At 46.8% G+C, this 144179-nt stretch overlaps 1 long non-coding RNA gene across 2 annotated transcripts; it reads left to right on the plus strand.

Annotated features, from left to right (window-relative positions):
* The first annotated feature begins 25261 nt into the window (after nucleotides 1-25261).
* Nucleotides 25262-79804, plus strand: LOC144119247 (uncharacterized). 2 transcript variants are annotated; one of them, XR_013312310.1, is made up of 3 exons: nucleotides 25262-25342; nucleotides 25401-25598; nucleotides 79743-79804. It is a non-coding gene; the product is annotated as an uncharacterized LOC144119247 (long non-coding RNA). The 2 variants fall into 2 exon arrangements; XR_013312309.1 differs by lacking the exon at nucleotides 79743-79804 and adding an exon at nucleotides 25685-26038.
* The last annotated feature ends 64375 nt before the right edge of the window (nucleotides 79805-144179 follow it).

The raw sequence follows: 144179 nt of genomic DNA on the forward strand, positions 1-144179 counted from the left end.
AAGGAAGAAGAGGTGCCGTAGTGGAGGGCTCCGGAATAATTTCGACCACCTGGGATCTTTAACGTGCACTGACATCGCACAGCACGTGCCTTAGCGTTTTTCCTCCATAAAAACACAGCCGCCGCGGTCGGGTTCGAACCCGGGAACTCCGGATCAGTAGTCGAGCGCACTAACCACTGAGCCACCGCGGCGGGTAAGCGCACGATCTCAAAACCAATTTCTTCAGTTATCTTGATGACGTACGTCATGGTCACAGCAAGCTGGACTCCGGTGCTAACTTTCGTGACGAAATAGGCGACAGGAATCTTAAAGCGTGCGCTAAGACCACAGAGCAAAAAAACACAGCAAACTGTTGGCAAGTTCATCATTTTCGGTGCCCACCAAGTGCTGTAACTCTGTGCTCATGTCGACTTCTCCCAAAAAAGCGTCACGCTGCTTATGATACAGGAGCCGTTCCTTGACTCTAATTTCATCAACTATTAAGCTGCATGCTCTTGCCTGAGAGCAGTTAGGGTCAGCAATTCTGCCTCCAGCCTGCAGCGTACGACAGTACTGAAACCGACTTGTCCGGCTGCGAATCCAAGCTACTTTTGCAAAGTGCTCCGGCAAGGAAAACGAATGAGGCATTCTGATTGCGTGTATTCGTATGCTTTTGCAGAGAGGCTGCGGAGGATGGTCGAATATCTGATTGTCGCTTCCGACCATGACGGCCGTTTTCGTCCGTAGTTCTTCACTAGATCGTGCAGAATGACGCTTGCAGATCGTTTTCCATGGAGGCTTCTACAATTCTCAAGAATGCGCTCACATCCAGTATCTTCTTTCAACTTGCGCACCTCTTCCTTGTAACGTACCATCGTTTGCGTAAGGGTGTTTATCTTTGTAGAAGGGCTCTTTCTTTACTTTTCCATTTCTGAAACTTGTTTTGATGGGGTCCATCTGACAGCTATAACTTCTTTTCAGTAACGGTGTTACGTTTCGGCGCACGGACACTCTGTTGGCGTCCCTCTGACCACTGCCAGGCAGTGAAAGCGCGTTTGTTGCAGTATACATCGCTTGCGGGTGGGTGCAGGGATGAGAGAAGTGGTAGGTTTCAAAAGCGTGTTCACAGAAGGTGATCCCACGACCAACAAGCTCGGGGGTGCATGGTTGTGTTGCCGAGATACATCTGCCGAACTGGTCATTTCTGCGCAAGGTGTAACTACGGTCACAGCGTTGAGTGTTCCTGGCTCTGTAGACGTTCCTTCAGCCGTCGACGTAAAATCCTGTGAGATGTTGTGCAAGGATGGTACTGAAGAGGCGACAGAGCTGGTTACATCCATATGGTCACCGGTGACGTAAGGAACAGGACCACCAAACGTGCCTCCCGCAGCATCATCACAAGTGGTTTGGAGCTCTTCCTTGCGAGGCTTTTGACTGCTACGCCGTCCTCGTCGAGTTCGTGTCCCGCCTCTGACAGACGTTTGTCTGGAATATAACTGCAGCTTCCAGGCGAGCTCGCTGCTTGCATTTGCGGGGCACATGAGGTGAGAATACTCGGAGCCGACCCTTTTTTTCAGTATGCGCCTCTTGCAGCCCTCTCTGAAGTCCTCAGGTAGAAAATGCTTGCTGCGGACGATGGAACGAGACGGCGCGTAGTTGGGTGGCAAGTCCTTGCGTCCGATCACTTTCAGCCATTGCGCACGCAGCACATCGTCACTGGTAATCTCGTGAAACGAGACATTAGCATCGATGCTGTCTGTCCTTGACCTGCACGATGGCACACAGCAGTAACGCATCGTGCACCAAAAAATGGAATCACGCAGACTGCACTGTATCACCTTAGGAAAAGAATCAAGGAATACTAGGTAAAAGCTAGCTTGCAAGCTTTGAAGCTGAAGACGTGAACACGTATCTTATCTCGAGCAGTTACTGAACCGGTCGGTATGAAAATTCGCTTTGGTCACGCTCACTCATCGATGTTACGATGACTGCGTCTGACCACGTGCTGAAGCGGACATGATTTTTGTTTTATATGCCTCTTCTTCTACCAGCGCTTTTCCATTTTTGTATCGCTTTCTGAGGCGTTTTTTGCCGTCAGCACCGAGCAGAACGTCCGTACAGTGAGTCGCCGAAAGTGAGTTTCCTACGTACGCACCCCTAAACAGTTTTTCCCAGCGCGCCCTCTATTTCTAAAAATAGAGGAGGCGCTGTCTCAATGAAGGCTTTCTCCGAAGTGGTCCTTGGTGGTTTTCTGTCGCTTACTACAAATAACCGCGAGCCTTTTCAACTTCTGGGAAAATGTACTGACGCACTTTAGATAATATGCTGACAGGTGTGTCCCCGCTTAAATCGACCCTAAAAGCGGTCATTTCTCTTTCAACAGAGGAAAAGGAAACGTTAAAGCAGCAACGTGGTTTTTTTAGAATTTTGCGGGCTGTCTTTAAATTTTCAAAAAAAAAAGAATTGCATCAGCGGATTCTTAACGCCTTGTTCTATTTAACGAAGCACATAAAGTGAATATAAAATTTTTTTGCGCTATTCTCCTTTCCAATGCTGCTCATGCCAAGGTAAGTACACGGAAAAGCCAGCTGGAACATGCCACGGCTGGCAGGTGGCGAAGTGAGACACATCACGCTATGCATTGGTAGGTATGGGTGCTGGTGCATGGCTGCTCGGAATGGTATTAATACGCTAACGCATTTTGAGAGCTAAAGATAATAACGTGTCCTACAAGTATTCGGAGCTGAACTGAAATACTTCTAAGCGGTTTTTCTCCCATTACTTGGCCGTAAGTGGCATTACATACACTTCAATCTGTAAACAGACTGACTATATCATCCCAATTATGTGTCTCAAATATTGTATCCGCCCTTTCATAGGCCCTAAACATAAGTTTGTAATGTTTATTTATTTGTTAAAATACCCTAAGGGCTTTTCGGAGAGGCTATCACGTAGGGGTGACATACGAAGCACTTCGATAACACTTTGCTCAAAATCAAAGGCGCAGAAAAAAGAGACACAAAAAATACAGGCATCATCTTCAGAAGTACAGTAAATAAACAATAACATCAACTCTAGAGTGCAAATAGAACCGCGTAAAAATTCAAACAGCTTGGGTTATGAATACCAAACCAACGTAGAAAGGAGAAAAATGAATGGAGACGAAAATCTGAAAGAAGGTAGTGGTATTCAAGGGAGTACAAAAGAAGAATTAATAACTATATAAAAGTACAGTGGTGCACAGGGATATCACCTTCTGATGAGAGTATGCAGCATATTGAGAAATTTGTCTGTGTAAACCTCGGCAGCAATATCTGATGATAGGTTATTCCAGTTCTAGGTATGAATAATTCTACGTAAAGTGATGACTGACAGGCTGGGCTATTGAATTTATTTTGACGGACAGGCTGGGCGATTGATTTTTTTAAGGATGATCACGGCGAGAGGAAATGAGGCAATGTGGCTGAAAGAAGTCGTCATGCGAAATGTCGTGGTCATAAAGCTTGTGAAACAGAGATAGGCGAATGTGTTTTCGTCGTAGTGATATTCGATATAATTCGACATGATTGTTTAGATATTACACTGCTATACAGAGCATAGTCCGAGAAAATGAAGCGAAAAGCACGGCGTGGCAGTGATTGAATGTTACGTATCACATCATCATGGCTCTGTTACGTATCACATAATCATGGCTCTGTACATGCATATTCAACTTTAGGTCTGATTAAGGTGGTGCATGCGAGCTTTTTAAGTGTGAGGGTGCTTGCCTTAGTCGGCGTTTCATGATTCCGAGTGAGCGATTAGAAGTCACAAGAGTAACGTGGATGTGATGACGCCATGTTAGATCCGTTTGAAGATTTACTGCTAGGCATTTGTATGCGATAGAAAGCTCTAGAATATTGTTATCTATGTATGAGGTTGGAATGTTGGAAGAGGAAGGTCTAAACGACGTTCACTCAGTTTTGGTATGATTTAGTGTCATTTTCCAGTCAGAACATCACATATTATTCGCGTTTTTGTCTGATTGCAACACTTGTTGGTCAGTTTCAGTAGTAATTTTAGGGTAAATAACATAGTCACCGGCAAACAGTCTTACACGGGGCGAAATGTAGTTACGCAAATTATCGACATATATTACAAGCAATGTACTGCGGAAGAGCGATGGACGAAGCACATTCCCTTGTGGAACGCCGGACGTGACTTTAAAGGGACACTGAGGAGAACCATATCAAAATTTTTTTGTTAGCAATATCTGATAGTTCGGCATTTCATGGCTTTGTTGACGCTTGTCCGGGAGCGAAAGATGCATTTATTTCAAAGAAATTTGGATTCGAAGTTGAAAAATGTTTTCCCGCCGCTCAGATTCAAACTCGAGAACTCTCATGACGACACGGAGAACTCTTATGACGACACAGAATGGAGTGACGTGAAACGTGACGTAAACGGAGACTCCGTGATTTCTGGCGGCTAGCGGTGCGGTCTAGCAGCTGCCGAAATGAAAGCTACCGCCGCCGCACGTTGAAGGCATCTATCGGGGATCGCCACTGTCGCTTCGTTTACGTTTGCACCGGCGTCTTGCCAGCGTTACGATGGATCCCGTTCCCGAACCCGACGACATAGTTCTCGCAAAAACTCTGGCCTGCATTTCAGCGACCTCAGCCCCACAGAGCGTGCGATGCTTCTGAGGGAGCACGGTTAGGTTAGGCGCCGGCGGGTGGTTTCCCCCTTCCTCAGAGAGCAGCCGTTGCAAACGAAATATCATAACCCCAGTGCGGGGAGTCGCGAGGGGTGCGTTGCACCCATCGGAGGCTGGCCGGGGTTTGGGGCCAACGGATTGTGATTCCTTGAACGGAGCGGTTGCACGGCGCAGCAAGCAGCGTCGAGGTCTCCCACGGTTGCAAGGGCCAAGTTATTTATTTATTTATTGCCACAAAAAACAAATGAGTGCTCGACGGCGGTCGCGTTTAAAGTCGACGGCTTGAAACCAAAGCTGGCGCACGACGCTTCAACGGCTTCCGCTAGATCCAACGGGTCCACTGGATCTGGCTCTCTCGCCAACTTGCACGTACCTTCAGATATGTACTGTGAATGGATTAAAATAGCCCAGCTAGAAAAGAACAGCTCCGCCGAACTGTCGCAGCTATTGAATATAACGCGCACCTCGCCGCGGAGCCGAATCGGTCTGGCCGGGCCGGCGGCGGCTGGCGCACTCGGCGCGAAATAGATACATGCTCCAATCTCCCCGCCAATGCGGTCAGAGTGCGCCGAAGCCGCCGAACGCGTCGGCGGTCAAGCGCAGTTGGAGTATAGAGGGTCTCGCTTTGACCGGCGTGACTTCGCCGTGCAGGGCGCGCGCGCGCGCGTCTCGCCGCAGCATAAACGCGCCTTAACTGAGCCTGCGCTTAACCGCTAACCAACGTATTTATTTATTTATTTATTCACGTTGCCTCACAGGCTCCAAGCATGGAGTATTGTGTGAGGGGGGGATTACATAAATAGGGGTAATAACAGGAGCATGAATGACACGATTATATAATGCTGATTGACTGTTAGTACTCATTAAACAGTAAGAACATCATTATACAATAGTTATTGACGCGTCAGTAATTAGAAAAAATGGCTGTTATTTCGGTCCTAAAAGAAGCTGGATCACGAATATTGACGATGTGTTCCGGAAGACCATTCCAGTGAACAATAGCCTGCGGCAAAGCGGATGAGTTGAATGCAACGGTTTTACCTGAAAGGCGTTTGAAGCTGAGATGGTTGTTTAAACGGCGCGAGGTGCGGTGAGGTTGGGCAAGAGGGAGAGTCGAAAGATTACTGCTATAGACTATCTTGTAAAATAAGCAGATTAGGGCAATTAATCTTCGTGATTGCAAGGTACAAAGAGAGAGCGATAATTTAATGTTTGTGACGCTTGAGTGACGGTCATAGTTTCTGGAGATGAAACGCGCAGCACGATTTTGGACTGATTCAAGGGAGTTAATTAAATAAGCCTGGTGAGGTGACCAAATGGATGATGCATACTCGAGTTGCGGACGAACAAATGTTTGATAGGCGAGCTTACGGGTAGTAGCAGGAGTTCCATGAAGATTCCGTTTTAGGTATCCTAAGGTCCGGGATGCTTTAGCTGTTATTTTCTGTATATGAGTGGACCAGGACAAGTTACATGAAAAATGGACACCGAGGTATTTGTAAGAAGACACCTGAGAGACTAAGCTGTTATCGAGCATGTAATTGAACGAAGAGTTAGATTTTTTGCGGCTGAATGTCATTAACTTGCATTTTTCAGTGTTAAGTGACATTTGCCATGATGAACACCAAGCGGTTACATGATCGAGGTCCCTTTGAAGTGCAAGAAGGTCTGCAGGTGATCGGATTTCGCGGTAAATTATGCAGTCATCTGCGAACAAGCGAATGGTTGATGTAATGTTAGATGGCAGATCATTAATGTAAATCAGGAACAGCAACGGGCCCAGGACGCTTCCTTGAGGAACACCAGATAGAACATCGCTAAAGGGAGATGAGTGGCCGTTAACAACCGTGAACTGTTTACGAAAAGACAAGAAATTCCTTAGCCATGAGGTTGTTAGTGAGTCTAGGTTGAGGGAAGTAATTTTACCTATTAAGCGTGAGTGCGCAACGCGGTCGAATGCTTTTGAGAAATCTAAGAATATGCAGTCTGTTTGGAAGTTCTCGTTCATGTTGTGTAGTAGCTCGTTAGTAAATTCCAGTAGTTGAGTCTCACAAGAGAAGCCTTTCCTGAACCCGTGCTGGTTAGAAAAAAAGAAATTATTACTATCTAGATGCTGCGCCACTGCTGATACGATGATGTGTTCGAGGATCTTACATGGGACAGATGTCAATGATATGGGGCGATAATTTTGCGCGTTCGTTTTATCACCTGATTTGAAGATGGGGATAATTTTACCAATTTTCCAATCCCTTGGAATTTCACCAGTTGATAGCGACTGACGAAATATATGGAAGAGAATATTGCTTGAATAGATCACTGTGCTTTTGAGAATTTTTGTATTAATATCATCAATGCCAGCAGAAGTCGAAATCTTAAGATTGTTTATTAATGCTGCAATACCGGAGACACTTATTTCTATGGGACTCATGTACTGGTAATCGGCATCTACTAATGGTGGAGTAGTGGAATGGTCTTCCTGTGTGAACACTGAAGAAAAATAATTATTAAATATAAGTGGGCATTCTTCTTCTATAACTGGAGCACCAGTGTTATCCAACAACGAAACAAGAACCGGAGTGTCAATAGGTGATATCGTTTTCCAAAATTTTTTAGGGTTGTGTGTCATAAGGGATTGAAGGTCATGGGAATAATATTTAAGCTTTGCTTTGCGGATGGCACTACAATATGTTTTTTCGGCGGTTTTGTGTTTCTGCCATGAAGCCGGTGTGCCAAGGCGTTTGGCAGCTTTGAATAGTCGCTTTTTCTTGTTTTTTAATGCGTGTAACATCCTGTTGAACCATGGTTTAGACGCGTTCGTGCGGAGGGTGAGCAGAGGTATATGACGGTGTACTAATTCCAGTAAACTATTTTTGAACAAAACCCAGTTCTCGTTGGCCGAACGCTGAGAAAAAGTCGGAAGATATGTGTCACAAAAGGATTGTAACCCTATATTAATGGCATTGTAGTCAGCGCGGTTATAATCAAAAATACGTTTATGTGTTTGTGCACGTGCGCATGAAGGCATGGAAATCGTGAAATTAAGCAGTTCGTGATCACTGAAGCCATCAGAATAAGAGATAGGGCTTATATTGTCTGGGACTGACGAGAAGACGAGGTCAAGCTTATTGTTTCCTCGGGTAGGTTTTTCGACTAATTGAACCAAAGAGAAATCGAGAGTTAGTTGAACAAAATTAGTGCCATCACGTGTTCTCGAACTTAAGCTCGGCCAGTCAATTTCGGGAAAGTTGAAGTCACCAAGTAGACAAATACTTGCTTTTGGAAATTTAGCTTTTGCTTCAGTTAGGTTATCATGTAGATCAGAGACGAATGATTGCGGACTATCTGGTGGTCTGTAACAAACTCCAAGAAGATGCTTGGAAGATGGCGATGTGATGCAAACCCACAAAATTTCTAAGTTACTAGGAATATCAACGGGAAAAGAAGTTATATGCTTTTTAGCAGCAATCAACACCCCTCCTCCCCTTCTGTCGCTCCTATCGTTTCTGTAGATAGTGAAACTGTCCATATCAGGCAAGACTTCATCGTTCCTAATATCTTTATGGAGCCACGTTTCGGTTAGTATTAAAATGTCGCATTCACAATTGTCAAGGTATGAACAAAGTTCGATGCGCTTAGGAAGAATGCTGCGTATGTTAGTGAAAAGTAAGGAGAGCTGCGATTGCGCGGTGTTATTGCGGTAAGATGTTTGTTCTTTCCTGATGACACGTGTAGCCGAGCAACACCTTACCTATGCGGAAGATAGTTTTACGGTGTCAGTAGCGGCGTCGTACACGTAAACACTATCGTTTATTCTCAGCTTATCGACATTTAGCTTGTACGGAACTTTTTGTGGTTTGGCAAATTTGATCAACTTCCTTCTAGCCAGTCGTGTCTGAAAGGAGAAATCTTCGCGCACAGCGTAGTTAGTTCCTTTCAGCTTGATGCCGTTCCCAATGATCTGTTGTTTGTCCTTAAACAATGTGAATTTTACCATCACTGGCCTGCACTTTTCCGGGTCGTATTTACCAATGCGGTGTGCCCGTTCTATTTGCGATGAATCTACTGTAATGTCCAATTCATTCTTGCACAGGTCAATCACTTTTGTTTCAGCACTTGACCATGTCTCAGATATGTCATCGGAAAGGCCGAAAAAAAGCAAGTTGCAGCGTCTCATCCTGTTTTCCGCGTCATTACAACGCGATTCAATAATTCTGAGCTGGTCAGAGATGACGCTGGAAACTGCACCAGGAGAATCAGCCGAAGACGCAGCGGGATTGTTTTTTAGATCTGAAACGTCCACTTCAACACTGCGAAGTCTAGAAGACAACTGCTTCAGTTCAATGTCTACTGACGCTTGCCACTGCTTCAACTCTCTCAAATCACTTCGAATTCCGTCTTGGCCGGATTCAATCCTTTGTACAGTCTTCAGCACAGTAGCCAGGATGTCATTAGAATCAGGTCCGGGGTTTGTTTCCACATCCCCGGAAAGAATTAAGAATAAACTACTTAAGCAATGTTGCACAGTTTCCTCGCATGCTTCAAGGGCAAATAACCACTCTCTGGGGCACGACACCAAAAACAAGCAGCGATTCTTGCTTCTTAGGCAAGTGCAATGATCAAGGTAACTCACCTGGAACAGTGTGAAAGGTAAGTGCTCCATTGCCAATACGGCGTCGTGCCCCAGAGGGGCGTTCACGGGCAGCAGCTTATATTCCGTGTGGCCGGCGCTGATAGTGGTATCGCTGGTGATGAACGACCGCGGTTGCCAGCCGAAGAACAGGTTTCCTTCCAGATGGATCTGTAGGCAAGGCTGTTGCGTCCAATCCGCGGGTTGATTCGCGTTCTCAACTGGGCAGGTGAAGACCACGTCCGATGCCAAACAAGGTAGCGATGAGCCAAGGAGTAGGGCAGCCTGGAACAGTGTGAAAGGTAAGTGCTCCATTGCCAATACGGCGTCGTGCCCCAGAGGGGCGTTCACGGGCAGCAGCTTATATTCCGTGTGGCCGGCGCTGATAGTGGTATCGCTGGTGATGAACGACCGCGGTTGCCAGCCGAAGAACAGGTTTCCTTCCAGATGGATCTGTAGGCAAGGCTGTTGCGTCCAATCCGCGGGTTGATTCGCGTTCTCAACTGGGCAGGTGAAGACCACGTCCGATGCCAAACAAGGTAGCGATGAGCCAAGGAGTAGGGCAGCCTGGAACAGTGTGAAAGGTAAGTGCTCCATTGCCAATACGGCGTCGTGCCCCAGAGGGGCGTTCACGGGCAGCAGCTTATATTCCGTGTGGCCGGCGCTGATAGTGGTATCGCTGGTGATGAACGACCGCGGTTGCCAGCCGAAGAACAGGTTTCCTTCCAGATGGATCTGTAGGCAAGGCTGTTGCGTCCAATCCGCGGGTTGATTCGCGTTCTCAACTGGGCAGGTGAAGACCACGTCCGATGCCAAACAAGGTAGCGATGAGCCAAGGAGTAGGGCAGCCTGGAACAGTGTGAAAGGTAAGTGCTCCATTGCCAATACGGCGTCGTGCCCCAGAGGGGCGTTCACGGGCAGCAGCTTATATTCCGTGTGGCCGGCGCTGATAGTGGTATCGCTGGTGATGAACGACCGCGGTTGCCAGCCGAAGAACAGGTTTCCTTCCAGATGGATCTGTAGGCAAGGCTGTTGCGTCCAATCCGCGGGTTGATTCGCGTTCTCAACTGGGCAGGTGAAGACCACGTCCGATGCCAAACAAGGTAGCGATGAGCCAAGGAGTAGGGCAGCCTGGAACAGTGTGAAAGGTAAGTGCTCCATTGCCAATACGGCGTCGTGCCCCAGAGGGGCGTTCACGGGCAGCAGCTTATATTCCGTGTGGCCGGCGCTGATAGTGGTATCGCTGGTGATGAACGACCGCGGTTGCCAGCCGAAGAACAGGTTTCCTTCCAGATGGATCTGTAGGCAAGGCTGTTGCGTCCAATCCGCGGGTTGATTCGCGTTCTCAACTGGGCAGGTGAAGACCACGTCCGATGCCAAACAAGGTAGCGATGAGCCAAGGAGTAGGGCAGCCTGGAACAGTGTGCAAGGTAAGTGCTCCATTGCCAATACGGCGTCGTGCCCCCAGCTGCGGCATCCATGGGAGCCACTGAAACACCCCGCCCACTCACTAAATAAAAGAAAAGAAGTCCGGTGTCGAGGTTCGGAATCGAGCCAGGGCCTTCGGCGTTTCAGGCGGAAACGCTGCCGCTCCGCCACGACGGCTCAAGTTACAGCCGTCAATAAAGGCGCATCTAGTGAATGCACTCTTCTGATGTAGAAATCTCCGCGCTTTCGCTAGGTATATCCTGGCCTAACAGAGCTAGGCCATCAGCAGTTTTTCTGAACAGCCTTGTACCTTGTCTACCGTCCCTGATAAACGATTTCCGTTAAGTGGTTTGAAGTTGACTGGCACAGCAGGGAATGTTTCGCCGGGCAAGCGTGCGAAAACACAAGTGCTGCCTTGTACGATCACCGACTATCGTGCCATCATAGCTTTGCATCGACCGTGGCGATCATATTACAAGCCTTAACAGGCTCCTTCACAGTTTAACTAGCACTTGAAGCAGTACTTGCAGTTCCTCTGCTGTTCGGCGCTTGTAAGTCGAAGCGCGTCAAAACCAAAACCACGGGGCACGCAAAGCTCATAGAGGCGGAGCGCCATAACAAATCGAAACTCTCCTGGCCGCCTGTGGCGCCGCCAAGGATCCGTTTTCTTTGCTTCCAACATTCAGGTTGTCTTTTGCCTGCCTTTTTTGTGTGATAAAAGTGCACTATTGGTTTTAAAACAAAAATTACTTCAATATTGATCTGCGCAACCTACCTTTGTCAGCCTCAGAGATTCTCGATCTAAGTATAATGGAAAATTCCTCCAAGGCGGCGTCTCTTGTCCTATGGCGTCACTACGCTTGTACTTGCGAGATTGGCCTGTGGTGGCGACACCTGCCTTTTGGTTCTTGCTATTTTCTACCTTACAAGAGCTTTGGTTTCAGTAAGAGCGGCGTTTTTGTGATCAGGAGTTGGTATTCTATCGATACAAGCCAACTTCAATTTCTCCTCAGTGTCCCTTTAATAAAAGAGAAATTGCAGTGGTTTATATTTGTGAACTCAGCTCGGAATGACAAAAATCTTATAGGCATAAAATGACTTGTGTCAATGTTAAGATGTTTTAGTTTCGTTAGTAGCCTGTGGTGAGGAACGCGGTCAAAAGGTTTAGAAACATCCAGGCATATGGCATCCACCTGGTTGCCGACGTCACTACAGGATAGCAAGTCATTAGCAAAACCCACAACTGCCTTCACATGAATATGCCTTGCGAAAGCCGTGCTGGTATTTAAAGATTATATTACGCTCTTCTAGGTATGTTATGATTGCGAATGCATGATGTGCTCCAATAGTTTACATACGGTACTAGTTAATGAAATGGTTCGGTAGTTAAGAGGAGATGTGCGATCACCAGCTTTAAAAATTGATATGACCTTGAATGTGTGCCAATCATTAGAAATCCGGCCGGATCACCATGACGGTGAAAAAGTGCTTGGAAAAAGTTTTAACATATTTACACATGCCAAGGTTACCGGATACAATGACATTTACAAGTAGACATGACGCTAAGCATGTAAGGCGAGCCAATTAAAGAGGCACCATAAGCAGCGTTGAGCAACTAACAAGAATTGCTTGTGAGCGATTTAGGACGGGATAGTATACATATTCACAGTAGAGTGAAACAGCAATAACCTGACACGAAAAAAGGACCTTAGCGCCAATTTGGTCTAAACCATAACAAGACGATCGTTGTTAACATAAATGACTTGGCATGACCCCTGCCGGAGGAACTCTTCCTCTCCCAAGAAACTGATCAGCTCCTTTTTAAGACGGCCAAGTATTGGCCACACAGCGCGGCGTCCAAAGCCACCAGCGACCGGGGTGCATCGATTGCGCCATAAACTGAACAGACCAGAAATCATTAACAGGCGAGCAAAACGGCCGCTGGGGAAGAGGCCGCGGGAGACAAAGCTCGAAATGATCGGCCCACGGAATCCCGCATGAACCGCGCGCCAAAAGACACGCGCTACCACGCAAGTGACTGTAGCGTGGCGATTAGATTCCCGAAGCGGGCATTTCAGACAGGTACTGTAGCTCAAAACAACCCACTGCTCTAGCTGATCAGAAGTAGGCAGCACTTCTCAGCAAAGTGGCTAAAGTCGCGTAGATGGCCCGGGAGAAGAATCGACGCTAGCGGGCGCCCATTGATCGCGGCGCATCGGTGGGTGGCGAGCCGCCGGCACAACCCAGCAACAACAGTGAGCCCATAATGTCCACCACACGGTCTGCAACGGTGTTGACATGAAGTACTACTGCGCTTACATGTCTGAAAAGGCCACTCAAGTAGCATAGAAAGCGGTTGGCTGCTCTGATTGAGGTCCATGAATAAAAGGTGCCAAGGGATTCAAAAAGCGCAAAGGGGGCCCAAAAAGTTCCGAGCAGGGGTTCGATCCGGAGACGCGTCCCCCAGCAGTATACGCAAAATGCACTTCAAAACTAACTACCAGGACGTGATGGACAAATTTGGAAAGGCACAACTGCCACCTATGTAAAAAAAAAAATTGTCGTCAAAATGTTGTCCGTAAGCCACGTTTCCGTGAGTGCCATTAATGAAGCAGAACATGAGTCCCTGAGCAAGGAAATAGGGAAGGCTTTGAAGAGGCTACTTGTTAAATCTCTGTAAAGGAAGCGTAACTCGTTATCACGACTATCCTTATCAAGTGGACACCAGGAACTGTTGCTTGAATTTCGTAAGGCAGGTAGGTTATTGGGAGAGTCATGAGGACTTCCCGTGGGGTGAGCGTCTACTTTTGGCGCATCATTTCCTGAGGTTTCCAGACGAAGTGTGCAGTTGGCGTCCGTGTCCCAGGCGTAAACATTATCATTTATAACCACCTTGATGAAGACAAGGAGGGACGGCCACTTTCCTTCTTTACCGACTTCGAGAATTGCCAAAGTTGTTGACGCTTATCGGGCACATCAACAGGGTCGTACCGTGCTATCCTGGAGTCGGTTTCCTTAAGCATGTTGCCGTTTCCGAGCAAAGTGTCCCTTTCTGTTTCATTCAAGAATTTCGCTAGTATTTGTCGAATTTTATCAGTTGAGTAGCGGCCAAGACTGTGGGCTGTTGCAATGGGCTGGACTGAAACACGTAATTATTTTGGCAGAATTTACGAAGAGCCTCGGTGACTTCCCACGTTTCTGAAGAGGCGGTAAATTTAACACCAAAGAACAATGCATTCGACATTCTTAAACGGTTTTCCAAGTGACCAATTTTCTCTTCCAGTTGGCGAACATCGCTGTTGCAGCTTTCTGGAAGCTGCTTACAAGGCACAGACACAAACTTGGTTTCCAGTCCATCGAAAGGTTTAGTTAGCGTACCTAGGTAGCTTTTAATGGTGCTATGCATTTCTAAAATTTTATTAACCGGCACAAGAAGGCTTGCATTATTTGTCTCGAGACGCTGGATTGCACTGCACAATCAGTCTAGCTTTTCCTCTTGCGCCTTTGTTATCGAATCAGAGTTCGCCTTAATATCACCAGCTAACAACAAAAGGCCACACAAATACAATGTCGCTGAACGAAAACGCTTGAAAAATCCGGTGACCACGACACCGCAACAAGACAGCCATTGTTGTCGCGAAAAGCTGTGACATGGAGATAACTAATCTGATATAATCTCCACGCGAAGCAAGAAAAAACAGGATAAGTACAGGCCCTTTGATAAAAATGGCTATGTCACCCTCCACCATCTCCCTCCCCCTTCCAGTTTCTTCACTTTCATTCTGGTCGCCTATTGGTCTTTCTCTCTCAGATGATTTGTTACTCTCTCCACTCGTCTACGTAGCCAGACGGGAAAGCTTCATGCGCCCATTTTGTTCTCGACAGGGCTACCGACAGGACGCTCCTGCTTTTTGGACACTGTGTTGACTGGTGAGTACTCTGTTCTGTTCTGCCATGGATAACAACATACGCTCTCTTCTCTCCGCAGCTATCCAGAAGATCCGGGACATTGACGAGGACCCTCGAGACCAGGGAATTCACCGGCGCCTGCTGCTGGCGAGACTGGTACGGGAGTGGGAGTGGTTGATCGAGTCTTCCAGCGACAGCAGCGAGGACGACAGCAGCGAGGACGACACGAGCGATGACGACACCAGCGAGGACGGCAGTAGCGATGACGACACCAGCGAGGACGGCAGTAGCGATGACGACACCAGCGAGGACGGCAGTAGCGATGACGACACCAGCGAGGACGGCAGCAGCGAGGAGGGCAGCCGCGACGACAGCAGCGGCGAGGACGCCAGCGGCGACGACGGCAGCAACGAGGACGGCAGCGGCGACGACGGCAGCAGCGAGGACGCCAGCGGCGACGACGGCAGTGGCGAGGATGGCAGTGGCGAGGACGGCGCAAGCGACGACGGCAGTGGCGAGGACGGCAGAGGCGAGGACGGCACTAGCGACGACGGTACCGGCGAGGACGGCAGCGGCAAGGACGGCAGCAACGAGGACGGCACCGGAAAGGACGGCACCGACAAGGACGACAGCGGCGAGGACGGCAGCGGCGACGACGGCAGCGGCGAGTACGGTAGCGGCGAGGCCGGCAGCGGCGAGGACGGCAGCGGCAACGACGGCAGCGGCGACGACGGCAGCAGCGAGGACGGCACCGGCAAGGACGACAGCGGCGAGTACGACAGCGGCGAGTACGGCAGCAGCCACGACGGCAGCGGCGAGTTCGGCAGCGGCGAGTACGGCGGCGGCGAGGACGGCAGCGGCAAAGACGGCAGCGGCGAAGACGGCAGTGGCGAGTACGGCAGCGGCGAGGACGGCGGCTGCGAGGACGGCACCAGCGAGGACGGCAGCGGCGACGACGGTAGCGGCGACGACGGCACCAGGGACGACGGCGCTAGCGACGAGGGCACCGACTCGGAGGATGACGTGTAAGCCTCCGCTACGCCTGCTACTTCCTGCGCCAGCCATAAGCGGCGGCCCCACCCTACCGAAGGTACGATCCTGAACGCTTCGCTCTTTTTGTCTGTTAGACCCGGAATGCACGACGAAACCTTGAAGTCGGCCATTTCTGCTCCGCAGACAAGCTGTGCCATTCGATGCGGAGCATAACAGAGACGCCGTAGCAACTTGACCTTGTTTATGAGAGCCAGTGCTGCCTATAGTCCATTCCGGGACCAAGCGGCTTCCACCTTGCCGTAGAGAACAGCGTGCCGGTTCTTCAAGACGAGGAGGAAGACGGCGCCTTCCTAGATATCAAGTACAAGGTGGCAGTTGTTCACTCTTTTGCTCTTCAAAGTACTGAATTCACGAGCGCATGCCAGGAACTGGTTTTAAAAATTTATTGGCGGCATTCTTACTTCCCCACAGCGTTCATAAGTAACAATGTAGAGACACGAGCCATGGCGATACCATTTGGATTGTAGTGTTGCCTGACTACGCAAAATTTTCAAAAAATGCACAATGCATGCCATCTCCAATGGCACCCACCTTCGTCAGACATTTCTTCCATAATTACAGATGTTCGCAAAACAATTTCGGTAAAGCCGTCATTATTATGCGTCAGTAGATTTTTTTGTAGGAGAGTTTATTGTCTCAAAACGACTCAAATATGAAGGACGCTGTAGTGAAGTGATCCTGAAATTTTGACCACTAGTGTTCTTTAACGTGAACTGACATTGCGCAGTAGAAGGCACTCTAGCATTTCGCCTCATCGAAATTTTACCGAGAGGTCGAAGCCGGATATTTCGGTTCAGCCACCGAGCGCCTTAACCACTGCGCACCGTTGCGGTCAGATTGTTGGGGATTGTTGTTCGTTGTTCGAGTGTTGACGCTCGATAGGCATACCGAAATTTCCCACCACAGTTGAATTAGTTGCGCAGTCTTGGTTGAGAGTGCACTCCAAAAAAATGCCACTTTGGAGAGATATCCCTGCCGGCCGTGAAGGCTGCGCTGCGTGAATACAACTTTCGGCTCATCATCTGAGGTATATGCCAATGTGTGTCTCAGACAAAGATTATGTTCTGATAGCCTTTTGTGAAATGGTTTTGATTTGTTTCTCTCTTTGCCCTGTCTCTCTTCCAAGCTCACAAGAACGGGATTTGAAGGCGTAGGCTCCTTTGCTAAGCCCTGTAAGCCTAGGAAGCCGACCACCAGGCCGGGCCGTAGCTTGCACCCATTTTGTGGAAACCGGCAGGCAAACAAACGACCAGCAGTGGAAGTCGTACCCACCGCTTCCCTTGCCATTACTTTCGAAAATTTTCAAGGGTTGTTAGCATAGATGATAGGTCATGGTTAAAAAGGGGTCGCCGAGAGGATTAAGGTAAAGCCTGGTATTCTTTGTCGCAGTGCTTGTATTTAACCCATGATGATGTGCGATTGCTCTTGGCGACTTGCCAGTGTAATCGCTTTTTTTGTTTAAGCGTCGAAGTTGCTTGGTAAATCTTGGCACAGAACTGCTACCCCTGTTTGTTAAGGTGGCCATATACTTATCAACAAGGGCGGAGATGAAATTTTTGAACGCAATCCAGTTTTGTACAACTGTACGGGACGAGAAGCTAGTAAGAAACACGTATGTTAAGAGAGATAGTTCAGCATTCATTCCATCAGTTAGCTTAGCTATATCATTTAATTTTCTTAGTAGTCACCTTCCTACCTCTCTGTGAACAATGTTCTAGTAAGGACGTCATTACTAGAGAGCCCATCAAGATAAATGATGGTGCAAGTATCAGGAATAATATTAAGGATTAGATTAAGTGTGCTGGAGGATGTGGCGTTGCGCCGTATGGGTTGCATGGTAAGTTGAGATAATGAAAAATCTAAACATGACCGAAAAAATGCGTCAGATTCTCTTTCGGTCGCCCGCGAGAGAGTGTCGGCTAAATAATATCGTGTTAATTAGTCACCAAATAATAAAGCACAATTCGGAAACCAGTATCACACTTCATTAAGAATGCGATGAAATTCTTCAGCGAAAACGCTGCCAGAATCTGCGGGCCGATAAAGTACACCAGTAAATACGCTTGTAGAGCTGCGTTTTAGCAAAACTCATACATTCAAGAAACGTAGTAATTATAACGGGTACACAGAATAAGTCTTCTACAGCGAAAGCTTTACTGGCCGCGAACCTGCGATTTCGCCATGGCGGTGCTCGGAGGAGTCACAACAAGTGCCTCACCGCGGATGTTTCTCTCTCTCTCTTCCTAGTCGTTACTGCGCATGCGCCACAAGTAGCATGGAGGCACAGGTGTCCCGCCGCGATTTCCCTTAAAATCCAACTCTCAGTTTTCTCTTTCTTCTTTCCCTCCCTCCTTTATACCTTTCTTAACGGTGCGGTTCGGGTGTCCACCGAGGTATGTGAGACCGTTACTGTGGCATTTCCTTTCCTCAAAAACCAAAAAAAACAAGCGAGCCGACAGCGTTCACTGGCGTTGACAACTTTGCAAAGGCCGTTCATTTTCACGAAAGGAAAGGCGCACAACCGGCTCCGTGGGTCAGTGGAGAACTAGTAATAGTAATTAGTTTCGGGGAAAAGCAAATGGAGCATATCTGTCTCACGTATCGTTGGACACCTGCACCGCGCCTTAAGGGAAGGGATAAAGTAAGGAGTGAAAGCAAGAAAGACGTGCCGTAGTGGAGGGCTCCGGAATAATTTCGAGCACCTGGGGATCTTTAACGTGCACTGACGTCACACAGCTCACGGGCGCCGTAGCGTTTGGCCTCCATTAAAAGCCAGGTACTGCGGTCGGGTTCAATTTCGCTTTCATGTACGAGTCGTTAGTGTCCAACTGCAAAAGCCTGCTTTCATTGCGTTCCGCACACTGGATAGGAAGCGCGCCCTCCCTGCTACCCTGCGATGTGGCATGCAAATAATGGTTGATCGCCAAAGGAACGCTACGACCTAGCTATTGCTGCAGTGCCGCAAGCCAGCCAGAACTCCGTCAGCGTTAATGCATTCACGCCATATCCCTATTTTACCACCGCCACATGTATCAAAGCACAAATGAGGCGGCCACATATCCAGGGAGCCAGTTATGCGCCCTTCCTTTCCTCAAAGCCGTCGCCGTCTAGAACATTGCCAATGAACACAGTGAACCCTGACATCGTTCACTTTCTGTACCCCGGAAGGTGGTGGTGGTGAAAAGCATTTTAGGGCTATATGTACAGAGAGTTGCTCGGGGAGAGGCCCCTAGTGGGCATCGCCCCTTACAATAGAAGGCGAAGTCCCTCAATCCGGGACCCCGTTGATCCTGACCGCTGCGCAGGTCCGCCGAACCAGGGCGTGTTAGGCCGATGTTTACTTGCAGCCGAGCAGAGCCATCTCCCAGTCCTCTCGGGTAGGGGAAGGGGTGATGGGGGCAGAGAAGGATTTTGCCTGCATGCTGAAACCATGTGAAAGGTGTCTGCCACCTCCCCACAGAATGAGCAGCGGCCGTCAAAAGAAGAGTCAAAGTGCTTGAGAACCGCCGGGCACAGCAGGGCGTTTGTAAACAGCCTATGGAGAGTTCGTTCGCAAGCTTTACCCAGCCCCTTCATAGAAACCGGGTAGCGCCGGTGTTCGGCACGATAGTGCTCTGTGATATCTTTAAAAGAAAGAAGAGGTTTTGATCCGGGTTAAGGTCCTCCCAAAGAACGCCTGGTGCCGGGTAAGTGAGTGCGCGGGATGCCTCATGGGAGGCTTCGTTACCTGGCATGCCTTGGTGGCCGGGGACCCATATGTTTGAGCGGTGAGTTGGATCGCAGTCGCGAGTACTGTGACGAAGAATTTGGTGAGCAAGTGGAGTGATCCAACCGAACTCAAAGTTACGACAGGCTCCGCGAGAGTCTGTGAGGATTAATTTAGAGTCGGGATGGGAGGCTGCGACGACAATCGCTACCTCCTCCGCATGAGTTGAGCTGGGCGCCCTGAACGAGAGGCCGTCCACCTGCCTTCCCTCGTGTACGACTGCAGCCGTATACCATTCCCCACTGGAGTGGTGGTAGGGGCCTGCAATGTCGACGTAGAAGACGTGTTTCTTTGAGCCATGGTGGCGGTTCAGGGCATCCGCCCGCGCCTGGCGCCGGCCATTATGGTTCGCCTTGTTCATCTTAGTCGGAAGGGGTCGAAAGTAGAGGGCGCGTCTCCACAGTTCTGGCACTCGAACCCGTTGCATTGTATGATGATCATGTTTGATGTGTAACCGGTCCAAGAGGCGGCGACCGGACACGGTCTGAGCGAGACGCGTGTATTGGTTAACGAGATGCGCCTCGCTAAGTTCCCTATAGGTGTTCACCATCCCCAACGCGAGCAGTCGCGCGTTGGAAGTGGAGATCGGGAGGTCGAGGGCTGTCTTGAAAATTTTGCGGAGGACAACCTCCAAGCAATCTTCGTCATGTTTCCGTAAGCGGAGGTAAGGAGTCGAGTACAACACTCGACTAGTTACGAAGGCATGGGCGAGCCGCACCACATCCTTACTTCGCAACCCTCCTGGCTTGTTGGAAACGCGGCGAAGCATTCGGCCAACCTGGTCGCCGACTCTGCGGAGTTTGGCAAGGGTCGTGTCTACCTTGCGATGCTGATTAATGAAGAGACCGAGTATTCGCAGCTCCTGCGCTTCAAGGATGGGGCCGCTGGGGAGGGAGAGCTGAACGGAGATTTTGCATTTCGGAGAATGTCCAATATGCGCAAATTCAGACTTGGACGGCAGCACTGGAGGCCGCAGTACGTAGCATAGTGGTCTACTGTGCTCGCCGCTGCTTGCAGGCATTCCTCCATCTCTCCTACGTTTCCCGTAGTAGCCCAGATGGTGATGTCATCGGCGTACAGTGCATGCTGAGCACCACCGACACTCGCCAGCTGCGCTGGGAGGTGCATCATGGCAATATTAAAGAGAAGCGGGGACAATACAGCGCCTTGTGGTGTGCCCGCGTTCCCATCTCTAACGGGCCCTACTCGGTCTCTTGTATGCGTATAAAGGCCAAGCGGTCTGTTAAGAAATGTTTGATGTAGTTGAATGTACGAGGACCGCAGTTGGTCTCGATAAGATGTTTTAATATGACGCCGTGTTTAACGTTGTCAAACGCACCCTTCAGCGCGAGTGCTAGGACTATATTGTCATTGTGTCGGTGTTCTATGTGTTCGAGAACCTCGCGATGAAGCTGTAAATGTATGTCGTGTGCGGACTTATGAGGTCGGAAGCCGAACATGGTGTCGGCGAAGGTGTTCTTGTTCTCGAGATATTCCGAGAGGCGGTCATGGACCATCGTTTCCATAAGTTTCCCTACGCATGAAGTGAGGGAGATGGGCCGGAGGTTGTCTGTGTTTACCGGTTTCCCCGCCTTCGGGATAAAGGTTACCAATGATGTCTTCTAATCAGGTGGCAACGAAGTGTCCCGGGTCCAAATGGTGTTGATATATTCAAGTAGGGTTTCGTATGCCCAATCGGGAAGGTTTGCCAACAGTTTGACTGTGACCTTATCCCTCCCGGGCGCCGTCCCCCTGCGCATTTTGGCAAGAGCCGCGCGAAGGTCGTGAAGCTGGAAAAGCTGATCCAGTTCCGGATTATCGTTGCCTGCATACGAATAATCCTTCCCGCGCGGATCTTGATCCTGACTGAGGTATTTTGAGCGTAAGACAGTCGCTAGCTGCTCTGTGTTTCCTTAGAAATTGTGTATTGCGCTAGTGAGGTGTTTCTGGGTTTCCGAGCGTGTTTGTGTGGGTCCTATGAGACTCCTAAAGAGCCGCCAAGTGTTGCGGATTGACATCTGTCTTGCTGCGCTGTTGCGTCTATCTACCCAGTTATTGTCAGCGAGCTGGGCAGCATACTCGACAGCTTGCTTGGTGAGGTCAGAGATGCGAGCGCGGAGCCTACGATTGTGTTTTTGCCGCCCCCATCGTTTACTGAGGCTGCGGCGAGCTTCCCGGATGTGTATCAGGTGGTTATCCACGTCCGATGCACGCTCCGTAAGCTGGATCTGCTTTTCGTGTGAACGGAGTGTTTGCATGAGTCCGTGTGCCCAAGTTGAGTAGTCTTGCTCCAAGAGAGAAGTTACTGGGAGGGCCTGGCGGAAAGCATTCCAGTCGGGAAGTTTGGCTGTTGCAAGGGGGCGATGTAAGGGTCGAGTGTAAATTACAGTGTTCAGTATGCAGTGGTCGCTACCAACGGTGTCCTCAGTGTTGATCCACTCTGCGTGTCGGATGTGTTTCGTGAGGGTAAGGTCGGGGCAGGTGTCCCGAGTGACGGAATTCCCTACACGTGTCGGGTGAGCAGGGTAGGTTAGAAGAGTGATGCCCAGCGTAGATATAAGTTCTGCCAACTTACGACCACACGGCTTTTCCTTGCGATAGCCCCACATTGGACAGGGGGCGTTAAAATCGCTACACTATTATGAGGGGGTCGCGACCCGCGATCCTTAGCGCTGCGCTAAAGATGTTAGAAAAACTGATATTTTTGAGTTTCGGGAGGCAGTAGATATTAAGGATGTATGCGGGACTATCTGTTCGCCGTAGAGGGAAGACAGAGACCATCACGTACGAATATTCCAGATTTAGGTCGAGATTAACCTTCTGCGCTGTGTAGGCGTTATGGACTAGGAGACAGGTGAACGGGTCTCGCTGGAAAGTACTACAGCCCGAGAGATTGACCGCATCCCCAGTTTCTTGCAACGCAAAGACTGCGGCGGGGTGTTCAAGGTTGTCAATGTACGCCCTTAAGTTGGCGCGTTTGTACCTGTCTTTGAAACCCCGACAATTCTACTGTACAAGGGAAAGAGCTTGCTGTCTTTGCGGGGGGCGGCGCCCTCTAGGAAGTTGGTTGGGAGTGGACGCAGCCATGCCGATTTGAAGAGAGACTGCCTTGGAGAGCCGGAACATGTTCCGCCACCTGCAGCGGAAGCGGTTCTGGCTCCTCCGAGAGTTCGGTTAGGTCAATGGGTCGATTGAAGTTTGACGAGCGGTTCGCGTCTTTGAGGGGTATCATTCGGCGGAGAAGCCGAGGGCTTGACCCTAGCCACGTCTTAATGTTTGCTGTCATGGCGGCCGTAACTGTTGCCGTGACTGCATTGAGCAGGTTGTCTTGGATTTGGCCAAAATTGGACATCTGAGTCGTTTATTGGGCTTGGGCATTTTCGAGGTCGGTGAAACGCACGTCAGAGCTAGAGGGTGTCGGATCCGCCGGCACTTCTTGCATCGATTCCGGAGCTACCTGTGCAGTGGGCGGGGAGGACCGAGCCATTTCTAGCGCGTGAATTTTGGCGTGGAGTTGAGCATTCTGTGCCCGGAGGGTCTCGAGCTCGCGGCGGAGGTCCGCGACATCAGAGTTAAGGGGGGGAGGAGGAGGAATATTTGGTGGAGGAGAAGGTAGCGGAGTATGGGAAGGCCGAGGAGGCCCATCTCGGCTGCATACCTTGGGCTGTGATGTCTTCTTTGGCGCGCCAAGCGGAGGGCCCACGAGAGGCCGAAAATAACCGTTTTGGAATGCGGGGGTACCTGGATCACGGGACGCGTTCTTAGTTGGTCGAGGAGGCTTGGGGCACGCCCAGGTAAGGCGCCCGCCGCTGGAGCTTGTCCGATTTTGCACTATCTTGTTGCTAGGCGGGGGGACTTTCGGAGCTGTGCCAGGACCCGAGGCCACAGCACTCTGAGGTTGTTTTCTATGACCGGTAGTGCTGCCCGGTTGTTGCAGCCGTAGTAATTTGGCTTTGCAGTCTTGCGAGCCCGTAAGATGGGCGCCACCGCAGACGATGCAGTAGGTATTGCACTCGTGGGACGCCATGTTGCCGTCTTCGAGGACTGCGACCGCTTGGCCGCAGTGTCCGCAGCGATTGTCTTGAAGATTCGGGCGTAATTCCACGCGGTGACCCATGGTGCCGCATCGGAAACACGCGGGAATAGTCCGCTTATATTCACGCACCACAGTCACCACACTGTTATAGTGCACGTAACGCGGTACTCTATGCCCCACGAAGGTGAGCAGGGCAATCGTCGACTTCCCCAACTTGCGGATGAAGGCTTTCTCTCCTCCGCGCCACTGTACATTAGATTTCAAGGTGGTAGAAGTTTCCTGCTCATGGACCGATATAATCCCCCTGCAGACTTCATCGTTGACTTTGGCGTGGCAGACCATCAGAATGGAGCCATTGGTAGATTGCAGGAAGAGCTGAGTGATCCTATATTAATTCTTTCATTGCCAACCGAATACCGCGGCCTCTCCTATTCGCCCTGTCGCAGCGAAACATATTGAACGTTGCCCAGGTAACAAAATATTTTGACGTCAAAAACGTTCTCCGCAACCCACGTTACCGTGAGCTCAATTAATGAAACAGAACATGAGTCGAGGAGCAAGGAAATAGTGATGGCTTTGGAGATGGTGCTTCTGAAATTTGTATAAATGAAAGATAACGAGATATCACAACTATCCTTATTAAGTGGTAGCAAGGAAGTGTTACTTGAAAGTGTTAAGGCAAGTAGGTTATTGTGTCAGTCATTTGGACTTCCCTGGGTGTGAGCTTCTGCTTTTGGCGTATCATTTCCTGAGGTTTCCAGACGAACCGCGCAGTTGGCGTCCGTGTCCCAGATGTAAAACATCATTTATAACCACCTTGATGAAGACAAGGAGGGTACGGTCACTCCTTCTTTACAGACTTCGATAACTGCCAAAGTTTTCGAGGCTTATCGCCCACATCAACAGAGTAGTCACGTGCTATCCTGAAGTGGGATTCTTTAAGCATATTGCCGTTCCTGACCAAAGGGCTCATTTCTGTTTTATTCTAGAATTTCGCAATTATTTGTCGAATTTTATCAGTTGAGTAGCGGACAAGACTCTGGGCCCTTCCAATAGACTGTACTGAAACACCTAATTTATTTTGGCAGAATTCACGAAGAGCCTCGGTAACTTCCTACGTTTCTGAACAGTCGGTATGTTTAACACCTAAGAACAATGCATTCGACATTCTAAAACGGTTTTCCAAATGATCAATTTTCTCTTCGAGTTTGCGAACATCGCAGTTGAAGCTTTCTGGAAGCTGCTTACAAGGTACAGGCACAAGCTTGGTTTCCAGTCCATCGACAGGTTTAGTTAGTGTACCCAAGTAACTTTTAAAGGTGCTATGCATTTCTAAAATTTTATTAGGACACGAGAAGGCTTGCATTATTTGTCTATAGATGCTGACTTGCATTGCGCACTGAGCAGCTTTTGCTCTTGCGCCTTCTTTATCGAACCACAGTTCGCCTCAATATCCCCCCAGCTAACAGCAAAAGGCCACACAAATACAATGTCGCTGAACGAAAACGCTTGCAAAAATCCGATGACCACGACACCCCAACAAGACAGGCCTTGTCGCGAAAAGCTGAGGAATGGAGATAACTAATCTGATATAATCTCCAGGCCAAGCAAAAGAAAAAGGATAAGTCCAGGCCCTCTGATAAAAATGGCTATGTCACCCTCCACCATCCCCCTCCCCCTTCTAGTTTCTTCATTTTAATTTTGGTCGCTTATCGCTCTTTCTCTTTCATATGCATCGCTTCCTTTCCGCTGGTCCGCATAGGTAGCCCCGAAATCGCCATGCGCCCATTTTGCACTCGGCACTGCTACCGACAGGACGGTTCTGCTTCTCGGACTCTGTGTAACCTGGTGAGTACTCTGTTCTGCTTTGCCGTGGAAAGCAACATACTTTCTCTTCTCTCCGCAGCTATCCAGAAGATTCAGCACATTGACGACGACCCTCAGGACCAGGCAATTCGCCGGCGCCTGCTGCTGGAGAGACTGGTACGGGAGTGGCAGTGGTTGATCGAGCCTTCCAGCGGCAGCAGCGAGGACGGTACCGACTCGGAGGATGACGTCTAAGAACACGCTACGCCTGCTACCTCCTGCGGTAGCCTGACACTAGGTACGACCTTCGACGCTTCGCTCGGTTTGTGTATTAGTCCCGGCATGCGCGACGAAACCTTGAAGTGTGCCATTTCTATTCCGCAGACAAGCTGTGCCATTCGATGCGGTGCATAACAGAGACGCGGTAGCAACTTGGTCTTGTTTATGAGGGCCAAAGCAGCCTATTGTCTATTACGGGACACAGCGGTCTCCACCTTGCCGCAGAGAACAGTGTGCCGGCGCTTCAAGACGAGGAGGAAGGCGGCACCTACCTCGACATCTAGTACAAGCTGACACTTGTTCACTGTTTTGCCTTTGCAGGTACTGAATGCACGAGCAGATATTAGGAACTGATTTAAAAAATTATTGGCGGCATTCTTACTCCCTCAGAGGCGTCCGTAAGTAACAATGTACAGACACGAGCCATAGCGATGCCACTTGGCTTGTAGTGTTTCCCGATACGCAAAATTTTCAAACGAAATGCGCAATCCATGTCATCTCCAAAGGCACCCACCTTCGTCTGAGATTCCTTTCATACTTACAGATGTTCGCAAAACGATTCCAGTATAGCCGCAATAATTAGGCGTCAGTAGACTTTTTTTGTAGGAGGGTTTATTATCTCAAAACAAATCAGGCTATGAAAAACGCCGTAGTGAATGGATCCGGAAACTTCGACCACCTAAAGTATAACCTGGTCATCGATCAGAAAAACTAAAATTTAACCATATGTATCGTAATGGCTGCAGAATTAGCTATTCCGCAGTCTTCTGAAGTAGTGCGACAAAACCACAAACTGTGGTGGACAATATAGTAGAAGGAAGCAAAAAACAACAAAATAGAGTTTGGGGTATATTTTTCAAGTGTCCGGCACATTCAAATCTCGTAAATTTTAGAAAACCAAGAGCTAAACCTTGATACATTTGTCGCATTGCCGAGAAAGTTTCATGGGAGAGTTATGTTTCATCTATAAACGGTCAAATCACATCTAAAAAAATGTGGGAGCAGCTTCGGAAATAACTTCTCACCGTTCAGAATTCCTCTTCTACAAAACCTTGCACAGAAAGAAGTATTGGGAAACAAGAAGACATTTTGGGTGAACACTTCGCCGCAGTTTCAAGTTCATCGCAATATACGCAGTCCTTTATAAAGCACAAAAACGTAACCGAAAAACACTCACGTTAAGTGTAGGTGGAAAAGAACAATACAACAATTTAATTACTTTCTAAAAAATAAACAGAGCGCTGTCTGCCGGAAAAAACTTCTCCAGGAGCCGACCAAATACACTATGAAATACTTGCCCATCTGTCTGAGCCTACCGTAGAAGCATTTTTCTGATTCTTTAACACAGTTTAAATATCACGGAAACACCTGAAGGCTGGAAAAAAGCTGTTATTGTACCGTTTCTTAAACCTAAAAAAAACTCCAACATCTCCTAGCATTTATAGACCCATAGCCATTGCCAGCTGCCTCGCCAAATCCTTTGAAAGTGTCTTGATTATAAGATTAACTTTTGTCCTTCAATCCTGAGAACTTCTAGATATCCATCAATGCAGTTTTAAAAAAGGATGCTCCACAAGAGATCACCTATTCTGTCAAGAAAATACTGTCAGAGAAGTTTTTATCCCCCAAAAAATGCTGTCTAGCAGTCTTTTTAGATTTAGAAAAACCACATGGTACAACATGGAGGTTCGGGATTCTTCAGGATTTAGCTCAGCACGGCAGCCGTGGCAGTGTGCTGAACTCCCTTAAAACTTTTTGTCTAACCTTTCATTTATTGTCGCCTAGGCTCAACCTTTCTAGGAAATTTATTCAAGAAAATGGAGTACCTAAAGGGTGTATTTTCAGCACAAATCTATTTATTGTAAAAATGAATTCTCTTAATAAAATAATACCAAGGTCTGTTATGTGTTCACTTTATGTAGATTTCCTCCAGATAGCTTTAACATCCTCCAACATATCGACATGTGAAAGGCAAACACTATTAACAAATTCGCATCACGGGCAGATAGAAATGGCATCCGGTTTTCTGCACAGAAAACAGTAGCCAATATTTTCTCATTCAAACGAGGATTACAGGCAGATCCGATCCTGCGTCTGAACGAAACCGAGTTGCTCGTAAAAAATGAACACAAATTTTTAGGTATAACATCTGACGAAAAACTCACTTTGTGCCTCATAATAATGCATTAATCAGAGACAGGCATTAATATGAACCAACTCAAAGCCCTTTCACATAAACATTGGGGCATAAAGACAGGGCAAGTATTCTAAATATTTACCACTCTGTGGTACAATCCTGGATACATCTTTCAGCAAGGCCATCGTACTTGAAACCACACGACCTAGTGCACAATTTAGGTTTACGCCTTTCAACTGGTGCTTACAGGACGTCACCTATAAATAGTCAGTATGTTGAAACCAACGAGCCGTCACTTACTTACAGAAGAGCCATGCTCGTACATTCTAAAAATCCGTTCATTGCACAAACATATTTGTTACCTAATCGCTACAGAGTGCCCATCTATAGTACTCTTTAACAATAAAGCGCAAGCTACCCGTCCACTGCTCTTGCGATTTGAAGACATGTGCCAGAACCTCGGAGCACTAGACATATTGCCAAGCATTGCTCGAAGGCGAGGTCCGTTTCCGAATGGTACAAGTTTCGGATATCTGTGATCTCAATCTAACGCAATTCCGTAAAAAACAAAATCCGCAAAACATATGATACAAGAATTCCTCACACTTGAAGAAAAGAACAGTAATTGTGCAGCTTTTTGTAGTGACGGTTCAAAAGAGACGCCTAAGATGGAAGCGCAGTTGTAACAGGAAAACTGGATTAAAATAGTAAGACTTCCACATTGCGCCTCCATCTTCACTGCGGAATGTGACACTACCTTGGTAGCCTTAGAAAAGTAGTAAATGAGAACCTCGATAACACCTTTATTTACAGACTCGCTAAGTGTGTTCACAGCCCTTCATTCCAGAAATGCAATAACTCCGCGGCTTGCCAACCGCATACAGCACATCACAACAGCCATAGCTGAAGGAGAAATTATAAGATTGTACTGGGTACCAAGTCATCTCCGCATAAAAGGCAATCAAAGAGCAGATGTGCGCGCTGCTCAAGCTTGTGGCAAGGAAATAAAAAATGGAAATGTACCCTATAAAGATTCCATGAAATTACTACAATGTAAGGCAAAGGAAATGTGGCAGTCCACTTGGAACAGCGAAGTAAATAACAAGCTACACTTAATAATGCCAATTGTATGTGACTGGAATTGATGTGTGCACAACAAAAGTTTCAAGGAAGTCATTATCTGCAGTCTCCGTGTAGGCCACACACATTACACACAACTTTCTGCTAACAAAAGAAGACGAAACAGTTTGAGCATGTGGACATGAACTTTCAGTCACATTTTAATTTCATGTTCGAAACAGGAAAAGCTACGAAAAAAGAGCTTCTCTCCGTTTTATAACAAATGTATTCCTTTTCATCTATCACTGTCCTAAGGCAAAAATGCAATTGTGGACCTGTCCTGCGTTTTTATATTTTTAACCGAAGCTTTTGTTCTTAAAGATATGTAAAACATGACCCAGTACTTTGCGTGATGCACCTCAGCCACTTTCTTATTACTGAGAAAAGGGCTTAGGTTTTTTTTTTATTTTCATTTGTTGGTGTCCTCCAGTCTTTGCCCACGCAACGACGGCTGATGAGGGTACCCACCCACCTTAAAACCTTTAATATTGGCCATTTGTTATTCTTGTTTTTCTCTCAATACTGGGCAGAATTAAGGTATAATCTTTTAGGCTTTCTACAACGCAATATCTTTTATGCCTTTGCAAAATTTACAGAAAACAATTTCTTATAACTTGATCTTGGCGCATGATAGCCTGAGTTGCTTAGACGACACATAACTCAACAAAACACCTGGGATTCTTTATGTGCGCTGACTGCGCAGTACAAGGGCCTGCAGCATTTTGTCTGCATCGAAATCCTACCGCGGCAACCGGGATCGAAGTCGGATCTTTCGGTTCAGCAGCCAAGCGCCTTTACCACTGCGCCACCATGGCGGCCATATTGTTTGGGATTGTTGTTCAAATAGACTTGAAGGTTATTACTATATGGTTTGTGGTACTATGAATTGTGGCATAAAACAGTACAGCAAGATTCCAGTTAACACCGGTGGGAATGTGCTGCATGCAGGTAGGAACGCTTGCAAAAACGTGAGTACGAAAGGAATCGTTCACTGCCCTTGCAGATGTTAGCTGTTGTCACTCGATAGGCATGCCGAATATTCCACCATAGCTTGATTAGTTTCGCAGTCTTGGGTGAGAATGGGCTCCGAAGAAATATGCCACCTTGGAGAGATATACCGGCATGCCATAAAGGCTGCGCTGCGTTAATACAACTTTCAGCTCCTCATCTCTGAGGTGTATGTTCAGGTGTGGCCCAGATCAATATGATGTTCTGATAGCCTTTTGCGAAGCCGTACCTTACAATTTCGCATTGCTATACTGAGTGCTTCACTCTGTACATGAGGAACCGGTTAGCTGGACGAGGTTTGTTCAGAGATATCTATCTCATCGACTGACTGCATCTACAGATACGAGCATTCAAATATAGACTATATCTGGCATTGTGTAGAATTTGGAGGTCGTCAGAAGGGTGTGGTGTAGCGACCACAGAGTGGTAAGTTTCGAATTAGCCTACATTTAAAGAGCGAAGAGAAGAAACTATAGAAGCGGAAGCCCATAAACGGCTTATTTTATTTATTTAGCAATACTGTAAGCCTTTGACAGGCCTATACAGGCAGTGGGTTACAAAGGTATTCACAATGTACAACACTATGTAAAGTATATTAACACTAGAACTTGTTATCTGAAACAGAACATCATTCCAACCAATATCAAACGGTATAAAGGCGCAAAAAAAAATAAAATAAAAAAAGCTTCCGCGTTATGGCACTGAGTGAAACAAAGATTCTACCTTATTCACAAAGCTAGACACAGAATCGTCAACAACATCCCCCGGCAAAGAATTCCAAATCTCTACGGACGACGGAAAAAAAGAAAACTTAAAAGTGTTGCACCGTGTAACGTATGGCCGGATGTGCTTATCATGATTTTTTCGTTTAGTGTGACGGTGTGGTGGCTGCAGATACTGATCTTTATTGATACGGAGCGACCCATGGTAAAGCATGAAAAGAAGCTTCATGGCGGCAACGCGACGCCTGCTCGCAAGTGTGGGAATGCCTGCTTGTGTTCTAAGAGCACTGACACTTTCAAACCGGGAGTATTTCGTGTAGATAAATCGTAGTGCTTTATTTTGCACCCTTTCCAAGCAATCTATCAGGTAGTGTTGAGGGGGGTTCCAGACTATACTACCATACTCCAGAATTGATCGGACTAGAGTTTTGTAGGCTTTAAGTTTTACTTCAGGAGGAGCCTTGCCTAATTTTCTTCGTAAAAATCCTAGTGATTTTAAACGCTTTTGCACAGGTGTTGTTAATATGTACATCTCATTTCATTGTGTGTGTAAGTGTAACCCCTAAATACTTAACAGTGTCTGTTTGGCTGAGAATGGACCCCCCTAATGTGTAGCTAAACCTTAAAAACGATTTTTTATGACTTACACTTAAATACTTAGTTTTTTCTACGTTTATTTTCATGCCCCACGTTTTGCACAAGAGAGCAATGTTATTTAATGACAGATTGAGTTTCCATTGATCCTCGACTCCCTGCACGACTGTGTATATCACACAGTCGTCAGCACAAAGTCTGATTTTCACTCCTTTGACAATACAAGAGCTAACATCATTAATATATATAAGGAATAATAAAGGTCCCAGGACGGATCCCTGCGGTACAACTGAAATTACTTCGAGGTTCTTACTTCGAGAAGGGGGAAAGTAGCGGAATTCAGGAATATCCCACAGGACAGATATTGGGCTTTAACTAAGCAACACGGTCTTAATGTTCATAGAGGGTACGATGATCTCACTGCTATTATTACAGAGTGCACCCTAGAAGTACGTGGTAGGAGATTTCGACAGGATACCTGAAAGATATCCCAGGAGACAAAAGATCTGATTTAGAAACGCCAAAACATGACGGTGTCTAGCCTTGAAGACAAATTAGAAGCAGCAGTGCTATCGAACTTAATAAGCAAATGCAAAGTAGTCGACATACAGAAGTTTAACATGGAGAGAATTTAGCAAGCTATAAAGAGCGGAGGTTTACTAAAAGCGCCGAAGAGGAAACTAGGCGTGGGTAAAAAGCAGAGGTATGTGTTGAGACAAGGAGGGCAATGTCATTAGCATTATGAAGATAGTTAAAGTAGCCGAAGAATTATACACAAATCTATGCAGTGCACAATGTAATCAGAACGTCTAAGATACAGACGGTAGCTCACAGCAATCCGTGATTCCGCCGGTAACGAAGCAGGAAATAAAGAAAGCCTTAGGAGCAATGAAAAGGGGAAAAGCAGCTGGTGAGAATCAGGTAACAGATATGTTCAAAGACGGAGGGGAGATTCTGCTACAAAAACTAGCCGCCCTGTATACGCAATGCCTTATGACCTCGACCGCACAAGAAACTTGGAAGAACGCAAATATAATCTTAATTCAGAAGAAAGGAGATGCCAAGGACATGAAAAATTACAGACCGATCACCTTACTGGCCGTTGCCTATTAGGTATTTACTAAGTTAATCGCTAATAGTCAGGGAAACCTTAGAATTTAATCACCCAAATGATCAGGCACGCTATCGTTAAAAATATATTCCACAATAGATCATATTCACGCTATCAATCACATGATAGTGAAATGCGCAGAATATAACTAACCCTTGTAGTTCAAAAGCTTGGCTTTTTGGGCTTGTTGGAGCATGGTCCAGCAAGAGACTATAGCGCAGAGTAGACAGGACACAGATGAAACGAACAATATGAGCGCTAACTTTCAATAAATTATATTTCACACATGAAACATATATACACATCAAAGACATGTCATCACTTGTGCTAACAGTACCGTTGCCTCAGAAACAAGAGTTCTTTATCACATAAAAAGATAGAGGGAGTGCTTACACATGTCTCACCCGAAGCATTTAACCTTTCAGCTTAAACTATTAGTCGCGTGGTCATGTCGCTGCATTTTGCTAGCACAGCAGTTTTTAAAAAATTGGTTTGCATGTTTTAGATTCACATGAACGAATGTGGTTAACAAGTGATTTCTCTTTCCCATTCTTGACGTCGCGTGCGTGTTCCATCAATCGCTGATTGAGGCACCTCCCCGTCTGGCCGATGTAATGGCCCCCACACGATAACGGTATTTTGTATACGACACCTTCAAGGCATGTCACATACGGCTTCTGATGACGAGTCGTGCATCCACGTGTTCCGTTGTTGGTTTTTCTAATCTTGCACAATCAGGCAAGTTTCTTTGCTGCCGAAAATACGGCAGTTGCGTTTGCGCGCTGTTAAATTCTTTTCAGATTGTGAGAAATCTGATGCAAATATGGCAATACAATAAAGCGCTTCCTTTCACCTAGCATGGGGGCCGTTTGGATTTGATCTTCATTCAGTTTTCTGAGAAGCTTCTCGGCAATAGACACCTAGACATCATCGGGGTACCCAGCATCAGTCAGCCTTTTGGTCTGCTGCTTAAAACTATCATACATCCTGTGCGTACTTGATTTTCTCAGGGAGTTCTCAAAACACGTGTTGGCGATGGTGCTTTTTACTAGCTTGGATTGTGAACAATGATAGGGTAAAATATGCTTGTTACTACGAGGCTGGTAGGCCCAGCAAATATGACTAGGATGAAAGATGAAGTTGAGGTCTAGAAACCAGATAGTCATTTACTGGAAATTCAGTGGTTAAAACAAGGGGTTCAAAACAACCTTTATGATGGATAAAATGCCTGCGGCCTTTGATTTTAGTGAGCAAGAGTCACTGTTAACAAGGATTAGGAAATCATCTACAAATATAAAGATTTTCACAACGTCCTTACCATTAAGGCGAATAATAGCAGTGTTCCCAAGTTGGGATAGAAACAAGTTACTTAAAACCGGGGCCAAGCATCATCCGATACATATTCTATCGTTTTGAAGGTATGGTTTTCCTTTCCAGTATATAAAGGTTGATTTCAAGTAAAATGGTAAAAGCTCCAGGAAGTCGGCCACTGACATACTCGCCGTGTTTTGGAAGGCAACACATCCGAAATTTTCAATATAATCCTCAACACAGCAAAGCACCTTGTCATTTGGCAACGAATAATATAGATCCTTAATATCCACTGAAAACGCGTTAATACTTCCACCAGGCCAGTTTCGTACAAACTCTATGATTTCACCAGAATTCTTAACAGCAAAAGGATTGTCATTCCGTAAAAGGTTCAACTTTTCTTGCAAATACATGGCGACAGTTTTCAGCCATGTGGCATTTTCAGAAATGATAACCCTGACTGGTTGTTCCGGGTTATGCGTTTTAACGCTGAAAAACACGTCTAGAAAATCTTTCTTTGACTCAAATATTAATTTTGCAAGCTTGGTAAGGTTGGACCGATTACATAGCTTCTTTGCTTCGGCCTTTACTTGCGATATCGCTATATCGTCACGTGAGTCAAACACGCAAGACACAGCTTTGTCTGCCTTCGAAGAGTAAAGTTCTAAGGATGAAATAGCAAATACACCTTCTTCGTCTTCTGGAAGTACGGACAGTCCATTTTCCCTTATGTAGGTCTCGACGCGCTTGAGAGGTATATTGGAACAACCTGCCTTGGAGCGGTGCACGACGTCGACTCCATCGGATATATATCGGTGGGATTCCAGTTGCGTTGCATGCTGCAAAACTTGTCGTACCATCTAAAGTAGTAGTGGTGCTGACGGCTTCAGCTCTACGGCGGACTTAGGTCCCAAAGATAGCACTTTGGACACATACTCCGTTAGGTCCAAAGCCTCCAACTTGTGGATGGCGTTACGGGTATCCTTCGGCTTCCTAGAAACTTCAGTCAGCAGTTTTGACAAATGCTGCGTCTATATGAATTCGGTTGTTTGGGCTTCAGTCGTTGGCACTCTCGAAGAGTTCGCCAGGTGGCTTGGCCTTCACTGCTGGAGAGAATCTGAGCCTCGAGGCTCTGCCTGTAGATTCGAGCTTGCCTGTAACACTCGTACTTCGCGAGCTTGCAAGCCCTAGTGCCGAGTCCAGCTGATGGGACAAATCCTCCAAAAAACCACCTCACATCCTCAGGAAGCACCTTGTTACGAATGCAAAAAGTCAACGAACGCGCACGACATATGGCATGCGCTATAGCTGCGACTGTAGCACAAGGATTGTGGCCTACGTTGATGAAAGGGCCCGTTGTACTAGAAATGTAGTTCAAAAGAGCGGCTTTTTGGGCTTGTTGGTGCATATTCAAGCAAGAGACTATAGCGCAGAGTAGACAGGACACAGAAGAACCGAACAACACGAACGCTAATTTCCAAAAAATTTTATTTCCCACATGCAACTTATATATACATCAAGGACACGTCATCACTTGTGCTAACAGTACCGTTGCCTCAGTAACAAGAGTTCTTTATCACATAAAATAAACGAAGCTGAAAGGATAAATGCCTCGGGCGAGACATGTGTAAGCACTTCCTCTATCTTTTTATTTGATAAAGAACTCTTGTTTCTTATGTGACTTATGTATCTTATGCGACTTATGTATGGTGCAGGTGGCGTAATGAGCATACTGAACGGTACTGTTAGCGCAAGTGATGACGTGTCTTTGATGTATATATATGTTGCATGTGTGAAAAAAAAATTGCTTGAAGTTAGCGCTCGTGTTGCTCGTTTCTTCTGTGTCCTGGCTACTCTGCGCTATAGGCTCTTCCTTTACCCTTGTATATAGCCTTCATTGATTATGAGAAAGCATTCGACTCAGTGGAAACCTCAGCATTCATACAGGTATTGCGTAATGAGGATGAAGATGAGCCTTATGTCAAAATACTGGAAGATATTTATAGAAACTGTACAGCTACCATAGTCCTCCATAAAATCAGCAATAAAATTCCAATAAGGAAGGGCGTCTTGCAAGGAGACACGATCCAGGCAATGCTATTCACCACACGTTTACAGCAGGTATTCGGAGGACATGATTTGGAATAAGAGTTAATGGAGAATAACTAAATAATCTGCGATTCGCTGGTGACGTTGCCTTGCTGAGTCACTCAGGAGATGAACTGCAAATCATGATCAATGAGTTAGTCAGGCAGAGCAGAGTGGTAAGTATAAAAAATTATTGCAGGAAACCAAGGCGATGTTCAACAGTCTAGCAAGAGAACAGCAGTTTAGAATTGGCAGCGAGGTGCTGAAATTGTAAAGGAGTAGGTCTACTTAAAGCAGGTAGTGACAGCTTATCCGGATCATGAGATGGAAATAACTAGAAGGGTAATAATGAGGTGGAGCGCATATGGCAGCTTCTCTCAGATCATGAGTAGCAGTTTACCAATATCCCCCAAGAGAAATGTCAACAACAGCTGTCTCTTACCGATACTCATCTACGGGGCAGGAACGTGGAAGCAAAAGAAAAGTGTGCAGCTCAAGTTAAACACAACGCAGCGAGCTATGGTCTGAAAAATGATGGATGGAGCTCTGAAACGGGTAGAGTGGGTCCGAGACGAACGCAAGTAAATGACATTTTAGTCGACATCAAGACAACCAAATGGGCTAGGGCAGGGCGTATAAAGGAATGGGAAGATAATCGCTGATCCTTAAGGGTAACGGAGTGGATTCCGAGAGAAGGGAAACGCAGGGGGGGGGGGGCAAGAAAGTTGAGTGGGCGGTGGAGTTTGCGGGCATACGGTGGGCGCAGCTGGCAAAGCATAGGGTTAATTGGGGAGACATGAGAGAGGCTTTTGTTAATGATGCTGACTGATGTACTTCGGACTGAAGAATGTTTTTGCTTGTACAGTCCCTTTCATAACAAAAGGCAGCTTCAAAATTTTTGCTCGCGCTATCCCTTCGAAAGGTGTCAGTAAAGGGGCAAGGTACAAGAAGGCGTAAGTCTTTAATCGCAAAATCATGTTTTTCTTGTTAAGGACGCACTTGGAACTGCTCATTTTATTATAATTTTTTCTAACGCTGTGTTAGACAATTTATTAGCATTAAATTTTTTATTTTTAAAGCAGCCTTGGTCGCTAGGTGATCCTCTGTGCTTATTTTTACTGTCGTGTGCATCAGCTCTTTTTTTTTTGGTTTCATTTCGTGAGTTTCAACAGTCATAAAACCGTAGTTTTATCGCCAACGTTGCATCATTATATCATTCGAAAAATGCAGGCAGCGTGGTTCAGACGAAATTAGTGAACTACACTTCCAAGGTGCGTTTCGGCACCTACAGGAACAAAACACAGCGGGATAATCAGTGGGGTCATTATTCATTAAGAAACAGTTGCTCCAATGCACCATGATATTTTTAATACGTCTTTAGTTCGCCTTGTAGGAACTTCACAATATTATTACATCACGTGTAAACACCACCACGGGTCTACTTAATTAACAAATATTCTTCCTGGGTCGTGAGCCTAAACGGAAGAAAGCATGTCTGATGCTTTGATTTCGAAAAGAAAAATGTAATATTATTTCCCCGGGCAAAGCAATGCAGATATGTTCGCGTGCTCACCTGTCTACAGAGCTTAACTCAGCCATGAGATGTAGCCTATCACTTCTGGTGGTCTAAAGAGGTGGGACTTAAAAGGGTTTCGATTCTTTCCTCTATGTATCTTCGTTCCTTAGATGTATCTCAGGCTTGGTATTGTCATGATTAATTCGTCATTCTTATATCATGGATGGCTTCTGATCAGAAACTTTCACGTTTTGTAAACAAAGCATGTGCTTCTTAAACATTGTTACAGGACTGTCACATTTGCTTCGCAATGTTAGAACAATCATGTTCTGATTGAAGAAGATCGGTAGCGTGAAACTCCGCTTGATGAACTGGTCACGGATCACAGATATGGCGCAGCGATGAGTGCGGGTACAGCAACGACTGCGGTGGCCAATGCTTATTGCCAGCAGCTGTATCGTGTCCATTTCGGAGAGGTAAAAGGGTATATTCTCGCGAGAAGATCACGTTGCAACTCCATTATCTTACCTTTTCTTCCTTCAGAGGATGGATTTAGATCTTGTCTGAAAAGTGCTTTTCGCACATAGCATGAAAACAAAGTTGATATGCAATGTAAAACAAGAAATAAAATAATAATAACACGTCACGGGAACGAACTCATCTGAAAAAACAAGCAGTTGAAATCCCCCAAGCATCAACTGTATAGCATAGTGAAATTAAAGCATATAAATAAGACACCGTGTACTTTCAACTACCTTTTGACATTTGGTGCTCACGAAACATAAGTTTAAAATTACTTGCTCACGAAAACAAGCGAGAATACATGCTTAGCGGCAGACGCTTACTCACCGAGCTCACAATGGCTGTAACAGCTGAAAACAGGAGTTGAGTAGTTGTGTGAGTAGTTAACATTGAGTTGAATCTGCATGCGTCCTGTAACGCGCATCGAAAATACCACATGTATTAAAAAACATTACCGCTAAAGTTAGCAGCGGCTTACCTATGATACTCAGAATAGCCGAGCGATAGCTGTTCTTGATTCTAGTATGGTTTGGCGTTCTTAGCTCCTGACGTGTCTTAGCCGCGGTGGCTAAGCGGTTATGGTGCTGGGTTGCTGGCCCGAAGACTCGGGTTCGATCTCGGCCGCAGTGGTCGAATTTCGGTGCAGGCGAAATTCTAGACTCCCGTGTACTATGCGATGTCAGTGCACGTTAAACAACCCCAGGTGGTCTAAATTCCCGCAGCTCTTCACTACGGCGTGTCTCACCGCCTGATTCGCTTAGGGACGTTAAACCTCCATAAACCAAAAACAAATAAACCATCCAGACATGTCTTGTTGCTTCCGGCCGCCAAATGTGATTTTTGACTCATAATAATTACTCAGTTTTTGCAACCTTTAACCAATCTATTAGGCGTTTTTCATGCTTCTTGATTCGAACCGATTCAAGGGAACACTGTCTTGTTGTCCATGAAACAGTTGTTCATGGTTTGCATTTCCACTATGATCGCCTTTGCATGGATCACTCCTTCGATTATGAGATCTACTGTGGTGCTCCATTGGTTGATGGCAATATTGGGATTGAAGCTCAGCGAAAGACCCAGTTTTCTCATTCCGTTTATGAAAATGACGTTGTATTCGGCATTCTTGTTCACGCTCGGCTAATTCTTTCATATTTGGGAGTACGTGATTATAGATTTCATCTATCACCCGAAGATTGTTAAACAGCATGCTTTGGACTCTATTTCAACGTCAATGTCAATAAAAAGTCAAAACAAGGTGATACGAACGGAATGACAATGAAAATGACATGGTCAAATTAGGCTATATTCGGGTTTGTTCAATATCGACGCAGATCAAAGTTCCGGGGTGTTCTCAGTTTTGGGGTCACTTGGGAGGGCCCCCCATCAAATTTAGAGGGCGTGATCGTAATAAGTACATTAAATTCATCCTCGAGATCGGTTTTGATCCAGATGGATGTAGGTTAAAGTTTGGATCTTTGGTGGGCCGCATTTTAGAAACGACCCCAGTCTAATCTCTAGAAACTACCGCTTCGATATAGTGCAATTACTCTTAGGTATCGGCCTTAAAGATGGTGGTATGAAACTGCTATTACAACGTCTCTTAAATGCTGTGCAGATTCCTTGGACTGAATCTCGAGTTTGGAACTGAGTAGAGCATAAATGACATGCGCGTTAGGCTTGAGTACGAAAATGAAACTAAGCCAGCAAAGCCCTATAGCCATCGGTATAGACAAAATGGGGCCATGGTACTGTCAGTGCATCGATATTATAGATATCGCTTGTGGTAATCATGGCTACTGAGAGGCCTCGCGAGCATCTGAAATGCCCCGTCAGCATGGCGATGACTTGGAGTTTAACCAAAATGGAAACATCCGTTGCAAAGACTCGCCGAGTTCAGTACAATGCCTGGTTAGAAAAAATGGCCACGCTATCTCGCAGTAAGGAGTAGATGTAAAGAAAAATAATGCACACAGGAAATGCGTAGCGTATTCTGACAGCCGCACTCTTGCCTCCGTAAGGTCCCACATCACCCGCTTTTCTCCCCTAAGCTTTCCTTCACTTGAACGCTTATACCAAATAGCCCCAGTAGTAGCCCTTCTGAGCGTCCTTCGCAACCAAGAGTGTTTGTCAATTAGTATTCATGGTGACCTCGCGACCAGAGCTGGTTAATACCCCCGGAGGTGGATCGCGCCGCGGGAACTATGTCGGAGGTGCCCGCATTACGTGACGACAAGCAACTGAAGTGGCACTGCTGAATGCTGAATGTGGAATAAAGATTTTTTTTTTTTAATTAAGCATTACTCCTTTTAATGACCACGTTTTTTTAAAAACAGCTAGCATACGGCCCCCTCGACGTTGCAAATAAGCCTCTTGACGTGCAAATAAATGCTCCCGGTGTGGTACCTGCTCGCCATTGCCTGATTCTGAGTTTCGTCACGCGTTGACATCTGACAATGACATCGTGGCGTCGTGATCTTTAAGTCACGATTATATAACTTTAGAGCGAGTTCCGTAATTCGGGCCCTGATCGTTGGAAATGCGATGTAAATGTAATACATCCAAGTCAAGAGATAGCACTGGAATGTGCTGCGGCAGCGAATGTAACGACTGTTCTTAAGTTGCCCAGTTTCTCGGCAAATGTGCGCCGAAATATGATACACTTCAGCGCAATTAACTCCGATTAATAGTTTCAACAGTCTCTAGTTCCACCCCGTCTAGACAGAACACCATTTTATAAGAACTTCATGCCATGGCGGCAGAATTCTGTCCGAAATTGCCTGACGTTTTATTGCGGACAGAATTGGCGCGCTGAAAGCAAGACGGTAGGTGAGTCTGCCAACAGCAATCTATGAAGGGCCACTCGAACATACCTTACCGCATGCTATCGCAAGCACACCGGAGACGACTTTGTTTTGGGGGGGGGGGGGGAATAGCAGGCCGTATTTATCGCCTTTATAGGCACGTCCGGCGCCATGGGCATCTGGCCGTCGTTCTTCGAAGATCACTCAATTCAGGTGCATGTGCACTGTCGTTTGTAAACTGTGATGACGTTATGAGCCTAGGGGCTCGGTGGGAACCACAGCCGGTATGAGCGGCAGCGTACTTAACGCTGGGCAGGTGGACCCTTTAAACACATGATGCGTATGCTTTACAACTTGCGTTAGTCTGAAAAATGCACAAATGCACAAACTGGCGGTTGCGAATTGTTCTGATTGCTTGTAATTTGCTAGTGCTTTTTTGGCTTCCATAGTTTATTTCTTTTGCAGTCTGATTGCGATGTCTCTTAGCAGTCTGGCGAATATGCAGATGCAATACGGTATACAACAATGCTCCCTGTGTCGCATCACTAACAGCGTCTTATGTTATCGATGTTACGTGTATTCCCGCCAAGTGCGTTACGATATTGTATCAAACACTTTGCTTACTCCACCACATGCCGCATTGCGTGCTGAGCATATTTTCTTTTCAGATATATTCTCCATAGCACCCACTGCAGCTCTCGCCGCATCCTACACTAAGCTGGCCTAAGAAGAGATGCTGAGGCGGATGAGGTGCTGCAGCAGGCACTGCATGACACGACGCGTTTGGCGGACCTTATTAAGAACCGGAAGCGCCAGGACGCCGTGTTCCAGACGAGCATGACTGAGGTTCGTACTCACCACGCCCATCGCAATTTGCAATGCAGAAAAAACGTCACTATTAGCATACATACCCGTGCTTACTTTAGTACACATCCACTTTTGCTAGATATATATTACGGGACGTCGTTGGGACAGCTAAGTTAATGAACCTGCCACTGCTGTCCTGCAACCATACTTCCCTAAATGTTTTTCTAACCTTTTTTACAATTGTTAAGCGAGGCGTAAATAGTGTCGCGCAGGAAGAATTTGTAACTCGAACCTTTTTTTTTGTGCAGGTCTGCGGGAGGTGCAATTGCTAAGCGGAATTCAGATGCGCAGCAAGAGCTGCTGGTCCACATTTTCGGCATGCTGGCAATCATCTTGCGAAATCAGCTGGAGCCGCCTGAACCACTTTGAATGTTTGTTTATGTTTTTATATTTATTTACATTACTTGCTTCTCAGTCAAGTGATGAGACGTTATACGATATTTGTTTTTTTTTCTTAATATTTAATATCAGGAGGATGCAGAAGCATCATGTATTTTTAACTTGTTTAGGCTCTGCGGGTGCAACATCAAATGGCGAATACTTTTTTACAACTAGGTATTTTAAGCTTTGCAAGGTGCGAAAGCTTCAAGACCATTTTTTATTATTTTGTTATGTATTTATTGCTAGCTATGCCAGGTGCAGAAACTTCATGTACAGTTTGTTATTTTTTGGGACGTATTTATTCTGAGCTCTTCCAGGTACAGAAGTTTCATGTATTGAATTTCATTTTTTTGTTAAGCACTTATTGTGTACTCTGCCAGGTGCAGAAGCAGCATGTGCTGATTTTCGTTTTTTAATGAAGTTTTTATACTGCGCTCTGCCAGCCGCAGAAGCTTGCTGCATTATGTTTCATTTTTTTATGTACTTATTCAGGGCTGGGCCAGATGCAGAAGCTTCATGTACAATTTTTCATTTTATTTTTATTTCGAACTCTGCCAGCTGCAGAAGCTTCATGCACCATTTTTTTCATATTCTGTTTTGTAGTTATTTTCAGCTTTGCCTGGTGCAGAAGCTTCATATACTGTTTTTGTTTTATTTCCGCTATTTGTTTACCTGTAGCTCTGCCCGGCGCACATGGTGCAATTTCTATTGTTTGTATAGTTTGTTCATAGGTTCCTGAAAGATTTTGTTCACGTTAACTTTCCATATTTGCCGTAGAGTGTCCGTTGTGTGCATGGTAACATGCCAAATTCTCACCAGACCCGCGAAAAAATTTGTTTCCAGGATCCATTCGGAGTCACCTTTGACGTCGATTGTAGAAATAAATGCAGACCGATTATTTTCGGTGTGCGCTTCAGCTCGCCTTCGAGGTTTCGATGCGACAATATTAATGGTTCCTTCTGTCGGTTTCTTCAGAACTTCAGACGTAGCCATGTCGGCATCACTCTCTGTGATATTCGTGTGTCTGTACATGTAACATGGTTATCTAGTCCATAAACCTCATGAAGAGCAACGTCTCGTGTAACATTTGCTGTACATTCCACTAGTTATGTCACGTATTTCAGCATTGTTCATATACGCAAAGAAGCTGAATTACTAGCAGGCAAGCTTGCAGTAAAGCTTCAACTCTTTTAAGGTCGAACAGTGCGAAAGACGTAGGCGGAAAGCAGAGCAAACAAGGAACAAGGGCTTGTGCTGTGTTTCCTCTGGTTTTCGTCTGAGTCGTGCCCACTGTTTTTCCTTAACAAATTGTATAACCAACTCGCGCGTTTAGCCATAGCGCAAGATATAACTGTTTTCGTGTAACCTCTGCACAGCATAATTTGTGCCGCACTTGATAAAGCGCATGTGATTCACTGTTAATGGCACTATATGCCTTGTTTTCGAAAAGGCAAGCTTGTATGAATAGCTGAGGCGAAATTATGTGCGCAATAAATAAATGCGCTGCAAAAGTAATTTTGTACTGGTGTTTTGCAGCCTCCACACTACACGTTTTGCTCACACATATTCAGCAAATACGTTGTGACCGCAGGCAACTGTATACATGTGCGGGCAGGTCGACGTCAGCAAGGGTCGAGGATGATGCACAAGGATGAATTTCGCTCGTCGGACTGACTGCTGCGGAGCCCATTTCGACTTTAGTAGAAAGTGCAGTGGCTCTGTGGCAAATTTGGCGATGAGTTGGGAGACTTACTGGTGAACACTCTCGGTGAAGCAGCAGCTGCACTGCAAGAACTAAAAAGTGTAAAAAGAGTGTATCGTTACAATTTATTCCACCTGAAGACTCCTGGCACTGCATGAAGCAAAAACAAGCCGAGATTTTTTAAGAGACACTGCGAATCTATTATAGATGGAAGAGCTTTCCTTCCTTGCGAACTCACATCTCTAACTTTATACTGTTTCCGGCCTGATGAGATGTTGCTTTGAAAGTAGTATCTTGCTTTGCTGTGTGCTCATCGTTTCTTGGTATTAAAAAAAATGTTCTTCAAAATAATAAATTAGCAGCAAAAAAGCTTGTGCCTTCCTTCCCTTTCATTGACGTTTGGGTGGCATTTCTCTTTTGAGGTGAATATTGTACAACACGCCTTTTTGCCTTAAATCTTCGTTTATGTCTGCTGTAATCCTCATACAATTGTTTGTGAGATTATGATGGTGTGTACTAAATTAATAAAAATTATTACCTTTGAGGCATTTGCCATATCGCCACCAATAAATAGGCATAAATTAATCAATTAGAGAATAACGCTGGCAAAAAGTAGCATTTCAATGGTGTTTATGCTGTAAAAGAAATTAAAAATGTAAAAAAAACGGCTTTTTAGCTAAACTTGTCTCAAGAAGTCCTAAATGGTGAAAAACCTCTTGTACCTAGCCTAAACCAATTCAAGTCGCTTGAAGATGAGGTGCTAATAAGCATGGGTAAGCATCTTGAAGTCTGTATGTTGTTCATTTATTAGTCACGCGCCTCTGAAAATTGTAAGAAACATGAACATGTACTCTTGTGTAACGTTTAGGAAATACTGCCCTGCGGCGATTTTCTGCACAATTGGAGATGGCGCAATCTTTCTTTCTGCCTGAAATAATCATTGATCTCCCTCATTGTGTTTAAAACTATTTCTGATCAAATTTAAGCTTTGTTTTTGTAATAGCTAACAACAATATGTTAAATTTTTCAGGTTCCCAGTATTTAGCAGTGCTGAGGTTTCGCGTGGAGAAACGTCATACTTCGCTATACATGGCTTAGCATCGCCTTTACTCTACGAAATTCGGAGAATCTGCACGGTCAGGGTGATTTGAGTTACTTTTTTCGTTGTGCTCATGAAGGGCGCAAGCTCTCTTTCAAACAATTTAAGCACAGTTGAAATGTTCAACGGCTCTATTCCCCCCCGTGAATGTAAATTATATTATGTAGGGCCATCATTCTTTTATTGAACCTGTAACAAATATCAACGATAAACACAGCAAAATAACAACAATAATAGAAATAACAGAGCCAAGTGCGATAAATGTAAAGCCCTTTTATATTGAAAGTAGCGCCCTACTGTGAACTTCGCCGCCATGGCATGGACTCTCACACATCTTGCTCGCCTGACTCTCTGCTAGGCGCTTTCCTGAACGATGATTTGTCCCTTCGGCCTTGGCCAAGGCAGCACAGGGGAAAGGATCGTTTTCTTGTGTTTTCGCTTTTCGTCTCCTCCATGCGCTGACCGTCTGCCTCTGCTGCTGGTCCAGCTCCGTGGAGTTACGCGCTGACAATTCGAACTCAACTTTCAACGCCGCGTTATGTCCGGTTGCAGTGCATTTCAGTGCACAAGCCAGGGTGAAATTTCCGTCGTGCTGATCGCGAGTGGTCCAGGGAAAAATGACATTAGCCGAAGGAAAAAGTGTATCCACGGCCTCGCTTTTAAGGACTTTGTTCCGTACAAAGCACACCGTCCTCGGCGCAGTGCTGTTCATTTCGTGGTACCTAAATTAGTGTGCACAGTAAAAACTTCTTGCGAGATCATCAGGAAGCTGATAATCTCGCTTAATTCGCTGATCATCGTGCGTCGTTTCACACGCTGATCTTTAAATGTGTTGGTATTGCTCTGTGTGTGGTCAGTTCACGTCTGTTGATGTGCGGATTACGCCTACTGAGGCACTGTAATTTAGGAATCTCAGTGTGGGCTTCCGCGAAAAGTGTTTGCATCGTCAACGTTACTTTTTTTTGTTAGCAAATACGCGTGCTTCTAACCTGCTGCAAAATAGAACACATATTGATTTTCTTAGCGTGTACGGCACTATCTCTCCCGTTTTACCCAGAGCTCTGGTGTGGTAGCTTTAAGGGCGTTGTACCCATGTCATCTAGTGACGATAGGTGATGTTAATCGTTAGAGAGATGAAGACGTTCGTTAGACCGTCGCGACTGCGCGCAATTCTACTGTGATTCCGATACTTAATTCCGATACTTAGGATCTGCATGCGTGGCGGCTCTGGTTCATGTGTTTAAGAAGTCGACTTCTCACTTGATCAACATTAGTGACGGGTCGCTTAAGCACGTGTCTTTACTCTCTGACATCATGCAATAAGCCTTCGACCAGCTGACTTTTCATCCTACCCTGCGACCGAAGGATGATAGTAGTGTTGTGAAAAAATTGTTTGCACTTGTCGCATCTGGAGCAGTGAGTCGCAAGGTTGTCTGGCTTCATTCGTGAATGAAATGAAGAAACGAATGAATTTCACTCATGAATGATACCTTCATTCATTCATGAATAAAGTGGTGTGAGTACTTCAGTTTTTGTGGGTACAATTGCGAGATACCCCTCATCTTTGTTCATCGAGTTCTCAGGCGAAGTGCTTGTCCAAAAGAATGGAATATGTATCGGCAGTTGCATAGCGCCAGTTCTTTGCGACCTGTTCATGGCCAGAGGAGACTAGCAGTTTGATGATACCTTAAAGCCCCTTGAGATGGTTAATTATTTCCGATATGTAGATGATTTTCGATTTGGTTTTGTGCTTTTACGCGGGTGTAATGTCCCAGAGTGACGCTGGCTATGAGAGACACCGTAGTGAAGGGTTCGGGAAATTTCGTCCCTCTGGGGTTCTTTACCATGCACTGACATCGGACAGTACACGGGTCTCTATAATTTCGCCTGCATCGAAATTCGACCGCCGCGGCCGTGATCAAACCCGCGTCTTTCGGGCCAGCAGCCGAGCGCCGTAACCACTCAGCCACCGCGGCGGCTTCATCCCGGATTCGAGTTCACGCATGACGTTCCGAATGAAGAAAGACTGCAGTACCTGGACATTTCTATTTCACAGGGGCCACACTTATGTTGGTCCTTCAAATGCACCAGCGAGAAACGACTTTTACCATTCGACTCAGCGACTCGGAGCTTGTCAGGCGCGGCATCGCGATGTCTTGTTTCACTCAGGCAGCGAAAAAGTATTGTCCTCACCAAGTCAGTGGCAGTATCAACCTGCAAGCTGAACAGCTGAAAGCAGCGGGCTGTCAAATGCAAGTGCTATCTTCTGTGAAAGACAGTCGTTAAAGGAAAACAAAGGACTAAGAAAGAAAGAGAAAAAGATAAGCGGCCAGTCGTTTTTCCTTACATGCAGGTCATCTCCCAGTAAAAGAAATTTGCTGAACATCATGATTTCGCAATAATGTTTTCTGCTCCAAGAAAACTTAAGCGTTTCTATGCAAAGGTAAACAACCGTAAACCAAGAAGCCGTGAGAGCACATGTGGTGTAAAGCATGTGACAAAGTCCGTGCCTTGCTCTTCCGCAGTGGTTTATAAAACGCTGTCATGTTGTCGGTCACACGTCGCCAAGACAGGACGATGCTTGAATGAACGGCTCCGGGAGCATCGCAGGTTATGCGGCTTGTTAACAGCACTAGGCCACTTTGCGACTCACTGCATGCTCTAGATGCGACTAGTGCAGACCAATTTTTCACAAAACTACTATCATCCTTCGGCCAAAGGATAAGATGAAAACGGAGCTGTTTGAAGTTGAAGCATTTTGAATGATGTCATAGAATGAAGACACATGCGTAAGCGACCCGTCAGTCACGTTGACGAAGCGAGAAGTCGCCTTTTTTAGGACATTAACCTGAACATTCGTGCATGCACATCCTCAAAAAAAGCTTACTAAGCAACCTGACGCCACTATGTTTGGTAATTCTTTACGTGTTTATTTTTTCTTTTAAGAGTTCATTTAAAATGTGTTTCGCGCGCAATAAAATCAGTTGATAGTTTGCGCCCTGTCTCTGTGTGGGGTTTCTTGCGTCCTGTGTTGTTCGTACAAATGAGCAGCGCACTAATAGAGTGAAATATGATCCAACTAGGCCCATTTGCAGCTTTACAAACTTAGTGTAGCCTGTTGCTGCTTCTGAATGATGCACACGGCATATGCAGAGATGGATCTCCACGGAAATATTGCTGATGCCCTGTAAATAATCTCAAAATCAGTTTCCTCTAATATTTATTGTGACTGCCTGCAACGCCACGAAACGATGTCCCCAACACAAGCGCCGCCAACTGCCACCTGCCTGGTGTATCTCGCTGTGCTCGTTTTGAGGTCAGTTTCAGAGCAAGGAACTTGAGTCTGGCCTTACACAGCTGAACGGCATCTAAGAAGCTCCTTCTTTTTCGTGCCCAGGAATAGTACACCTTTGTTGTGCGCACAGTTTATTCGTTATTCTGGAGCCTCGGATCGCCCACGCTTCATGAGGTTGATTGACATTCCAAAAGGTCAATTCGGCAAGCACCGAACTGATTTTCATGAAGAAAGCACTATCATAGACAAATAAAAAAAATTCGAAAAGGGTGGCGCAACTTGAGCACTATGGACTCAACAACCTGGAAATAAAAGGTATATAAAGCAGAGAAAGAATTGCGGTCAACTAATTACCATATTGCCGTGTAGCGCTGTACTATAAGTACGACGCCGTGTCAGCCGGATATTTGAAAACAGGGCGCCCCTGATAGCTTAGACGGCCAGAAATACGCATAGAAGCCCCACGGTAAGGTTCTGACATAAAGCATGAGTAAGGACACAAGTTAAATGGAATACTGAACCGGTTTCTGTCGTCGGGATAGAAACAGCCCTCAGAGAAGCAAATACGCGAGTAATGATGTTGCACTGAACATAATAAAGTAAAAAACATCGACGAATATTTTCTGTATTGTTTTCGAATTTAATTTTATGAAATAAAATCTGCTAGGAGTATTCAGAATGTGCTTGCATGCTTTGCACTTAAAAGTGTCATTCATACGGCAGTACAGAACCCTACAGCGCGGAATCATAGCGTAGACAAAAATGGCAAGACAACTTTCAGTTCGCATTCCAAAAACATGGCTGTCCATGGTGCTCCGATCTTCGATTACGCAACTTCCTGTCCAAATATGGGTCCGGTTAATTTTCTTTCAACTTATTCTGCTGGTGACAGCCGTTCACGACCTTGGTCGAAGTGTGAGCACTGGTGAGTAGTCCGTCCGCTTCCACCATGGATGTTTATATTCGCACTAATCTCTGTGCAGGTATGGCAAACATTGGGCAGATAGTCAAGAATCATTGGGGCCCACCGACGCCTGTTTATGTATAGACTGGCCCTGCAGTGGTGGAGTGTCAAGGTGTATTCCAGCGGCGCCAGCGACGACGCCAGTCAGGACGGCAGCGACAGCAGCCAGGACGACATAGGGTACCTCTACCTAGTGCACCCTAAGTCGTATAGGGTGGAGGCACCACCTTCACGGCCCCCATCTTGGAGCAAGCGCCGAGACAGCAGGCGATGGAGTCTCGACCAGTGTTCTTGTTTAACATGTTTTTGCGACGGTAGGTTAGGATATGTAAAGGTTTTCCACGTCCACTCGCAATTCAGAGCACTTTTTGCTGATAGATACAAAATAAAAAAGAACTATAGCTACGCTTGCGCGCACAGCCCTCACGTAAAAGTACTATTATGCATCTAAGTCAGCGCATTGTCTTTGGCATAAATCGGTCGTTTTATCTAGTGACTGCTATGTAAAGCAATGCGTTTCGCTCCTGCTTGACAAGAAAGAGTTTATCAGGTGCACATCTTGTAGGTGGCTCTAACTGATTCTCTTGGTCACATCAACCACTGGTTTATGTTTCAGTTAGCCGCGTATATCTATAATGCTTTTGATCACAGTGGTCCATCGTAAACCGCAGAACACACTCCAGGAGGTTATAGGTCATGATGAGTACACGAAAACATGACACGTGTCGTACGGTAATGCACACGGCATTTTATTTCAAAACAATTGGAAGCAACCTTTCAAACTGCATCTGGGTGGACACCTAAGAGGAGGCAAACCCTGAATCAAGTATTAAGATTGGTGCTAACTACAGTTTTACAGCCGTACAGTTCGAATACTGCTGATACGGGAACGTTGAACTTCAGTTGAATTTGGTCTAACCTCAGGTGGACACTTGCTCGCTCTACAGTGGTACACATCGCCTCGCGATGTGTCAATGCACGGGAAAGAAAAAGCCCTTTTCGGAATTACCTTCTGTCCTGCGCACACATCTTGCTTCCCAGCTTCCGCTTTCGCTAGGCTACGCCACTGCAGGTGCTTGTCCACGACGGAAGTTGCCTCGCGACTACTCGAACTGCGAACCATAGGCTGTGAACAACTTGACTTCCGCAAGGACCTAACTTTTTCGATATTTTTTCTAAATCACGAGGACTTCGCGATAATTGTTCCTCACGAATAGTTTGAGAAAAAGTAGCTATAAAGAACTTGCGCTTCGCTTCATTTAGAACATTTTAAAACACCATGCAGTTGCTAAATTCCAACACGACGAACTTGCAAGATTGTTTTTTTTTCTTCTGGGACTAAAAATATGTGTTACCAGATTGCGTTGTCCTTTCCTTCTTTGCCTACAAAAGGGATTATCGAGCGGGAATATTTTTACCTCGCTTTTCGAAAAGAAGAGTGGGGAATGCAATTTATTCTCCGTGAAACTGAAGCTGCAACGGTTGCTACAAGGGATTAACAGCGTGCGCAGGGGGCAGTTGTCGAGTAGGTACAATGATGGTTCCCTTTGACAGTTTCTATGTTCGACTTGCTTCCTGCGTTCACAACGCGGCTCTGAACACTGAGCACTAGTCATTAAAGATTGATGTGCTGCACTCCGCTAATGACACTAAAGTCGAGTGCCACTTATTGGAAGTGATGCTAAATTTTATCGCATGTCAGGGAAACAGCAGACGCAATCATCCATATATGACATTGTAAACCTTCACACACCCCACAATTCAAATTTTCCACTCCAAAACACAGCCAGCTATACCGACGCCAAATAACTCAGTGAAACGCGCTTGATAATCATGCTTGTAACGATGCTCCGAGCTGCTTGAACGTTGACGAAAAGATACCGCAATCTCTGTTGTGCACGGTGCGAGATAAGAATGGTGAACAATCTGAAAAAATAATTCAAACCACACAAAGCTATTGGGGTAAGAGAATGGGTGAATCGCTATGGAATAATGTTAATCCAACCGGAAGCGCATAATCGCGTGTGACAGGTATAAAAACAGCACAGCTATTGTGGCCTACTTCGCAAGTCTTCGCGTTGTCAATCTCCTTGCAGTTTTGGGCTTTAATTTCGCCTCCCGCGCTTTTCTCCGTGTTTCATGCCGTGGAAAACGAAAATATCGGCCGCCTATCTTTGCCGAGCCGGCACACAATGACAAAATAGTCTGGAACGCTGGTTTTTGGTATATCACAGTTTATTTGCTCAGCATCCGGCGCACAACACAAAATCTTCGCACATTCCGCAGCAGTGGCACGAAAAGCTACTTGCCCCAAGATGAGCCAAGATGGGCCATAAGACAAAGCACTTGTGGTGTCTGATCCAGCCAAGTGTACTGATCTCGCCACCAGATGTGTGTTGTAGTGAGGTGGCGCCCCCACGCAAAGTGGAAGGCGCGTAACTTGAAGCGCGAGGGGGGGGGGGGGGGGGGGGGAAATCCTTTACATTTGCCTGCGACAGTACTGAACGCTCTCCTGAATTTTTTTGAGCTATCATCAACCTTGTATTTTACCTTGCAATCTTTTCACAGTCCCTTTCCTCTTTGTTGACAGAATGTTGGTTGCATAGGATTTTAGAGGGCTCTTTGCAGTGTCGGATAAATTTTTGCCTTCCTTTTAACGCGATAGAGTTAATAAGCTCGTGTCGCAGAAAAGCCTGTGTCGTCGGCGTCGGCTGTGAGCAAAAAATCGCTCCTCCTCCTTCTCGCAATGTAGGCCACTGCCTCAACAGATTGCGCGCAACGGCAGCGCCTCTCGCTCGTCTCCTTCGGGCGCAGTGGGGCCATGCGGGCACGCAGGAATCACGCGGTAAGCGACGAACAAAGCACCGCACATCCAAAGGACGTTCGCCGCGAAGCTTGCGGCTCGTTGTCCGTTCGTTCGGCGTGGAAGCTATGCTGGCGTTCTTGGCAACGGGTTTGTCGAGAACGATGTGCCGACGAACTACGACAGCATCTTGAGTCCCACACGTTTCGGCAAGGCGCCTGGCAGCGCTTTTACGTGGTTTACCGTTCCGCGCGTTCGTTTCACCGTGCGTAGCAGAGCGATTTGCCTAACGGGCAAGGCGTCCCGTCGAACGGGCGATGGCGTTTCGTAGACTCCCTGGCAGCGCTGCAACACGGTGTAGCATTCAACGCTTAAAGGCGTTGCTTGAGCGCCCTCCAATTTTTTGGCATTCTTTTGAGAACCCATAATAATAATAATAATTGTTTTTTGGGAAAGGAAATGGCGCAGTATATGTCTCATATATCGTTGGACACCTGAACCGCGTCTTAAGGGAAGCGTTAAAGGAGGAAGCGAAAGAAGAAATGAAGAAAGAGGTACCGTAGTGGGGGGCTCCGGAGTAATTTCGACCACCTGGGGATCTTTAACGTGCACTGACATCGCACAGCACAAGGGTGCCTTAGCGCTTTGCCTCCATAAAAACGCAGCAGCCGCGGTCGGCTTCGAGCCCGGGAACTCCGAATCAGTAGCCGAGCGCCCTAACCACTGAGCCATCGCAGCACCACTCCTGATTTCGGACGAAAAATATTGGAGACAGATGCGTGGGCTTCCTGTATACCTAGCCGTCTGGGTGCATTCAAGCCCTGTCCTTCGGCGCCTGTGTCTGGTACCTGGTTCCGACTACCTTCATACATCATTCTTCCCTGCGGCAGCTCTGCTTGCAGTCCGCTCGACTTTTACTGGGTCTCCGCCCTCCTCCGAACTTTACTCGTTACAAGGAAAACTACTTGACTTCAACTGGGCCACGGAACCGACCGCGCCATCCGGCCCCCCTTGCCGCCTCTCCCCGAAAGCTGTTCCATACGCTGGTCATCCAGATTTTTACCGCGCTGTTGTACGCAGATAAGAAAAATGGTTGATTTTTGGTGAACACACGAGTGGACCAAAAGCACCTTCGCCACTTCTAACTGCGGCATTTTAAGTCATAGGAGCACAAGTGTTTATACCACCAACTTGCTCCCACAAAAATGACATTGTATTCTGAATTGTTGCCAAAATATGTGATCTTACCACTCTATAATGAAACTGAAATAATCGGCGCACAATTGAGGCGATGTATCGCTTGTGAATTGCTGTCTCTTTTTCTTTATTTGTAGCCGCCTAAACAAATCGATTGCTTTTGTTTCTTGTTTTTGCCAAATATGCACGCACCGCTACATCGGGTTGTGCGAGGAAACAATCGCCAATGACACGGGCTTGGAAGAAACGTCTCAAGAATCGCATGGTGGAAAAGTCCCGATATTTAACATCACCCAACGAAGAACATTTCAAAAAATCTGCTTGAAAAAAAAAAAGCCCTCACTTTTTATTGTAATCTTTCTCAGATTTTGGAACTTATATAAGCATCAAATCTTTTGCCAAAACGAGGTCACAACAGCCTCAGGCAGTGCAGGTCTGCCATGAATATCCTCACCACAAAACAGCTCCGCTGGTGAATTGGTTGAGGTACTAGACGGTGCAGCGACAGGAGTTTTCCTCTGGGTTTGTTGTTTTGCTGCCATTATTAAATTTTTTCATGATTGTCTGGCGTCTGTACTTCATTCCGTCACTTCAGCTTGAACGGGTGGTATCACTGAAAAAGAACGTTGCAGCTTGCCGTGGGGAAAGTGTTATGCTTCATTACGCAGCTACAAATGAATACAGAAAAAGATGAAAAATACAACCATGGACGAAGAAACGCTCAATAATCACTAAAATTTGTTGATTGTAAAAAGAAATACATTTCAAGATTGAAGGCTTTTTTAATGTAATGAATTTTCAGTTAGTGTTTGTGAAGCGCAACGTTCTTACGCTGACAAGATGCTCAAAAAATGGGGCACAAGGTTTTTTTCATTATTTTCGCATTGTTTTCACTCTGCCGCCAGTGTCTATCGCCCGACAAAGCAGCTGCCAGACTCTTGCGCTCCATTAAGCGGACGGTGATACAACGGCCAGTTTGATCGATGTGGCAGACACCTGTGATGTATGTAGCAAACACGTTGGATATATGTAAATGCAGACCAGAAGAGGCGGGAGGTACTGGAAGCCTTCCTTATGAAAGTGGAAAGGCAATCGTTCGTTATGAAATCGAATATTTATCTTTCTACTAAGGAATTGAAATTCTTGTATAGATAACTGCCGTCACGCCTGTGCATTGATTGTTGATTTTATGGCACCTAATCGTAGTGTATAAATACGCGGAATTTCTGAGAATAAAGTCAGTTGATGTCTAGAACCTGTTCTGTCTCCTTATATCTGTCATCCGCGTTTTCAGCGCTACTACTATGTCCACTCGATCAAAACACCAACTGGCCCAGCTGTCTGCCTTAAATGATGCACAAAACTTGATTGTGTTGCCGTAAATAGTATGTAGACTGCACAACAAAGGTCTACCGCTAGAAACAGCTCCACAGAACAACTGTTTTTACTTTCTTTGAACTGTCGTCTTTGCGCTGCACCACAAATTATTAAATGTTTTTTTTTACCATTGAAAATGCAAATTTCTTCCCGTTGCTTTAATAATGAACACTGAACAAAGTATTTGATTTTAATTACTCGAGAGCTGCTTTCTATTGTCGATTTCTTGTGTTGAATTGCCAAACTTACATCTGCATTTTGTGTGTTTAATTCAATGCTTAGGTTGAGTCGTGTGTTCTGTTAATTTGCTGCTGCGCAGCCGCCGGCTGACTACATTATAAACAACTTCTGCAAACAGCCATTTTCTGCACATAAACGTGTGTGCTTAAAAGCACCCTAGAAAAAAAATATCGTGTAGCACAGTCGCTAGAATCTGCGACACTTGCAGCCTTCTGCGTGCCAGACTTCCGTTTCTCGTGCACTAAATGTGCTCCAGAAAACTTTAACCAAGAATTAAAATATGTGCGGGAAACCACTGCTGTGTGAAACCAAATACAGAATGGTTACCATAAAGTAGAGCTCTCGCGAGTTTTTGTTTTTATTTTTTCTTAATCACTACAGAGCTGAGGTTATGCACAATTTCATATATTCACTAGTCTGCCAAATGCATTTCGTTATTTTGCAGAGGGGGCTAAGAAAGAACACATCTGATTTATTTCTACCAACATGCCTCTTGCGTTGTCCATTTCGGTGGCATTTAAAGTGCAAAAAAATACCACGTGACTGCGTTCATGCGTTGTCATATTGCAGCGCTCCCAGTCATTTTTGAAATAAAGAAAGGTGTGTGCAGGGCGTGCCCAAGTGAGCGGCCGCTGTTCTGCTCGACGGAATGCACAAATTTAGAAAATCAAGAAACCAGAAGCTGCTTTGAATAGCAAGACTTTACTGCTTTCTCATCATTTTTTGTTTTTTTTGTGTGTGTGATTTCTCTATGAAAGCTTTCTCGGAATTGGTCCTTGGTGGTTCTCTATCGCTTACTGGAGATAACCGCGAGCCTTATCAACTTCTGGGAAAATGTGCTGACGCACTTTCGATAATATGCTGACAGGTGTGTCCTCGCTTAAATCGACCCTACAAGCGATCATGTCTCTTTCAGCAGAGGAAAAAAAATGTTAAAGTAGCAACGTGGGTTTTTTAGCATTTTGCGGGCTTCCTTTAAAGTTTCGAAAAAAAAACAATTGCATCAGCGGATTCTTAACGCCTTGTTCTATTTAACGAAGAGCATCAAGTAAACAGAACAAATTTTTGTGTAATTCTCCTTTCCAATGCTGCAAATGCCAAGGTAAATTCACGGAACAGCCAGCTGGAACATGCCACGGCTGGCAGGTAGCGAAGTGAGACACATCACGCTATGCATTGGTAGGTATGGGTGGTGGTGCATGGCTGCTCGGAATGGTATTAATACGCTAACGCATTTTGAGAGCTAAAGATAATAACGTGTCCTACAAGTATTCGGAGCTGAACTGAAATACTTCTAAGCGGTTTTTCTCCCATTACTTGGCCGTAAGTGGCATTACATACACTTCAATCTGTAAACAGGCTGACTATATCATCTCAATTTTTTGTCTCAAATACTGTAGCCGCTATTTCATAGGCCCTTAACATGAGTTTGCTATGTTTATTTATTTGTTAAAATACCCTAAAGGCCCTTCAGAGAGGCTATCACGTAGGGGTGACATACGAAGCACTTCGATAACAATTTGCTCAAAATCAAAGGCGCAGAAAAAAGAGACACAAAAAATACAGGCATAATCTTCAGAAGTAAAGTAAATAAACAATAACAACAACTCTAGAGTGCAAATAGAACAATGTGAAAGTTCAAACAGCTTGGGTTATGAGTACCAAACCAACGTAGAAAGGGAAAAAAAAGAATGGAGACGAAAATCAGAAAGAAGGTAGCGGTATTCAAGGGAGTACAAAAGAAGAAATAATAACTATATAAAAGTACAGTGGTGCACAGGGACATCACCTTCTGATGTCAGTATGCAGCATTTTGTGAAATTTGTCTGTGTGAACCTCGGCAGCAAAATCTGATGGTAGGTTATTCCAGTTATAGGTATGAATAATTCCACGTAAAGTGATGACTGACAGGCTGGGCGATTGATTTATAAGGATGATCACGGAGAGAGAAAATGAGGCAACGGGGCTGAAAGTAGTCGTCATGCGAAATTTCGTGGTCATAAAGCTTGTGAAACAGAGATAGGCGAGTGTGTTTGCGTCGTAGTGATATGCGATATAATTCGACATGGCGTTTTAAAGATGTAATTCTGCTCTAAAGGGAATAGTCCGAGAAATGAAGCGAACAGCACGGCTTTGCAGGGATTGAATGTTACGTATCGTGTAATCATGGTTCGGGTCCCAGATTGCACACGCATATTCAATTTTAGGTCTGATTAAGGTGGTGTATGCGAGCTTTTTAGGTGTGAGGGTTCTTGCCTTATTCTGCGGTTCATGATTCTGAGTGAGGGATTAGCAGTCACAAGAGCAACGTGGATGTGATGATGCCATGTTAGATCCGTTTGAGGATTTACTCCTAGGCATTTCTATACGGTAGAAATCTCGACAATATTGTTATCTATAAGGTATGAGGTTAGAATGTGGGAAGAGGAACGTCTAAACAACGTGCATGCAGTTTTGGTATGATTTAGTGTCATTTTCCATTCAAAACATCACATATTATTCGCGTTTAGGTCTGATTGCAACGCGTGTTGGTCAGTTTCAGTAGTAATTTTACGGTAAATAACATAGTCATCGGCGAACAGTCTTACACGGGGCGAGATGCAGTTACGCTAATCATCGACATGTATTACAAGCAATAGAGTGTGGAAAAGCAATCGACCAAGCACGCTTCCTTGTGGAACGCTGGACGTGACAGGAACAAAAGAGGAATTGCAGTGGTTGATAGCTGTGATCTGTATTCTGAGTGACAAAAAATATCTTATCCATAAAATGAGTTGTATGTTAATGTTAATGAGATTTAGTTTTGTTAGTAGCTTGTGGTCAGCAACGCGGTCAAAACCTTTAGAAAAGTCCAGAAATACTGCATCCACCTAGTTACCGACGTCAATAGAGCATAGCAATCATTCGTAAATTCCGCTAACTGCCCATCACATGAATATGCCTTGCGAAAGCCGTGCTAATGTTTGAAGATTATGTTATGCTCTTCTAGGTATGCTGTGACTTGCGAATGTGTAATTAGCTCCAGTAGTTTGCAGACGGTTCTAGTTAATGAAATGGGTCGGTAGTTAAGAGGAGATGTGCGATAGCCCGTCTTGAAAATTGGTATTACCTTGGCTGTGCGCCAATCATGAAGAATCCGGCCGGATAATAATGACAGCGAAAAAAGTGCGCATAAGATTCCCGAAATGCTTTGTAACATGCTTTTTAACAACTGGTTGTTGAAGCCAACATGGTCACATGCAGACGGCAATTTGCGATTATTAAGTATATACACGATACCGGACTCGCTTATAGCAATCTCCTGGATGATCATACCTGAAAGTATACCTATGTTTAGGAATGAAGAGATGTCCTCGCGGGAAAATACAGACGAGAATGCATTGTTTAATATCCCTGCACACTGCGACTTGGGTACAGTGGCGCCTGTGTGATCATTAAGCGTAACTTAAGGGTGACTGGTGGTGTTTATTACTTGATAAAGTTTTCGAAGGTTGTTAGTCAGCATAGATGATAGGTCATGGCAAAAAAGTGTCTCCGAGAGAATTTAAGAGCAACCTGGTATTCTTTGTCGCCCTGCTTCTATTTAAGCCAAGATGATGTGGGATTGCTCGTGATGACTTGCCAGTATAATTGTTTTTTTGTTGTTTAAGCGTCAAAGTTCCTTGTTAATCCTTGGTGCAGAACTGCAACTCCTAATTGGTATTGTGGGCATACAATTATCAACAAGGGCGGAAAACCCATTTTTCAATGCAATCCAGTTTTGTTCAACTGTACGGGTCGAGAAGGTAGTAAGAAACACGTCAGTAAAGAGAGATATTTCAGCATTCATTCGTTCAAATTGAGCTTTGATATAGGATTTAGTTTACCTAATAGTCACCTCCCTATCACTCTCTGAACAAACAAGGTCTTAAGTAACGACGTCATTATCGAAGAGTCCATAAAGATAACTGACGTTGGCGCAAATGTCAGGAATATTAGTAAGTATTAGATCAATTATACTGGAGCATGAGGCGGAGAGCCGTGTGGTTGCATGATCAGTTGAGATAATGAAAAATTTAAACATGACTGAAGAAATTCATTAGATTTTCGATCACTCGCCGCGAGAGATAGTGCTTCCGAATTAAAATAGGTTTAATAAAACTCACCAAAAATTAATAAAGCACAATTCGGAAAACAGTTGCACACTTCAATGAGAATGCGAAAAAATCCATCAACGAACACACTGCCCGAACTTGGGGGCGATAAAAGCTCCAAAACGTATTTGTGCAGTGCTCCATTTAGCAGAGCCCTTACACATTCAAGAGACGTAGTAACTATAATGTTTACACAGGATAAGTCTTTTTCTATTGCCAACAGAACACCGCCGCCTCACCGATTCGCCCGGTCGCTGCGAAATATATTGAACGTTGGTTGGAAAAAGTGTTATTTACATATTTACAAATGCCGAGGCTGCCGAATACAATGACATTCACAAGTAGACATGACGCTAAGCATGTAAGGCGAGCCAGTTAAGGAGGTACCGTAAGCAGCTTTAAGCAACTAAGAAGTATTGCTTATGAACGATTTAGGACGAGATAGCATACTTATTCACAGAACAGTGAAACAGCAATAACCTAACACGAAAAAAAAGGACCTTAGCGCTAATTTGGCCTAAAGATCAGAACAAGATGATCGTTTTTAACATAAATGACTTGGCATGACCACTGCCGGAGGAACTCTTCCTCTTCCAAGAAACTGATCAGCTCCTCTTTAAGACGGCCAAGTATTGGCCACACAGCGCGGCGTCCAAAGCCACCAGCGACCGGGGTGCATCGATTGCGCCATAAACTGAACAGACCAGAAATCATTAACAGGCGAGCAAAACGGCCGCTGGAAAAGCGGCCGCGGGAGACAAAGCTCGAAATGACCGGCCCACTGAATCCCGCATGAACCACGCGCCAAAAGACAGGCGCTTCCACGCAAGTGACTGTAGCGTGGCGATTAGATTTCGGAAGCGGGCAATTCAGACAGGCACTGCAGTGTGAAGCACCCCACTGCTCTAGCTGATCAGAAATAGGCAGCACTGCCCAGCCAAGTTTCCAAACAAAGTCGCGTAGATGGTCTGCGAGAGGCATCGACGCTATGGGCGCCCTTTGAACGCGGCGCATCGGTGGGTGGCGAGCCGCCGGCACAACAAGCAACAACAGCGAGCCCATAATGTCCACCACACGGCCTGCAACGGTGTTGGCATGAGGTGCTACTGCGCTTACATGTCTGAAAAAGGCCACTGACGTAGCATAGAATGCGATTGGCTGCTCTGATTGAGGTCCATGATTAAAAGGGGCCGAGGGATTCAAAGAGCGCAAAGAGGAGCCCAAAAAGTACCGCGCTAGGGTTCGAGCCGGAGACGCGTCCCCCAGCAGTACACGCAAAATGCTCTTCAAAGCTAACAACTAGGACGTGATGAACAAAGTTGGAAAGGCAGAACTGCCACCTGAGTAAAAAAATATTTTTGGCGTCAAGAACGTTGACCGTAAGCCACGTTTCCGTGAGCGCCATTAATGAAGCAGAACATGAGTCGATGAGCGAGGAAATAGGAAAGGCTTTGGAGAGGCTACTTTTTAAATTTGTGTAAAGGAAATGTAACTCGTTATCACGACAATCCTTATCAAGTGTCCACCAGGAAGTGTTACTTGAGTTTGGTAAGGCAGGTACGTTATTGGGAGAGTCATCGGGACTTCCCGTGGTGTGAGCGTCTACATTTAGCGCATCATTTACAGAGGTTTCCAGACGAACGGCGCAGTTGGCGTCCGTGTCCCGGATATAAACATTATCGTTTATGACCAGCTTGATGAAGACAAGGAGGGGACGGTCACTTTCCTTTTTTACCGACTTCGAGAACTGCCAACGTTTTCGACGCTTATCGCGCACATCAACAGAGTAGTCACGTGCTATCCTGAAGTGGGATTCTTTAAGCATGTTGCCGTTTCTGAGCAAAGTGTCTCTTTCTGTTTCATTCTAGAAATTCGTTATATTTGTCAATTTTTTTTAGTTGAATAGCGGCCAATACTGTGGGCTCTTGCAATAGACTGGGCTGAAACGCCTAATTTATTTGGCAGATTTCAGGAACAAGAGCCTCGGTGACTTCCCACGTTCCTGAACAGTCGGTATCTTTAACACCAAAGAACAATGCATCGACATTCTTAAACAGTTTTCCAAGTGGTCAATTTTCTATTCGAGTTTGCGAACATCGCTGTTGCAGATTTCTGGAAGCTGCTTACAAGGCACAGGCACAAGCTTGGTTTCCAGTCCATCGACAGGTTTAGTTAGCGTACGTAAGTAACCTTTAATGGTGCTATGCATTTCTAAATTTTTATTAACAGGCACAAGAAGGCTTACATTATTTGTCTTTGGACGCTGGATTGCACTACACAATCAGTCTACCTTTTCGTCTTGCGCCTTCGTCATCGAACCAGAGTTCGCCTGAATATCACCAGCTAACAGCAAAAGTCCACACAAATACAATGTCGCTGAACGAAAACGCTTGAAAAATCCGGTGTCCACGACACCGCAACAAGACAGACATTGTTGTCGCGGAAAGCTGTGGCATGGAGATAACTAATCTGATATAATCTCCACGCCAAGCAAAAAAAAACAACAGGATAAGCCCAGGCCCTCTGAAGCGAATGGCTATGTCAGCCTCCACCGTCCCCCTCCCGCTGCTAGTTTCTTCGCTTTCATTCTGGTCGCTTATTGGTCTTTCTCTCTTAGATGATTTGTTGCCCTCTCCACTCCTCTACGTAGTGAGACCGGAAAGCTTCATGCGCTCATTTTGTTCTCGACCGCGCTACCGACAGGACGCTCCTGCTTTTTGGACACTGTGTTGCCTGGTGAGTACTCTGTTCTGTTCTGCCATGGATAACAACATACGCTCTCTTCTCTCCGCAGCTATCCAGAAGATCCGGGACATTGACGAGGACCCTCGGGACCAGGGAATTCACCGGCGCCTGCTGCTGGCGAGACTGGTACGGGAGTGGGAGTGGTTGATCGAGTCTTCCAGCGACAGCAGCGAGGACAACAGTAGCGAAGACGACAGCAGCGACGACGGCAACAGCGACGACGGCAGTGGCGAGGACGGCAACAGCGACGACGGCAGTGGCGAGGACGGCAGCAGCGACGAAGGCCGTGGCGAGGACGGCAGTGGCGAGGACGGCACGGGCGACGACGGCGGCGGCGGCGACGACCCAAGCGAGGACGGCAGCAGCGATGACGGCACCGGCGAGGACAGCGGCGGCGACGACGGCAGCGGCGACGACGGCGGCGGCGGCGACGACCCCAGCGAGGACGACAGCAGCGACGACGGCAGCGGTGAGGACGGCAGCGGCGGCGACGACCTCAGCGAGGACGGCAGCGGCGACGACGGCAGCAGCGACGACGGCAACGGCGAGGACAGCGGCGGCGACGACGGTAGAGGCAACGACGGCAGCGGCGGTGACGACCCAAGCGAGGACGGCAGCAGCGACGACGGCCGTGGCGAGGACGGCAGAGGCGACGACGGCAGCGGTGAGGACGGCAGCGGCGGCGACGACCTCAGCGAGGACGGCAGCGGCGACGACGGCCGCAGCGACGACGGCAGCGGCGACGACGGTAGCGGCGACGACGGCTGCGGCGACGACGGCAGCAGCGACGACGGCATCGGCGACGACGGCAGCGGCGACGGCGTCAGCGGCGAGGACGGCAGCGGCGACGACGGCACCGGCGACGACGGCACACGCGACGACGGCACCGACTCGGAGGATGGCGCGATTCAGGCGCGATTGACGCGCGGATACTGGGACGCGCGCGTCGTTTTGACGCGTGCCCAGCACGAAATCGCGCCGCCGCGTGCTGCTGCTCGGAGTAGAAAAAAACGCTTCGCGCGGCGCGTCCGGGGCGCGTCCGCCAATCAGATTTCAAGTATGTGACGTGGTATTTGGTCACGTGGCATTTTTGGTTTTTGGTTCTGCCACTAGATGGCCCTACTCTCTGCGCATGTCGACGGATCCTCTTCGGCGCATTTTTTTTTCGCTCTGCAGAAACGGCGCGCACGTGAAAAACACGTGCTACTGTTTCGTGCGCGCATCGTGTTCATCGAAAATGGAGAAAGCAGTCTTCAACGAGGCCCTTATCACGGAAGTGGAGAAGCGTCGCGTCCTGTGGGATATACGCGACCGCCTCTTCTGCTCTGTAGTAAGCGCCCGACACTCCATATTCTATGTCGAGTTGTAAACAAGCAGCGGCCTCTTGGCATGCAGAAAGTACATAGTCGCAGTTTCGCACACACTCTTCCTGCTTGAAATTAAGCTTGATAAATATACTTGGGAAAAAAAATGTCGTTGTGTAATTACACTAAGATTATTTCTATTGTAGTGTTGTGTAAGTTTAAGGGCATATTACATATGCGGTAGCAGGGACAATTCATGTCGTTGGGAGTTACGTTGTCTGGCAACCCGGAAAACGCGCCGCGAAGGCGCCGCTCCCCTTTTTTCGTGCGGGTGCTCGCGCGTTGACGGCAACGCGGGCGTCCACCGCGCGTCGCGTTTTTCGCTCGCGGAAAACGCGCCATGCGGTTCCGCCTTAAGCCCCCGCTACGCCTCCTACTTCCTGCGCCAGCCATAAGCGGCGGCCCCACCCTACCGGTGGTACGATCCTGAACGCTTCGCTCTTTTTTTCTGTTAGACTCGGCATGCACAAAGAAACCTTGAAGTCTGGCATTTCTGCTCCACAGACGAGCTGTGCCACTCGATGCGGTGCATAACAGAGACGCCGTAGCAACTTGGCCTTGTTTATGAGAGCCAGAGCTGTCTATTGTCCATCCCGGGACCCAGCGGCTTCCACCTTGCCGCCGAGAACAGCGTGCTGGTTTTTCATGACGAGGAGGAAGACGGCGCCTTCCTGGACATTTAGTACAAGGTGACAGTTGTTCACTGTTTTGCTCTTCAAAGTACTGAATACAGGAGCGCCTACCGGGAACTGGTTTTAAAAATTTATTGCCGGCATTCTTGCTTCCCCAGCAGCGTTCATAAATAACAATGTAGAGACACGAGGCATGGCGATACCATTTGGATTGTAGTGTTGCCTGAGTACGCAAAATTTAAAAAAAAAAGCACAATGCATGTCATCTGCAATGGCACCCACCTTCATCAGACATTCCTTCCATACTTACAGATGTTCGCAAAACAATTGTGGTAAAGCCGCCATTATTAGGCGTCAGTAGATTTTTTTCGTAGGAGGTTTTACTGTCTCAAAACTACACAAGCTATGAAGGACGCCGTAGTGAAGTAATCTGGAAATTTCGACCACTAGTGTTCTTTAACGTGCACTGACATTGCGCATTAGAAGACACTCTAGCAATTTGCCTCTTCGAAATCTTGCCGAGGGGACGAAGCCGGCTCTTTCTATCCAGCAGCCGAGCGGCTTAACCACTGCGCACCGTGGCGGCCAGATTGTTTGGGATTGTTCAAATAGACTTGAAGGCTATTACTGCAGCCTTCGTGGTACCGTTAAATGTGTCATAGAACGGTGCAGCGAGATGCCAGTTAACTCCGGTAGCACGTCCTGCATGCAGGTATGAACGCTTGCAAAAACGTGAGTACGAAAGGAATCGTTCACTGCACTAGCAGGTCTTAGGTGTTGTCGCTCGATAGGCATGCCGAAGATTGCCACCAAAGCTGCATTAGGTGCCCAGCCTTGGGTGAGAGTGCACTCCGAAAAAATGCCGCCTTGGAGAGATATCCGCTGCGCTGCGTGAATACAACTTTCGCCTCATCATATCTGAGGTATATGCCAAGGTGTGTCTCCGGCAAAGGTGATGTTCTGATAGCCTTTTGCGAAGTGGCTTTGATTTGTTTCCCTCTTTGCCCTGCCTCTCTTCCAAGCTCACAGGAACGGGATTGGAAGGCGTTGGCTCCTATGCTAAGCCATGTAACCCTAGCAAGCGGACCACTAGGCCGGCCGTAGCTTGTACCCATTTTGTGGAAACCGGTGGGCAAACGACCAGCAGTGGAGTCGATCCCATCCATTTAAGCCATGATGTTGTGTGATTGCTCTTGGCGACTTGCCAGTATAATCGCTTTTTTTTGTTTGAGCGTGGAAGTTCCTTGTTAAATCTTGGTGCAGAACTGCTACTTCTATTTGTTATGGTGGGTATATACTTATCAACAAGGGCGGAGATCACATTTTTGAACGCAATCCAGTTTTGTTCAACTGTACATTACGAGGAGCTAGTAAGGAACACGTATGTAAAGAGGGACAGTTAAGCATTCATTCCATCGGTTAGCTTAGCTATACCATTTAATTTTCTTAGTAGTCACCTTCCTACCTCTCTGTGAACAATGTTCTAGTAAGGACGTCATTATTGGAGAGCCCATCAATATAACTGATGGTGCAAATATCAGGAATATTATTAAGGATTAGATGAAGTGTGCTGGAGGATGTGGCGTTGCGCCGTATGGGTTGCATGGTAAGTTGAGCTAATGAAAAATCTAAACATGACCGAAAAAATGCGTGATTCTTTTTCGGTCGCCCGAGAGAGAGTGTCGCCTAATTAATATCGTGTTAATTAGTCACCAAATAATAAAGCACAATTCGGAAACCAGTATCACACTTCATTAAGAATGCGATGAAATGAAATTCCTCAGCGAAAACGCTGCCCGAATCTGGGGCCGATAAAGTACACCTGTAAGTATGCCTGTAGTGCTGCGTTTTAGCAAAGCTCATATACATTCAAGAAACATAGTAACTATAATGGGTACACAGAATAAGACTTCTACAGCGAAAGCTTTACTGGCCGCGAACCTTTCGATTTCGACATGACGGTGCTCCGATGAGTCACAACACGCGCCTCTCCGCGGATATTTCTCTCTCTCTCTTCCTAGTCGCTACTGCGCATACGCCACAAGTAGCATCGAGGCACAGGTGTCCCGCCGCGATTTTACTCAATGAATGAATGAATGAAAAACTTTATTGGTTCCTTTAGGAAGTAGTAGCGGTAGAGGACGAAGTCTTCGTCTTGAAGCTTGGGTCCTCCTTGGCCGTGGGTGGGCCCCTAGTCCAGGGCTCCACTGTGTCGGGCCACCTCGCTTGCGTGTGCTATGAGGGCCCTTTGGACCCCTAGCTCGCAGCTGGTGAGCCGGCTCTCCCATTGCGCCGCACTTGGTGTTTTGTGTTTGTGGAATGCTTGATTTGTTCCGCACTCCATGTCACATGATATAGTGTTGGTTTTGCTGCGCACCACGGACAGTTGGCGCTATACTGTGTGGGGAACTTCTTGTTTAATATGTATGAGTTTGGTAAGGAGCCTGTTTGCAGTCTTCGCCATCCTGTGGCTTCCTCCTTGGATAATGCTTTATGTGGTGGGGGGTTTTAGAATCTTAGCCCCTTATATAGGTTTAATAATTCCGAATAGCTGTCCCCGCAACTTATCTGGGGCCCCTCCGGGGTTAATGACGTTCCTGCTCGGCTGGTCATTCCTCGAGCTAGGTTGTCTGCCCCATCGTTGCCCCTGATCCCTGCGTGACTCGGTATCCAGATTATGTTGTGTATTGGTTGTCCCTCAGGGAGCAGAGCTCTACTGAGGATCTTGAGTGCCGTGCTGCTAATTCTGCCTCTAGTATAGTTCCGGCACGCCTCTTGTGAATCCGTTAAGATGTTAAGGGATCTCCCTGTCCTATATCCTTCATTCGCTGCCAGGGCGACAGCAATCTCCTCTGCCTCCGTTATGTGAGATACTTCGGCTGTGAGTCTTGTGATGTGTTCTCCGTGGTAATTTACAACTACTGCTACCGCGCTATTTTTGTGTGTTTGGGGGCATAGGGAGGCATCAGTGTAGACTGTGTTGTCCCGATGCCCCATGTTCCTCTCATAAAATTCTGCCCTAACCTTTCTCCTGTTAGCATGGAGGTTTGGATCCATGTTTCGGGGGCTAGGTTGTATGCATAGCTTCTTTCTTAGCGGGTCTGGTATTGCGGCCCTGCTATTTTGTGGCTTTTCTATTTCCCGACCTAGCTTTGTCAGGAGCGCCCTTCCAGTCGTTGTGTTTCTAAGTCTTCGTATTTGTGCCTTGAGCTGGCATTCTCTTAATTCTTCGAAGGTGTTGCTGATTCCGAGTTGCATGAGCTTGTCGTTGGATGTATTTCTTGGGAGATGAAGTGCTGTTTTGTATGCCTTCCGGAGTATTGTCTCCGCTTGCTTCTTCTCTGCTTTGATAGTCACATGGTACGGTAATGAATATGTTATCCGGCTGGCCACTAAGCTGTTGGCTAGCCTGAGTGTGTCCTCCTCCTTCATGCCATACCTCTTGTGCGCTACTCTGCTTACCATCCGGCCGACTTGTCCTGCCGCTTTGCTTAGCAGGCTTAGTGTATGACTGCACTTCCGGCTTCCTTGCAGCCACATGCAGAGGATTCTGATCATCTTTTGTTCCGGGATGTTCTGGCCCTCTAGTTTTATTTCGAGCGGAGCATCCGTAGGGTGCCTACCCACTCTGAGGAGCTCAGATTTTTCCGTGGAGCATTTAAGTCCTCTTTGTCTTGTGTATTCTTCAATGCAGGTGGCAGCCTCTTGTAGCGCCTACTGCTTCTCCCCCAGTGAGCCTTGGGTGGTCCAGATGCTGATATCGTCTGCGTACATTGCATGACTAATCCCCTGGACTTGGCTGAATTTCTTGGCGAGGTTGACCATCGCTGTGTTAAAGAGTATTGGCGAGATTACTGAGCCTTGCGGAGTGCCCTTGCATGGCGTTTGAAAGGTGTCACTCCGCAGGTCTCCTAGGCCTACCGTCGCTGTTCTGTCCGTGAGGAAGCTTCTAACGTAGTCATGGACCTTCTTCCCGCAGTTGGTGGTGTTAAGTCCTTCCATAATGGCGGCATGGATACGTTGTCAAAGGACCCTTTAATATCGATGGCCATGACAACGTTCTCCCCGTTCTTTGGCATTGTTTCGAGTACCTCTTCTTTTAGTTGTAGCAAGATGTCTTGGGTTGATAAATTTGCCCTGAATCTGAACTTGGTGTTGGGGTACCATTCTCCGTCTCCTAGATGCGTTTGCATTCGTCGGGTAACTATTCTCTCGTACAGCTTGCCTAGGCATGATGTTAGAGAGATCGGTCTGAGGTTTTCAAATTGGAGTTTCTTGCAGGGCTTGGGGATCATGACGACTACGGCGTGTTTCCACTCTGATGGGACCGCCCCTTCTTCCCATTGTTTGTTTAGGTATAGGGTGAGTTGGCGGATTGCTTCGTCGCTTAAATTTCGGATTAACGAGTTATGAATCTTGTCCGCCCCTGCTGCCGTATTTTTCGTTGTTGCCCTTATGGCCTCGACGACCTCTTCTCTTGTGATGGGTCTGTTCGTGGTTTGGTTTTCTTCGCCCTCAAAATCCAACTTTCAGTTTTTTCTTTCTTCTTTCCCTCGCTCCTTTATACCTTCCTTTATGGCGCGGTTCGGGTGTGCACCGAGATATGTGAGACGGTTACTGTGGCATTTCCTTTCCTCAAAAACCAAACAAAACAAGTGAGCCGACAGTGTTCACTGGCGTTGACAACTTTGCAAAGGCTGTTCATTTTCACGAAAGGAAAGGAGCACAAACGGCTTCGTGGGTCAGTGCAGAACTAGTAACAATAATAATTGGTTTTGGGGGAAAGCAAATGGAGCAGTATCTGTCTCACATATCGTTGGACACCTGGCCCGCGCCGGAAAAAACCTTAAAACCTTTAATATTGGCCATTTGTTAATCTTGGTTTCCTCTCAATACTGGGCAGAATTAAGGGTATAATCTTTTAGGCTTTCTACAGCGCCATATTTTTTATACCTTTGAAAAAATCAACAGAAAACAATTTCTTATACCTTGAGCTTTGCGCATCATAGCCTTAGTTGCTTAGGCGCCATTAAACTCAACACAACACCTGGGATTCTTTATGTGCGCTGACATTGCGCAGTACAAGGGCCTCTAGCATTTAGTCTGCATCGAAATCTTTCCGCGGCGACCGGGATCGAAGCCGGATCTTTCGGTTCAGCAGCCAAGCGCCTTTACCAATGCGGCCAGATTATTTGGGATTCTTGTTCAAATAGACTTGAAGGTTATTACTGTATCGTTTGTGGTACTACGAAATGTGGCATAAAAGAGTACAGCAAGATGCCAGTTAACTCCGGTAGAATGTGCTGCATGCAGGTACGAACGATTGCAAAAATGTGAGTACGAAAGGAGTCGTTCATTGCACTTGCAGGTGTTAGCTGTTGTCGCTCGATAACCATGCCTAATATTCCACCACAGCTTGATTAGTTGCGCAGTCTTGGGTGAGAATGGGGCTCCGAAGAAAAATGCCACTTTGGAGAGATATCCCGGCCTGCCATGAAGGCTGCGCTGCGTGAATACAACTTTCAGCTCCTCATCTCGGAGGTGTATGTTAAGGTTTGTCTTAGATAAATATAATGTTCTGATAGCCTTTTGCGAAGCCGTACCTTACAATTTCCAATTGCTATACTGACTGCTTCACTCTGTACATGAGGAACAGGGTAGCTGGACAAGGTTTGTTCAGAGATATCTATCTCATCGACTGACTACATCTACCGATACGAGCAGTCAACTATGGACTCACCCTGGCATTGTGCAGGGTTTGGAGGTCGTCAGAAAGGTGTGGTGTAGCGACCACAGAGTGGTAAGTCTCGAATTAGCCTACATTTGAAGAGCAAAGGGAAGAAACTGGTGAAGAGGAAGCCCATAAACGGGTTAGCGTTAAGAGGGAAAGTAGCGGAATTCAGGATTTTCCTACAGGACTGATATTGGGCTTTAACTAAGCAAGACGGTCTTAATGTTCATACAGTGGACGATGATCTCACTGCTATCATTACAGAGTGCACCATAGAAGTACGTGGTAGGAGCATTTGACATGATACCTGCAAGATATTCCAGGAGACGAAAAATCTGATTAAGAAACGCCAAAGCATGAGGGCGTCTAGCCTTGGAGACAAATTAGAACCAGCAGTGCTATAAAATTTAATAAGCAAATGCAAAGTAGTCGACATACAGAAGTTTAACATGGAGAGAATTTAGCATGCTTTAAAGAACGGAGGTATACTAAATGCGCCGAAGAGGGAACTAAGCGTGGGTAAAAAGCAGATGTATGTGTTAAGAGACAAGGAGGGCAATGTCATTAGCAATATGAAGGTAGCTAAAGTAGCCGAAGAATTCTACACAAATCTATACAGTGCACAATGTAATCAGGACGTCAATGATACAGACGGTAGCACACAGCAATCCGTGATCCCGCCCGTAACGACGGAGGAAATAAAGGAAGCCTTAGGAGCAATGAAAAGGGGAAAAGCAGCTGATGAGAATCAGGCAACAGATCTGTTCAAAGACGCAGGGGAGATTCTGCTAGAAAAGCTAGCCGCCCTGTATACGCAATGCCTTATGACCTCGACCGCACAAGAAACTTGGAAGAACGCAAATATAATCTTAATTCAGAAGAAAGGAGACGCCAAAGACATGACAAATTACAGATCGATCACCTTACTGGCCGTTGCCTATTAGGTATTTACTGCGGTAATAGCTAATAGTCAGAGTAACCTTAGACTTTAATCAAGGAAAGGATCAGGCAGGCTTTCGTAAAGAATATTCCACAAGAGATCATATTCACACTATCAATCAGTTGATAGTGAAATGCGCAGAATATAACTTAACCTTGTATATAGCCTTCATTGATTATGAGAAAGCATTTGACTCAGTGGAAACCTCAGCATTCATACAGGCATTACGTAAACAGGATTAAGTTGAGCCTTATGTCAAAATACTGGACGATATATATAGAAACTGTACAGCTACCATATTCCTCTATAAATTAAGCAATAAAATTCCATTAAGTAAGGGCGTCTTGCAAGGAGACACGATCTCGGCAATGCTATTCACCGCATGTTTACAGGTGGTATTTGGAGGCCTGGATTGAGAATAAGGGTTAAGGGAGAATAACTGAATATTCTGCGATTCGCTGATGACGTTACCTTGCTAAGTCACTCAGCAGATGAACTGCAAATCATGATCAATGAGTTAAGCAGAGCAGAGCAGAGCTGTAAGTATAAAAATTTACATGCAGAAAACCAAGGTAATGTTCAACAGTCTAGCAAGGGAACAGCAGTTTACAATTGATAGTGTGGTGCTGAAATTGTAAAGGGGTAGGTCTACTTAATGCAGGCAGAGACATCTGATCCGGATCATGAGAGGGAAATAACTAGAAGGATAAGAATGGAGTGGAGCGCATATGGCAGCTTCTCTCAGATCATGAGTAGCAGTTTACCAATATCCCTCAAGAGAAATGTCCACAACAGCTGTCTCTTACCGATACTCATCTACGGGGCAGGAACGTGGTAGCTAACGAAAAGCGTACAGCTCATGTTAAAGACAACGCAGCGAGATATGGACTGAAAAATGATGGATGTAATGTTAAGAGCTCTGAAACGGGCAGAGTGGGTCAGGGAACGAACGCAAGCCGCCATCAATAACGCCATCGATTTTAGTCGGCATCAAGAGAAGCAAATGGGCTAGGGCAGGGCGTATAAAGCAATAGGGAAGATAACCGCTGATTCTTAAGGGTAACGGAGTGGATTCCAAGAGAAGAGAAACACAGTGGGGGGGGGGGGGGGGGGTCGGTGGAGTTTGCGGGCAAACGGTGGGCGCAGCTGGCAAAGCATGGAGTTAATTGGGAAGACATGAGAGAGGATTTTGTCCTGCAGTTGGTGTAGTCAGGTTAATGATGCTGGCCGATATAAATCGGCCTGAGGAATGTTTTTGCTTGTACAGTCTCTTTCATACCAAAAGGCAGCTTTGAAATTTTAGCTGGCGCTGTCCCGTTGAAAGATGTCAGCGATGGGGCAAGGTACAAGAAGGCGTAAGACTTTAATCGCAAAATCATGTTTTTCTTGTTAAGGAAACACTTGAAACTGTTAATTTTATTATAATTTTGTTCTAAGGCTGTATTAGGCATTTTAATTGCAAGAAATGTTTATTTTTAAAGCTGTCTTGGTCGTTAGGTGATCCTCTTGTGCTTATTTTTACTGTCGTGCGCATCAGCTCTTGCGTTTTGGTTTCATTTCGTGAGTTTCAACCGTCTTAAAACCGTCGTTTTATCGCCAACGTCGCATCATTATATCATTCGAAAAATGCAGGCAGTCTGTTTCAGATGAAATTAGTGAACTACACTTCCAAAGGTGCGTTTCAGGATCCAGAGGAACAAAGCACAGCGGGTAATCAGTGGGGTCAATATACATTAAGAAACAGTTGCTCCAATGCACCGTGATATCTTTAATACGCCATGGGTTCGCCTGGTATGAACTTCACAATATTATTACTTCACAAGTAAACACCACCACTGCTCTACTTAATTAGCGAATATTCTTCCTGGGTCGTGAGCCTTAATTGAAGAAGGCATGTGTTATGCTTTGATTTGGAAATGAAAAATGTTATTTTATTTCCCCGCGCAAAGCACTGCAGCTATGTTCGCGTGCTCACCTGTATTCAGAGCTTAACTCAGTCATGAGATGCAGCCTATCACTTTTAGTGATCTAAAGGCGTGGGACTTAAAAGGGTTTTGATTCTTTCCTCTATATATCTTCTTTCCTTATATGTATCTGAGGATTGGTATTGTCATAATTAGTTTGTCATTCTTATATCATGACTGGTTTCTTCTGAGAAACATTCCCGTTTTTTACACAAAGCATGTGCTTCTTAAACATTGTTTCATGACTGCCACAATTGCATCGCAATGTTAGAACAGTCATGTTCCGATTGAAGAAGATCGGTAGCGTGAAACTCCGCTTGATGAACTGGTCACCGGTCACAGGTATGGCGCAGCGATGAGTGCGGGTACAGCAACGACTGCGGTGGCCACCGCTTTCTGCCAGCAGCGGTATCGTGTCCATGTCGGAGAGATAACAGAGTATAATCTCGCGTGAAGATCACGTTGCAGCTGAATTATCTTATCTTTTCTTCCTTCAGAGGATGGCTTTAGATCTTGTCTGAAAAGTTCTCTTCGCACATAGCATGAAAACAGAAATGATAGGCAAAACAAAACAAGAAATAAAATGAGAAAAATACGTCACGAGAATGGTCTCATCTCAAAAGAGCAAGCAGTTGAAATCCTGGAAGCATCAACTGGATAGGATAGTGAAAATAAAGCATATTAAAAACACACCCTGTACTTTCAACCAAGTATTGAAATTTGGTGCTCACGAAACATAACTTTAAAATTACTTGCTCACGAAAACAAGCGAGAGTACATGCTCAACGGCAGGCGATTACTCACCGAGCTCACAATGGCTGTCACAGCGGAAACAGCCGTTGAGTAGTTGTATGAATTGTTAACATTGAGTTGAATCTGTAAGCGTCCTGTAACGCGCATCGCAAATACCACATTTAGTCAGAAACTTTACCTCTAAAATTATCCGCGGTGGCTGAGTGGTTATGGCGCTCGGCTGCTGGCCCGAAAGACGCGGGTTCGATCCCGGCGCGGTGGTCGAATTTCGATGGAGGCGAAATTCAAGAACTTCTGTACTGTGCGATGTCTTGCACGTTAAACAACCCCAGGTGGTCGAAATTCCCGCAGCCCTTCCCTACAGCGTCTCTCGTAGCCTGAGTCGCTTTGGAAGGTTAAACCCCCATAAACCAAAAACTAATAAACCATCCTGACTTGTCTTGTTGCTTCCGGCCGCTAAATGTGACTTTTGACTCGTAATAATTACTCAAATTTTGCAGCCTTTACCAATCTATTAAGTGTTTTTCATGCTTCTTGATTCGGACCGATTCAAGGGAACACCGTCTTGTTGTCCATGATGCAATTGGTCATGGTTTGCATTTCGACTATGCTCGCCTTTGCAGGGGTCACTTTCGATTATGAGATCTACTGTGGTGCTCCATTGGTTGATGGCAACATTGGGATCAGAGCTCGGCGAAAGACCCAGTTTTCTCATTCCGTTTATGAAAATGACGTTGGATTCGGCATTCTTGTTCACGCTCGGCTAATTCTTTAATAATGGGGAGCACGTGAATATTGATTTCATCTATCACCCGAAGATTGTTAAACAGCATGCTTTTGACTCCATTTTGATGTCAAGGTGAATAAAAATTCTAAACAAGGTGATACCAACGGAATGACTAAGTCAATGACTTGGTCAAATTAGGCTATATTTGGGTTTGCTCGAAATCGACGCAGATCAAATTTCCGGGGTGTTCTCAGTTTCGGGGTCACTTCGGTGGGCCTGGACCAAATTTAGAGGGCGTCATCGTAATAAGTACATTATATTCATCCTCGAGGTCGGCTTTGGTCCAGATGGATGTAGGTCAAATTTTGGATCTTTGGTTGGCCGCATTTTAGAAAAAACCCGAGTCTAATCTCTAGAAACTACCGCTTCGATATAGTGCAATTACTCTTAGGTATCGGCCTTAAAGATGGTGGTATGAAACCGCTGTTAGAACGTCTCTTAAATGCTGTGCGGATTCCTTCGACTGAATTTCGAGTTTGGAACGGAGTAGAGCCTAAATGACATGCGCGTTAGGATTGAGTACGAAAATGAAACTAAGCCAGCAAAGCCCCATTGCCATCGGTATAATCAAAATGGGGCCATGGTACTTTCAGGGACACATTCCCGTGGTGCGGAGCAACCACCCCCCGCTATACCATATCACCTGGGAGTGCGAACGCAACTACGCATTCCACCAACACAAAACCCCGAGTGCGGAGCAATGGGAGAGCCGGCTCACCAGCTGCGAGCTCACTGCCCAAAGGGCACTAGTGCAGCACGCAAGCGAAGCAGCTAGGCTCAGTGGAGCCCTGGAATAGGGGCCCAACCTTGCTGAAAGAGGTCAAGCGTCGACAGCGATGAAGACGAAGACGGAACCACCAATCTCCTAAGAGACCTCAATAAAGTTTCTCTCTCTCTCTCTCTTTTAAGTGCATCGATATTTTAGATACCGGAAGTGTTGCTTGTTGGGCGAGTTGGTGATCCATGAAAATAGAGCAGCGCGTAACAAAACAGGACACAAAGGAGAGACACGGAACGACACGAGCGCTAACTATCAACTGGTTATTTCTTGCTGTCGCTACGTATAAATACATGAGCCACAACTCGAAACGAAAAACAAAAAAGATTGATGAGTCAGCCTTTCGCTGGTTTCCATCGTTCTAGATAGGAGAGCTCTTTAGCTGACAATGCCACTGATGCCACGCTCACACACTTGTTACCTGCACGCAAAATACTACGAGCCTCAATAATCTCTCGAACAATCTTATCATTGTGGCGGGTTATGGTTTGGCTCTTCTTAAAAAGTGGCATGCACGAATTTGGAAGGTCCCGTTTCTCAGCCTCGACCTTGCAGTGACGACAGTGTTGGCTTAGGTGGCCCGATTTGCTTGTGGTAATCATGGTTACGGAGAGGCATCGCGAGAATCTGAAATGTCCCGTCAGCGTGGTGGTGACCTGGACTTTAGCCAAAATGGATACATCGGTTGCAAAGACTCGCCGAGTTCAGTACGATGCCTGATTAGAAAAAAATGTCCACGCTAATATGCAGTCGGGAGTAGATGTAAAGAAATCTTTATGCACTACAGGAAAGGCGTAGCGTATTCTGAAAGCCGCACTCTGGCCTCAGTGAGGACCCAAATCACCAGCTTTTCTCCCCTAAGCTTTCCTTCGCTTGAACGCTTATACCAACCAGCCCCAGTAGTAGGCCTTCTGAGCGCCCCTCGCAACCAACAGTGTTTGCCAATTTGTATTCATCACGACCTCGCGACCAGAGCTGGTTAATAGCCTCGCAGGTGGATCGCGCCGCGGGACCTATGTCGGAGGTGCGCGCATTACGGGATGACATGCAACTGATGTGGCACTGTGGTCTCGCACATCAACAGCCGCCTTTTCGACAGTGCCCCTTTTCGACGCCCGTTCCGGCCTACGGCCTTCTTTCCTTCTTCAAAGGGCCCTTCTGGGCGCCTATGCCCAGGAAGGGCCGTTTGAATTGTCACCTTAGGCTCGTTCGCGCCGCGTGCTGGCTTTTACCACCACGAAGCAACGAAGACGTTGCTGTCGTTCACGCATGCGCTGGTCTGGTGGGAACTGAGCACTTAGGCACCATGGGCTGGTGAACTGAAAATTTTGCCAGTGTTCGTTTAATAATAATAATAATTGGTTTTTGGGGAAAGGAAATGGCGCAGTATCTGTCTCATATATCTTTGGACACCTGAACCGCGCCGTTAGGGAAGGAATAAAGGAGGGAGTGAAAGAAGAAAGGAAGAATAGGTGCCGTAGTGGAGGGCTCCGGAATAATTTCGACCACCTGGGGATCTTTAACGTGCACAGACATCGCACAGCACACGGGCGCCTAAGCGTTTTTCCTCCATAAAAACGCAGCCGCCGCGGTCGGGTTCGAACCCGGGAATCTGTTCGTTTAGGTCCGACCTTGGCACCAAAACGGAGTGTTCGTTTAGGTCCGACTCCGTTTTGGCGCCAAGGTCACCCTCGGCCAACGTTTTTAGATAAGGAAAGTTGAAAAACTTGCCGCTGGGTATCGGCTCCACTTCCGTTGGCGCTTTCAAAGATGGATGGATAAAAGGTAGGAGCGTCCCATTTGAATCGGGGCAATGGTTGTTGCCACTATGCTCAGTTTGTTTTCCTTTATTTTTGCGGAACTCTGCTGTAAGTTGTCAATAAAATTCGTCATTCTCTTTAAAAAAACGTCTTCCTACAATTTAAAACTTGTCACCTCTCTGCTTTTGTGCAACCAATCCTCCAATAGCTTTTTGCTAATTTCCACCCCAGATTTATTACATGACTACTGTTATCTCTAAACCCTAAGGCCTCAGGAAGAGTGACTGTGCCTGCATCGACATCGGGATGAATACCATCATATCTTAGGATGAGGTGTTCTATTGTTTCTACAGATTTACCACACGCAGCACATGTGTCATCTTCTTCGTTAAATTTCTTTTTGTAGCTGCGCTTTCTAAGACACCCTGACCTAGCTTCAAAGAGGATGGCGCTGCCTCTTGAGTTTTCATAAAACGTTTCCTTCCTGATCTGTCTTTTCCAGCATCGATATAGTTATGCACTATAGTTGTACACTTTTCCATTGAATCTATCCAATTTTTACCTTCGACGTTTTTAACCTGTCGTTTAATGCTCTTCCTTTCTGCTTCCTCGTCTCTGACAAAATTACTGGCCAGCTTTCCAGTTCGTTTCTGCCACTTTGTGTCAACGCTCTTTCTGTACAGGTATTTAAATACGTTAGCTGCCCACCTGTTATCATCCAATTTCCTCACGCGTTCTTCGTATAGCACTTTACTCTGAGCTTGCAGTGGTACGAACGTTGCCCAGCCCATATCCCCCTGTACTGCCTCGTTTCTGGTTTTTCCGTGGGTACCTAGTGCTAATCTTCCAACAGTTCTCTGATTTACTTCCAATCGCAATCGAACTTCAGCCCTTAAGCATAGAATCATCTCAAAGCATAGAACCATCTCGCGTCATCTGAAAGACGCGAGCGCCACCTCTAGGGTTTTGACAGTACCATGTTAGTTTTTTTGGTTTTATCTTCGCCGCCGCTTCGCCTATTGGTTGCGCTTGGTCACGTGAAGAGTTTACTGCATAAATGGACTACGCTGGCTCGCGCCTCGTATCGTTTGCGCAGGGCGCGGCTGCTTCAAGACGCGCTCGTCCACGTATTTCAAAGTTCGCGGGCGCTCTACGCCTGCGGTACGAGAGGCCAGGATGCTCGGGGTTGAGCTTCTGGCTGTAGGTCTTTGCCGAAGCTTAAAGCCCAATCTTTCCGCGGTTCCACGCGGCAAAATCAGAGAAGCAAAGCACGACGTGCGCCGCTTACCCCCTCGTAGTTTGGCTTCTTTTTATGTGTAATATGCAGTTGTGCAAGATATACTGTAACTTTCCACTACTGATTAGATCACTAAAAGTTGCGTGGCTGTAAATAAAACCTGGCAAAAGCTTAAAAAGACACTATATGCTTTATTTTTCTCTTGCGGCATATGCGCTTTTAAATTTGCAGCAGCGACCAGTGGTGACAAGAGGCAAGAGAAATTGGATTATTTTGGGGGGGAAGGAAATGGCGCAGTATCTGTCTCACATATCGGCGGACACCTGAACTGCCCCGTAAGGGAAGGGACAAACGAGGGCCTAAGACAAGAAAGAGGTCCCGATGAGGAGGGCTTCGGAATAATTTCGAACACCTGGGGATCTTAACGTGCATTCACATCGCACAGCCCACGGCCACCTGAGCGTTTAGCCTCCGTTGAAACGCGGCCGCCGCGGTCGGGTTCGAACCCGGTTACTCCGGATCAGACAGTAGCCGAGCGCTCTAACCACTGAGCCGCTTCGGCGGGTAGGCAAGAGCTTCTGTTCAACAGCGTCTGTTGAGAATTATGGAAACAAGGAAGAATCATTAATGTGCCGTTTGGGTTCAGGCTAGTAGGTTTAAAAAATGTATGCATGCGCTGCGTTGCTGCGACCTATAGCACAGGTTAAGAGCGAACGAAAACGAGCAAGGTTGTTAGTGCGCGCCCAACCGCCCGTCTTGTCTTTTTGCTCGTTCCCCACCTGATCATTGTTGTGCCAGGCGTTTATGTGGAAAAAAAAAGTATTTCGCTCTGCAATCCGTGATTTGTGGTGTCTTGTAATTCCTAAAGGAAAATAACAGAATCTTTATCACGCACTTCGCATATCTCGTTCTTAAACCACTTTTGCCAAGTGGCGACCGATAATGTACTTACATCAGCAAGTTACCTGCATCAATTTTGGGGTCCGGCGTTCCTTTCAAGTTTATATGTGGAGCCCATTGGGCTTCACTGGCTTCGATCAAAGTTCTCCGCGCACTTAGGACAACCACATAGTCCTAGTACCTTGATATCAGACGACGCGTAAAAAAGCATGAACTAGCCGTGGGAACAGATGTTTTCCTGGGTGCCTACATGTTTAATATTTATCTCCCCCATCGCACTCTCATGGCGACAGAAGTTATCCATGACACCATTTATTTGCAATAATACAGGTACTTCTTGTTTTGCTTGATGTTGCTGAATGTGGAATACAGATTCTTTAAAAAATTAAGCATTACTCCTTTTATTGACTACATGTTTTTATAAAACAGATAGCATACGGCCCCATCGACATTGCAAATAAGCCTCTTGAGGTGCAAAGAAATGCTCCCGGTGTGGCACCTGCTAGCCATTGGCTGATTCTAAGTTTCGTCACGCGTTGACATCTCAGCATGGCATCGCGGTGTTGTCATTTTTAAGTCACGATTCTATAAATTTAGAGCGAGTTCCGTAATTCGGGCCCTGATCTTTGAAAATGCGATGTAAATGTAATATATCCAAGTCAAGAGATTGCACTGGAATGTGCTGCGCCAGTAAATGTATAGCGGCTGTTCCTAAGGGGGCCAGTTTGTCGGCAAATGTGCGCCGAAAGATGATATACTTCACTGTTTTTAACTGCGATTAATAGTTTCAACGGTCTCTAGTTCTACCCGGTCTAGACAGAACAACATTTTATAGGAACTTCGTGCCATGGCGGCAGAATTCCGTCCGAAACAGTCTGACGTTTCATTGCGGGCAGAATTGGCCCGCTTAAAGCAAGACGGCAGATAAGTCTGACAACAGCAATCTATGTAGGGTCACTCGAACATACCTTACCGCATGCTATCGCAGGCACACCGGAGGCGCTTTTGTTTGGAGGGCGGGGGGGGGGGGGGGGGGGGGCGGGGGGGGGCAGGCCATATTTATTGCCTTTATAGGCACGGCCGGCGCCATGGGCATCTGGCCGTCGTTCTTCGAGGGTCACTTAATTCAGGTGCATGTGCTCTGCCGTTTGTAAAGCGTGATCCCGTTATGAGCCATTGAGACAGTTTCTGCTGGGAAGAACGTTGAGCCATTGTGTACGAACATGCGGTGCTATGGCTTCTTGCCACAGGAGGACCAGCAGCCCGTCGCCGATGGTCTCCAGCGCCTCTCCGCTAGTCTCCTCCCACAGCACGTTGCCTGTCGGCCCAGAGGCTTGGTGGAAACCACAGCCGGTATGAGCGGCAGCGTACTTAACGCCAGGTAGGTGGACCCTTTAAACACATGATGCGTATGCTTTACGACTTGCGTCCACTGTTTATCTCATTTGTGGTTTATTTTAGTCTGAGAAATGCAGAAATGCACAAACTGGTGGTTGCGAATTGTTCTGATTGCTTATATTTTGCTAGTGTTTTTTTTTCCATTGTTTGCCAGTACCAAATGGTCACACTTTTTACCCTGTTACAGCAGAAGAGATGAAAGGGGAGCCTCGGAAAATTGGGGAGAAGACATGCTGAGCCGCGCAGCCCGTGAGTTGGCATGCGAATATCCATGCTCCCCAGTATAGCCTCTCTGGCAGCTCCTTTAAAGTAGTATCATTGGCAGCAGTTGCCATATATCTGCAGTGAATTTACACAATCCACCTCTCTGGCAGCTCCTTTAAAGTAATATCATTGGCAGCAGTTGCCATATATCTGCAGTGAATTTACACAATCCACCTCTCTGGCAGCTCCTTTACAGTAGTATCATTGGCAGAAGTTGCCATATATCTGCAGTGAATTTACACAATCCACCTCTCTGGCAGCTCCTTTACAGGAGTAGCATTGGCAGAAGTTGCCATATATCTGCAGTGAATTTACACAATCCACCTCTCTGGCAGCTCCTTTACAGTAGTACCATTGGCAGCAGTTGCCATATATCTGCAGTGATTTTACACAATCCACCTCTCTGGCAGCTCCTTTAAAGTAGTATCATTGGCAGAAGTTGCCATATATCTGCAGTGAATTTACACAATCCACCTCTCTGGCAGCTCCTTTAAAGTAGTATCATTGGCAGCAGTTGCCATATATCTGCAGAGAATTTACACAATCCACCTCTCTGGCAGCTCCTTTAAAGTAGTATCATTGGCAGCAGTTGCCATATATCTGCAGTGAATTTACACAATCTACCTCTCTGGCAGCTCCTTTAAAGTAGTATCATTGGCAGCAGTTGCCAGATATCTGCAGTGAAATTACACAATCCACGGAATTGAGTATCTGGCCTTGCAACGTTGTGTACAATGTTTATTTCTTTTGCTGTCTGGTTGTGATGTCTCGTAGCAGTCTGGCAAATATGCAGATGCAATACGGTATACAACAATGCTCCCTGTGTCGCATCACTAACAGCGCCTTATATTATTGATGTTAGGTGTATTCACGCCAAGTGCGCTAAGACATTGTATCAAACACTTTGCTTCTTTCGCCGCATGCCGCAATGCGTGATGAGCATATTTTCTTTTCAGATAGATATTCCATAGCACCCACTGCAGCCCTCGCCGCATCCCACACTAACTTGCAAGGGTGGTCAAAGGGGCTAGTCGGTAGCTCATGTTTGGAAAGAACAGCGCACCTTTAGACACCGACAGAGGCAGATATAAGCCGAAGCGGTAGCCTTGTAGTAGAGCGTCCGCCTCGCATTCGGTAGGTGCTGGGTTCTATCCCCAGTGCCGCCGGGTACCCACCAGTTTTTCATGGTTACAAGATTTCCCCCGGCTTGGTGCTCGGCTCTTCTGGGTGAGATGCTTGGGAAAAGGCTCTTGACCACAGTTGCTCTGATGGATCAGCGATAAGTTCCGCCGTCAACAACGTTAAATCCGCCTAGTGCGGTAGAAGACCATTTGTGGCCCTTTTTTTTAGACTGCTGCTGCAGGTGATGAAGGTTCGAGCCACGTTGGCCGTGACACCACCTTTAGCAGGCACTGATCTTGTCCGACACTGGGGCTTCGTTCACCCGCGAGGGGCGCAGCGGGGTTTACGGAGCTTCTCCCAAGCGGACACCTCTAATGAAAGCCGGGCGCCAGGCCGGGGGACGCTTCTACCCATTTTTACAGCGCTGTGTCGTTATATCTGCCTCTGTCCGTGTCTAAAGGTGCGCTGTTTTTTCCAAATCCCACACTATGCCCGCCTAAGAAAAGACGCTGTGGCGGATGAGGTGCTGCGGAAGACACTGCATGAAACGACGAGTTTGGCGGACCTTAGTAGGAATCGGAAGCGTCAGGACGCTGTTTTCCAGATGAGCATGAATGAGGTTAGTACCCACCACGCCTACCGCAATATGCAATGCAGAAAAGCTGTCACCATTAGAATACATACCCATGCTCACTTTAGAACACATCCACTTTTGCTAGACATATAGCGCCACTTCGTTGGGACTGCTCAGTTAATGAAACTGCCACTAATGTCCTGCAACCATACTTAGCTAAATTTTTTGTCTAACCTTTTTCACAATTGTTAAGCGAGGTCTCAATAGTGTTGCGCAGTAAGAATTTGTAACTCGACCCTTTTGTTTGTGCAGGCTATGCGGGAGGTGCAGCTGCTAAGCAGAGTTCAGATGCGCAACAACAGCTGCTGGTCCACATGGTCGGCATGCTGGCAATCATCTTGCGAAATAAGCTGGCGCCGCCTGAACCACTTTGATGTTTGTTTATGTATATGTATTTATTTAGCTTATTTGTTTCTCAGCCAAGTGATGAGACGTTATACGATATTTGTTTTTTTCTCAATATTTAATATCAGGAGGATGCAGAAGCATCATGTATTTTTAACTTGTTTAAGCTCTGCGGATGCAACATCAAATGGCGATTATTTATTTACAACTAGGTATTTGAACCTCTGTTCAAGGACAATTTTTCATTATTTTGTTGTGTACTCATCCTTAGCTCTGCCAAGTGCAGAGACTTCATGTACTGTTTGTTATTTTGGGACGTATTTATTCTGAGCTCTTTCAGGTACAGAAGTTACATGTATTGAATTTCATTTTTTTGTTAAGCACTTATTGTGTACTCTGCCAGGTGCAGAAGCAGCATGTGCTGATTTTCGTTTCTTAATGAAGTTTTTATTCTACGCTCTGCCAGCCGCAGAAGCTTGCTGCATTATGTTTCATTTTTTTATGTACTTATTCTGGGCTGTGCCAGATGCAGAAGCTTCATGTAAAGTTTTTCATTTTATTTTTATTTCGAACTCTGCCAGCTGCAGAAGCTTCATGCACCATTTTTTTTCATATTCTGTTTTGTAGTTATTTTTAGCTTTGCCTGGTGCAGAAGATTCATATACTCTTTTTGTTTTATTTCCGCTATTTGTTTACCTGTAGCTCTGCCCGGCGCACATGGTGCAATTTCTATTGTTTGTATAGTTTGTTCATAGGTTCCTGAAAGATTTTGTTCACGTTAACTTTCCAGATTTGCCGTACAGTGTCCGTTGTGTGCACGGTAACATGCCATATTCTCAACAGACCCGCGGAAAAAAATTGTGTTTCCTGGATCCATCCGGAGTCACCTTTCGTGTCGAGTGTAAAAATAAGGGCAGACCGATAATTTTTGGTGTGCGCTTCAGCTCGCCTTCGAGGTTACGATGCGACAATATTAATGGTTCCTTCTGTCGGTTTCTTCAGGACTTCAGACGTAGCCATGTCGGCATCACTCTCTGTGATATTCGTGTGTCTGTACATGTAACATGGTTATCTAGTCCATAAAACTCATGAAGAGCAACGTCTCGTGTAACATTTGCTGTACATTCCACTAGTTATGTCACGTATTTCAGCATTGTTCTTATACGCAAAGAAGCTGAATTACTAGCAGGCAAGCTTGCAGTAAAGCTTCAACTCTTTTAAGGTCGAACAGTGCGAAAGACGTAGGCGGAAAGCAGAGCAAACAAGGAACAAGGGCTTGTGCTGTGTTTCCTCTGGTTTTCGTCTGAGTCGTGCCCACTGTTTTTCCTTAACAAATTGTATAACCAACTCGCGCGTTTAGCCATAGCGCAAGATATAACTGTTTTCGTGCAACCTCTGCACAGCATAATTTGTGCCGCACTTGATAAAGCGCATGTGATTCACTGTTAATGACACTATATGCCTTGTTTTCGAAAAGGCAAGCTTGTATGAATAGCTGAGGCGAAATTATGTGCGCAATAAATAAATGCGCTGCAAAAGTAATTTTGTACTGGTGTTTTGCAGCCTCCACACTACACGTTTTGCTCACACATATTCAGCAAATACGTAGTGACCGCAGGCAACTGTATACCTGTGCGGGCAGGTCGACGTCAGCAAGGGTCGAGGATGATGCACAAGGACGAATTTCGCTCGTCGGACTAACTGCTGCGGGGCCCATTTCGACTTTAGTTGAAAGTGCAGTGGCTCTGTGGCAAATTTGGCGATGAGTTGAGAAACTTACTGGTGAACACTCTCGGTGAAGCAGCAGCTGCACTGTAAGAACTAAAAAGTGTGAAAAGAGTGTATCGTTACAATTTATTCCACCTGAAGACTCTTGGCACTGCATGAAGCAAAAACAAGCCGAGATTTTTTAAGAGACACTGCGAATATATTATAGATGGAAGAACTTCCCTTCCTTGCGAACTAACATCTCTAACTTTATTCTGTTTTTGGCCTGATGAGATGTTGCTTTGAAAGGAGCTTCTTGTTTTGCTCTGTGCTCTTCGCTTCTTGGTATTAAAAAAACTGTTCTTGAAAATAATAAATTAGCTGCAAAAACACTTGTGCCTTCTTTCCCTTTTATTGACGTTTGGGTGGCGTTTCCCTTTTGTAGGCGAATCATGTACAACTCGCCTTCTTGCCTAAAATCTTTGTTTATGTCAACTGTAATCCTCATACATTTGTTTGTGATATAATGATGGTGTGTATTGATATTTAGGAAAATGATTACCTTTGAGGAATTTGCCAACATCCCCAGGATTCTGGACCATGCGCCTCGAAAAACCGGTCGCGCCATCTCGCGACAGCCGGCGGCGCGGCGGCGCGTAACTCAATGGCGACGAAAAATAAAAATTGATATTTCGTCGCGCATAACAGTTAGAAATTAGCTCTCTCGCCTAGATGTTAAATGCATCTTAAAGTTTCATTTAGTTGAGTTTCATCGATGTAGCTTACATATTGCGTTTGCCATGAGCAATGACCTATGACAGCATGGAGCCTATGGCGAGGTCCTGAAAAATACCCTACTTCAATTTATCGCTCACTACAGCCATATTTTAAAATATATCGATAAGCTCTAGCAGGTTCACGTAGGATAATGTCCTACCTTTAAGGAAGTATAAGGTATTTTACATTTCAATGGCGTAAAAGTCTTCCTGCGCTATTTCACTATTTATCATGCATCATCAGCTTTTTCATGAAACGTGTGGCGCCCTCTCTCGGTGCGTTGGAAAGGCACACGTCCCTGCTCGCGGCCGGGCTCGAGTAGCGGAGGCGGCTCGATTCCGGCCGTGCCCTGCTACAATGTCCCTGCTTTGGTAGGTTGCTTTGGGAGGTTGAGCCTGCCGTACGAATGCGCAGTTTTATCAAAAGTGCCCCCATCGGAGGGAGGCTATGGCCATGGGCTGCTACATAAAATGCTACAAGAAAGCGTGTGCCTTCTATGAGGTATATAGAGGAAATTATAAGAAGACTCTTTTGCTTGACAGGTACATTTTTCATTAAGCGCGTACAGTGAGCACACCGGCATAGGTGATAGTGGAATTGCGTACGCAATAACAGTGCAAAGCAATGAAGCTTCTACGTACTTTCGTTCAAGCAGTGAAATTTGTAATTCCCGGACGCTCATACTTAGAGCTCACTCACCGATACTTGTATATGGTTCTTGCACTGTGCATTCAAAATTGTAAAATCGTGTCTTAATGCCTACATTTCAACACTCATGTTATTAGCCTCAATAGCAGAAAGCTCTTCCAATCTGTTGTCGATGTGGTGCAAGTGCAGCAAGGATGCGTTGAAGTGAATGTTGCATGTGTTGCACACAAGAGGCGGCAAACCTGATGCTGCGTTTTATGCCAGTAGGTTATTTGTCCAATGTAACAATTAGTAGTGTGGTAGTTCACATTTTTGTCTAGGTTGGTAAAGTGCTTCTCACGATTCGATCGTTCGCCGTCGAGAAGGGGTTTACCATTGATGTAATCGATGCTAGTTTCGGCAATTCTGTCAAAGATGTACATGAAGGATGAACCGCTAACGAAGACTTCATAGAGTGGCATGCTGGGAACTATTCTGAAGAGTGTGCCATCAGTTCGGCAAGCCAGTAACTACGCCGTTACCCAGAGCAGCAATCAAGAGTCAAACTCTAGTTAAATGTTCTTGATTATAATTTAAATCTGCTAAGAAATGAACAGAAGTTATTGTCGGATAACACGATGTTTAAAAGATTACTGGTTTTCTCCAGTACGGTGACTCGGCGCTCCACCCAACCCGTTTGTGCAATGCGCCGCTAGCTCGATTCATTAGCGACAGGACGCTACATGCTCGCGGCCCTGAATATGCAGTTAATTTACCGTGTTGCGAATATGTGCAACAATACCCATAAGCACTTTCGCACGAGTGGCGCGAACATATTTTTTTTTGCATAACTTCCAACCTACCCTCGTTTTTTTTTTTCTGCCGCTCTCCTATCTACTTTTCGCTATCCTCTCTCTTTGCTTTTAATTCCACCGGTTGCAGTTCCAGTGCTTGAGGGATTAGATAGCAATCGCTGGGCCGGCAACATTTTTAGCTTCCTTTTTGTATTCTCGTCAGTTGTTGTTGCCTCTGAAGCTGTTGGCAAACTACTACTTCTTGGATGTGTGACTTCCGGGGAGTTAGCGCGGCTTTTTAAGCGCACAAACCGTGGGAGTCAGAAGAGGGAGCCGTTTCCAGGGAACGATCCAGCGACTTTTAAATGTGCCATGCATCTCCATGTTCCTGGTGCTGGCTCCCTTCCCCTGTCGAGCGGACGGAGAGAATTTCAAGCCGTGTAGAGAAGGGGTTGGGGGCGATGAAAGAACAACTTAAACCGCGAAGAAAAGTTCGGGGAACCTGAAATAGCTTCAAGCCATGAAGAAAAGAGCCACCGAGAGCCCGGCGATCCTTCCATTGTTATACACCGGACCCCCCTTCCAACGCGTACACGAGCGCCCGCGCGCTGATGCCGACATCTAGCACGGACGCCTCACCTAGGATTGCTGGCGTCTCCTGCAGTGCGCATGCGCAGACCGGTTTCGGCTTACGCTAAGAGCGCGGACGCTGAGCGCGTACGCCCAAGAAGGGCCATTCGAGTTGGCGCCTCTAGGCCTTTTTTGGGGTGGGATGACTGTCTTTGAAGTGGCACACGAGGCATCCGATAATGATGTCCGGCTTGTGTGTAGTTTGCATCCCTTCCTTTCTGAGAACACTGCCCAAGGTTTCGCAGACACCCTTTACGTACTAACTGCATACGCGTTTTTGCCACCAGCGTGTCCTTAGCATAAGCATATCGAGTTGTTTTCGTTGCATCCTTTTCAGTTTTAGATGATACATCGAGTGAAGAATCTTGGGTATCCATTGCCTAGAAATGTTTTCTTTTGCTGATGATGAGATTTAATGGCGCACTGGCAACCTCGCACCAAGCGCAATGGGTTGAAGTGTTTTCTTCAACACAACGTTAGGTGGAAGACCATTTTCCGAGCACTTCAACTCAAACAAACCAAGCGCCAGGCTTCGAGAAAACTTCTACCCATTGGAAATCAGTGGGTACACGGCGACACTGCGGAACGAATCACACACCGTCCTCGAGCCGCATGCTCAAAGCGATGTGTCATTGCTGTTGTCGCTGATTTTAAAACAAATATGCAAGAATTGGGAATCGTCTTAACCAAAACTTGCTTGAATTCCACCCTACCCTTAGGGCACAATTTTCAGCACTGTTCCTCCCAAAAAGGCTACGGGAACAAGACGCACAACACGCAGCATCAAACGGATGAAGAACGTGGAGAGGCGGTAACGGAAAGGGCCAAGGATGATTTGAGCAGGTGCATAGGTACGGAGAAATTCTTTTTCAAGAGCTACACGGGCAGCCGGTAGCAGGGTGGTAAGAGGGAGGAAAAAAAGGACAGTGGGGAGGGGTCTCCTGCTGTGCCTTTTCCTGCCTTTCTTGTTTTTTCTCCTTTTACTTTTCCTCGAATCGTGGAGCGCAGTCCATGGTTGCTTTTTGGATGCGCTATGTTTCTGTTCCCTATGGTGCGAAGCACGAGCTGCACGACATAGTCGGCGCCTCTGCGAAAACGGCCCGGAAAGGTCATGGACGCACTCTTGCCTCCAGGCTGTCACAAAAAAAACTTACAACCGCTAATGTGTCAGTCCTGGCAAAGGGTTTCTCCACACGCAGACAAAAATCTCCCAAAAAAGACAGAATTTCTGCAGAAGATTCTTAACTGCCTTCCGCCAAACTAAAGAATTCCACCAGCCTTGTTAAAAGCACAGCGCATGGCACAGGTAGACAGTGCCACCAAAATCAATTTCGGACGAGTTAGCGTGGTTACGCCAGTTGCAACTAGGAGTGCTAGCACTTCGGTTTTCAGTGCTGTTTCAGTGTTCGGTTCCGTTGCGCACAGATGCAGCTGATGAAGACGACGATATCCAAAATACAGAGCAAGAGACTGGTATTTTATGACGCAGAATGTTCGGCTGCGGCGGTGTGGCAGTCGACGGCGGCAAAAAAGCGCTCCGCTGCCGCTGACGCCGGCGAATCGCCCGGAAAAACGCTCCATGCGGGCCACGCTTAACGCAGTAACCAGCAAAACGTATGCGTTCTCGCCGCCTCGGGTTCGAAACTCACTCGCGGCCGCAAAACATTTTCGATTATTTTATTTCAGGTCAAGTAAATTTCAGACATACAAAGAGGCCACGTCGAAATCCAAAATTGAAGCCTCAGCGCTTGCAATGAAAAATGCGACCCCGTTAGCCCGCTGTTCTACCAGCTTGTGGAGGCAACGGTTGGTACCAATGCGGCCACTCGATGGAACCGCATTACCGAGTGGCCGTGGCTCTCATCTGCTCACTCACTGAAAAAGGCAGCGCGTTGGAAATGTTTTCCTTAAGCCCCAACTCGATGGGCACATCCTAGGCGTACGGCAGAGCGCCTGCGCGCCCAGCCCCGCGCCGCGACGAGCGTCGAAAAAAGGCATCTACCTCCATGCTCTTTAGTGCTGGAGCGTTCCCCCACGAGCCGACTGAAATAATTTCAAGCTCAGGTGCTTCAGTATCGATGGCGTATGCCGGGGCTAGCAAAAATATTTTCCTTCCTTTTCGTCATTATTTCAATAAAACCACCACTACTACTACATGCCTCTGACGCCGTTCTGTTCTCCTCAGTACTCAATCCACATGGTCTTGGCCCGCCTTCGCGGCTTGTATTGGCGCTTGAGAAATGGCTGTTGGACAGACTAAGAGAGGAGGAAAAAAGCCAGTGACTTTTGTTCTTTCAGAGCGAGAACCTTATAGGGTGTGCGAGTATCGCATTTTTGCCTGCGAACTGAATAGTTTCCAATTATTACGAATATAGGCAAAGAAAAAATACATGTTGCTGGTAACGACTGAAATGCGCTAACAGACGGGACAGAAAAGAAGAACACATACACATGCGATGGTGTCTGTATTCTCTTCCGTACCGTTGATGCTGTCCAGTCGTTTGCGTCAACATTCACCAACCAGCCCGACCTAGCCCTCTTCAGTGAACAAAATATCGACAGTCAAAAAAAGTTTTTCGCACAACAGAACAAAGAAATATGTATCAGACCATAACTTCATTTTGGTCGTAATTGGGGGGGGGGGGATTCACTCGTTTGGTTTTACGAGGTTTAACGTCCCAAAGCGACTCAGGCTATGAGGGACGTCGTAGTGGAGAGCTCCGGATATTTTCGAGCATCTGGTATTCTTTCACATGCACTGGCATTGCACAGCACAAGGGCCTCTAGAATTTCTCCTCTATCGAAGTGCGACCAACGTGGACGGGATCGAAGCCGCGTTTTTCGGGCCAGCTGCCGAGCACCATAACCACTGAGCCACCGAGGCGGCCCCAGGGTGATTTGAATAATGGCAGCAATACACTTTAGTTTGTATGGCAATGCTGTGAAAACACCTCGTTGGATAAAATTACTCTGTTCCGTTTAAAATTTAACCCCTCACGTTCAAATAATGCCTACATGACAAAGCTCATGAAATGCTGAGCGGCTATTATGTACTGAATCTTAAGAAAGCCCCGAAAGGTGGTGCAATATTTTCTTACTGGCGGAGTGACGTCAAATGCTGCTACCTGAACAGCACGACAAAACCCAAAAACATGCCTCTAACTAAGAAGAAAAACTTGCTGTTACAGCGCGTGCACAACCATTCCGTCGAGGCTCCCTCACGACCCCTAACTATAATTGACCACCCCGCGCCTCTGACAAAAGTGAAAAAACAAGCCTCGCAACCAATATGCCCTATTTCTTTCTCCCTCCCCTCCCAACTATCTATCACCCGTATCACCTCCGGTATTCACTCCCTCTGGCCTCTTATCTATCCATTGACTGCTGCGCCATGTGCTGTCTGTTGTTATAGCCACAGAGCGATGAAACTACTTCCAAAACGTCAGATTTAAAGGCAAAATTTATTTGAAAAGGTACTTGTTGCATAGCTAGAGCTATTTCAATGGGAATTCTAGCATTGAAAGAGTGTCGCCCAGTCCAATCAGGCGTGACTGCGTGCAGACACGGCACATCACCCGTGTGGTGGCACGTCGCATGCGACCTTACACATAGCATGACATGTGAGGTCGATCGAGGCGAGACATTTTGTACAGCGTCAAGTCTAAGTGGGATTTCTAGGACAGACCACCACATTAGCGGTGTCTGCCGTGCATATTGCCAGCCACACCACCGATCCCAAAGCGATTCCCTTAAAAAGTCTAAAGCAAGCGCCATTTGGCCAGGTTAAGTAAAAAGCGGTGACGCATGCCTCGCAAGCACGAAGTGCTATTTAATTAGCTTAGGTTTAGACGAAGATAAATTACTGTTTCTGTCTGAGGCAGTGTGTGAAATCTTGTAGGTTGGTTAGCTGTAAAAATGTGAATACAGAACACAGGCATAGAAGCGGTTGCGCTCGATAGAGAAAACGATAAAATAAACCTGGCTCAGCATTGTACATAGCGTTGGATTAACGAAATTCATCGAAAAAGTACTCGGGAAATGAAGAAAGCCGCCAAACTTAATGTTGACGTGAAGATCGTTTCAAAAGTCAGCAAAAGATAGCAAACGTTTGGAAATTATTTTATGCGAAGCGATAATTCGAAACGCCTGGCGATGTCCACGCTACGCTGACAAGAAAAATCTACAGTGATTGTTTACATCCCAATCATTGCGAAAGCACAGATTTGTGATGCACTTAGAACACAACGATGAGCGGGCAGTGCCGCGGTACGGAGCAGATGGAAGTTGACGAAGACGACGCTCTGCAACGTACAGAGTGCGGGGCAGTTTATTACGAGGCGTGTTCGCGGGCGGCGATAGTCTCATTTGTGTACCATCACAGGGTACAACTTAGGACTTTTATGAGAGAAGCGACTTTCCACCGGACTGGTTTCCTCTTTGAGGCGGTGTCTATCTTTGCCGGCTTTTAGTTGTGTTGCCTTTTGTCAAGCTAGTGCTGTGCAGCCACCAGCTGAGTGCTTAGTAAATAATATGTACATAGCCCCTTTATATGCATACATAGCCTCGGGCAGTAAGCACCATAATGGAAATAAAATGCGCCGATCGATATCCAAGTAGTCTCGCGCAGTGGCCTTTGTTCGCGTCTCCGCGGGTTAGACTCCCATTCGTGGATATTTGTGATTGCCTTTTCTGCCTCTTTTTTTCAATGCTCGGGACTGAGTGGACATACATAGGCAAGAGATGATTTTTCTAGGCTCTCAACCTCCGGATTAGTGCTTGCGCACTTATAGCTGCCGATGGAATAATTTTAGACAGCCCGAAGGACAGCTCAAAGAAAGCATTTGTAGAAATTCGCGTACCGGACATGGCTACGACTTGAGGTGAGAACGTATTTATAGCATGAATGATTAGAGCTGCATTGATAGAGCATGCTGCTAGCGGTGGTGAAAAGGAAGAAGCGGATGGTTTGAGCGGCCATCGCCCCTCACGCTCTCCTAACAACGTACCTTAATTTTCTGATCCTTATGAACGATAGATATATATGCTGTATTCCCAGTTGTAACGAGGCTAGGTGTAACGAGGCTTGTTGTAAATCTAGTTTTGACGAGGCTGAAAACGAAGCAAGCGAAGTTAGTTTCTTTTCGAGCTGAACGATTCGCGGATGAGTTGTCGTCACGTATGATGCTATCGAAATGAACTGCTGACGTAGCGGTGACATTTTTCTTATTTTAAAGTTCTATAATTTACCTATTACTGAGCGTAGTTCATTAGGACGTGGTTGCATCTGAGCCCTGACACCCTGAATGTGTTCAGCGGAAAAAGGGAAAAACAAATTATTAGAGCTTTCAGTATATTTGAGTTTCTTGCAGGAATGTTTCGACTCAGAGAGTCAAGGAAAACTATGTTATCACGACGTGAATTTTATTTGATCAAGAGCCGACTAAAATTACCTGTTGCAGTTGAAATGATTTCATCTGTAAGAGTGAAGACTCGGAGCGGGTGGTAGGCCCTTGGGGAAGAATTACATCTCCAGTTAGCATCAGCAAGCAAGACATTTAAATATATTGAAATTGTTCATAGTAACCGTTTTGATCACAGGTGGGTACTGCGAAGGAAACCAATAAAAGAAAGCGTTTTTCGCTTCTTTCAGATTTAGTAGGAATGTACGCGTATACTAAACCGTAAGCACCGACCAGAAAGACATGAAACCAATAAAAGAAAGCGTTTTTCGCTTCTTTCAGATTTAGTAGGAATGTACGCGTATACTAAACCGTAAGCACCGACCAGAAAGACATGTAACCAGTAACGTATTCTGGTTCTTACGTTTTCCGCTTCGGTTCTATTTTATGCATTATTTGGGCTTGGTATTTGTTATTGCGCGTTTCTCTTAGTTTTATGGCACGGCTGTGCCTTGAAGCTTCTACTTTATCACCGCGCTTTTCTTTGGCGCGCCGGGCATCTTCCCGGGCGTTTGCTAGGAGCATGCTTTGTTTGAGTCGTTTATTGTTCGTAACTATTTCTTTTTGTCTTCTTAATGCTGCATATTCACAGGCTAAGTGTACTTAGCTGTGACGGTTACGGGTCTTCTCATGTGTGCATAACTTTAACCGAAAGTTTGTCTTTATGTTGATTTGTATCTGCTGAGCTGTGTATTTTCTGTTAATCGTCCATGACTCCCATGATTTTTATGGAAAAGCCTAATGTCTATACGGCACTCTCGTAATAAAAGGAAGTTGGTGTTGCATGTGTGTGGTGTAGTCTTCGCTGCAGCATGTCTCTCCACGATGGCGATGCTGTAGGACTGGAAGATATATTTCCAGCATGTGTAGAATTATTTGGTGATCCTAAACATCTTCACAAAAACAGCGCGTACGAAAGTGCGGATGGCAAGGGCACGCTGCATGCTATGATCCCGTCAATATAGTTGTTTGAAAATACACAGACATACTATCGGTTAGCAAAAGACAAAAACCAACGCAAATTTGGCTGCGGCACAATGAAAGACATTTAAAACTAAAAAAAACATCTCATTTACGGTAAACGTTATCACAACTGCGGCTTTCAAAACCACTGAAGGATTTCTGTGCTAGGACAGGCTTAGTTAGGCTTTTTTCTGGGCGCTGTACAAAGTGACACTGAAAGGCACGCACTAACGGTGCTACTGTTCCCTAGTCAAAGGTGATTCGGCCAAGTCCGGGAAATCAGCTTCGAAGGCGCAGCAAAGGTGTCTGCATTGGTGGAAGGGGTCGGTGGACAATTTTCAATTCTCAGAAAATAAGAATGGTTTAGCCGGGGCGAACACATGTGCATGTGCATGGAAGAAACACACGCCAGAAGTGGAAACGTTTTGCATTCCATACGTGAAAGACGTGAGCGAGACGCTGGCACGCATTCTCGGTAAAGAAGGGTGCTAACAACGCACAGTCTATTGAGTGGCTTTACGACTACCACCATCGGACGCGTTCTCCCCCCCCCCCCAAACGGCCGTCACCCAAAAGAAAGGGCCCAAGAGGTTGTATACCAAATGTCCTGCTCGGTCTTCCCGGAATCGTACATAGGGGAAACGAAGAACTTCGCCGAAATAATGAGGCAACACAAAGCGGACGTCCGACAAATGAACCGTGACCGCAGCGCTGCGGCCGAACACTGCGAGGCATGCGACCACCGAATGGACGTTGACGGCACTAATGTACTGGAAACCGAAGCTAACCAGCACAGGAGGCTTCTACTTGAGTCGTGGCACATCCAACAGACAGGGAAGAATGTTAATCGCTCCCTGGGGACACTTCCCGCTTCTTACATCCATGGTTTGCAGCCACTGACCCGGATGTCTTCAACACGAGGGCTTAAAAAGCCGAGGTTCGAACCATCCGAGGGTTTGTCGACAGCCCGGCGCCGAGATGCGGCGATTTCCCTGTTAATCCCCGTCAGCAGGAAGCGTGCATGGCGAGGCAAGCGGGCGTAGACCGGCGAAGGCAAAGACCGAGCCAGAGGAAAGGAGCCAAGACGTTTTCCCGAAACCGCCCGCCCCCCTTCGCCCGTCTAAGGAAACCACCGCAGTGATAGCGTAGCATAGCGCATGGTCAGCGCGGACGCGGCAAGCAGACGCCGCGTCTAAGCCGCGACGGCGTCGAAGTCAGAGGATGGGGCATACCAACGGGTCCCGAGAAGCGGGCCTGCTTAACGAAACGCTGAAGCGTGTTCAGAGGCAGCAACGACAGGCTGGCGCCTCTTTCCAGATTTTGCGGGGACGCCTGTCAACAGTCGTCCCGAAGACGAGTAGTCTACTACTCGCAGCGGTAGCGATCGGTTGAATATCGGTAATTGGCGTAAAGCTGGGAGCCGCATGGGAATGTTTTGATGTATTTTCATATGTTTCTTTTTTTACTTTTTAAGGGAGAGAGTTTGAGGGAAGAATGGGGCGTGGCACGTAAACCTGTTGGCCCAAGCATTTCGAGGGTTCATTCCCGGAATTACATTTTCTTATAGCAATTTAGATGTGCTGTGTATTTCAGGGAGAGGGTTTGAACCTTGCCGAAATTGGAGGGCGTGCTATGAGGTTTGTAAACCAATGATGGGTTAGTTTGCTGTTGATTGGGCGATGCAAGAGGTGGGCCGGGTTTCTAGGTCTTTAAAACCAGGGTCCGGAGCCATGGGAGATCGTTCTGAGCTAGATTTAGATCCCTTGCATCTTCGGCGGTGCCAATGAAGGAAGATTTTCCCTTAGCCAGTTCCATGTAACTGTTATCGCCCCCCATACACCTTACTCTCGTCTCCCGCATCCTTTAAGCTCCTCAGTACCTGGCTGTCTCGCTACTGTCTGTCATCAGCTGCATCTGGTTAGCCAGTTCCCTGCGTCCATTGACTTTCTTCTGCTGAAGTTTTGATGTACCACCTGGTCGAGAGAGTCATTGCCAAAACGGTAAGTAACAACCTTCCCAAGCCATTTCTTTAAGCACCTCAACCATGTTACGTTTTGTGTTTGTTTGCATGCCCTGATTACACAATTCAGGGCGGTCTATGGAGCTTGTTGGTAACTTTTTTTTAATTCCTACAGCATGACAAGCGTAGAGCTTACATGCGTGTGCAATCACTGTGGATTTGGTTTGTGTGGAAGGATTGTCACGGAAATTCAGTGTGGGGTCATCGTTTCGATTAAAGAAGATAAGAGGCTTAGGCAGAATTCGACACAACCACTAGGTTGCGAACCAAACGCGCAAGAGGCCACAAGCACGCTTTGGTGTTTTGGGGAAAGGAAATGGCGCAGTATCTGTCTCGCATATCGGGGGACACCTGAACCACGCCGTAAGGGAAGGGATAAAGGGGGGAGTGAAAGAAGAAAGGAAGAGAGAGGTGCCGTAGTGGAGGGCTCCGGAATAATTTCGACCACCTGGGGATCTTTAACGTGCGCTGACATCGCACAGCACACGGGCGCCTTAGCGTTTTTCCTCCATAAAAACGCAGCCGCCGCGGTCGGGTTCGAACCCGGGACCTCCGGCTCAGTAGTCGAGCGCCCTAACCACTGAGCCACCGCGGCGGGTAATGATCTGGGAACAAGAACAAACAAATGACGCGTCTTCGTTTGGAGCTATCCACGAGGGCCACGATTAAACATTAATTCTTTCGCATTCCATGATTTCACAAGCAGTCTTCAGTGTCCTCAAAATTTCTTCGTTTTTTTTTCTGACATATAACTGCGAATTTGTAAAGATAATACTTGTACATAGTTCCTGACCACTCTCCCTCCTATAGTTTATGGCTATAGTTATTTCATTTCTCTAATCTGCCTGATATCCCTTTATTTGCGCTGCCCCAGCTTAGGTGCTTGCAGCTGGAAAAATCTTTCCCTTCTTTTCTTTTTATTATTTGGATAAAATCACCGCTACTACTACTACATAGAATGGCCACCCATCACAGTTAGCATTCAACATTGCACATGCGACACGTGACACGCCGCCGCGGTGGCTGAGTGGTTATGGCGCTCGGCTGCTGGCCCAAAAGATGCGGGTTCGATCCCGGCCTCGGCGGTCGAATTTCGATGCAGGTGAAATTCGAGAGCCCCGTGTACTATGCGTTGTCGATGCATGTTAAAGAACCCCAGGTGGTCAAAATTTCCCAAGCCCTTCACTACGGCGTCTCTCATAGCCTGAGTCGGTTTGGGGCGTTAAACCCTCATAAAACAACGACCATAAAAAATGTACACAACGACCGGTCGTTCATGTTTATAGCATGCAAACAGCTTAAGGCCCTTGCTTACATGGTGCTAATTGCGGTTTACGTAGTGCTCTCATATCTTATTAGGTAAAATTACAACATTTGGCCAGAAAAAAACAGTACAGGGAGACGTCGGAGCAAATGTATTATTATTCCAAAGGATATGCAAGGCACTGCAGATAATTTAGCGAAGCTTAAAGAGATAATATGCAAAGGTCCGAATAATGCAGAAATACAGCAGGCGCCTTCTGCTGGACATAATATTCCTGAAGTACGTAATTAACAAGTAGCGCTATCTCTCTTGTTATTCATAACTTTAGCTCAACATTTTCAACATAAATGTAGACCAAGTGAGGACTTTATTTACTAATGTACGCAGGCCAGTGTTACCGGATACGTTGTCATTCACAAGTAGACATGATGCAAAGCATGCAAGGCGAGCGAATTAAAGAGGAATCGCTCGTGGGCGATGTAAAACGGTATAGCATACCTACTGACAGAGGAGTGAAGCGGCAAGATTTGACACATAAAAAAAAAAACCTGCAGCTGGTTCGCTTTCCCATCTCGAGGAATAAAAATAAGCGCACAACAATATGTTTGGATAGAACAGATGACAACCTAAACATTGCAAGTGCAGAATATTTGCAGCGCGCGCATTTGTTTCTTCAAGCTTTCCTTAGCATTAGCTGAGCGACTATGAATACTAAGTGTTACCTGGAAGACGTTTCAAAAATATGCGTTTTGGCTTTAAATTATGGCTTTTACGGCACAGCATTACGAGTGTGAATTGTTTCCGATGAATCGCTTTAACTATTCAGCTGGTTAACTAGATTTTAATAATTAACTTTTAACAATTGCAGTTAGGCGCTTAGTCGTAACTTTAGATTTGTAGCCGGTAGTTAGTAATAGCCATATAAGTTTTTAGAATTTCCAAAACATGGTTACCTTTGGCCATATGGATCGTCAAAATTTGGCTGTTTCGACTAGTTACGCGCACTGGAAAGGTTTCTTTGCTTGCATGCTTTCGAAAGCGCATGTATTTTGGCGCTGGTTCTTGAAAATTGGCTTTTGAGGAGAGGAAATGACACATTAACTGTCGCGCCTATCTCGGCGGGCACCCGAATTGCACCGTAAGGGAAGAGATGAAGGAGGGAGTTAAAGAAGAAAGGAACAAATAGGTGCCGTTGTGGAGGGCTCCAGAATAATTTCGACCAACTAGGGATCTTCAAAGTGCAGTGATATTGCACAGCGCATGGGTGCCTTTTGCGTTTCGCCTCCATAGAAGCGCAGCCGCTGCGGTTGTGTGCCAACCCGGGTACTCCGGCTCAGCAGATGAGCACCTTAACCACTGAGCCATCGCATGATGTAGCCAAATTTTGTCGAGCCACTGCGATGAGGGTAATCACGTTTTCGAAATTCTAAAAACTGATACGGATATTAGTAACCTACCTCTAACTGCAACTAGGCGCCTAACTAATAGTTAAAAGTTAATATCAGAATTAGTTAACCAGATTCCTCCCGGTTTACTGCCTGTTAACTACTGGGTAACTACCGGTTAGCTACAGTTTGCGGGCACTGGTATACTATGCCGCAAAATCCATATTTTAAAAGCGAAAGCTTTTCCTGCTTTCGTCGGAGCGATTTCGCCGTCACCTCACGTTTGATCTTGAACGTCCTTGCTGCGCCGCTGCCATAGCAACCCAGCAAGTGACTTCGCCGCGCCGCCAAGCCTAGTCTTCGCCGTCTCTGCGCAGGGGCTCCACAGCCGTGCAGCGGCTGCTGCCTGACCACGTTTTCTTGCCGAGTATCAGCTGGATAAAAAAATATTAGCTGTTGCTCAACTACTGCTGAACCTTGTTAGAGAGCGAGAGCTGTGATGTATCGTGCAAGCAGACGCGGCTTAGCGTCTGTAGCGTTGAGTGCGTTCCGCACACTGGATGATCAGTGCGCCCAACCTGCCACCCTGGCAGGTGGCATTTGAATTAATGGCTGATCGCGAGAGCTTGGTCAGGCTGCGGCCTATTGCTGCAGTGCCGCGTGTCTGCCACAATGTTGTCAGCGCTAATGCATGCAGCCCACATCTTTCTCTCACCACCATCACGTACCTCAAAGCGCTATTGAGGCGCCCACTTACACAGGTGGCCAGTTATATGCGCCCTTCCTTTCCACAAAATCACCAAGAAAGTTGTCAACGCCAACACCAATGAACACAATGAACACCGACGACTTTCGCTTTGTTAGCTGAGCTAATCCGACAAAGCTTAATTTTGATGATGACTTAGTCTTCTCTGTAACACCTGGTATGTGTTACTGCTGTTATCTGTATAAGAGAGCCCAGAAAAATTCAAACCTTTTTCTTTTGCATTTGTTTATTGATGTTTGAAAAAATGTTGTTAGCTTGCATATAAATCAGCTGCGAGGAATATAAACTTAAGAGGTGTCTTGATCACGTTTTCTTTAGGTTTTAGGTTTTCATTGACTAAAATGTGTTAGTGAAATTGGTAAAATTGCACAGTAGGAGGCCCCAAAGCGCGGCAGTCAGGGAGACTTCCTATAACAAAATGTCTCCACAATTGGTATACCGCAAGTTTTCACTCGGACTCACAAAAAGGACTACGAAAGGCGCGAGTGGACTACCTGCGCCGCACACACCGACAGGAACGAAATGCTGTATACGTCGACGCAGCCATGTACCCTAATTCCACGAACGCGGTGGCGGTAGTTTTGGACACAAACTTCAAGAAAATCGCCAGCGCCTCTCTACGCAACTGCTCTCCCACAGTAGCAGAAACGGCCGCAATCGGTCTCGCCATCCAGCACGGCGATACCACGCGAAACGGACTAAAAATTGTTACAGACTCCCAGTCGGCGTGTCGGCTCTTCCTCACTGGCAGACTTCCACACTCCATCGCTCCCATTCTGACTACCCCACATGTTAAAAATTCCACATGCTAGCACCAAATCACTTGGGCTCCTGGGCACGAGGGGCTCGAGGGAAACGAGGCCGCGGACAGTCTAGCTCGAGATACACCAACCGAGCGACTAACCTCCCCGACGTCACCCCTCTTCCCTCTATGTACGGCGAACGCCTCCTCCTTCTCCGAACGCAAAGGCAAGTCTATCCCCCACCACACTCGAAGCTAACGGCGGCAGTGGCGAGGGGCTGGCGACAACTACAGAGGAACACCTTCCCAAACCTACACAAATATCATATCATGTTTCCCGATAGATACGACGGAATCTGCCCCTGGTGTGGCGGAATTCCAACAACATACCATGTAGCATGGGGCTGCTCCGGTAGCAAGCCCCCCGAACTAGACAAACATCAATCCGAGGAACAGTGGGAGTCTGCCCTGCTCAGCTCCGATTTGGTGACCCAGCGTAGCCTGATATCCCAAGCAAGAGCAACTGCGGTGGACATTGGGGTCCTGAAATAAGGACTCCACCCAAAATCTGTTTTTTCCCGCCTCTTTATCCTACCTTTATATGAATAAATGTTTTGTACTACTACTACTACTACCGCCAGTTTTGAACACTCGACTTCCAAACTTAGTGATGATTCCAGAGACAAAGCATTTTTCATAAATATATTTTTTCGCGCTAAGCGGGCAGCCTGAGTCCAGTAAGGTAGATAACCCGGTCAAGATTTTGAGCAAACCCTTCAATCCCCAGTAACTTAAGTCCTCTAAGGCACTCATTTAGTCACAAATGGATATGTTAACATTTGCATAAATTACCATTCAAGTTCGTTGGCTCTTCATTTCGTAGTGACATATCTTTCCTTTGTCTTTTCTTTGGTTCACTTGTGCTTCGTTTTGTCGTTCCTCGGCGTGTGTGAGTTTTCTTGCGCTAAATGTTTCGCCATGCCATCTTTTTTTTACAGAGCAAGGGATACCTTATAAAATGGAAAGGATATTCCAAGTGGCATTGCTCCGTTGAACCAAGAAAAAATCTGAACGGCGCTTGTCTCCGGGAATTTAAGCACCCAAGCAAGCCATCGCCACAACGACTGGAAGCTGCTGCTGAGGAATTAATTTACGCTGTGCAAAAGAAACTTTCCAACAGCCGTCGATCCAGCGGGCTTGTCAAGGTGAACATAGACCTGGACATCTTTAGATGGGTTTTCAGTAGGAAAGGAAGGCCGCTCGAAAGGGGTTGGATTGTTTGCAATGAGTCAGACTTTTCAAAGCTGAATCTTCCCTTTGGGTGGCATACTCGAGAAACGAAACTTGGCAGTGTAGTGGCAATTGAGTTCCCAGTGCGTGTGAAGGCTGCTGTGACACGACAGAAAGCTTTGCAAGCTCTTTCCAAACGGCTATCCTGTGGAAAGTCTGCAAATGTTCCTTGTGTCGAAGGTTGTTGCATGCAGAACCTAACCCACAGAAATAGTGAGCCCTCCGCCTTTCACATATATGTTGCCAGCAAACGTTTTGGATCTTTGTTTTTTTTTTCGATATAGTATTGATTCTTGCATTTCAATTTGTGTTGTTTAGAATTTCTTAAAAATGAGTTCGGGAGCTTTGCGCTTAGAGATTTCTGAATGTGCAATTTCATTTACATTGACAAATAAGACAGTTCTGGAAATCTTTAGCAACAAAACGGTTTTGGAGAAATCTTATTTTGAGACAATAACATCTTTTATTCCACTTGGCATGTCCATCCCAGAGAGTTTAAAGGTTGCAGTAGAGACAAGATTTAGAAGCCTCTGCTCCTCGGTAGATACTCAGTACAGAAAAATTAATGGCCGAGCAAAAGAGGGGTTCCTTAAAAAAGAGCGCCATGTAAAAATTCCCTTCGATAAGGAAAGTTCTGTTCAAAATTCAAATAACAGTATCAAGGACATCATTATTCAAGCTTTACAAGAAGAAGTGAAGCGAATGGAGGGTGTATCAGAACGGTCTCTTTCTGAATTGCGTAAGTCCATTCAGGATTTTGAGGCAAAACCCTTCAGCTGCAAAAAGAAAACAAAAGCCTGTCATCACAGGCAAAAAACTGCCGCTTGCTCAGCAACTGCGGAAAAAGGGTCGGGGAAGGTTCGAAAAGCACCGATAGAAGAAAGCTGCATTCTGTAGGCAGCGTGATAGTTCAAGGGCTAGAAGAAATTTTGGAAAGCTATGGCTTGGACTTATGCCAGTTGGTTGTAGAAGACCTTCGAGGGCTACTGCACAAAATTACTTTTTCTGACATTGTCGGAATCTCCGTGGAGCGAGGAATCAAAAAAGAATACCGCAGTAATGGTAAAACTGACTATCAGGATTTTTCTTCCCCCGAGAAGAAAAGCGTCCGTGCAATCACCGCGCTCTTAGACAACCTCTTTGTAAGCAATGTTTTTTGGGAAAAAATGTCTTCAGCTGTCCCTAATTTACCCTCGCTCCGTGTCATCAATTCATACAGGCAAAAACTAGACGAAAGCACTGCTGTGTTTAAAACCCTAGGAGAAGCAGCTGGCGCTCAGGTGCCTTTGTGCACGAACTTGAAACTGCCGTTGCGGAGTACGCAGTGAATAGAAATATGACAGGAGAACAGCTCAGGTCGCAGCTAATTTTGGTCAAAATAGAAGGAGATGGCTGTGTAGTCAGCACACGAACAAGCTGGACAACTCTATCTTTTCTCCTGATTGACAGCAGCCGGAGGCTGCAGAGCCATACCTTACATCGCCTGCTCGCAGTCGTTGAAGTCTCTGAAAACTATTTTCAGATTAGAGAAAGTTTGAAGGATTTGATAGACGAATTTAACAGTGTTGTGAAAAGGGGCAGTGTCAGCTTGGAAGGACAGGAAGTTCCCGTCATAGTCTGTCTGGGCTCAGATCTAAAATTCTTGCTCATGGTTCAAGGATTGCAGTCAGCGTCTTCTAGGCACCCATGTCCTTTCTGTCGTATTAATTTAAAGGAACGAAGCAGAGCTGGGGCAAACACAGAGGAGTGTAATAAGCCGCCTCTTCTGCGCACTCTAAAAAACATGAGGGAGAACGGCATTGTTGAAGAATTCGGAATGAAAGTCGTTCCCCTGTTCAACATTGAACCTGCATTTGTGGTTCCAGACATTTTACACATGCGCATTAGAGTCGTTAATCGCCTGGTTGATGGATTGATTGTCGAAGCAATGGACAAAGACAACCGCGATCAAGTTACGAACTTAAACACCAAGAGCACTCACGTGGAAGCAATTGTGCAGGCAATTAATAGCTGTGGTGTAAAATTTGAACTGTGGCAGGACGAAAGAAAAGGAAAAAATTTCACCTGTATTCAAGGAGACTCCTGCGAGCGCCTGCTCGAAATGCTGCCAGAGAGGCTCACTGGAAAACTCAGCCCGGAAACAGAAAAAAAAAATCATCTCACTTTGGAAAATGCTTAGTCGCATTTTTGATCATTTTGAACATAACACGACCGGCGAAAGCATCGAGCAAGAAATAGCCAAATTCCATAAAACGTACTTAGAACTTGGAGAACGAGGGCATAAGGGTTACGGGGCTGTAAGAATGACGCCATATATGCATATTCTTGTCTCTCATGCCTCAAATAAGCATAAAGAATTCAAGTGTTTTGGGTGGTTTTCGAGCGAAGGCATTGAGAAAAAGAATGATATTCTCAAGCATTTGCATCATGCAAGATCCAATAAATGGAATGCGGCCGCCGATGCGCTGAAGCTGGCAAAACGCCTTGAGAATAGCGCGCACGTAACAACAAGTCGAGCGTACAAAAAACACGATCGTTCATACTGGGTTGAGGGTATGATTGAAGAGAGTCGCACAAATAGGGCTCGAAGCGCTCCTGAAATGGAGCGCGAGGATACACCTCCCGCTTGCACCGAGGATATGGACGCGGTTGAACTGCGGACCGAATTGAAAGCTGCTGGCATTTCAACAAAAGTAAAATCAGTTCCCAAACTGCGTGAAATGCTTCGCAAAGAAAGAGAAAAACGATGTTTTCAGCAGTCGACTTGACTTCTATTAGCAAAAATTGCCTGCAATTAGCAATTGCCTGCTCGCGATGTTTCACAAGCCTGTATGCCTCAGTTTTTATCATTTCTTAATTTTTTAATGAAATATTCATCAAAAATTTTTGTAGTGCAGTATGTGCACACTTGCAGCTTGAACGGTTTACTATGTCTCTTCACTCAATGCTAAAACTCGCATTCTCGCTGGTACGACTAAACGAGAGTTAAATGCTTTGTTTGTGCTTGTGGCGACTTATATGTGCAGTAAATGCTCTTCGTTCTTCGCCATATTTGTGATAATCTTCCTTGATGTGCAATATTTACACGCTGTATCTGTATTCATGTATGATATGTTTATATTTTTTGTATCGCGCCACGCTGTGTTGTTTTGTGTTTTTTGATTTCATCAAGATTAGGCTAATTGTGTTTTATAATTACTGCAGTGCACGCTTGAAATGCCTTCGCAGTGCACCTCTGGCTGCCTATGTTCTCTGCGAAACGGCGCGGTTCATGTGGCTGACCTCATTGTAGCGCGAATGTTGCACCTCTCCTTTCCTCACAACCAGCCTAGTGATGTGTGGCGGTTGCAAGTGGTACACGTCTATGTAGAAAGTGTAAAGTTTTGCCATACTTAATATTTACTACCGACACTTTCTCAAGCTGGTTCTGTGCATAAGTGCATTGTGTATTTCTAGCAAACTGTCGAAATGTATCGTTTAGACTTTTTCTGCGCCATGATGTGATGCGATAATAAATGTATTCTGTCATGTCAAGTAAACTGCCGCTTTGATTTTTTGTACGAGTTTTTGTAGCGATTATTACGGCAGCATTTCGAGCCTTCAACGTGGCGGCGCCGTGGTGGTGGCGGCACCGCCACCCTGTGGCTGCGTTGACACCCTGTAGATGCGCCGCCACCCTGTCACGTGGTTGCTCACGTGGTGCGGCTGATCACGTTGTTGGTCACGTGTTTGGTCACGTGACCAAGTTCCACTCGGGCAGCTGTAGCTATCGCGTCACTCCAGGTTTAACCAAAGCTAAACCACCGTTTTTTTTTTTGCAACTTGCACAAAAGGTCAGGAACAAAGAATTGAGCAAAACACTCAACAGGTTAGGAAATTCGGTAGGCTGAAGAAGTTAAACTGAATGTACGCATTGCTACATTTAATTTTCGCTATTTTCAACTTCACTCCTGAACCTAATATGGCCTCCTTTTGGAGACTCTCATTTGCGATGGCAGGTTCTATCTGCGGCCGCCTCAGCATTCACAGTTGACGGCGAGGGGACCGAATTCCCGGGGGTATTCAGCGTCGGTCGTAATCGAGTCACGTCACCATGCTGGTGAGTAACGTCATGTAGATCCGGGCGTCAGGGTGCGTTAGTAAATTTCAGCTTTAACATAAGTGATATGTCTCCACTTGGACCCCTATTTAGATCAGTTACGAAAAACAACAGAAGGAACGAAGAGGACCGGGTGGGACGCATTGCTGCCGTTATATGATCTCTAATCGTCTTTGAAACATTTGTCAGGCAGTGCTTTCAAATACGTGAAAAGGTATGTTTGGCGCATCACAGCTCCAGCTGCCGCTGAGCGAGTTCTTACAACGTGAAAAAGCAATGCTTGCTTTCCGATCCCTCATAGTTATGTCACACCCAAAAATAATTGTGGAATCTCCTTCATCACGCTTTTCCATAAGCCGTATAATATTTCCATGCGTTTTGGTTTATGGTTTATCGTCCCAAAGCGACTCAGGTTATGAGGAACGCCGTAGTGAAAGACTCCGGAAATTTCGACCAGCTGAGGTTCTTTAACATGCACTGAAATCGAACAGTACACGGACCACTAGCATTTCGCCTACATCAAAATCCAAGCGCTCCATAACGATCGCAAAGTACAACATTGATGACTTGACTACACAACTCCTCATTGCGGCAGCACTATGAACAGTACTTTTGAACAAAGAAGAGAAATCGCGCTGAAATTAAGAAATTTGGGGAACACTTAGCTCCGCCTTGTTGGTATGATGCTATAGCATTAACAGGTCGTTTCTGCGGCTTGGTGTCCTCTGCATATTTTGTATTCGAAATTTCAGGCTATTTCGCATGGTCTCATGACGTAACATTTAGCCCGGCGAGCAATGAGCACTCGACCGTATAACCAGCCAACAGCCACCCGCTAGTGCACCTCCCATCTCGGACATGTGACGGCGCTTGGTCATGTCACCAGGTATCGTAATCTAGTATCTTAACCTCGCTCACACACAGCGTTTAATGCCGGGATGCATGAGGCGTTTTTACGGCGTGAGGCCTGCGATTTTCACCCGATGGTGAGCGCCGCCACCAATGTGGACCTACCAGATAATTTTCGCACGTCGTCCGACGACGGTTGATGAGGCGGCGGCTGACGCGAGCGAATAGGTGCGCAGAAAGCCCGCTCTTTTCCGATATGACTGCTTGCGCACGTCGCCGTCGACGAGGCCGCCATGGCCGACGAGCACGTGGCGACTTGGGGGCGGGCATGGAAACGTGACTGTCTTGAAGATAAACGATTCATCAAGCATAGCATGTCTTTTTTTTTTTATGGGGACATGAATTACAGTCGTATGAAAATGGGCGCGCGCGTTTCCTCAAGGCCGGTGGAAGAAAACCACGCGCGCAAAAAGCCTGTGTTGTCTCGAGCGTGTGGTTCTCGATATCTGGACATGTTCATGCGGAGTAATGTGATGAAAAAAAAATCCGAGGGATCTGGTTGCATGTTACATTCTCGAATTTCCTGTTTACATTATCCCTACGTCATAAGACAGGCCTGTGATCAGCCATGGAACTTAAAAGCTTCACATCCTGAGCCGGCCCTCACCCTCCTAACCAAGCCAAACTTGCGACAAGCCAAGTGGGAGCTCCGCGTTTTTGCGCCACTGCATGCAATACACTCTACCGTGGCGCGCGCGCGCACACCCACACACTCAGCCCAACACACACACACACACATGCAGAAAAAGGCAGTGAACTAGGGCGCCAGAAAGTCACGTGCATGCAGGTACAATTCCTATACAAGCACATCCCGAAAATGGTTACACGTTTAAATGGTATTATTCAATAATTTGTACGCTGAGCAACCTGTCACCATACTTCTGTATAAATGCAGGAAACACATGTTGTGTGCAAGCAGCCTAGGTAAAATGATCAGCGCCGTTCGTAAGTAGAAGGCAGCATATTTTCATTTTTGCGAAAGCATAGCAGCTCATAAGGAGGAAAATCAGGCGTTGTCCTCCCCAGAGGTTTGGAAAAACCACGTGACCTAATCAGAAAAAGAAAAATTAAGTTTCGTAAATAAAATACTGTCCGAAGTGGGTTCCGCACCCACGAAGGTAACCCACCGCATTGGCTCAGTGGATAGGAAGCGATGTCAGTGCACGCTAAACATCCCCAGGTGGTCTAAATTATTCCAGAACCCTCCACTACGGCACCTTTTTCTTCTTTTTTTTTCACTCCCTCCATTTTCCCTTTACGGCGCGATTCAGGTGTCAGCCGATATGAAAGACAGATACTGCGCCATTTCCTTTCTCAAAAAACCAATTTTCAATTTTTACGCCCCGCCGCGGTGGCTCAGTGGTTAGGGCGCTCGACTACTGATCCGGAGTTCCCGGGTTCGAACCCGACCGCGGCGGCTGCGTTTTTATGGAGGAAAAACGGTAAGGCGCCCGCCCGTGTGCTGTGCGATGTCAGTGCACGTTAAAGATCCCCAGGTGGTCGAAATTATTCCGGAGCCCTCCACTACGGACCTAGTTGATCCTCTCTTCTTTCACTCCCTCCTTTATCCCTTCCCTTACGGCGCGGTTCAGGTGTCCAACGATATATGAGACAGATACTGCGCCATTTCCTTTCCACAAAAAAAAACCAATTAACCAATTTTTACCTTCAAGGTTAGTTTCTAAAATTGGTTTTGAGGAAAGGAAATGGCGCAGTAACTGTCTCACATATATCGGTGGACGCTCGAACCACGCCGTGAGGACCTCTGGCCCACTTGAAGGTCAAAACCGTAAACACCGCGAAATCGTTACGAGGTAGCACAGTGAAGCTTTCGCATCAAAAGTGAAGGAAAATAATGTTGCCGGCCGTAGCAACTGCTATTTAATATCTTAAACACCCGAGCTGCAGCCGGCGGAGGAGAAAGGGAAATGATATCGAGGAGAAATATAAAGGGGAGCGATAGCAAGGAAGCACAGGATCGAGTATTCGGGTGTGGCTCAATCCCCGGTCCGCTTTCGAAGGGGGATGCCATTCACATACCTGGCTTAATATCTCATATGGGCCCTTGAGGCTTGGGTGTTACGCATATTTTTGAAAGTATGGCGGAGTGCTTGGCGTAACGCACTCTGGCACAGGTCAGCCCGGTAATGCACTGCCTCCGGGATTGGCCCGTGGCCTACGGGCTATTGCGCGCGCTTTTCTTCTGTGTCTTTACTCCCATCTTTCACCTCCTACTATCAGCACGCAGGCAGCTGGGCGTGGCTCCGCATTGAGCCAATAAGCAAGCCCGTGCTTTTCCTTTCGTCCTTCTGTCGACAACTCAACTCGAAAAAAGGAAGCACAGGGGCTCGAGCTGGGTTTGGGTATCGTCGCCTTCATCAACTTCCATTCGGGCGGCGTGAACTGATCAGCTTGGCTGGCCATTGCATTAGAGCAGCACGCCATCGCCGCAGCCGAACACCACGCTGCAAGCTTTCTCCTTCACAGCTCGTCAGTAGACTTAATTGTTGTCCGTAATTTTTTTCCCCGTTGCGAAAAAACTTGACAATTATGGTGAGTCAGGTTATAACTGCAACCTCTTTCGAAAAAATAAAAACACTGACGTGTAAACAAATGCGCAACACAAGGTTCTTACTGATGCTTATACGGCCGCTAGTTCTGTTCTGTCACCAGTCATCAGATTTTCTGTACAGCAAAACACCATTTACCATGAAGACACAGACCGTCCCACGGGGAGAAGTTGGGTGCAACGCTAAAAAAATTCTATTCCACGCATTATGCTCTGGACTCACTGAGTGATAGCTGGGCCTTGGCACAATTCTGGAACGTTTAGCCATATCTTGTGTGATGTGCATATATACCGCCAGTAGTTTTTGACAAATGGCCTCTCAAAGTCGGACAAAGACGGGGCGTGCACACCGCTTCAACCCCAACCCGACTTCTTTCTTTTCTTGCACCGCAGTAAAAGAACAGACTAGGGGAGCCGCACAGTCAGACCGTTTCGAACACGCTGGGTGGAAAAAAAAACAGAAACGCCAAGGGTGCCCCCCTCTCGAGGAGCTTGGCTTGAGGGGAGGACACACAAAGCGGACAATGGGCGAAGCTTACTAGCGTCTCTCTCTCAAACCGGGAGGAAGAATGTAAGAGAAGGAGGAGGAGCTCAACTTCATGCGGCCCGTGGTGGCGGCGTTGTGAACTAGGAGCGGATGAACCAGAATCCTGGCCATGATTGCCACCAATAAATAGACATAAATTAATCAATTATAGAATAATGCTGTAAAAAGTAGCATTTCAATTGTGTGTACGCTGTAAAAGAGATCGCGAAGGTAAAAAACGGCTTTCGAGCTAAACTTGTCTCAGGAAATCCAAAATAGTGAAAAACCTCTTGCACCTAGCCTAAATCTATTCAAGTCGCTTGGAGATGAGGTGCTAATGAGCATGGGTAAGCATCTAGAAGACTTTATGTAGTTCATTTATTAGTCACGCGCCTTTGAAAATTGTATAAAACATCAACATGTACTCTTGTGTAACGTTTAGGAAATACTGCCCTGCGGCGATTTTCTGCACACTTGGAGATGGCGCAATCTTTCTTTCTGCCTGAAATAATCATTGATCTCCCTCATTGTGTTTAAAACTATTTCTGATCAAATTTAAGTTTTGTTTTTGTAATAGCTAACAACAATATGTTAAATTTTTCAGGTTCTCAGTATTTAGCAGTGCTGAGGTTTCACGTAGAGAAACGTCATACTTCGCTATACATGGCTTAGCATCGCCTTTACTCTACGAAATTCGGAGAATCTGCACGGTCAGGGTGATTTGAGTTACTTTTTTCGTTGTGCTCATGAAGGGCGCAAGCTCTCTTTCAAACAATTTAAGCACAGTTGAAATGTTCCACGCCTCTATTCCCCCCGTGAATGTAAATTATATTATGTAGGGCCATCATTCTTTTATTCAACCTGTAACAAATATCAACGATAAACACAGCAAAATAACAACAATAATAGAAATAACAGAGCCAAGTGCGATAAATGTAAAGCCCTTTTATATTGAAAGTAGCGCCCTACTGTGAACTTCGCCGCCATGGCATGGACTCTCACACATCTTGCTCGCCTGACTCTCTGCTAGGCGCTTTCCTGAACGATGATTTGTCCCTTCGGCCTTGGCCAAGGCAGCACAGGGGAAAAGGATCGTTTTCTTGTGTTTTCGTTTTTCGTCTCCTCCATGCGCAGACCGTCTGCCTCTGCTGCTGGTCCAGCTCCGTGGAGTTACGCGCTGACAATTCGAACTCAACTTTCAATGCCGCGTTATGTCCGGTTGCGGTGCATTTCAGTGCACAAGCCAGAGTGAAAGCTGCGTCGTGCTGATCGCCATTGGTCGAGGAAAAAATGTCGTCAGCCGATGAAAAAGTGTATCCACAGCATCGCCCCTAAGGACTTTCGTTCGTACAAAGCCCACCGTATTCGCCGAAATGCTGTGCATATCTGCTACCTAAACTACTGTGCACAGTTAAAACTTCTAGCGAGATCATCAGGAAGCTGATAATCTCGCTTAATTCGCTGATCATTGTGCGTCGTTTCACACGCTGATCTTTAAATTTGTTGGTATTGCTGTGTGTGTTGTCGATTCACGTCTGTTGATGTGCGGATTACGCCTACTTAGGCACTTTAATTTAGGAATCACAGTGTGGGCTTCCGCGAAAAATGTTTGCATCGTCGAGGTTACTTTATTTGTTAGCATATACGTGTGCTTCTAACCTGCTGCAAAATAGAACACAATGTTGATTTCCGTAGCGTGTACGGCACTCTCCAGTTTTCCCCAGAGCTCTAGTGTGGTAGTTTTAAAGGCGTTGTACCAACGTCATCTAGTGACGATAGGGGGTGTTAATTTTTAGAGTGATGATAACGTTCGTTCGACCGTCGCGTCTGCGCGAAATAGTTATGATTATATTATAGTAGGAATAGTTTCTGTGAGAGTCACTGAGTCACTGAATGAATACATCATTCCTGATCGCGCTAAACAGTGCTGAATATTGATTCAGCAAGGGCATCAAAGCATTCCTTTAATGCACTGGAGCAATTAGTGCAGATGAGTCATGAAGAGATTGTCATATATTTTCGCCACTAAATCAAGTCTTCTGTTGACCCCAGCAATCGCCCAAAAATTTTAAGCCAACTTGTGACTCTTGTCCAGGCTCACTTTGGTTGTAGTTAATAAAGTTAACAAAAAACTAAAAGTAAATGTCTTCTCTTTAAAGCAGCCGTGAAATTTGATGCGACCAGGCAATAAACCCGTGGTGTGTGCCCTATTCTGAGGAGCCAAGCTTAAAATTTTTGGTCGGAAACGTGCTAAAAAATTCATAAGCCGCAGAAAAGAAATTAACCCAGCATTTTAGCAGCCACACCCTCAATCGTGAAACGACACCTTTACCTAAATTACCGCAATATTTGCCTCGCTCGATTGCAAAAGAACAGTGTCATGAACAATATTTAAAAGAAAATGTAGTGATACGTCATATCTCCATTTAGCGGAGCGTCCGTGTGCTGAAAAATATTTAATATACAAAAGTAATTCAAATGTTAGGCTAATTAAAACTCTACCATATTGAAGTGAATGGAGTGCGTTTTGATTGTTCATGCCGCAAGCGCTCACGTTTAGTGCTTTCATTTCTTGAACGAGAAGGTGTTAAATGTGCCTCGTGGTGGAGTAACTCATGTCGCATCACTTTCTAGTGTTTGCTTTTAATAATTGAGCGTGTAAAAAGCGCGAAATTCGACGGGCTCTTTGTGCCAGCGAACACACGGGCCGGCGAACGCGCGATGACCTGCGAAGCGTACCGTGCGCTTTGCATACAGCCGGCTGGCGAGGATAATCGAGGAAGAAAACGCGGGAGTGGAGTGCCGTTAGTTTCATTATCAAACGGCTTCAGATAAATGTAGTTAGCGCCATCCACATAGTACATGTGCAATAAAAAAGTCACAGTTCAGAAATATGTTGAGTGTGGCGCTACAAAAAAAAACTACATCAAGATGTATTTACGAGAGGGTATGATGTTTCTACGATGTTTGAACGTTGACTGCGTAGCTTTTTCACGTGACGTAAACCGCGCGGAACGAGTATGCAGGCAGTCATGGTGTTAGAATATGCAGGTTACCGTAGCGCACAAGAAGATTGTGGCCGCATCGTGTCGCGCCCGCACGAGAGAGACAATGCTATTGTGCAGCAAATCTGATAATGACCCGCACCCCCAGGCGTGTTGGAGAGGTCTTTAGTCAGCTCCCTTTGACAGGTCTATTTGAGAAGTGGGGTGCGCTGCCTCCTCTCCATCTCTTTTTGTGCAGGGTCTTTAGTGCCTGCTAGCATCCCTTTGTTGGATAATTCAGTTTCGAACTTCGCTGAAGTATGGCGCCCGAGGGAAGTATGGCGGGAAGCAAACTTCAGTTTTAATGGGGGTGGCATGAGAATAGATCTTTTTTTAGGGAACTGATTAGCAGCGAAGATGGGAACACGTTCCAGGCAAGGTTGCTCAGACTTCCGGGTATTTTTTGTAGGAGGATTAATGTGAAATGTTCGGCTTGTATTTTAAAGCAAATAAATACATTATTTATTTTTGTAGCAATAGCTACACTACGCCACCTGTTCGAGCCTTCAGTGTGCCCACAGTGGCCACCCCATGAGCTCCGAATCACCACTTGAGCTCCGCGGCGGCACCATGGCTAGTCACATTGTTCAAGCCGTTACGTGACTACTATGCGTGCAAAACCACTGCGTCTTCACTTTCAAGCAGAATCTAAGCGTTGTCACGCAGATGTACCTCTCGCGTCACTGCAGGTTTAACGAGAGCTAAACTAAAGCCAATTTTTCTTAACCAGCTGCCGAACAAACCTACTTAGGAAACTAAAGCCACTGTGAAGGAAAGCCGCTGTGTTCGTATCTATGAATTGCTGCCGCGGTGGCTCAGTGGTTATGGCGCTCGGCTGCTGACCCGAAAGACGCGGGTTCGATCCAGGACACGGAGGTCGAATTTCGATGCAGGCGAAATTCTAGAGGCCCGTTTACTGTGCGACGTCAGTGTACGTTAACGAACCCCACGTGGTCGAAATTGCTGAAGCCCTTCACTATGGCGTCCCTCATAGCCTAAGTCGTTTTGGGACGTTAAACCCGCCTAATCCATATCAAGGAATTATCATCCAATGTAACAGAAAAGAAATATCTTGCTTTATAATCTGCTCTTGAAAGGCGCCGAATGTTTTCAGTTCTGTCCTTTTTCCACAGAATATACCAGAGTCACTTCCTACTTTTCTATACCGGACATCAAAGCGGCTCATCGCAATTTTTCTCATATTCATCAGGAACTAAATGTGGAGCCTATTCTCACCCGAACAATTTTTTGCACTCACCTTTTTTCCTTACTATCGGTCAATGGAATCAACTGCCTATCACCATTGTGACTATCCTTGACGAAAATGATTTTTAACCGGCCTTGAAGGTTGGGTCAAGTTGTAATCTCTGAAGTTTTTTAGGAACTTGAAGTCGTACGTGAATGAAGAGAGTTTAATTTCTTTTTTTTTGTCATTGCATTTTCTGTTCCTTTTTAGGATTCCATATGACTTTGTATACGGTGCCCATGGCTGTGGCTTGATTATCCATAAAAAAATTGTGTTAACTATTTTTCACAATTATTTCGGCGAAAGCAATTCTCGACAGGGCCCTTAGGGTATTTTAATAAGTAAAGAAATAAATTTTCATTAAGGCCGAATAGTGTATATGGGGTAGTAGCGCAGTGGCGATGTGTGGAGCCGAAATAAGATGGCAGCTTTACTGGGCGCTGTGTTTTTGATAGGCTGGAATTCTAGTTCACCATTGGCACTTCTCCGACTGCTGGAAGCATTTCCCGATCACAAATGTGAAAAGAAGCCGGAAACGAGAAATGGAAACAGGGATCTATCCCTAGAAGTAAACGTTAGTATTTAGCTTCCGAGAATCAATGCGCCATATGCTCCTTTTCAAGAAGGGTAGTTGGTCAACAGCAACATAAAGGAGGTAGGTTCGCTAACAATGGCAAAGGAATTCAAAGAAAACATGCCCCATGACACGCGGCAAGCTCCAGCAAATCGGTGGTACTTCTTCTAGGTCAAGGGAGACAGGCGCTTGAGTCCTCTATAAAAGCCTTGGTGTGGGCTAGTCGGTGGTTCATCTTAAGTAACCGTAGATGTAGAACTGCGCCACTCCTGCTCTTTGTGTCTTCCTCTTCTCTCCATGTTTTTTGCGCTGCACTGCTTCTACTTAAGCTTGAGTCCTCCTTGAGCACACATCAGGCACAGGGTTGGACCTGTCCAATTCGTGACGAAAGGACTATTGAAGACAATGCCACGTCAAATCGCTCCGTACCGTTCTTCGCCGGACAATGCTAGGCTGCCCGCCGTTTGTCACATCGATTATCTCTTTTTTTTCGTTCCCGGAAGTACACGTGCAGCGAAAACAGCACCTATTTTTTGCTACGCAGGGACACCATAAAGGCGACCACACCCAAGCAAACCATAAACATGTATGCTTTCACAGATCTACACTTTTTAGCTCTTCTACTTAGGCTGCCAATACATTGAATTTGGGCTTGGGTTGAATAGAGGAGGTTGCAGTGAAGTTTCAGAGTCACCGTAGTGCTGACACCTCTCCAACCACCCACTCTCCCCGAAATGGGAACAAAGGCCCGCCTCCTTCGGTTTCTTAGCCGAGTGCTGCGCGGCGCCTCTCTCACAAGCGTGTGAATTGTCAGTGCCGCGTATAAAAAGCAGCTGAGCCTTAAGGTAGGTATCGTATTGCTGTTTGACGCCTGTTCGATCTCTATGGCGTAGCGAAGGCGCGACTGCTTTTACATCTGGGTGCTTCAGTGTTAGGAAAACTAAGCTTTAGCTTCAGGCGAACGTGATTTCATTTTCGAGCACTAAGCAGCCACTAAGCAGCCGTGACGTCACGAGACGTCCAGTAGCAGGAGCAGCACAACCTGGCCTGCCACCCTGATGTGCTCCAGCGCTGTAAGACCGTCTAATATAGAATCAGCCGTGCGCCGCATCCCACAGTGACCCGTCGGTCACTCGTCAAGCAAATCAGCCTCCGCAGCCCGCTCGTTCAGACGCTGCACTGTCATATGCTCCATGAGCTTACCCGCCGCCGATGCTAATGCAATTGACCGGTATCCGCTCAGCTCCGTAGGTGGGCGGCCTGGCTTTCGGATGGGACAAGCGACCGCGTTTCGCCAATCCTCTGGTTGATCTGGGTCGCCACACCAGGTTGATCTGCTGCAGGAGGATCTGTCGTTGCTCCGCATCCAGGTTTCGCAGCATCTGGTAGGTCACCCCGTCCGGCCCGGGCGCTGAGCGGCGGCGGCAGAGCACTTTTCAGTTCCGCCGCGGTGAACGGCGTATCACATGGACCTTTCGAGGTGACGGGAAAGGGACTGGCATCGCTTCTGGGGCTCTCAGGAGCAGCTATGTTAGCTGCGTTTGCGGGGCTGGGCGGGGCGAAACGGTCGGAAAACCGCTCTGCCAGTTCCTCAAAGCTGAACCCGCTTTAGATGGCGACGGCGGCCAGTGGTTTAGCCTTTGCCTGCGATTCGGTGATGCGCCGCCGGGTGTCAAATAGGCTCCGCGGGCCGTCGTCTGCCTCCATCTTTTTTTCACAGTGAAGCCCACTGCCGGCGGTATAGCTTGTTGGCGCTGCGGCTCGCTGCCGAGTCCAGGAGTTTGTAGACAGTCCGCTCGGCGGCTCTGTCTATCCGTTGCTCTGCGCGATCTCGCTTCTCGGGCAGATCGAGCAGCTTCTTATTAGGTGTGGGCTGCCCCGCCCTTACCTCTGCTTGTTGGGCGGCGGCGAGGGTCTCCGGACTAGACTTGAAAAGAACTCGGCGCCAGTTACCGCCGACTCATTGACCGCCCGCCTGAACGCGCACCAGTTGGTAATGAAGTAAGTACATTTGGCGAGCGCCTCCACTGCATTCGGTTCAATTAGGATGGAGTAATGATCCGAGCCCCAGAAAGGTGGTAATCTTCGCCATGTCGCCTCGATGCCCCTGGATGCGAAGGCAACGTCAATGCAGGAGCCTGATGTCCTGCGTTGTCGAAAGGTGGGCTCGAAGGTGTTCAAGGGAGAGAGTCCCAGCTGGGTTGCTGCGTCGTGCAGGTCGTCTCCACGCGCGGAGTGGCGCGCACTGCCCCAAGCCCTGTCGTGGGTGTTAAAATCACCACAGATGATTAGGCCTAGGGCACAACACGAAGACCCTACACGAAAACAGAGCGCGTTCCACGCGACAGCTGGTGGCATAGAAACACTGGCCACCAGCATGTCAACACCACCGACGCGCACTGTCACCACCCCGCACTCCTGGCCATCGGATGTCACCGCAGCCGAGCCGGCGAGGGTGTGCTGGACGTCCTGCCACACATATACCGAGCACCTTGATTTCCCGAAGCGATCAGTTGTGACACAACAGGCAACAGGGCACTGCTCCACAGGTGGGTTCCTGGCACATTATGGCTGAGTGGCAGCCGATGTAGCCAGGTAGCCGCATCTTGGGCTCCCCATCATGTGGACGCCCGCACGTCTCCTCGAGCGAATAACTTCCGGCGAATCACCTGCGGTGCGAACTCGCATTTTGTAGTACCGCGCCGCAACACAATGCAAGTTCCACTGCAGGATGGACGGTATGCGGGAGGGAGTGCGGCAACTAGCCATTATCCTGGCTTATCCAAATGGCAATCCCAAATGGGATTAGCAGTATGTATAAATAAATACTAGTGCCTTATCTCTGCTGGAGCAACTGCTGCTTCTAAGCAAGCCCGATGTCCATCGGTGTCCTGCGGGAAAGGTGCTCTTAGAGCGCGCAGCGCCAGCATTAATCGCGCGATCTCCGCGTCCCGAGCGTCAGGGGGCTGGCCATGTAAAAGCGGCCGCAGGATCAGGCCGCGCTGCACGGGACGCCGGGCAACCGGATCGGCGCTGCCTCTGCCGGCGCGGCCGCTGCTTCGGTTGCTGCTGCTGGGGTGCTCCCCTGGCTCCCTGCGCATAACAAAGCGCGTGCGGCGCCTGGTTCTGCTGCTAGGTTGCGGTCGCTCTTTCAGCCTGGACGAGGGCTCGGATCAATGGCCTGGACTTCGGTGCCATAGATGTGGCCATTAAATTGGACACGTGGAGCTCTCGCTGCCAATGCGGGCACGCCGGCTCTTTGGCCACGTCCCGGCCGCGCAATTTAGGCAGCGGGGCTTAATCATGTACGTGCCAGGTTCGTGCGGCCCGCCGCAATGTGTGCATCGGGCACGACCTCGACACGCCTCAGTTGCGTGCCCCAGGCTGGCGCACTTGGCACACTGGAGCGGCCAGGGACGGCAGGGGCGGAAGGCGCGCCTGCGTTTGAATATGTTGATGAACGGCGGTAGTGTTGGCGCCGAAAAAAACGGAGAGCGAGGATGCTGCCCGACAGCGACGCCGAGACCATCGGCACCGTTGACTGCGCCGCCGCGAGCAGCTGCTCGGCCGTTCGGCGCCCGTTCACACCTAAGACCAGGGAGGAGCTTTGGTTCCGAGGAGGGGCTCCTTGGCGCAGATCGGCACGCCGCGGATGACGGCTGTGGCTGGCAGTGCCTGGAGAGCATCACTGCTCCCCGCGTCCCCTGATACCACAATCCGCGACGTATTTACCTGGACGGCGAGGACGCCTGGATGGGGCCCGATCTCCTCGGCCAGCTCCCAGCCCTGTTCCCTCGTGAATGCGGTACCACGGTTCTCGGGCCGAAACAGCACCGTTCCCACCAGGCTGGACGTTACCTCCACGGTAGCCGCAGCTCGCTGCAGGGCAGCTCTGCGACGCCGCTGCACCCTGGTTGTGGTGGTGCGCCACGGGACCAGGCTGGTCCCAGCATCAGCAACGCCGCCGTCTACGGCGTATTGCTGCGGCACGCCGTGGAGCTGGGCCCGATCGCTGCCAGCAGAAGACGCCTCAGCCGCAGCCTGGTCTCGCTCGGCGGGATTTGGCGAGGTCGCGCCAGGTGCTCCTCCGGACACCGTCGCCCCAGCAGCAACAGCAGCAGCATCAACAGCTAGATGGAGGAGGGCTCCATGTGGTTGTTGCAAAGAGTCGGTCTCTTCTCGGAAGAAGGCACCGTGTCGCCACTGGCAGCCGAATATTCCTGGGCAGGCTTTCCTCCCTAGAGTGTGGAGGAAGAGGGAACATTGACAGTGGTGGTGGGGGGGCGGGTGCTTCCTGCTTTGCCGCCGAGATGTTGCTGTTGGTGTTTGCCGTGCTGTAACAAACCTGTCTTGTTAGCGTCTCAACACGGGGCGAAGTGTGGACGTGTTCTCCTCTTCGCAGGTGCCTGTGGTGAACCCGTAGAAGCAGCATCAGGGAGAGAGGGCATCAGAGCCGGTTCCCCAGGAGTAGCCATGGCGGCGGGAGGTACAAGGGTGGCCGGCAATGGCGGGGACGGAGCTACCATTGTGTCCTACGTCTGATGAGCAAGCGCCATGGCATCCCTCAGGGCTAGATTGCGTGGGTTCGTCGGCTACACGTCCAAGGTACTGATCACGGACTCGAGGTTCGCCAAGGTGGTGATGAGCGCCGCCGTCAGGCACCTGACCGTGTCCCGTAGATCCGCGATCTCTGCCTGCATCCGCCGCATGGTGCTCGACGATCTTGCCCTGGATGTCGCTCGTCTCTATGAGCGTGAGCGGCCTGCCCTGCGTTGCGTATCGTCACCGCCGAATGCCGGCGGTCGCTCGTTCTTGGTGACTGTAGCCTCCATGGGGAAGCCCCAAAGCGCCGCGAAGCATTAGGCCTAGCGTTCAAAGAGCGTAGAGCTAAAACACATGTCCGCTCGCTTCGACCACCCGCCGATGAAAAGCATAGAAAGGGAGAACGTTGTTTGGGCCGTGCTCGCGGCCCTATGTCATTATCGCTATTTCGCCACTGTTTGCCGCGCGGGTCGCCGCTACAGGCGCCCTTGTATAATTTTTGGAGGGACGGGAAGTGGTCGATGAGTCAGCATGAGGCGCGTGAGACGGTGGGAAGAAATACAGTGTTCCTTCGTGGTAGTGGCCTATATAGGAATGTTCGCCCGTGGTAGGCGTCACCGTGTGGCCAGTTTTCAACGGCACATCAGAAGGCCAGGGCTATTGACGCGGCCAGTAAACGGAAGAGCTTCCATGGACCTGTCAAGGTCCCTTGAATGAAACCCCTGGTAGCATTGGGGCGCAACAAAGAACCCCCTCTCTTCGCTTCTAAAAGGAGGCTGCGGGACAGTACATTTTCGACTTACTAATGATCTAAGACTGGGAACCACACATGGGGTCATAAGTGAGGTTGGTCTAGGTAGGCGCCGGATTGACCCATGCAGAAAGAGACTCCGCGGTCCGTCTTGCTTGTTTATTTGTTTGTTTTTACCCGGAGAGAGGATTTGGCGTGCACTCTCAAGGTTGTAGGGCGAGACGCGCGATTCGACGAGGCAATCGCTTTTGTGGAGATTACTGTATGCGTCGCATTTTGTACATAATTTGATTACTTTTCATTCTGTCTTTTGCGATAGTGTTCTTAACATGGTGAAAGTTGAAGGGGGCAGCAAGCAGAGAGCCACGAATCGCTGCTGCTGTTGGATGCTTCCCAAGTGCGAGAGGGACTTCTGAGGGTATAAAACCGAGTCCGGGACCCCAATTCGTCATTCTGAGCTAAGTTTAGATGTTGTGGATCTTTGGCTATGCCGAGGAAGAAAGAATTTTCTGTTAGCCAGTTCCATCTTTTGTAGCGATACCTACATTACGGTAGTATTTTGAGCCTTCAGCGTGGCGGCAGCACGTGACCATCCATGTGGTGCGAAGCAGCTGCTGCAGCCGGCGGTGCGGCGCGCCGGCGAAACCGAGCTGCAACAGCTTTGCGCATGCGCCTTGTCAAGTGGGACGAATTAGATGAAAAAGGAACCCCACGCTAAACGGAGCGGCGAAAGACTGACATTGAAATTCAACTGAGCATGTTGCACTCGGCCAGCTGTAGCTATTGCGTCACACGAGGTTTAACCAGAGCTAAACCACCGCCATTTTTTGCCACTCTGTTTAAATACTCTGCACTTTTTGTAAATCTCATGCATTAAATCTAAATCATTTTCTCGTCAGCACCCGCCGTCACAACTCGTCATTACTCCGTCAGCGACGAGCATCTCAGGCGCGACTAGCCTTCCCTTCACGAAACCGTCTGGAACGGTGCACCCCTGGTGCATGGAAAAGGACCATCGTAACTTTACTACACACTTCTGTTCAACTGCCTGCAAATACTCCATTCTTCTTTTAGGAATCACTATGAGGGTACCCACGCAGGCTACACTCTACCGACGAAGAATCGACATTCTTGAGCAAGGAGAATTCCTTGAACAAGGTAGCTGCCTCATCCATCATTTTCAGTGCCCCGGCAGCCGTCAGTAGGCGAAGGCACACCCATAGTAACAGGCATCCGCATAGCTTCTAACCACCACGACCGCAAGTCATCACTGTGTGTAAAGTTACAAGGATTGAAGACAAGGACGTAAACTAGTACGAGGCTTCTATATGGGGGATAGGCAGAACTTCCTCGGTGCGGGGTGCCGTACAAGCTCCTTGCGTATATCTTGCTCATGGCTTCTGTTTCTGAGAAAGGAGGCGGGCTCACCTATGTCGCCGTACAGTGGGTTGTTGATTGTTCGGGCTAAGGCTGCGGAGCGGTGAAGGAAGGAGGTTGGAAAGACAGTGTGGTGTAAGTGTAATTCGTTCAGCAGAAAATTTTAAAGAAATTTTTATAAGGTAGCCCACTCCTCACCGCACTTGAACAAATCTCCTTTTCCTTTGATTTCCCATCAAGCGACTGCTACAGTGCCACAGAAGATTAACAGGGGCCCCCTATTCTACAACCCTGTTCATTATCTGATTGCTGTGATGTTCGAAACTAAAAGCCCAGACTAAGAGCTGCTCCCAGCCCAGAAGACGCTGCTCAAGAAGAGGTGAATAGAGGGCAGCGCACCCTATCAGAAGCTCTCTCCGCCCCTCGTTGAGCAGGTGTCATAGGAAGCGATCGCCATTTCGTTGCGCATCATGGTTACCTGCATATGTGCGCCGAGCGTTAGACACCACAGTAATGAATTCTATATTATACCACTGAACTCTTTCGACAGCTTTCTCACAACCGCCTTGGAGTTAACTCGTGGGATTCCTTCGTTTACACAGAAGGGGGAAAATGACTGTGTTGTTTCCGAAATTGGTCCATTTTAGCAGAACAGATGCCAAAAAGGTGACGTGAGCTGACCCTGCCAAGGCGCTTTGCGTGCTGTCTGACATAAGGGTATACTACTAAAAAAAAGGTTCATTCAGCTCCAAGTCACAGTCGCACCTACAGATTTCACTTCCAGTAATAAAATGCGATACAGAGTGGCAATTATCAACCTCTCCATGTCTTCTGGATTTACTTTCGGGAACAGTTAGGAGCAACGCTGGCTTCGGCTAGCCAGAGTAGATGTGCCCAAGAAAATCTGCAGAGAGGCGTTTAGGGCATTACATGCCAGCGGTAATCAAGGGCCATTGAGAATCAGCACGCGTGTTCTGGCTTGAGAACGGCGCTTGCAGTGGCCACGTGCGACTTCCACTGCTTCATTTTACCACGTTGTTCCTGATTGCAAACTTCTTCCATATGCCTCCGCAGGTTATGCGCGAATAAAGCAAAAATGAGCTGCATAAAATAATTTCCATTCCTTCGCAAGAAAGATGACACTGTCTAGCTGAAGCGATATTTTCAGCCGTAATGTTATCAATGGAAATCATTTAATAAAAAAAAATCACACAAGAAAAGTTCGTCATTTCCAGAGGCTGACCACAATTACTTTAATTATACATACAATATCTCAGTTTACATATGATTTCACATTAAGCAAACCACAGCGCATAACATTGTAAATACCGTTTAGCCATTCACTACCGAGAGGGTACAAATCTCACAAAGTGGTTAACGCAAAGACGCGTAAAACGCAAAGGATGGAAAACGTAGGAGCGTGAATTTCTCCTTTGTTGTTGTGGCTGCTGTTTTCGCTCTTTTCGTTATGAGGCTGAGCAAGAACGAACTAGGAAACTATAAAGCCATACTAACACAAAATTGATGAATTCAGAAACATGGGTTGCCGAGTCAAGAAAACACGTGGTAAGAGCGCACACAATATCTTAAAGTGCACTGACAGCCTGTGGATGTTACTGAAGACAATGGTAACTGTTATTTTAATAAAAACATAAGTGAAGATGCGAGTGCCTTGTGAGTATAGTCACGGGCCCTAAAAAAAGGAGTGTAAGGAAGCATAGTTGAAAATGGTATGCAGTAAAAGTTGGCAGAATAAAGACTATATAGTGGAACTTCTAACTTTTGTTGATACAGCAATTCAGCTAAAACTATTTTCTTGTATGTTAGAAAAAAGGCAGTTATTTAGATTAGGTGTCGTTAGTCTTTTTTTTATTACAGGACCTATTTTTTTATTACAGGACCTATTTTTGCTGACTGAATGCATATCGGATTAACTCAAATCAGTCTGAGGTAGATACTTTTCAATGTCGCGCTTGCAACATATATAGTGAGCATTTGTTCTCGCGTTTTATAAGAGATATCGGGTATCAACACGTTTGAAGGAATGTGACATTATGTGATTAAAGACAAGAGATGCGGTGCTTAGGCAGTGAAGAAGTAACTTCTCCCTGCCGGTGAATCGTGTGATCCGGATAAGGACCATTTCTGCTTTGGGTAGCAGCTGTCGTCTCGCTCAAGGAGGTGTTGCAGAAATTCAGGGGGCACTTTGTTGACCTAATGTGCGGTGAGGCGAAAGCCCTTAGCGGGGTGTTGCTCCTTGTGTCACTGATTTGTGGTGAAGATGTTGATTGAAGACTACAAAGAGGGTTTACGTGGCATCCTTCCAGATCAGCGTTCAGGAGGCGTCTGGCAAGATTACCTGGGCAACCTTCCCCTCAAACAATTCTGGCGCCAGTCAATGACGTCACACGATGATCAGGGACACGGCTTTATCATTTTCTTTGGGATGCCAGAACTTATCTCGATTGATCACGGCTGCGCGCATCTGCTTCCATACTCTTGTAGCCGCTATGGTGCCTTATTTCGATGACGTCATCAGTTTGATTGACAGCTATAATAAGACAATTTTCTGCGGACATCCCCGCTGGTGATTCAAGAGCCTAAAAAGGCAATAAATGTACCAGGTCGGTGACACTCCGGACGTTGAGCGCGTCTACTTGAGGCTTTTAGCATAAAGGCCACCTACTAGCGTACACGTATAGTGGTTTACAGGTGCAGAAGGCGTCCCGCAATCACGTATATATCTACACTGTTTCAACACCAGTAATTAAAAGAAATGGTCAAAGGCCTTTACCTCTCGCTCGTTCGTCGGAACGAAACATCTTTCCTCCTGGCGCACTTTGAAGTCTACGGATGCTCTCACATGTCGCCAAGGCTTCCGACAACAGTAGACAGCTGGCAGGGATCAGCTTTCTCGAGAACACAAGCAATGTCGCCGAGATAGTATTGAACGAAGGAAGCAAAGAATAACAAGCATTCTAATAATGAACATTAATGATTTTTCCTGATTATGCAGAAGAGGTTGTTTCCTCTATGTCATACAGAGTGTGTATGGGTGGAGGAAGCAAACTTAGTCTATTTAACTTCATTAGTGCGCTACTCTTGGGTACGAGCAACACAAGACGCAAGAAACCGCACACAGACAACGCGCAAACTAACTGATTTTACTGCGCGGTAAACACATTTTTCGTGAACTGTTCAGAGGAAAACAAAAACATATAATGTACAAACAAACATGTAGGCATCAAATTGCTGAGATATCTTTTTTTGTTTTGAAGATCTGCACGCGTGGCGGTTCAGGTTCATGTCCTTAAGAAGCCGACTTCTTAATTAGTCAACGTGACTGACGGGCCGCTTACGCACGTGTCTTTATTCTCTGACATCATGCAAGAAGGCTTCAAACAACTCGCATTTCATCCTATCCTGCGGCCGAAGGGTGATAGTAGTGCTAAGAAAAAATTGTTTGCACTTGTCGGATCTGGAGAAGTGAGCTGCAAGGTTGCCTGCCTTTATTCGTGAATGTAATGAAGATATGAATGATTTCCATTCATGAATCATGCCTTCATTCATTCAAGAATAAAGCGGCGTGAGTACTTCGCTTTTTGTGGGTCTCATCGCGAGATACCTTTCATCTTTGTTCACCGTGTTCACATGCGAAGTGCTTGTCCAAAAGAATGGAATATGTATCGGCAGTTGCATAGCGCCAGTTCTTTGCGACCTGTTCATGACCAGAGGAGACTAGCAGCTTGATGATACCTTAAAGCCCCTTGGGATGGTTAAAGATTTCTTATATGTAGATGATTTTCGATTTGGCTTTGTGTTTTTACGCGGGTGTAATGTCCCAGAGTGACGCAAGCTATAAGAGACGCCGTAGTGAAGGGCTCAGGAAATTTCGACCACCTGGTGTTCTTTGCCGTGCACTGACATCGCACCGTATACGGGCTTCAAGAATTTCGCCTCCATCGAAATTAGACCGCCGCGGCCGGGATCGAAACCGTGTCTTTCGGGCCAGCAGCCGAGCGCCGTAACCACTCAGCCACCACGGCGGCTTCATCCCGGATTCGAGTTCACGCATGACGTTCCGAATAAAGAAAGACTGCAGTACCTGGACATTTCTATTTCACAGGGGCCACACTTATGTTGGACCTTCAAATGCAGCAGCGAGAAACGACTTTTACCATTCGACTCAGCGACTGGAAGCTTGTCAAGCGTGGCATCGCGATGTCTTGTTTCACTCAGGCAGCGAAAACGTCTTGTCCTCACCAATTCATTGGCAATATCAACCTGCAAGCTGAACAGCTGAAAGCAGCGGGCTGTCAAATGCAAGTGCTAGCTTCAGTTAAAGACAGTCGTTAAAGGAAAACAAATGACTAAGAAAGAAAGAGAAAAAGATAAGCGGCCAGTCGTTTTTCCTTACATGCACGTCATCTCCCAGTAGTTAAAGAAATTTGCTGAACACCATGATGTCGCAGTAATGTTTTCTGCGCCAGGAAAACTTAAGCGTTTCAGTGCAAAGGTAAACAACCCTAAACCAAGAAGCCGTGAGAGCACATGTGGTGTAAAGCATGCGACAAAGTCCGTGCCTTGCTCTTCCGGAGTGGTTTATAAAACGCTGTCATGTGGTAGGTGATACGTCGGCAAGATGGGACGATGCTTGAATGAACGGCTCCTGGAGCATCGCAGGTTATGCGGCTTGTTAACAGCGCTAGGCCACTTTGCGACTCAGTGCATGCTCTAGATGCGGCAAGTGCAAACCAATTTTTCACAAAACTGCTCATTCCTCGGCTGCAGGATGAGATGAAAACGGAGCTGTCTGAAGCATTTTGCATTATGTCAGAGAATGAAAACACATGCGTAAGCGACCCGTCAGTCAAGTTGACGAAGCGAAAAGTCCACTTCTTTAGGATATTAACCTGAACCGTGGTGCATGCACATCCTCAAAAAAAGCTAACTCAGCAACCTGACGCCACGATGTTTATTTATTTCTTACATGTTTTTTATTTTAACTGTTCATATGAAACGTGTTTCACGCGCAATAAAATCAGTTGACAGTTTGCGCCCTGTCTCTGTATGGGGTTTCTTGCGTCCTGTGTTGTTCGTACCCATGTGCAGCGCACTTATAGAGTGAAGTATGAACCAACTAGGCCCCTTTGCAGCTTTACAAACTTAGTGTAGCCTGTTGCTGCTTTTGAATGATGCACAAGACATATGCAGAGATGGATCTACACGGAAATATTGCTCATGCCCTGTAAATATTCTCAAAATCAGTTTCATCTAATACTTATTGTGACTGCCTGCAACTCCACGAAATGATGTGGCCACCACAAGCGCCGCCAACTGTCACCTGCCAGGTGTATCTCGCGGTGGTAGTTTTGCGGTCTGTTTCAGAGCAGGGAACTTGAGTCCGATCTTACGCAGCTGAACGGCATTTAAGAAGCTTCTTTTTCGTGCCCAGGAATAGCACACCTTGGTTGTGCCCACAGTTTCTTCGTTATTCTGGAGCCTCGGATCACCCACGCTTCATGAGGTTGATGGTGTGATCATGCAGACGGTTGGTTCGTTGCCTTACGATGGTAACAGCGTTTAAAAAATAATTCTTCCCTTCCACTGTAGCCAGAATAGGTCATTATCATGGTGAACGAAATAGGCGTGTCCAGGAGCGCAATTGATGGCCTCTGAGTGTTCATCACAATTGAGACATTCCAAAAGGTCAATTCGGCAAGCACCGAACTGATATTCATGATGAAAGCACTATCATAGACAAATAAAAAAATTTCGAAAAGAGTGGCGCAACTGGAGCACTATGGACTCAACAACCTGGAAATAAAAGGTATATAAAGCAGAGAAAGAATTGCGGTCAACTAATTATCATATTGCCGTGTAGCGCTGTACTATAAGTACGACGCCGTGTCAGCCGGATATTTGAAAACAGGGCGCATCGATAGCTTAAACTGTCAGAAATACGCATAGAAGCCCCACGGTAAGGTTCTGACATAAAGCATGAGTAAGGACACAAGTTAAATGGAATACTGAGCCGGTTTCTCTCGTCGGGATAGAAACAGCCATCTGAGAAGCAAATACGCGAGTAATGATGTTGCACTGAACATAATAAAGTAAAAAACATCGAAGAATATTTTCTGTATTGTCCTCGAAGTTAATTATATGCAAGAAAATCTGCTAGGAGTATTCAAAATCTGCTCGCATGCTTCGCACTTAAAAGTGTCATTCATACGGCAGTACAGAATACTACAGCGCAGAATCATAGCTTAGACAAAAATGGCAGGACAACTTTCAGTTCGCATTCCAAAAACATGGCTGTCCATGGTGCTCCGATCTTCGATTACGCAGCTTCCTGTCCAAAGATGGGTCCGGTTTATTTGCTTTCACCTTATTCTGCTGGTGACAGCTGTTCACGACGTTGTCCTGGCGTTCCCGACCTTGGTCGAAGTGTGAGCCCTGGTGAGTAGCCCGTCCGCTTCCACCATGGATTTTTATATTCGCACTATTCTCTTCGCAGGTATCAAAAACATCGGGCAGATAGTCAAGAATCATGGGGGCCCACCGACGCCTGTTTATGCAGAGACTGGTCCGGGAGTGGTCGAGGGTCAAGGTGTACTCCAGCGGCACCAGCGATGACACCAGTCCAGACGGCAGCGACAGCAGCCAGGACAACATAAAGTGCCTCTACCTAGTGCAGCCTAAGTCGTATAGGGTGGAGGCACCACCTTCGCGTCCGCCATCTTGGAGCAAGCGCCGAGACAGCGGAGGTTGGAGCGTCGACCAGTGTTCTTGTTTAACATATTTTTGTGATGGCAGGTTTGGATATGTAAAGTTTTTCCACGTCGAATATCAATTCAAAGCACTTTTTGCTGATAGATATAAAAGAAAAAAAACAGTAGCGTACGCTTGCACGCACAGCCGTCACGCAAAAGTACCATTATGCATCTATGTCAGCGCATTGTCTTTGGCATAAATCAGTCGTTTTAACTAGTGACTGCTTTGTAAAGCAATGCGTTTCGGTACTGCTTGACATGACTGAGTTTATAAGGTGCATATCTTGTAGGTGGCTTGAACGGCTTTCTTGGTCACATCAACCATCAGCCGCGTATATCTATAAAGCTCACAGTGGCTCTTCGTAAACCGCAGAACACACACACCAGGAGGTTATTGGTCATGATGCGTAGACGAATACTTGACGCATGTCGCACGGTAATGTACACGGCATTTTATTTCAAAGCAATTGGAAGCAACCTTTTCAAGCTGCATCTGGGTGCACGCCTAAGAGGAGGCAAATCCTGAACCAAGTATTAATATTGGTGCTAACTACAGTTTTACAGCCGTACAGTTCGAATACTGCTGAGATGGGAAAGTTGAACTTCACTTGAATTTGGTTTAACCTTAGGAGGCCACTTGCGCGCTCTACAGTGGTACACTTCGCCTCGCGACGTGTCAATACACTGGAAAGAAAAAGCTCCTTTTCGGGATTATCTTCTGTCCTGCGCAGTCATCTTGCTTCCCGGCTACCGCTTTCGCTAGGCTAAGCCACTGCAGGTGCTAGTCCACGATGGAAGTTGCCTCGCGACTGCTCGAACTGCGAACCACAGGCTGTGAACAACTTGGCTTTCGCAAGGACTTAACTTTCGCGTTTTTTTTTTCTGAATCACGAGGACTTGGCGATAATTGTTCCTCGCGAATAGTTTGAGAAAAAGTAGCTATAAAGAACTTGCGCTTCGCTTCATTTAGTACATTTTAAAACACCATGCAGTTGCTAAATTCCAGCACGACGAACTTGCAAGGTGGTTTTTTTTTTCTGCTGCGACTAAAAATATTTGTTCCCAGAGTGCGTTGTCCTTTCCTTCTTTGCCTATAAAGGGGATTACCGAGCGGGGAGATTTGTCTCTCGCTTTACGAAAATAAGAGTGGAGAATGCCCTTTATTCTGCATGAAACTGAAGCTGCAACGGTTGCCACACGCGATTAACAGCGTGTGCAAGGGGCATTTGTTGAGTAGGTACAATGATGCTTTCCATTGACAGTTTCTATGCTCAAGTTGCTTCCTGCGTTCATAACGCGGCTCTGAACACTGAGCACTAGTCAGTAAAGATTGTTGTGTTGCATTCCGCTAATGTCACTGAAGTGGAGTGCCACTTATTGAAACTGATGCTAAATTTTATCATATGTCAGGGATACAGCAGACGCAATCATCTATATATTACATTGTAAACATTCACACACACCTAAATTCAAATTTTCCACATCGAAACCACAGCTGGCTACCGAGGCGCCAAATAACTCAGTGAAACGCGCTTGATATTCGTGATTGTAACCATGCTCCGAGCTAGTTCAACGTTGAAGAAAAGATACCGAAATCTCTATTGCCCACGGTGCCAGATTAGGAAGGTGAACAAGCAGAAAAATAATGTCAAACCACACAAAGCTTTTGGAGTAAGAGAGTGGGTGAATTGCTATGGAATAACGTTATTCCTACCGGAAGCGAAAATCACGTGTGACAGGTATAAAAACAGCACAGGTATCGTGGCCTCCTTCGCAAGTCTTCGCGTTGTCAATCTCCTTGCAGTTTTGGGCTTTACTTTTGCCTCCCGCACTTTTCTCCGTGGTTCATGCCGTGGAAAACGAAAATATCGGCCGCCTATCTTTGCCGAGCCGGCACACAATGACAAAATAGTCTGGCACGCTGGTTCTTAGGATATCGCAGTTTAGTTGCCCAACATCCGGCGCACAACACAAAATCTTCGCACATTCTGCAGCGGTGATACGAAAAGCTACTTGCCTCAAGATGGGCCAAGATGGGCCATAAGGCAAATCACTTGTGGTGTCTAATCCAGCCAAGTGCACCGATCTCGCCACCAGATGTGTTTTGTAGCGAGATGCGACCCCACGCAAAGTGGAAGACGCGTAACTTAAACCTGGGGGGGAGGGGGGTCTTTTACATTTGCCTGCGACAGTACGGAACGCTCTCCGGCATTTTTTTTAGCTGTCATAAACCTTGTATTTTACCTTGCAATCTTTTTACAGTCCCGTTCCTTTCTGTTGACTGCATGTCGGGTGCTTAGGATATTAGAGGGCGATTTGCAGGGTCGGAGACATATTTGCCTTCCTTTGAACGCGATAGCGTTAAGAAGCTTGTGTCGCAGAAAAGCCTGTGTCGTCGGCGTCGGCCGTGAGCGAAAAATCCCTCCTCCTACTTCTCGCAATGTAGGCCGCTGCCTCAACAGATGGCGCGCGACGGCCGCGCCTCTCGCTGGTCTCGTTCGGGCGCAGTGGGGCCATGCGGGCACGCAGGAATCACGCGGTGAGCGGCGAACAAAGCAGCGCACATCCAAAGGACGTTCGCCGCGAAGCTTGCGGCTCGCTGTCCGTTCCTTCGGCGTGGAAGCTATGCTGGCGTTCTTGGCAACGGGTTTGTCGAGAACGATGTGCCGACGAACTACGACTGCATATTGAGTCCCACGCGTTTCGGCAAGGCGCCTGGCAGCGCTTCTACGTGGTTTGCCGTTCCTCGCGTTCGTTTCATCGTACGCAGCAGAGCGATTTGTCTAACGGGCAAGGCGTCGCGACGAACGGGCGATGGCGTTTCGTAGACTCCCTGGCAGCGCTGCAACACGGTGTAGCATTCAACGCTTAAAGGCGTTGCTTGAGCGCCCTCTAATTTTTTGGCATTCTTTTGAGAACCCATAATAATAATAATTGTTTTTTGGGAAAGGAAATGGCGCAGTATATGTCTCATATATCGTTGGACACGTGAACCGCGTCTTAAGGGAAGCGTTAAAGGAGGAAGCGAAAGAAGAAATGAAGAAAGAGGTACCGTAGTGGGGGGCTCCAAAGTAATTTCGACCACCTGGGGATTTTTAGCGTGCACTGACATCTCACAGCACACGGGCGCCTTAGCGCTTTGCCTCCATAAATACGCGGCCGCCGCGGTCGGTTCGAGCCCGGGAAGTGCGGATCAGTAGCCGAGCGCCCTAACGACTGAGCCACCGCGGCACCACTCCTGATTTCGGACGAAAAATATCGGAGACAGATGCGTGGGCTCCCTGTATACCTAGCCGTATGGGTGCATTCAGGCCCTGTCCTTCGGCGCCAGTGTCTGGTACCTGGTTCCGACTACCTTCATACACCATTGTTCCCTGCAGCAGCTCTGCTTGCAGTCCCGCTCGACGTTTACTGGGTCTCCGCCCTCCTCCGAACTTTACTCGTCACAAGAAATACTACTTGACTTCAACTGTGCCACGGAACCGACCGCGCCATCGGGCGCCCCTTGCCACTTCTCCCTGAAAGCTGTTCCATATGCTGCTGATAAGGATTTTTACCGCGCCGTTATGCGGAGATAAGCAAAATGGTTGATATTTGGTGAGCACACGAGTAAACTAAAAGCACCTTCGCCAATTCTATCTGCTGCTTATTAAGACAGAGGAGCACAAGTATTTATGCCACCAACTTTCTCACACAATAATGACATTGTATTCTGCATTGTTGCCAAATTATGTCAACTTACCAGCCTCTAATGAAATTGACATAATCGGCGCACAATTGAGTCGATATATTCCTTGTGAATTGCTGTCTATTTTTCTTTATTTGTAGCAACCTAAACAAATCAATGTCTTTTGGTTCTTGCTTTTGCCAAAGATGCACGCACCGCTATATCGGGTGGTCCGACGAAACAATCGCCAATGATACGGGATTGGAAGAAACGTCTCAAGAATCGCATGGTGGAAAAGTCCCGACATTTAAAATCACCCAACGAAGAACTTTTCAGAAAACCTGCAAGAAAAAAACGCGCGCACTCTATATCTTTATCTTTCTCAGATTTTGGAATTTATATAAGCATCAAGTCTTTTGCCAGAATGAGGTCACAACAGCCTCATGCAGTGCAGGTCTGCCATGAATATCCTAAGCGAGAACCAGAGATGCTGGTGAATTGGTTCAGGTACTAGACGGTGCAGCGACAGGAGTTTTCCTCTGGGTTTGTTGTTTTGCTGCTTTATTTATATTTTTTACGATTGTCTGGCGTCTCTACTCCGTTCAGTCACTTCCGTGTGGACGGGTGGTATCGCTGTGACATACAAAGTTGCAGCTCGGCTTGAGGAAACAGTCTTATGCTTCATTACGCAGCTTTAGACAAATGAATACAGCAAAAGTTGAAAAATACAACCATGGACGAAGAAACCCTCGAAAATCATTACAATTTGATGATTGTTAAAAAAACACATTTCTAGATTAAAGGCATTTTTATTATCGTTGCTTTTCGGTTCGTGTTTGTGCAGCGCAACGTTCTTACGTTGAGAAGATGCTCAAAAAATGGGGTACAAGCTTTTTTCATTATGTTCGTATTATTTGCACTCTGCCGCCAGTGTCTATCGCCTGACAAAGCAGCTGCCATTCTTTTGTGCTTCATCAAGCGCACGTTGATACAACGACCTGTTTGATCGATTTGGCAGACACCTGTGATATATGTAGCAGACACGTTGGATATATGTAAATGCAGACCAGAAGGGGCGGGTGGTACTGGAAGCCTTCCTTATGAACGTGGAATGGCAATCGTTCGTTAGCAAACCGGATGTTTATATTTCAAATAAGGAATTGAATTTCTTCAATCGAGAACTGCCGGCACGCATGTGCTTTGATTGTTGATTTTATGGCACCTAATGATAGTCTATAAATATGTGGAATTCCCGAGAATAAAGTCAGTTGATGTCTAGAATCTGTTTTCTCTTCTTATATCTGTCGTCCGTGTTTTCAGCGCTACTACTATGTGCACTCAATCAAAACACCAAATGGCCCAACTCTCTATCTTAAATGATACACAAAACTTGTTTGTGTTGCCGTAAAAAGTGTTTAGACTACACAACAAAGGCCTATCGCTTGAAAACACTCCGCAGAACAACTGTTTTTACTTTCTTGGAACGGTCGTCTGTGCGCTGCACCACAAATTATTAAACGTTGTTTTTTACAACTGAAAATGAAAATTTCTTCCGGTTGCTTTAATAATGAACACTGAATAAAGTATCTGATTTGAATTACTCGAGAGCTGCTTTCTATTGTCGATTTCTTGTGTTGAATTGCCACCCTTACATCTGCATTTTGTGTGTTTAATTCAATGCTTAGGTTGAGTCGTGTGTTCTGTTAAGTTGCTGCTGCGCACCCGCCAGCTGACTACTTTATTATAGCTTCTGCAAACAGCCATTTTCTGCACATAAACGTGTGTGCTTCAAAACGCGCTAGAAAAAATATCGCGCAGCACAGTCGTTAGAATATGCGACACTTGCAGCATCCTGCGTGCCAGATTTACGCTTCTCGTGTACAAAATGTGGTCTAGAAATCTTTAACCAAGAATTAAAAAATGCGCAGGAAACCACTGCTCTGTGAAACCAAACACAGGATGGTTACCAAAAAGTAACGCTCGCGCGAGTTTTTTTTTATTTTGCTTAATCACTGCCGAGCTGAGGTTATGCACAATTTCATATATTCACTAGTCTGCCAAATGCGTTTCGTTATTTTGCAGAGGGGGCTAAGAAACTACCCTTCTCGTTTATTTCTACCAACATGCCTCTTGCGTTGTCCATTTCGGAGGCATTTAAAGTGCAAAAAAATACCACGTGACTGTGCTCATGCGTTGTCATATTGCAGCGCTCCCAGTCATTTTTGAAATAAGGAAAGGTGTGTGCAGGGCGTGGCCAAGTGAGCGGTCGATTTTTGCTCGACGGAATGCACAAAGTTAGAAAATCAAGAAAACAGAAGCTGCTTTCAATAGCATGACTTTACTGCTTTCCCTTCATTTTTTTTCTGTGTGATTTCTCAATCAGCGCCTCCTCTATTTTTACAATGCCATCCGAATCGCCCGCTTCGCAATGGGAGCCGCCGGTACGCCTCACTTCAGTTAGTTGCCGCGCTGCGGCGCTACCCAGATGGTTGGACTGTTTGCGTCATGCTTACGTATAGGCGCGCGCTGTTGGCATTCTGGTTATCGCTCTGCCCCTCTCCTACCCCATGCGTCTGTCACATTCTGGCTTCGTACCCCTTCTTGTGTAGCTCTTGTTTCATCCGCGGCGCGGCGCTTCTTCCAGCGCCAGCGGCTGGAGCTTTGCTCACTGTTCTCAGAGGCGGGCTGAGGCGTTCGCGCCGCTGATCACTTGACGATTGCGGCTGGCATATTTGAGGCGCTGCTTGGAGTGTTTGCGCCACTTATAAATACGAAAGCAACTATAGGCTCATGACTACAGGGCCGATTCGGACAATATCTATGTCCAACCTAATTTCACAACGACGAACACGATAGTGACCTCCAAATTTGGCCTAGGCCACTCCAAAATTTGCCCCCACCACGAAATATGACCTAGAAGCAGACATTCACCCAGCTGATTACGTTACATTCAAGTAAAGATATTAGAAAATTCATAAACAATTCCGCACTCTTTATTCAATATCTCCACCACACATCAGCGACACAAGCAGCAACACCGCGCAAAAGGTTTTCGCCTCACCGCACTTTCGGTCAACAAAGTGGCCCCCCCCCCCCCCCCCCTGAATATTTGCTGTTCCTTGCAGACGAATAAAGCGTTGCAAGCTGTTACTTTACTTCGTTTCGTGGCCGCATTGTTAAACAAAATTGTTTTGTGCGGGTAAATGACGTGGTCCACGCAGCTGACAAACAGTTGTCATCGTAGCAGCAGTAAAATGGCACCATTTAATTATGTGCCTTACGTCTGCTGCTTTCAGTTTTGCGTGAAGTCTGGGAGTTTTTAAGCTTATCTGTGTGGAGCTGAAGAATTCACGGCATAGAATGTATAAAAGAAGGTGGTGTTTACGTACGTTTATTTACATATATTTACAACTATATACAGTAATAGCACATACAACACCTTGCATGTGTCTGATGCTATATAAATTACAAGTCTTTGCATCTACAGCCATTTACACTTACAGAATTCCTGACTATTAACTTTCATTTACAGTCAAACGAAATTTTCAGAGCAGGACAACCACTTTCGTACACGGGAGCAGGACGAAGCACCTCGTACGCGAGCGAATCGCAATAGCGAACGAAACAAAACTAACCTAACGCCCGGATAGAGCCGCAGCCATCTCTCTGTACTGGGCTAGCTCCATCATCTAGCTCTTATATATGGCTCGCCGGGCTCAGTAATAAAAGTGATGCCACCTTTACCTACATCCGTGCACCCTCAACATCACATATAGTCACAGTTTGAGCACTTTGCGTGAGATTGGCTTTTTCGCGTATAATTTGGCGACAGACTTCTGGTCCGTAATATCAAGGGCATGGTTGCTAAGGAGGGGCCTAATAAACTTCGTGCATAAAAGCTCTAAAAACATTCTTCTGTGAGCAAGGCCTTCGTTGTCACACACCAGCAGAAGAGCCTTCATCAAAACTTTAACAGCGTGTTCGACGCTCATTTTGAGTGGCTTGGTAATGGCCTTTCTGTGTTGCAGCACAACGTCCACAAAGGCCTTAAGCGCCATCAACACAGAAACAAGTTCCTTTGTAGGGTATTTCAGCCCTCCACGATCTTGTCATTTGATGAGGCAGTCGATCGGCGAGTCTCCGACTGGCTTTTGTACAAGTTGAATGCAGCGTTCGCAGCTCCAGTTTTCTGTTATAACTCGAACGATGCATCCGCCAACCATCGAGATGCTGGCTAACTCTGGATCCGGAAGGCGATGGCTTGGAGATATGCACAGTTGCAATAGTTTTTCCTCGGCGGTAGTGGGAAAAAAAGCTTTTGTCGAACAACTATTGGAGGTCACTTTAGCAGAAATGCCAGTGACACTGCAGAATGATGTAGAGCAGTTCACAGTGCTTGACATCGAGGAAGACACGATGCCTGTTTTTAGCATCTGTTCCAGTCCTGATATTACACTGGCCACATCCATAGTGTCGTTGCAACCAGCGGACCTTCGCAAAAATCCGAATAATGCCTCAATTGGATCACTGGAAACCTTTGGAGTGAGCACAAACTTGAAGCCCTTGTCCTTCAATAAAAAACGTATGCACTCCACATTCGATTTGGTGCTGAGCAGGAGTGCGTGGTGTGTCTCATTGCTGAGGTAGCTCCCTTGGCTGCTTTCTTCTTTCAGCCTCGACAGGTAAGAAATGAACTCGTGCTCGAGCCATTCTAGTCTCGGGTCCTCGGCGTCGGTGAACGGTCGGCTATCCGGGTCGTTCTTGTGAATGTGTTCCGTTGTATTGCTAACATCCATGAGGACGAACGACCGGCGCATTACCAGCATGAATTCGACCGTTGGGCCCACTAACACGAACTCCGCATCGCATGTGTGTCCGGCCTGACTTTTCATGTATTCCAGGGCTGCTGTAACCGGAGGGGAAAAAATCTGTACAGCAGTCTTCACGCTCATCTTCTCGATGTTGGGCGGATACAAGTGGCGACGCGTGAGGAACCTCACCGACTTCACTGTTGAGCCTCGCTGCATTTTGTAGAGCTTCTTCAGCGTTGTCGCAGTAATCTGTTTGTTGCCCCCCATAATCTTTGCCAGGAACTGCGACCTTACATTCTTTATGATGTGGCTCTGGTCGAATGCAAGGAAAATGCGCCTGGACTCATCCAAAGGGTGTGGAGCAATGGCCGTGGCAGCCCCTTTGCAGAGGATGCCCTTTGCAGCGACATTGCTTTTATGGTTGTCACCAAGCGCACGATAATAATAATAATAATTGGTTTTGGGGGAAAGGAAATGGCGCAGTATCTGTCTCATATATCGTTGGACACCTGAACCGCGCCGTAAGGGAAGGGATAAAGGAGGGAGTGAAAGAAGAAAGGAAGAAGAGGTGCCGTAGTGGAGGGCTCCGGAATAATTTCGACCACCTGGTGATCTTTAACGTGCACTGACATCGCACAGCACACGGGTGCCTTAGCGTTTTTCCTCCATAAAAACACAGCTGCAGCGGTCGGGTTCGAACCCGGGAACTCCGGATCAGTAGTCGAGCGCACTAACCACTGAGCCACCGCGGCGGGTAAGCGCACGATCTCAAAACCAATTTCTTCAGTTATCTTGATGACGTACGTCATGGTCACAGCAAGCTGGACTCCGGTGCTAACTTTCGTGACGAAATAGGCGACAGGAATCTTAAAGCGTGCGCTAAGACCACAGAGCAAAAAAACACAGCAAACCGTTGGCAAGTTCATCATTTTCGGTGCCCACCAAGTGCTGTAATTCTGGGCTCATATCGACTTCTCCCAAAAAAGCGTCACGCTGCTTATGATACAGCAGCCGTTCCTTGACTCGAATTTCATCAACTATTAAGCTGCATGCTCTTGCCTGAGGAGCAGTTAGGGTCAGCAATTCTGCCTCCAGCCTGCAGCGTACGACAGTACTGAAACCGACTTGTCCGGCTGCGAATCCAAGCTACTTTTGCAAAGTGCTCCGGCAAGGAAAACGAATGAGGCATTCTGACCGCGTGTATTCGTATGCTTTTGCAGAGAGGCTGCGGAGGATGGTCGAATATCTGATTGCCGCTTCCGACCATGACGGCCGTTTTCGTCCGTAGTTCTTCACTAGATCGTGCAGAAATGACGCTTGCAGATCGTTTTCCATGGAGGCTTCTACAATTCTCAAGAATGCGCTCACTCCAGAATCTTCTTTCAACTTGCGCACCTCTTCCTTGTAACGTACCATCGTTTGCGTAAGGGTGTTTATCTTTTGTAGAAGGGCTCCTTCTTTACTTTCCCATTTCCTGCGTTCCGCCACAATTCTGAAACTTGTTTTGATGGGGTCCATTTGACAGCTGTAACTTCTTTTCAGTAACGGTGTTACGTTTCGGCGCACGGACACTCTGTTGGCGTCCCTCCGACCACTGCCAGGCAGTGAAAGCGCGTTTGTTGCAGTATACATCGCTTGCGGGTGGGTGCAGGGATGAGAGAAGTGGTAGGTTTCAAAAGCGTGTTCACAGAAGGTGATCCCACGACCAACGGGCTCGGGGGTGCATGGTTGTGTTGCCGAGATACATCTGCCGAACTGGTCATTTCTGCGCAAGGTGTAACTACGGTCACAGCGTTGAGTGTTCCTGGCTCTGTAGACGCTCCTTCAGCCGTCGACGTAAAATCCTGTGAGATGTTGTGCAAGGATGGTACTGAAGAGGCGACAGAGCTGGTTACATCCATATGGTCACCGGTGACGTAAGGAACAGGACCACCAAACGTGCCTCCCGCAGCATCGTCACAAGTGGTTTGGAGCTCTTCCTTGCGAGGCTTTTTGACTGCTACGCCGTCCTCGTCGAGTTCGTGTCCCGCCTCTGACAGACGTTTGGCTGGAATATAACTGCAGCTTCCAGGCGAGCTCGCTGCTTGCATTTGCGGGGCACATGAGGTGAGAATACTCGGAACCGACCCTTTTTTCAGTGTGCGCCTCTTGCAGCCCTCTCTGAAGTCCTCAGGTAGAAAATGCTTGCTGCGGACGATGGAGCGAGACGGCGCGTAGTTGGGTGGCCAGTCCTTGCGTCCGATCACTTTCAGCCATTGCGCACGCAGCACATCGTCACTGGTAATCTCGTGAAACGAGACATTAGCATCGATGCTGTCTGTCCTCGACCTGCACGATGGCACACAGCAGCAACGCATCGTGCACCAAAAAATGGAATCACGCAGACTGCACTGTATCCACTTAGGAAAAGAATCAAGGAATACGAGGTAAAAGCTAGCTTGCAAGCTTTGAAGCTGAAGACATGAACACGTATCTTATCTCGAGCAGTTACTGAACCGGTCGGTATGAGAATTCGCTTTGGTCACGCTCACTCATCGATGTTACGATGACTGCGTCTGACCACGTGCTGAAGCGGACATGATTTTTGTTTTATATGCCTCTTCTTCTACCAGCGCTTTTTCATTTTTGTATCGCTTTCTCAGGCGTTTTTTGCCGTCAGCACCGAGCAGAACGTCCGTACAGTGAGTCGCCGAAAGTGAGCTTCCTACGTACGCACCCCTAAACTGTTTTTCCCAGCGCGCCCTCTATTTCTAAAAATAGAGGAGGCGCTGTCTCAATGAAGGCTTTCTCCGAATTGGTCCTTGGTGGTTTTCTATCGCTTACTGCAAATAACCGCGAGCCTTTTCAACTTCTGGGAAAATGTACTGACGCACTTTAGATAATATGCTGACAGGTGTGTCCCCGCTTAAATCGACCCTAAAAGTGGGCATTTCTCTTTCAACAGAGGAAAAGAAAACGTTAAAGCAGCAACGTGGTTTTTTTTAGCATTTTGCGGGCTGTATTTAAATTTTCAAAAAAATAAAAGAATTGCATCAGCGGATTCTTAACGCCTTGTTCTGTTTAACGAAGCACATAAAGTGAATATAATTTTTTTTTTGCGCAATTCTCCTTTCCAATGCTGCTCATGCCAAGGTAAGTACACGGAAAAGCCAGCTGGAACATGCCACGGCTGGCAGGTAGCGAAGTGAGACACATCACGCTATGCATTGGTAGGTATGGGTGTTGGTGCATGGCTGCTCGGAATGGTTTTAATACGCTAACGCATTTTGAGAGCTAAAGATAATAACGTGTCCTACAAGTATTCGGAGCTGAACTGAAATACTGCTAAGCGGTTTTTCTCCCATTACTTGGCCGTAAGTGGCATTACATACACTTCAATCTGTAAACAGGCTGACTATATCATCCCAATTATGTGTCTCAAATATTGTATCCGCCCTTTCATAGGCCCTAAACATAAGTTTGTAATGTTTATTTATTTGTTAAAATACCCTAAGGGCTTTTCGGAGAGGCTATCACGTAGGGGTGACATACAAAGCACTTCGATAACACTTTGCTCAAAATCAAAGGCGCAGAAAAAAGAGACACAAAAAATACAGGCATCATCTTCAGATGTACAGTAAATAAACAATAACATCAACTCTAGAGTGCAAATAGAACCGCGTAAAAATTCAAACAGCTTGGGTTATGAGTACCAAACCAACGTAGAAAGGAGAAAAATGAATGGAGACGAAAATCTGAAAGAAGGTAGTGGTATTCAAGGGAGTACAAAAGAAGAATTAATAACTATATAAAAGTACAGTGGTGCACAGGGACATCAACTTCTGATGAGAGTATGCAGCATTTTGAGAAATTTGTCTGTGTGAACCTCGGCAGCAATATCTGATGATAGGTTACTCCAGTTCTAGGTATGAATAATTCTACGTAAAGTGATGACTGACAGGCTGGGCTATTGAATTTATTTTGACTGACAGGCTGGGCGATTGATTTTTTTAAGGATGATCACGGCGAGAGGAAATGAGGCAATGTGGCTGAAAGAAGTCGTCATGCGAAATGTCGTGGTCATAAAGCTTGTGAAACAGAGATAGGCGAATGTGTTTTCGTCGTAGTGATATTCGATATAATTCGACATGATTTTTTAGATATTACACTGCTATACAGAGCATAGTCCGAGAAAATGAAGCGAAAAGCACGGCGTGGCAGGGATTGAATGTTACGTATCACATCATCATGGCTCTGTTACGTATCACATAATCATGGCTCTGTACATGCATATTCAACTTTAGGTCTGATTAAGGTGGTGCATGCGAGCTTTTTAAGTGTGAGGGTGCTTGCCTTAGTCGGCGTTTCATGATTCCGAGTGAGCGATTAGAAGTCACAAGAGTAACGTGGATGTGATGACGCCATGTTAGATCCGTTTGAAGATTTACTGCTAGGCATTTGTATGCGATAGAAAGCTCTAGAATATTGTTATCTATGTATGAGGTTGGAATGTTGGAAGAGGAAGGTCTAAACGACGTTCACTCAGTTTTGGTATGATTTAGTGTCATTTTCCAGTCAGAACATCACATATTATTCGCGTTTTTGTCTGATTGCAACACTTGTTGGTCAGTTTCAGTAGTAATTTTAGGGTAAATAACATAGTCACCGGCAAACAGTCTTACACGGGGCGAAATGTAGTTACGCAAATTATCGACATATATTACAAGCAATGTACTGCGGAAGAGCGATGGACGAAGCACATTCCCTTGTGGAACGCCGGACGTGACTTTAGAGGGACACTGAGGAGAACCATATCAAAATTTTTTTGTTAGCAATATCTGATAGTTCGGCATTTCATGGCTTTGTTGACGCTTGTCCGGGAGCGAAAGATGCATTTATTTCAAAAAAATTTGGATTCGAAGTTGAAAAATTTTTTCCCGCCGCTCAGATTCAAACTCGAGAACTCTTATGACGACACGGAGAACTCTTATGACGACACAGAACGGAGTGACGTGAAACGTGACGTAAACGGAGACTCCGTGATTTGTGGCGGCTAGCGGTGCGGTCTAGCAGCTGCCGAAATGAAAGCTACCGCCGCCGCACGTTGAAGGCATCTATCGGGGATCGCCACTGTCGCTTCGTTTACGTTTGCACCGGCGTCTTGCCAGCGTTACAATGGATCCCGTTCCCGAACCCGACGACATAGTTCTCGCAAAAACTCTGGCCTGCATTTCAGCGACCTCAGCCCCACAGAGCGTGCGATGCTTCTGAGGGAGCACGGTTAGGTTAGGCGCCGGCGGGTGGTTTCCCCCTTCCTCAGAGAGCAGCCGTTGCAAACGAAATATCATAACCCCAGTGCGGGGAGTCGCGAGGGGTGCGTTGCGCCCATCGGAGGCTGGCAGGGGCTTTGGGGCCAACGGATTGTGATTCCTTGAACGGAGCGGTTGCACGGCGCAGCAAGCAGCGTCGAGGTCTCCCACGGTTGCAAGGGCCAAGTTATTTATTTATTTATTGCCACAAAAAACAAATGGGTGCTCGACGGCGGTCGCGTTTAAAGTCGACGGCTTGAAACCAAAGCCGGCGCACGACGCTTCAACGGCTTCCGCTAGATCCAACGGGTCCACTGGATCCGGCTCTCTCGCCAACTTGCACGTACCTTCAGATATGTACTGTGAATGGATTAAAATAGCCGAGCTAGAAAAGAACAGCTCCGCCGAACTGCCGCAGATATTGAATATAACGCGCACCTCGCCGCGGAGCCGAATCGGTCTGGCCGGGAGGGCGGCGGCTGGCGCACTCGCCGCGAAATAGATACATGCTCCAATCTCCCCGCCAATGCGGTCAGAGTGCGCCGAAGCCGCCGAACGCGTCGGCGGTCAAGCGCAGTTGGAGTATAGAGGGTCTCGCTTTGACCGACGTGACTTCGCCGTGCAGGGCGCGCGCGCGCGCGTCTCGCCGCAGCATAAACGCGCCTTAACTGAGCCTGCGCTTAACCGCTAACCAACGTATTCAGCTGCGGCATCCATGGGAGCCACTGAAACACCCCGCCCACTCACTAAATAAAAGAAAAGAAGTCCGGTGTCGAGGTTCGGAATCGAGCCAGGGCCTTCGGCGTTTCAGGCGGAAACGCTGCCGCTCCGCCACGACGGCTCAAGTTACAGCCGTCAATAAAGGCGCATCTAGTGAATGCACTCTTCTGATGCAGAAATCTCCGCGCTTTCGCTAGGTATATCCTGGCCTAACAGAGCTAGGCCATCAGCACTTTTTCTGAACAGCCTTGTACCTTGTCTACCGTCCCTGATAAACGATTTCCGTTAAGTGGTTTGAAGTTGACTGGCACAGCAGGGGATGTTTCGCCGGGCAAGCGTGCGAAAACACAAGTGCTGGCTTGTACGATCACCGACTATCGTGCCATCATAGCTTTGCATCGACCGTGGCGATCATCTTACAAGCCTTAACAGGCTCCTTCACAGTTTAACTAGCACTTGAAGCAGTACTTGGAGTTCCTCTGCTGTTCGGCGCTTGTAAGTCGAAGCGCGTCAAAACCAAAACCACGGGGCACGCAAAGCTCATAGAGGCGAAGCGCCATAACAAATCGAAACTCTCCTGGCCGCCTGTGGCGCCGCCAAGGATCCGTTTTCTTTGCTTCCAAAAATCAGGTTGTCTTTTGCCTGCCTTTTTTGTGTGATAAAAGTGCGCATTTGGTTTTAAAACAAAAATTACTTCAATATTGATCTGCGCAACCTACCTTTGTCAGCCTCAGAGATTCCCGATATAAGTATAATGGAAAATTCCTCCAAGGTGGCGTCTCTTGTCCTATGGCGTCACTACGCTTGTACTTGCGAGATTGGCCTGTGGTGGCGACACCTGCCTTTTGGTTCTTGCTATTTTCTACCTTACAAGAGCTTTGGTTTCAGTAAGAGCGGCGTTTTGTGATCAGGAGTTGGTATTCTATCGATACAAGCCAACTTCAATTTCTCTTCAGTGTCCCTTTAATAAAAGAGAAATTGCAGTGGTTTATATTTGTGAACTCAGCTCGGAATGACAAAAATCTTATAGGCATAAAATGACTTGTGTTAATGTTAAGATGTTTTAGTTTCGTTAGTAGCCTGTGGTGAGGAACGCGGTCAAAAGGTTTAGAAACATCCAGGCATATGGCATCCACCTGGTTGCCGACGTCACTACAGGATAGCAAGTCATTAGCAAAACCCACAACTGCCTTCACATGAATATGCCTTGCGAAAGCCGTGCTGGTATTTAAAGATTATATTACGCTCTTCCAGGTATGTTATGATTGCGAATGCATGATGTGCTCCAATAGTTTACATACGGTACTAGTTAATGAAATGGTTCGGTAGTTAAGAGGAGATGTGCGATCACCAGCTTTAAAAATTGATATGACCTTGAATGTGTGCCAATCATTAGAAATCCGGCCGGATCACCATGACGGTGAAAAAGTGCTTGGAAAAAGTTTTAACATATTTACACATGCCAAGGTTACCGGATACAATGACATTTACAAGTAGACATGACGCTAAGCATGTAAGGCGAGCCAAGTAAAGAGGCACCATAAGCAGCGTTGAGCAACTAACAAGAATTGCTTGTGAGCGATTTAGGACGGGATAGTATACATATTCACAGTAGAGTGAAACAGCAATAACCTGACACGAAAAAAGGACCTTAGCGCCAATTTGGTCTAAACCATAACAAGACGATCGTTGTTAACATAAATGACTTGGCATGACCACTGCCGGAGGAACTCTTCCTCTTCCAAGAAACTGATCAGCTCCTTTTTAAGACGGCCAAGTATTGGCCAAACAGCGCGGCGTCCAAAGTCACCAGCGACCGGGGTGCATCGATTGCGCCATAAACTGAACAGACCAGAAATCATTAACAGGCGAGCAAAACGGCCGCTGGGGAAGAGGCCGCGGGAGACAAAGCTCGAAATGATCGGCCCACGGAATCCCGCATGAACCGCGCGCCAAAAGACACGCGCTACCACGCAAGTGACTGTAGCGTGGCGATTAGATTCCCGAAGCGGGCATTTCAGACAGGTACTGTAGCTCAAAACAACCCACTGCTCTAGCTGATCAGAAGTAGGCAGCACTTCTCAGCAAAGTTGCTAAAGTCGCATAGATGGCCCGGGAGAAGAATCGACGCTAGCGGGCGCCCATTGATCGCGGCGCATCGGTGGGTGGCGAGCCGCCGGCACAACCCAGCAACAACAGTGAGCCCATAATGTCCACCACACGGTCTGCAACGGTGTTGACATGAAGTACTACTGCGCTTACATGTCTGAAAAGGCCACTCAAGTAGCATAGAAAGCGGTTGGCTGCTCTGATTGAGGTCCATGAATAAAAGGTGCCAAGGGATTCAAAAAGCGCAAAGGGGGCCCAAAAAGTTCCGAGCAGGGGTTCGAGCCGGAGACGCGTCCCCCAGCAGTATACGCAAAATGCACTTCAAAACTAACTACCAGGACGTGATGGACAAATTTGGAAAGGCACAACTGCCACCTATGTAAAAAAAAAATTTGTCGTCAAAAATGTTGTCCGTAAGCCACGTTTCCGTGAGTGCCATTAATGAAGCAGAACATGAGTCCCTGAGCAAGGAAATAGGGAAGGCTTTGAGAGGCTACTTGTTAAATCTCTGTAAAGGAAGCGTAACTCGTTATCACGAATATCCTTATCAAGTGGACACCAGGAACTGTTGCTTGAATTTCGTAAGGCAGGTAGGTTATTGGGAGAGTCATGAGGACTTCCCGTGGGGTGAGCGTCTACTTTTGGCGCATCATTTCCTGAGGTTTCCAGACGAAGTGTGCAGTTGGCGTCCGTGTCCCAGGCGTAAACATTATCATTTATAACCACCTTGATGAAGACAAGGAGGGACGGCCACTTTCCTTCTTTACCGACTTCGAGAATTGCCAAAGTTTTCGACGCTTATCGGGCACATCAACAGGGTAGTACCGTGC

Source organism: Amblyomma americanum, chromosome 2 (assembly GCF_052857255.1).
Source record: "Amblyomma americanum isolate KBUSLIRL-KWMA chromosome 2, ASM5285725v1, whole genome shotgun sequence".
Classification (NCBI taxonomy): Eukaryota; Metazoa; Arthropoda; class Arachnida; order Ixodida; family Ixodidae; genus Amblyomma; species Amblyomma americanum.